General features: G+C 47.0%; 2 protein-coding genes across 2 annotated transcripts; one reads left to right on the top strand and one right to left on the bottom strand.

Annotated features, from left to right (window-relative positions):
* Window positions 1-33970: 33970 nt before the first annotated feature.
* On the bottom strand, window positions 33971-35619 carry LOC134980085 (Ig-like V-type domain-containing protein FAM187A). The gene has a single exon (XM_063946731.1). It carries the CDS (start codon window positions 35412-35414, stop codon window positions 34137-34139), a length of 1278 nt encoding a protein of 425 aa, XP_063802801.1. The 5' UTR covers window positions 35415-35619; the 3' UTR covers window positions 33971-34136.
* Window positions 35620-73068: 37449 nt separating this feature from the next.
* On the top strand, window positions 73069-141570 carry LGMN (legumain). Its single transcript, XM_063947564.1, has 14 exons — window positions 73069-73224; window positions 105020-105170; window positions 115676-115773; window positions 116848-116929; window positions 117876-117961; window positions 127185-127260; window positions 128504-128566; window positions 132211-132277; window positions 134951-135069; window positions 135252-135341; window positions 135729-135929; window positions 136938-137108; window positions 138739-138806; window positions 140338-141570. Exons 2-14 carry the CDS (start codon window positions 105033-105035, stop codon window positions 140378-140380), a joined length of 1302 nt encoding a protein of 433 aa, XP_063803634.1. The 5' UTR covers window positions 73069-73224; window positions 105020-105032; the 3' UTR covers window positions 140381-141570.
* Window positions 141571-144179: the final 2609 nt, after the last annotated feature.

Raw genomic sequence — 144179 nt, 5'->3', positions numbered from 1 at the left:
TAGTCTCCAAACCTTCAAGCGTTCCCTGAAAACTCACCTCTTTAGGCAAGCTTATCACATTCCAGAACCGCCCACATAACTTTCATAAACCTTCTTATCAAACTGCATCCACTCTGCACAGTCCACACATATCCTCACATGTCTTCTCATTCTTCACTCTCCCTTCCTCTCGAACCAGGTTCATCATTGCTGTGTGACCATATCACATACCTCCCAACTTTCTAAATATTGAAAGAGGGACGCACGTGCGGTGAAGCCGCGCGCGCCCCGAAAAGGTGCGTGGCTTATTGAAAAGGGGCGTGGCTTTGTGGAGGACCACAATTGCAAGCCACGCCCCCATTTTGGTCACTGAGGGGGCATGCCCAGCGCTCCGTGAGCTGCTGGCATGCCCCCGCTCCTCCTGTCTCAAGTGAAGAGACGCTGTGCGCGTGCGGTCTATTCACCGCTGCTCTGCTAAGCAGGGCAGCGATGACAGGAGCCTCCCGACTGCCCTCCCCCCCCGCCCCCACCGCGGGACACTGCGGCCCGCGGGTGGGACAGCGGGACAGTCCCCAAAAACCGGGACTGTCCCGCGAAAATCGGGACAGTTGGGAGGTATGCTATCATACAGCCCACCAAGAACCTTTGCAATCTGGTTAACAACTATGCAATAGATAGCTCCTATCCTTGTGTATCAATGCCTATTTCCCTATAGATTGTAAGCTTGCGAGCTGGGCCTTCCTACCTCTATGAATGTTTGTTATCACCCAGTTTGTTATATAATTGTTATTTCCAATTGTAAAGCGCAACGGAATTTGCTGCGCTATATAAGAAACTGTTAATAAATAAATAAAATAAATGACACATGCAGAAACGGTAGTTTCCACAAATTTTATGTAACGGCCCATTCATCTTAGAATGACAGCTTCTGTTCTGCCATATGCACTAGTTTTTGCTGTGCTTTTTCAGGGCCGAAACTATGATTGCTCTCACGCGGGGCAAGACAGTAAAAAAGAATAAAAATAAATATATATTTTTAAATAAATAAATAAAAAACCTGAAAGAAATAAAATTAAAATTAAAATAAAAAAAGATAAGTATAATTAAAATACAATTATATATATATATAATCCCACACGTGACACCACAGAGGAGCACTTATACATGTTAAACGTTACAACAGCTTATACACGTTACACCGCAGAGGAGACACTTATGCACATTACAGCATAGAGGAGCCGTGTATACACATTACATAGATTATATAGGGGGCACACTGACACACATATGGTGCAGGTCCCAGGGGAACACTGACACCCACACACGGACCAGGAGCACACTGACACAAAAACATATTGTATATGAACACATTGACACACACATACGGTATAGGGACCAGATGCACACTGACACACCCACACTGTATATACGGACCAGATGCACACTGACACACCCACACTGTATATACGGACCAGATGCACACTGACACACACTGTATATATAGGGACCAGATGTACACTGACACACACACACTGTATAGGGACCAGATGCACACTGACACACACACACACACACACACACACACACACACACTGTATAAGGACCAGATGCACACTGACACACACACTGTATAGGGACCAGATGCACACTGACACACACACACACACACACACACACACACAGAGACACACACACACACACACACACACACACACTGTATAAGGACCAGATGCATACTGACACACACACTGTATAGGGGCCAGATGCACGCTGACACACACACACAGAGACACACACACACACACACACACGTTGTAGAGGGCCAGAGGGGGCACTGTCTGCCAGAGAAACATACCTCATTAATCTCTGTCACAGGTCGGCTCCAGTTCCCCCTTGTTCAGAGTCCACGCTGCTGCACTGTGTCCCTCCCCCTGTTCCCAGGCATGGGGGAGGGCTGTGTGCATGCTCAGGGCTGCCGGAGACTGCTGTGAGCGTTCCCCTGTCAGAGGAGCCTGCAGTGCTGCAGCGTGAGTGACAGTGACTCATTCACTGTCACTGACTGCAGCCAGCATGCCCTCATCAGTCCCTGCCAGCCGCTGCCAGACTCTCCGTCCTCTCTCCCTCTCCTCCCTCGATGCGTGACAGCATCGCGCGCAGTGCCCTCCTGTTTGTCTGCGGAAACAGCCTCCCTAGCGCCACAGAAATCACCCCTCCCCATTTATCCGGGCTTGGGACCGGCTATGAGATTCACATAGGCTGGGTTGGTGACCTCCAGAGGTAGGTGTTGTGGCCTCTGGAGGATTTTTTTGTGGCCGAGGCAGCAGCCTCTGATGTCTTGTGGCCAGGCCGGTCTTATGGCCGGGCAGCTGCCTCTGGTGATGTCTTATGGCCAGGCAGCAGCCTCTGGTGATGTTTTGTGGTCGGGCAGTTGGACAGCAGGCTCTACAGTTATAATGGTGTACACCTGAAGAAGTAGTGGCAAAGCGACACACAGTAGAGGAGTAGGAATAACATGGTTAAGCCGAGAAAATACCTGCCGATGTTGAACATGGTGGCAATAGCCTCTGGATTATTAAAATTATGTCCTCCTGTGTTACCTAGGACAACCAACCTGAATCCAGCCTTCCTCTTCCCCTGTAGCCAGCAGTAGTATATTCCTCCATCATTCTTCTCTACAGCACGGAAGTTCAGATGGTCTCCATAGTCTATTGTCACTCTCCTATTATCGTATTCCCCGACTAAGTAAGCTGATAGCATTAGTTTATAATCCTCTTTTTCATCCTCTTTATCCCAAGCCACAGCTTGTCCTGGTTTGGCTCCTGGGCACTGAAGGGTCAGAGGGTCGCCTTCTGGAATAGTGTACATTTCAGTTGCAACCTTGGGTAACTTGGGAAACCAAGGAATACGTTTCTTGACAGCTTTTATCATACGTTTTATAAAGTTGACAATCTTTTCGAGGAAGCTTAGTGGTGTCTTTCTGCAGGGGGACGTACAGCGCCTGATTAGGAGCTCTGGTCTGCGATCAGCAACATATTTCTTAATTTTTGCTGGAACGGCGCCTGAGCCACAAGGTGCCTCTTTTTTAGCCATGAACAGGTATCTAGGTAACAGGTAGTCACTCTGCACAAAGCATAAGCCCAGTCTCCTTTGCTCTCCTTTCACATCACACCGATCACATGTAGACCAGTCCGAAAAAGAAGTGAAGACCGTAAAGTGTCTCTTTCTCAGGTCTTCTTGTTCATGTAGGGTATGGTTCTCAATCGTTGTATAAGAGTTTCTGGATTCCTGGATGTCAATATCATAGCCATAGAAAAACTGCTTGTCCCATGTGCCGCACAGATAGTGTCCAGAATCTTTTACCTGTGCCTTAAATATCACCAGGTCAAACATTTGCATGCTGAACCTCAGGAGAGCGTCAGTGTTGCTGTGCAGGTTCTTACTATCAAGTCGGGTTCCACCGTTGATGTCTGTAAACACCCGGGAAAGCTCTCCACCCAGGTTTTTTTGGTAGTACCACACTACAGACTCAATCTCGTCTGGTTTACAGTGGCATTCCAACTTGATGGTCATGTCCGACAGGTATGCCGCTGTGTCATACACCAGGAATGATGGGCAGTGCATGGTCCTGAAGACATCCTTCTTCTCCACAATCTCAAAGCCATAAGCTGGCGTGATGTTAATCAGGAAAGCCACAAGACATAAAAGGTGACGACTCCGCGGAGCCATCACCGTAATATAATAATAGCGCAAAATGTAAATCTCAGTAAGAGAGAAGTACGAGACCTCTCTCCTGTAGTCACAAGTGACAAATGAGCAAGCTAGGAGTAACCGCGGGTATTGTATCCTCTGTTACTGTGATGCAACGATGATGCAATAATGATGCAACATTCCACTGTCACCATGGAAACCGCTCAGGCAGACTTATCCATTACCATCTGATAACTACATGTTATACAATAACAAATCCTGATATTGGACTATTATTATTATTCATACATTCGCTACACTTTAATGCTTGAGGTAAATGGGATTATGGGAATACAGTAAATACACTGACTGACATGACGGCCCTCTGACCATTTCTTATAATTATTCTTTTGTCCCTTTCATAGCTATAGCTAAGCCCCTGTAGTGAGGGGACATCGGAGCTGTGTGTATTACATGTGTCCTGAGAGTGAGGGGACATCGGAACTGTGTGTATTACATGTGTCCTGAGAGTGAGGGGACATCGGAACTGTGTGTATTACATGTGTCCTGAGAGTGAGGGGACATCGGAACTGTGTGTATTACATGTGTCCTGAGAGTGAGGGGACATCGGAACTGTGTGTATTACAAGTCTGCCAGCTATTCCCGGGGTGCAGGGGTACTACCCGTAAAATAGGGAGTCTCCCTCATCTTCCAAGACAGTAGGCAATTATGCGGCAGCCCCTAACTAGCAGTGCCACGATTTCTGCATTATTCTGCAGGGCCACAGTTACATGTAAATCAGGTCGTCAGGCTTCTGGACCTCCCATTTCACTGGGGAAGAGAGCAGGATGTGACAGGCTGGTCTACTCCCCTGGAAGTCCTCGTGCTGTACATCCTCTGCCACTCAGGAGTCTCCCAGACATACTGGGATATCAACATATGCCCTGCCTACCTGAATATAGGTATAAGAACCAATCATGCCATAACCAGACATTTGTGGCCCTAGTAGCAATACTCTGGAGGAGCAAGATGCCCCCGAGGCTGAGAAAAGCTGCACCCCCTGCCGCTAGGGTAGATACACCCAGCTTTGACAGAAGTGGAGGCAGAACATAAAAAAGGGTAGAATTCAATGAAAAAAATTAACCAGTGCAGCAAATGTAATTACCTGCCACACTTTTTAAGGTGGGTCAACGCACTACAAGGAGATTGTAAGCTTGCGAGCAGGGCCCTCCTACCTCTACGTCTGTGTGTTTTTGCCCGGTATTGTTCTATAACTGTTGTTCTAATCGTAAAGCGCAGCGGGATATCCTGCGCTATATAAGAAACTGTTAATACATACATTAATAAATAAATAAATAAATTGTGGTCATAGGAGAATGGTAACATAGGGCACAGTCACTCAAGTAATTACAGTGTCTGTAGCTGGGCTGCTCCTTATGCAAGGGCGCAGCAAACCTTTTACCCCAAAATATATTTAGATACGCCGACGTTACCCCCTTGATTTGAAAGGAAGAAAATCATATATTATTGTGCATATATACTAGTGATGAGCGGGTTCGGTTCCTCGGAATCCGAACCCCCCCGAACTTCACCCATTTTACACGGGTCCGAGGCATACTCGGATTCTCCCGTATTGCTCGGTTAACCCGAGCGCGCCCGAACGTCATCATCCCGCTGTCGGATTCTCGCGAGATTCGGATTCTATATAAGGAGCCGCGCGTCACCGCCATTTTTCACTCGTTTATTGGAAATGATAGTGAGAGGATGTGGCTGGCATCCTCTCAGTTTTGTTCATGGGGCTGCAAATATCTGTGCTCACTGCTTTATTGTGGGGACTGATTATATAGGAGGAGTACAGTGCAGAGTTTTGCTGACCAGTGACCACCAGTATTATACGTTCTCTGCCTGAAAAACGCTCCATATCTGTGCTCAGTGTCAGGGCCGAAACTAGGGGGGGGCTAGGGGGGCAGGCGACCTGGGCGCCGGATTGGAGGGGGCGCCGAGACCCCCTAACACCCTCTCCCTATGCGCCAGTGCCGTTTCTGCCCGCCGCGGCACTTCTTTGTACTTTAAAACCCCCTTCTCCCGAGTGCCCAGCTCGGAGGGCGGGGTTTCGCGGAATGACGCGTTTGCGTCGTGACGTCACGACGCAATCGCGTCATTCCACGAAACCCCGCCCCCCGAGCCGAGCACTCGGGAGGAGGGAGAAGGGGGAGCCGCGCAGACGAGGAGGGAGAGGCGGCTGAAGAGCGGCGAGAACCGCTTCAAATGTAAGTCAGCCCCTCTCCCTCCCTCTCTCTCTCTCTCTCTCTCTCTCTCCCTCCCTCTCCCCACCACCTGCCGGAATGTGTAAAATGGGGACCTGTCTGCCGCAATGTATAAAATGGGGACACTTTTTCCTGCCGCAATGTGTAAAATTGGGACACTTTTTCCTGCCGCAATGTGTAAAATGGGGACACTTTTTCCTGCCGCAATGTGTAAAATGGGGACACTTGCCAGCGTACTGTGTAAAATGGGGACACGTGCCTGCCGCAATGTGTAAAATGGGGACACTTTTTCCTGGATATGAAATTTATGTTAGGAAAGGCAATTTTTCAGGTAAAAAAGTTCTGAAAGAGATATATATATATATATATATATATATATATATATATATAATATTTTTATTCATTTATTTAGTTATTTTAAATTGTTTAATTTTTTTATTTTTTTATTTATTTATTGTAAAAAAAAAAAAATCTTTTTTTTTTTTTTTGGGGGGGGGGGGGGGGGGGGGGGGGGGGTGTCAAATGACTACCTTGCCCCGGGTGACAAAAATCCTAGTTTCGGCCCTGTCAGTGTGCTGCATATATCTGTGCTCACACTGCTTTATTGTGGGGACTGGGGACCAGCAGTGTTATATAGGAGGAGTACAGTGCAGAGTTTTGCTGACCAGTGACCACCAGTATTATACGTTCTCTGCCTGAAAAACGCTCCATATCTGTGCTCAGTGTGCTGCATATATCTGTGTTCACACTGCATTATTGTGGGGACTGGGGACCAGCAGTGTTATATAGGAGGAGTACAGAGCAGAGTTTTGCTGACCAGTGACCACCAGTATTATACGTTCTCTGCCTGAAAAACGCTCCATATCTGTGCTCAGTGTGCTGCATATATCTGTGCTCACACTGCTTTATTGTGGGGACTGGGGACCAGCAGTGTTATATAGGAGGAGTACAGTGCAGAGTTTTGCTGACCAGTGACCACTAGTATTATACGTTCTCTGCCTAAAAAAACGCTCCATATCTGTGCTGCATTGTAGTATATAGTAGAAGTACAGTGCATCATTTTGCTGACCACCAGTATATAATATATAGCAGTACGGTACAGAAGGCCACTGCTCTACCTACCTCTGTGTCGTCAAGTATACTATCCATCCATACCTGTGGTGCATTTCAGTTTTGCACAGTTTGCTGACCACCAGCAGTGGTCGAAGTGGGGCGGTATACGGCGGTATGGTATACCGCCACTTCTTGCACTGACCCGGAAATGAGCCCAGAAAGTGCAGCAGGAGGCGAGGGAAGTGGCATCCTGCTGCACATGGTGCTCACCGTCCCTGTGTGGCGGCCGGCGGCTGTGTAGAGCGCTGTGTTAGCTCACAGCCGCTCACCGCTGCCAGCCACCCGCGCACGCCGCTCACCATCCGCCCGCTGCTCCCGCTCACCAGCCGGCCCCACTCACCAGCCGGCCGCCGGCACCGCTCACCAGCCGGCCGCCGACCCCGCTCACCAGCCGCCCGGCCCCAACTCACTGCTGCCAGAAACAAATAAGGTAATGTTCCCCTGCTGTTCCTGTCGTCACCCTCCCTGTCGTCACCCTCCCTGTCGTCACAGTCGTCACTCTCCCTGTCGTCACTCTCCCTGTTGTCACTCTCCCTGTCGTTACTGTCGTTACTCTCCCTGTCGTCACTCTCCCTCTGTCGTCACTCTCCCTCTGTCGTCACTCTCTCCCCTGTCTCTCTCTCTCTGTCGTCACTGTCTCTCCCTGTCGTCACTCTCCCTGTCGTCACTCTCTCCGTCACTCTCTCCCTGTCGTCACTCTCGTCACTCTCCCTGTCTTCACTCTCGTCACTCTCCCTGTCGTCACTCTCGTCACTCTCCCTCACCGCTGCCAGCCACCCGCGCACGCCGCTCACCATCCGCCCACTGCTCCCGCTCACCAGCCGGCCCCACTCACCAGCCGGCCGCCGGCCCCGCTCACCAGCCGGCCGCCGACCCCGCTCACCAGCCGCCCGGCCCCAACTCACTGCTGCCAGAAACAAATAAGGTAATGTTCCCCTGCTGTTCATGTCGTCACCCTCCCTGTCGTCACCCTCCCTGTCGTCACAGTCGTCACTCTCCCTGTCGTCACTCTCCCTGTCGTCACTCTCCCTGTCGTTACTGTCGTTACTCTCCCTGTCGTCACTCTCCCTCTGTCGTCACTCTCCCTCTGTCGTCACTCTCTCCCCTGTCTCTCTCTCTCTGTCGTCACTGTCTCTCCCTGTCGTCACTCTCCCTGTCGTCACTCTCTCCGTCACTCTCTCCCTGTCTTCACTCTCGTCACTCTCCCTGTCTTCACTCTCGTCACTCTCCCTGTCGTCACTCTCGTCACTCTCCCTGTCGTCACTCTCGTCACTCTCGTCACTCTCCCTGTCGTCACTCTCTCCGTCACTCTCTCCCTGTCGTCACTCTCGTCACTCTCCCTGTCGTCACTCTCGTCACTCTCCCTGTCGTCACTCTCGTCACTCTCCCTGTCGTCACTCTCGTCACTCTGCCTGTCGTCACTCTCCCTCTGTCATCACACTCTCTCCCCCTGTCTCTCCCCCTGTCTCTGCCCCTGCCTCTCTCTCTGTCGTCACTGTCTCTCCCTGTCGTCACTCTCCCTGTCGTCACTCTCTCCCTGTCGTCACTCTCCCTGTCGTCACTCTCGTCACTCTCCCTGTCGTCACTCTCGTCACTCTCCCTGTCGTCAATCTCGTCACTCTCCCTGTCGTCACTCTCGTCACTCTGCCTGTCGTCACTCTCGTCACTCTGCCTGTCGTCACTCTGCCTGTCGTCACTCTCGTCACTCTCCCTGTCGTCACTCTCCCTGTCGTCACTCTCTCTCCCCCTGTCTCTCCCCCTGCCTCTCTCCCTGTCGTCACTGTCTCTCGCTGTTGTCACTCTCGCTGTTGTCACTCTCGCTGTCGTCACTCTCGCTGTCGTCACTCTCTCCCTGTCGTCACTGTCGTCACTCTCTCCCTGTCGTGACTCTCTCCTTGTCGTCACTGTCATCACTCTCTCCCTGTTGTCACTGTCGTCACTCTCTCCCTGTCGTCACTGTCGTCACTCTCTCCCTGTCGTCACTGTCGTCACTCTCTCCCTGTCGTCACTGTCGTCACTCTCTCCCTGTCGTCACTGTCGTCACTCTCTCCCTGTCGTCACTGTCGTCACTCTCTCCCTGTTGTCACTCTGGCTGTCCCTGCTGTCACAATTTCTGCTCATTCAGTGAGCTACAATGTGAATTTCGGCTCATTCAGTGTGCTACAATGTGAATTTCGGCTCATTCAGGGTGGTACAATGTGAATTTCGGCTCATTCAGTGTGGTACAATGTGAATTTCGGCTCATTCAGTGTGCTACAAGGTGAATTTTGGCTCATTCAGTGTGCTATAATGTGAAAGGGGCACCAGTACTAGATAGTATAAGGGGTTCTACTCAGTGGCGTGCGGTGAGGTCAGTGGCTGATGAGGCACTGCAGCCATAATGTACGCTGAGGTCCACCGATGACCCCTACCGCCGCTGAGCTGATGTCTGCTACTGCCCCACAAGCCAATACCCACTGCTGCTGCTGCTAATGGCTGCTGCCTATGCCAATCTACTACAAAATTGCCGCCATCAACCGTCCTGGCCCCCCTGCCGCTAATTTGCATCTCAGTGCGATGCAGCCACTGCCAAACTTGTGATGAGCAGGCGGCTAATATATTGTAAATTTTGTAATATAAAAAATAAATATTAAGGGGGGAGGGTGATGCCAGGGAGAGGGTGACAGCAGTGGGTGACAGAGAGAAGGTGACACTGACAGCATTGGGAGACAGAGAGGGTGACACCAGGGAAAGGATGACAGCATTGGGTGACAGAGAGAAGGTGATGCTGACAGCATTGGGTGACAGAGTGGGTGACTCCAGGGAGAGGGTGACAGAAGTGGGTGCCAGAGAGAAGGTGACACTGACAGCATTGGGTGACAGAGTGGGTGACACCAGGGAGAGGGTGACAGCAGTGGGTGACAGAGAGAAGGTGACACTGACAGCATTGGGAGACAGAGAGGGTGACACCAGGGAAAGGATGACAGCATTGGGTGACAGAGAGAAGGTGATGCTGACAGCATTGGGTGACAAAGTCGGTGACACCAGGGAGAGGGTGACAGAAGTGGGTGCCAGAGAGAAGGTGACACTGACAGCATTGGGAGACAGGGAGAGGGTGACAGAAGTGGGTGCCAGAGAGAAGGTGACACTGACAGCATTGGGAGACAGGGAGAGGGTGACACCAGGGAGAGGGTGACAGAAGTGTGTGCCAGAGAGAAGGTGACACTGACAGCATTGGGAGACAGGGAGAGGGTGACACCAGGGAGAGGGTGACAGAAGTGGGTGCCAGAGAGAGGGTGATGCTGTGGAGAGGATGACAGCAGTGGGTTACACGGAGAGGGTGACACTAGGTATAGCACAATATAAAATACAACATAAACAGTACATCCCGGGGTCCGTGGAACAGCACGGGTGAGCTCACACAATGTCACACTGAAAATACACTTTTTGGGGGCACTCGGACCCCTAGATACACCCCTGATCAGGGGCACTACATGCAGTGTAATGTGAATAGGATTGTGCTACTGTTTGGTGTCATTTGAATTGGGGGTACTCTTGTGTGACCACGCTGCTTCTTTGTGAGATCAATGTCCCTTTATAAAGTATGGAAAGTAGGGCACTCATTTTATAATTTGCAGGGGGTGCCATAAACACTAGCACTGGCCCTGGCTCTGCTTAATTCTGCAGTAAAATGAGTTCCACCACCTCTCCAGGACCACTTTAAAGGCCCATGTAGACGGGCCGATGTGGGAGAGATGTGTGCTGAGCGAACCGCTCAGCACACATCTCTCCCGCCACTCAGCACAGCGCGATCTGTGCTGAGCGTGCGGAGGGAGACGGGGGGCCGCTCATTTCACCCAGCGGGTGAAGTGAGCGACCCGCTAGATTGGCCTGCATGCAGGCCAATCTAGCACCAGCGATAGCGATGAGCGGGGCTGCGCAATGCTATCGCTGTAGGGGGTACACACGGAGCGATAATGCTCGAATTCTAAGCAATCTAGTCAGATTGCTTAGAATATCGCTCCGTGAGTACCCCCTTAAGCCCTGCCTGTTTGTGTAGGAATATTAACAAGGTCATCATCATACAATAGCGGTTCAACCAGACACGTGCCACCCGTGTCACTTCCTGCCCCCTGTGTCTCTCAGCTAAACCATCATCTGCTTCCTGCATCTCTCAGCCACACCATCACCTCCCCACTGCATCATTTCTCAGCACACCATCACCACCCCCTGTGTCGTCTCTCTACACACCATCACCTCCCTGTCTGTAATCTCTCAGCACACCATCACCACCCCCTGTGTCCTCTCTACACACCATCACCTCCCTGTCTGTAATCTCTCAGCACACCATCACCACCCCCTGTGTCATCTCTACACCCCATCACATCCCTGTCTGTAATCTCTCAGCACACCATCACCTCCCCCTGCGTCGTCTCTCTGCACACCATCACATCTCTGTGTCATTTCTCAGCACACCATCACCCCCGTCTGTCGTCTCTCAGCACACCATCACCTCCCCCTGCATCGTCTCTCAGCACACCATCACCTATCTCCTGTGTCGTCTCTCAGCACACCATCACCTCCCTGTCTGTTGTCTCTCAGCACACCATCACCTCCCTGTCTGTAATCTCCCAGCACACCATCACCTCCCTGTCTGTCGTCTCTCAGCACACCATCACCTACCCCCTGTGCCGTCTCTCAGCACACCATCACCTCCTCCTGCATCGTCTCTCAGCACACCATCACGTCCCCGTGTCATCTCTCAGCACACCATCGCCTCCCTGTCTGTCTCTCAGCACACCATCACCTCCCCCTGCGTCGTCTCTCAGCACACCATCACCTTCCTGTCTGTCGTCTCTCAGTACACCATCACCTTCCTGTCTGTCGTCTCTCAGCACACGATCGCCTTCCTGTCTGTTGTCTCTCAGCACACCATTGCCTTCCTGTCTGTTGTCTCTCAGCACACCATCGCCTTCCTGTCTGTTGTCTCTTAGCACACCATCGCCTTCCTGTCTGTTGTCTCTCAGCACACCATCGCTTTCCTGTCTGTTGTCTCTCAGCACACCATCACCTTCCTGTCTGTTGTCTCTCAGCACACCATCGCCTTCCCGTGTCGTCTCTCAGCACACCATCACCTTCCTTCTGTCGTCTCTCAGCACACCATCACCTTCCCGTGTCGTCTCTCAGCACACCATCACCTTCCTTCTGTCGTCTCTCAGCACACCATCACCTTCCTGTCTGTCATCTCTCAGCACACCATCACCTTCCCGTGTCGTCTCTCAGCACACCATCACCTTCCTGTCTGTCGTCTCTCAGCACACCATCGCCTTCCTGTGTCGTCTTTCAGCACACCATCACCTTCCCGTGTCGTCTCTCAGCACACCATCACCTCCCCGTGTCGTCTTTCAGCACACCATCACCTTCCCGTGTCGTCTCTCAGCACACCATCACCTCCCCGTGTCGTCTTTCAGCACACCATCACCTTCCCGTGTCGTCTCTCAGCACACCATCACCTCCCCGTGTCGTCTTTCAGCAAACCATCACCTTCCTGTCTGTCGTCTCTCAGCACACCATCACCTTCCCGTGTGGTCTCTCAGCACACCATCACCTTCCTTCTGTCGTCTCTCTCAGCACACCATCACCTCCCTGTCTGTAATCTCCCAGCACACCATCACCTCCCTGTCTGTCGTCTCTCAGCACACCATCACCTACCCCCTGTGCCGTCTCTCAGCACACCATCACCACCTCCTGCATCGTCTCTCGGCACACCATCACGTCCCCGTGTCATCTCTCAGCACACCATCACCTCCCTGTCTGTCGTCTCTCAGCACACCATCACCTCCCTGTCTGTCGTCTCTCAGTACACCATCACCTTCCTGTCTGTCGTCTCTCAGCACACCATCGCCTTCCTGTCTGTTGTCTCTCAGCACACCATCGCCTTCCTGTCTGTTGTCTCTCAGCACACTATCACCTTCCTGTCTGTTGTCTCTTAGCACACCATCGCCTTCCTGTCTGTTGTCTCTCAGCACACCATCGCTTTTCTGTCTGTTGTCTCTCAGCACACCATCGGCTTCCTGTCTGTTGTCTCTCAGCACACCATCGCCTTCCTGTCTGTTGTCTCTCAGCACACCATCACCTTCCCGTGTCATCTTTCAGCACACCATCACCTTCCTGTCTGTCGTCTCTCAGCACACCATCGCCTTCCTGTCTGTTGTCTCTCAGCACACCATCACCTTCCCATGTCGTCTTTCAGCACACCATCACCTCCCCGTGTCGTCTGTCAGCAAACCATCACCTTCCTGTCTGTCGTCTCTCAGCACACCATCACCTTCCTGTCTGTCGTCTCTCAGCACACCATCACCTCCCTGTCTGTCACTCATCTCTCAGCACACCATCACCTTCCTGTCTGTCATCTCTCAGCACACCATCACCTCCCCGTGTCGTCTCTCAGCACACCATCACCTCCCCGTGTCGTCTCTCAGCACACCATCACCTTCCTGTCTGTCATCTCTCAGCACACCATCACCTCCCCATGTCGTCTCTCAGCACACCATCAGCACGCATCGTGCAAGCTGGATGAAAACAATATTGTGAGCTGTGAGGTGTTCAAAATAGACTGGAAATGAGTGGAAATTAGTGTTATTGAGGTTAATAATACTGTAGGAGCAATAACACCCCCGAATTCTGTCATTTTAGCTGTTTTTATGATTTAAAAAAAAAATCCAGATCCAAAACCAAAACCCACAAGGGCGGTTTTGGCAAAACCAATACAGATCCAAAACACGAAGGAGATACAGATCCAAAACCAAAACACAAACACCCAAAAAATGGCCCGGTGCTCACCTCTAATATGTGTATGTGGGGCCCATGCATTTCATGCTCATAGAGGCCATTAACTGTGAGCAGCCGCTGAAACGGCTTCTGGTGGTCTCATGGGATACGCGTCACTAGCTAATTCCTACTCTCAGTCGATGGAGGAGCGAGAACTCAGCTGCTGTGATGATGGGCCGCTAAACTGTAATGTGTATTCAGGTAAATATCCCAGCATTACATATATGTGAACATTCGCTAAGTGTTTCATCGTGACACTAGTGATTAATGATGAAAGGTGAAATGCGTTGGTGCATTATTATCGAGCATTTTAAGAATAATCAGATGTTTCCATTTATTGCACCAGATGGATATTCGGTCTCAGCCCTGTCACTCATCTAACCACATGTCCATGTCTGCAGAGATAAATAATGTGCAAATAAAGTTGCAACCATCACTTAGCGCAGCTGAGCGGCTCTGCATTTGGCAGGGCTGTCATCAGAAATTGTGGGGCCTGGGGTTGATGAGATTGGCACCTCCCACCCCCCGCCCATCCCTAAAAGCTACCAGTCTAGAAGACTTAGGAGCCTATTCATCATCATTACACATTGGACACTGCCAAACATATTTCCAATCTCTCATCTCTGCTCAAGGCTCTAACCCCAAAGGACTCTTTAATACATTTAAATCACTTCTGAATCCTCCCTCACCCAGCCCACCAGCCACTATCAAGGCACAGGATCTTGCTTCCTACTTCAAGGAGAAGATTGATAAGATCTGAGATGAAATGGTATGCTCTTTGGCAGCCAGTGACCTGCTCCGTTCTTTACCTGAACCCTCTGGCACTCTCTCTTCATTTGATCCCACAAATGAAGATGAAGTATCGTCACTCTTCTCATCCTGCTTCTCTACTACCTCTCCTCTTGATCCTTTACCCTCACAAATAAGTAAAGCTCTGTCTCCTGTGCTCATCCCTACCTTAACTAACATCTGTAATCTCTCTCTCTCTCTACTGGTATTTTTCCTTCACTCTTCAAGCATGCAGTGATTACTCCCATTTAAAAAACAAAAACAAAATTCTGACCCTAATGCTCTCTCAAACTACCGCCCTGTCTCCCAGCTCCCTTGTCTCTCTAAGCTACTTGAGAGACTTGCCTACACTCGACTCACACACTTTCTTAACTCGCACACTTTATTGGACCCACTTCAGTCATGCTTCCGTTCCCAACACTCCACAGAGACAGCACTGACTAAAGTGGTTCATGATTTGGTCACTTCTCACTACTTATTCTTCTATATCTACCTGCTGCATTTGACTCTGGTGACCACTCTCTTCTCATACAGACACTACAATCCCTAGGTCTTAAAGACACAGCCCTTTCTTGGTTCTCATCCTACCTATCTAATCGCTCCTTCAGTGTTCGCTTCTCTGAATCTACCTCCTCTTCGCTACCTCTTTCAGCTGGAGTACTGCAAGGCTCAGTTTTGGGTCCTCTGCTTTTCTCTATCTATACCTCATCTCTTGGTAAACTAATCAGCTCTTTTAAATTTCAGTATAATCTGTACGCAGATGATACTCAAATCTACCTATCCTCCCCTGACTTGTCCCTGTCTGTACTGGACTGTGTCACTGAATGCCTTTCTGCCATTTCATCCTGGATGACATCTCGCCACCTCAAACTTAATATTTCAAAGAGTTAATTATATTTCCACCGGCCAATAGTAGGTATCAACCTGATATCTGTTAGGGTCTCCTGCCCTGTGCTGTCACGTCGTCATGGCAACCGGGAGGCAAGTGCTAGCGGAGTAACCTGAGCGCAGCTGATACTCTGGTTCGGGTCTTTTGCTGTGCAGTGGTTACAGGCTCTGTGCACGGCAGGGGATCCGGTGCTGGTTTTTGTGCTCACAGTCTGTGAGGTCTGAGTGGGGCGTGGACAGCACCTGCTATATAAACCCTCTTCTCAGGTTAGGCAGATGCTGCTGAATCTTTGTTGGTTAGTCAGTTCCTGAAAGTTAGCTAGTACTGTGTAACTTTGTATTTGCTTGTTGCTTACTGCAAATAGGCCTTGGGATTTGGTACTACACTCTGCCAATCCAGAAATAGCAGTAAGACTGGAGTCAGTCGTTTAACCTGCTGGGGTTCTTTTGCTACTCTGTGAACCTAGCAAGTTTGCGGCTGTATTCTCAGACTTGCCTGCCAAAATCCTTTCTCACTGTGCAAGGTGTCCAGGTGTCAGTTTAGTGGCAGTAAGCTGAACCGGTGCACTGCAAGTGAGGACTAGGATTGTGGAGACTCTCCTTGTGTCTATTATTCCATCTCTGACCAAGGAGTTTACTGCCACACCCGTTGGTAACCCTTTAGGGTTTTGCTGTTGCCCTTAGCAACAGCATTTCGGGTTCTCTACGTATTAAATCACAACATCTCGCTTCTTTCCATCTGAGCATTCCTAATACTAGGGAGACACCCAGTTTCTTAGCCTTTGGGCTTCTCTGTTCACTTTGTGTTTATTTTGTTACTCTATCACCTTCTGTGTATGTAATGTCATATTCCCCAGTCTGTCTGTGAGTTCATTTGTTTTGCATCCCTCTCCGTTCAGACACCAGTACATTCCTGCTGGCACTGGTGTGCATAACATATTCAGCAGCCCAATACTCCTGTTGAAATTTTGTGGGAATATGGAGCATACCCCTCAAAATACTTTGCAACAGGTGGTCGATCAGGTGCAGGTCCTGACTCGACAATTTAATGATTTGTCCATTAAAATGCACACCTCGCAGGCCGCTGGCGGAGCTCCCGCAGCAGCAGCAACTTCAGGGGTTAAGGAGCCGAAAGTAAATCTCCCGGATCGTTTTTCTGGAGATCGCTCGCAGTTCTTTTGTTTCAAGGAGAGCTGCAAGCTATATTTCCGGCTTAGGCCTCAGTCTTCTGGGTCGGAGATTCAGCGGGTGGGCATAGTGGTTTCCTTGCTACAAAGAGACCCACAGGTCTGGGCATATGGGTTGCAGCCTGACTGTCCGTCGCTTAAAAGTGTTGATGCTTTTTTTACGGCACTAGGCATGTTGTATGATGACCCTGACAAGACGGCCTCAGCCGAGGCTCAGATTTCAACACTTAAGCAAGGGCGACGGCCAGTTGAGGTTTATTGTACAGAGTTTCGGAGGTTGGCCCATGATACCCAGTGGAATGACCCAGCCCTGAGACACCAGTACCGAAGAGGTCTTTCTAACCAGATAAAAGACCAACTGGTACAATATCCCTTGCCTGATAGCTTGGATCAGCTCATGCAGTTATCCATCCGGGTGGATAGACGGCTGAGAGAGCGTAGGCTTGAAAGGGAGACCGAGGTTTCCTTCTTTCCCAAGTGAACCTCAGACTCTGAGGAATTTTCCGAGGAGCCTATGCAGATTGGGGCTACCCGCCTCTCCTCGCGTGAGAAGACGCGGAGGAGACAGCAGGGTTTGTGTTTGTACTGTGGGAATAAAGGTCATGTGGTAGTATCATGCCCAGAAAAGCCAGAAAACTTCAGGGCCTGAGGGTGATGGGAAATATCCTGTCAGGCCAGAAGTCAGAATTTCCCAAGAAGACTTTTATCATTCCGATGACCTTAAAGACCCTCGGTCAAACTGTCAAGACTGAGGCCTTTGTGGACAGTGGGGCCGACGGGGTTTTTATGGACCGCCAATTCGCCCTGGAACACTCTGTTCCCTTAGTACCCTTGGCATCAGAAATTGAGATCTGTGGGTTAAATGGGGAACCATTATCCCAGGGTAAAATTACCTCTTGCACTAGCCAGATTTCTTTGTTTATTGGAGCCACACACTCTGAAAAATTGTCCTTTTATGTGACTGTCTGTTCTTTTGCCCCATTGGTGTAGGGGGTTACCCTGGTTAAGGGCCCACAATCCTCAATTTGACTGGGTCTCTGGGGAGATTCTTAGTTGGGTTACTGATTGTTTCAGGAGTTGCTTGAGCCTTCCAGTCAGGCTTTCGCAGCTAAGTTTGCCAGGATTGCCAGGATGTTATGCAGATTTTGCGGATGTGTTCTCCAAAAAAGTTGCAGAGGTACTACCTCCCCATCGCCCCTATGACTGTGCCATTGATTTGTTGCCGAATGCTAAGCTTCCCAAGAGCAGGTTGTACTCCCTGTCACGTCCTGAGACTCAGGCTATGGCAGAGTACATTCAGGAGAACTTGGCTAAGGGATTTATCAGACCTTCACAGTCCCCAGTTGGGTCGGGGTTCTTCTTCGTGGGTAAAAAGGACGGTTCGTTGCGACCCTGCATCGACTTCAGGGAATTGAACCGTATCACGATTAAAAACTCATACCCACTGCCTCTCATTTCGGTCTTGTTTGACCAGCTTCGTACTGCCACCATTTTTTCTAAGATTGACCTACGTGGTGCGTACAATCTAATCCGAATAAGAGAGGGGGATGATTGGAAGACAGCCATTAATACCCACTCAGGGCATTATGAATATTTGGTGATGCCTTTTGGGCTCTGTAATGCCCCGGCAGTCTTCCAGGACTTCATGAACGATGTGCTCAGGGAATATTTGGATAGATTCTTAGTTGTATACTTAGATGACATCCTAATCTTCTCCCATTCCCTGGAGGAACATCGGAAGCATGTACGCTTAGTCCTCCAGAAACTCAGAGACCACCGGCTTGGGGCGAAGCTGGAGAAGTGCGTATTTGAAGTTCAGCAAATCGCATTTCTAGGATATATTATCTCCCCAGAAGGTTTCCAAATGGAGGGTTCCAAGGTACAGGCAGTCCTGGATTGGGTGCAGCCCACTAGTTTGAAGGCGCTTCAGCGTTTTCTGGGCTTTGCGAATTTTTATAGACGATTTATCGCTGGATTTTCGTCTATAGTGGCGCCATTGGTGGCACTCACTAAGAAAGGGGCGGATGTTGCTCACTGGTCTTGTGAGGCCAAAGCGGCTTTTGCCCGTCTCAAAAGGGCATTTGTCTCGGCCAAGGTGCTGCGACACCCAGATCCAGAGCATCCTTTTGTGGTGGAGGTGGATGCCTCTGAGATGGGTATTGGGGCAGTGCTCTCTCAGATGGGGGTGTCTGATAATCGCCTTCATCCCTGTGCTTACTTTTCCCGTAAATTTTCACCTGCCGAGATGAATTATGACGTGGGTAACCGGGAATTGTTGGCTATTAAGGATGCACTCGAGGAGTGGAGACACTGGCTTGAGGGGGCTAAGTTTGTGGTCTCAATTCTCACCGACCATAAGAATTTGGCATATTTAGAGTCAGCGAAGCGCCTCAATGCCAGGCAGGCACGATGGGCTTTGTTTTTTGCTCGCTTTAATTTTTTGATAACATATCGCCCTGGGTCAAAAAACATCAAGGCTGATGCGCTCTCGCGGAGTTTTGCTCCAATCCAGGAGACCACCGAGGAGCCATTGCCCATTGTGTCCCCATCATGTATTAAAGTGGGCATTACCCAGGACCTCTTGTCATTAGTCCTTAGAGCACAGGAGCAGGCTCCTCCAGACCTTCCGGTAGGTTTTTTGTTTGTGCCTCCTAGGTTAAGACAGCGAGTGTTCCTGGAATTCCATGCCAAGAAGTCGGCAGGTCACCCGGGTATTGCCAGAACTCGGGAGTTGCTGTCTAGGGCGGTGTGGTGGCCCTCGGTGGCTAGGGATGTGGATCAGTGGGTTCGGGCATGTGACATCTGTGCCCGAAATAAAACTCCTAGAGGGGTTCCTGTTGGCCCATTACATCCACTCTCTATTCCATCTAAGCCATGGACCCACATTTCCATGGATTTTGTGGTGGACTTGCCCAAATCCTCGGGGATGACAGCCATCTGGGTTGTCGTTAACAGGTTTTCGAAGATGGCGCACTTCGTTCCACTGGTTGGGCTGCCATCGGCCAGACGCCTGTCTGAATTATTAATGCTGCATGTTGTGCGCCTCCACGGGTTGCCACTTGATGTGGTCTCTGACCGCAGATCCCAGTTTGTGGCCAAATTCTGGAGGGCATTTTGTTCCGATCTCCAGATTTCTGTCAGCTTGTCGTCAGGCTACCATCTGCAGTCTAATGGGCAGACTGAAAGGGTGAACCAGTCCTTGGAGCAGTTCCTCAGGTGTTATGTCTCCAAGTGTCAGACTGACTGGGTTGCTCATCTGTCCATGGCGGAGTTTGCCTATAACAACGCGGCTCACTCTGCTACAGGGATCTCTCCTTTCCTTTGTGTGTATGGGCATCATCCTAAGGCCAATTCTTTTGACACCCTGGACTCCACGCCTGGTGGTTCCTCTGTGGTTTTGGTCCTTAGGGGTATTTGGAGGAAAGTGAAGAAAGCCCTTGTGTCTGTGTCATTAGTGACCAAAAGGGTTTTTGATAAGTGGAAAAGACCCTGCAGCTTCAAATTAGGAGACTTCGTCTGGTTGTCCACCAAGAATTTGAAGTTGAGACAGCCATCTCATAAGTTAGGCCCCCGGTTCATCGGCCCTTATAAGATCACCAAGGTTATCAATCCGGTGGCATTTCAGTTAGATCTGCCCCGTTCATTGGGTATCAATAAAACATTTCATTGTTCCCTTTTAAAACGGGCGATTAGTAATCCTTCTTCCAGTGGAAGACCTTCCCCTCTTCTGATACGTGGCCAGAGGGAGTTTGTTGTTGAAAGGATTCTTGACTCCAAGATGGTTCGGGGTCGGCTGTCATTTTTGGTGCACTGGAAGGGGTATGGCCCGGAGGAGCGGTCGTGGGTGTGCAGTTGTGATCTTCATGCCCCCAGACTGATACGCTCTTTCTTCTCGCAGTTCCCCGATAAACCCGGTGGTAGGGGTTCTTTGACCCCTCGTCAGAGGGGGGGTACTGTTAGGGTCTCCTGCCCTGTGCTGCCACGTCATCATGGCAACCAGGAGGCAAGTGCTAGCGGAGTAACCTGAGCGCAGCTGATACTCCGGTTCGGGTCTTTTGCTGTGCAGTGGTTACAGGCTCTGTGCACGGCAGGGGATCCGGTGCTGGTTTTTGTGCTCACAGTCTGTGAGGTCTGAGTGGGGCGTGGACAGCACCTGCTATATAAACCCTCTTCTCAGGTTAGGCAGATGCTGCTGAATCTTTGTTGGTTAGTCAGTTCCTGAAAGTTAGCTAGTACTGTGTAACTTTGTATTTGCTTGTTGCTTACTGCAAATAGGCCTTGGGATTTGGTACTACACTCTGCCAATCCAGACCTAGCAGTAAGACTGGAGTCAGTCGTTTAACCTGCTGGGGTTCTTTTGCTACTCTGTGAACCTAGCAAGTTTGCGGCTGTATTCTCAGACTTGCCTGCCAAAATCCTTTCTCACTGTGCAAGGTGTCCAGGTGTCAGTTTAGTGGCAGTAAGCTGAACCGGTGCACTGCAAGTGAGGACTAGGATTGTGGAGACTCTCCTTGTGTCTATTATTCCATCTCTGACCAAGGAGTTTACTGCCACACCCGTTGGTAACCCTTTAGGGTTTTGCTGTTGACCTTAGCAAGAGCATTTCGGGTTCTCTACGTATTAAATCACAACATCTCGCTTCTTTCCATCTGAGCATTCCTAATACTAGGGAGACACCCAGTTTCTTAGCCTTTGGGCTTCTCTGTTCACTTTGTGTTTATTTTGTTACTCTATCACCTTCTGTGTATGTAATGTCATATTCCCCAGTCTGTCTGTGAGTTCATTTGTTTTGCATCCCTCTCCGTTCAGACACCAGTACATTCCTGCTGGCACTGGTGTGCATAACAATATCTCTATCACTGTTGAAAACTCGACTATCTACCCTACCCCACAATCTCACTGCCTAGGTGTCATCACTGACTCTGATCTGTCCTTTGTTCCCCACATTCAATCTGTTTCAAGATCATGTTACATGCATCTAAAAAACATAGCCAAAATACGACCATACCTTACACAAGACACAGCTAAAACTCTAATCCACGCTCTCATTATCTCCCGCATTGATTATTGCAATAGTCTCCTAACTGGTCTTCCCAAAACGAGACTCGCACCACTACAATCCATTCTGAATGCAGCGGCGAGGCTAATATTCCTCGCTAGACGTTCATCGTCCACTCTGTCAGTCCCTCCATTGGTTACCTGTATTCTACCGTATTAAATATAAAATACTTTTACTCACACACAAGGCCATTAACCAAACTACAGCAACGTACATCACTACGCTTTCTCAAAATATCTCCCAACCTGACCTCTCTGCTCTTCACAAGACCTACGTCTCTCATCCACACTCATTACTCGCTCCCACTCACGATTGCAGAACTTTCATCGGGCTGCACCCACTCTGTGGAATGCCCTACCACGCACAATAAGACTCTCCTCTAGTCTCCAAACCTTCAAGCGTTCCCTGAAAACTCACCTCTTTAGGCAAGCTTATCACATTCCAGAACCGCCCACATAACTTTCATAAACCTTCTTATCAAACTGCATCCACTCTGCACAGTCCACACATATCCTCACATGTCTTCTCATTCTTCACTCTCCCTTCCTCTCGAACCAGGTTCATCATTGCTGTGTGACCATATCACATACCTCCCAACTTTCTAAATATTGAAAGAGGGACGCACGTGCGGTGAAGCCGCGCGCGCCCCGAAAAGGTGCGTGGCTTATTGAAAAGGGGCGTGGCTTTGTGGAGGACCACAATTGCAAGCCACGCCCCCATTTTGGTCACTGAGGGGGCATGCCCAGCGCTCCGTGAGCTGCTGGCATGCCCCCGCTCCTCCTGTCTCAAGTGAAGAGACGCTGTGCGCGTGCGGTCTATTCACCGCTGCTCTGCTAAGCAGGGCAGCGATGACAGGAGCCTCCCGACTGCCCCTCCCCCCGCCCCCACCGCGGGACACTGCGGCCCGCGGGTGGGACAGCGGGACAGTCCCCAAAAACCGGGACTGTCCCGCGAAAATCGGGACAGTTGGGAGGTATGCTATCATACAGCCCACCAAGAACCTTTGCAATCTGGTTAACAACTATGCAATAGATAGCTCCTATCCTTGTGTATCAATGCCTATTTCCCTATAGATTGTAAGCTTGCGAGCTGGGCCTTCCTACCTCTATGAATGTTTGTTATCACCCAGTTTGTTATATAATTGTTATTTCCAATTGTAAAGCGCAACGGAATTTGCTGCGCTATATAAGAAACTGTTAATAAATAAATAAAATAAATGACACATGCAGAAACGGTAGTTTCCACAAATTTTATGTAACGGCCCATTCATCTTAGAATGACAGCTTCTGTTCTGCCATATGCACTAGTTTTTGCTGTGCTTTTTCAGGGCCGAAACTATGATTGCTCTCACGCGGGGCAAGACAGTAAAAAAGAATAAAAATAAATATATATTTTTAAATAAATAAATAAAAAACCTGAAAGAAATAAAATTAAAATTAAAATAAAAAAAGATAAGTATAATTAAAATACAATTATATATATATATAATCCCACACGTGACACCACAGAGGAGCACTTATACATGTTACACGTTACAACAGCTTATACACGTTACCCCGCAGAGGAGACACTTATGCACATTACAGCACAGAGGAGCCGTGTATACACATTACATAGATTATATAGGGGGCACACTGACACACATATGGTGCAGGTCCCAGGGAAACACTGACACCCACACACAGACCAGGAGCACACTGACACAAAAACATATTGTATATGAACACATTGACACACACATACGGTATAGGGACCAGATGCACACTGACACACACACACACTGTATATACGGACCAGATGCACACTGACACACCCACACTGTATATACGGACCAGATGCACACTGACACACACTGTATATATAGGGACCAGATGTACACTGACACACACACACTGTATAGGGACCAGATGCACACTGACACACACACACACACACACACACACACACACACACACACACACTGTATAAGGACCAGATGCACACTGACACACACACACTGTATATATGGACCAGATGCACACTGACACACACTGTATATATAGGGACCAGATGTACACTGACACACTGTATATATAGGGACCAGATGTACACTGACACACACACACTGTATAGGGACCAGATGCACACTGACACACACATACACACACACACACACACACACACACACACACACTGTATAGGGACCAGATGCACACTGACACACACACACACACACACACACACACACACACACACACACACACACACTGTATAGGGACCAGATGCACACTGACACACACACACACACACACACACACACACACACACACATTGTAGAGGGCCAGAGGGGGCACTGTCTGCCAGAGAAACATACCTCATAAATCTCTGTCACAGGTCGGCTCCAGTTCCCCCTTGTTCAGAGTGCACGCTGCTGCACTGTGTCCCTCCCCCTGTTCCCAGGCATGGTGGAGGGCTGTGTGCATGCTCAGGGCTGCCGGAGACTGCTTTGAGCGTTCCCCTGTTAGAGGAGCCTGCAGTGCTGCAGCGTGAGTGACAGTGACTCATTCACTGTCACTGACTGCAGCCAGCATGCCCTCATCAGTCCCTGCCAGCCGCTGCCAGACTCTCCGTCCTCTCTCTCCTCCCTCGATGCGTGACAGCATCGCGCGCAGTGTCCTCCTGTTTGTCTGCGGAAACAGCCTCCCTAGCGCCACAGAAATCACCCCTCCCCATTTATCCGGGCTTGGGACCGGCTATGAGATTCACATAGGCTGGGTTGGTGACCTCCAGAGGTAGGTGTTGTGGCCTCTGGAGGATTTTTTTGTGGCCGAGGCAGCAGCCTCTGATGTCTTGTGGCCAGGCCGGTCTTATGGCCGGGCAGCTGCCTCTGGTGATGTCTTATGGCCAGGCAGCAGCCTCTGGTGATGTTTTGTGGTCGGGCAGTTGGACAGCAGGCTCTACAGTTATAATGGTGTACACCTGAAGAAGTAGTGGCAAAGCGACACACAGTAGAGGAGTAGGAATAACATGGTTAAGCCGAGAAAATACCTGCCGATGTTGAACATGGTGGCAATAGCCTCTGGATTATTAAAATTATGTCCTCCTGTGTTACCTAGGACAACCAACCTGAATCCAGCCTTCCTCTTCCCCTGTAGCCAGCAGTAGTATATTCCTCCATCATTCTTCTCTACAGCACGGAAGTTCAGATGGTCTCCATAGTCTATTGTCACTCTCCTATTATCGTATTCCCCGACTAAGTAAGCTGATAGCATTAGTTTATAATCCTCTTTTTCATCCTCTTTATCCCAAGCCACAGCTTGTCCTGGTTTGGCTCCTGGGCACTGAAGGGTCAGAGGGTCGCCTTCTGGAATAGTGTACATTTCAGTTGCAACCTTGGGTAACTTGGGAAACCAAGGAATACGTTTCTTGACAGCTTTTATCATACGTTTTATAAAGTTGACAATCTTTTCGAGGAAGTTTAGTGGTGTCTTTCTGCAGGGGGACGTACAGCGCCTGATTAGGAGCTCTGGTCTGCGATCAGCAACATATTTCTTAATTTTTGCTGGAACGGCGCCTGAGCCACAAGGTGCCTCTTTTTTAGCCATGAACAGGTATCTAGGTAACAGGTAGTCACTCTGCACAAAGCATAAGCCCAGTCTCCTTTGCTCTCCTTTCACATCACACCGATCACATGTAGACCAGTCCGAAAAAGAAGTGAAGACCGTAAAGTGTCTCTTTCTCAGGTCATCTTGTTCATGTAGGGTATGGTTCTCAATCGTTGTATAAGAGTTTCTGGATTCCTGGATGTCAATATCATAGCCATAGAAAAACTGCTTGTCCCATGTGCCGCACAGATAGTGTCCAGAATCTTTTACCTGTGCCTTAAATATCACCAGGTCAAACATTTGCATGCTGAACCTCAGGAGAGCGTCAGTGTTGCTGTGCAGGTTCTTACTATCAAGTCGGGTTCCACCGTTGATGTCTGTAAACACCCGGGAAAGCTCTCCACCCAGGTTTTTTTGGTAGTACCACACTACAGACTCAATCTCGTCTGGTTTACAGTGGCATTCCAACTTGATGGTCATGTCCGACAGGTATGCCGCTGTGTCATACACCAGGAATGATGGGCAGTGCATGGTCCTGAAGACATCCTTCTTCTCCACAATCTCAAAGCCATAAGCTGGCGTGATGTTAATCAGGAAAGCCACAAGACATAAAAGGTGACGACTCCGCGGAGCCATCACTGTAATATAATAATAGCGCAAAATGTAAATCTCAGTAAGAGAGAAGTACGAGACCTCTCTCCTGTAGTCACAAGTGACAAATGAGCAAGCTAGGAGTAACCGCGGGTATTGTATCCTCTGTTACTGTGATGCAACGATGATGCAATAATGATGCGACATTCCACTGTCACCATGGAAACCGCTCAGGCAGACTTATCCATTACCATCTGATAACTACATGTTATACAATAACAAATCCTGATATTGGACTATTATTATTATTCATACATTCGCTACACTTTAATGCTTGAGGTAAATGGGATTATGGGAATACAGTAAATACACTGACTGACATGACGGCCCTCTGACCATTTCTTATAATTATTCTTTTGTCCCTTTCATAGCTATAGCTAAGCCCCTGTAGTGAGGGGACATCGGAGCTGTGTGTATCACATGTGTCCTGAGAGTGAGGGGACATCGGAACTGTGTGTATTACATGTGTCCTGAGAGTGAGGGGACATCGGAACTGTGTGTATTACATGTGTCCTGAGAGTGAGGGGACATCGGAACTGTGTGTATTACAAGTCTGCCAGCTATTCCCGGGGTGCAGGGGTACTACCCGTAAAATAGGGAGTCACCCTCATCTTCCAAGACAGTAGGCAATTATGCGGCAGCCCCTAACTAGCAGTGCCACGATTTCTGCATTATTCTGCAGGGCCACAGTTACATGTAAATCAGGTCGTCAGGCTTCTGGACCTCCCATTTCACTGGGGAAGAGAGCAGGATGTGACAGGCTGGTCTACTCCCCTGGAAGTCCTGGTGCTGTACATTCTCTGCCACTCAGGAGTCTCCCAGACATACTGGGATATCAACATATGCCCTGCCTACCTGAATATAGGTATAAGAACCAATCATGCCATAACCAGACATTTGTGGCCCTAGTAGCAATACTCTGGAGGAGCAAGATGCCCCCGAGGCTGAGAAAAGCTGCACCCCCTGCCGCTAGGGTAGATACACCCAGCTTTGACAGAAGTGGAGGCAGAACATAAAAAAGGGTAGAATTCAATGAAAAAATTAACCAGTGCAGCAAATGTAATTACCTGCCACACTTTTTAAGGTGGGTCAACGCACTACAAGGGGATTGTAAGCTTGCGAGCAGGGCCCTCCTACCTCTACGTATGTGTGTTTTTGCCCGGTATTGTTCTATAACTGTTGTTCTAATCGTAAAGCGCAGCGGGATATCCTGCGCTATATAAGAAACATTACATTAATTAATTAATACATTAATAAATAAATAAATAAATTGTGGTCATAGGAGAATGGTAACATAGGGCACAGTCACTCAAGTAATTACAGTGTCTGTAGCTGGGCTGCTCCTTATGCAAGGGCGCAGCAAACCTTTTACCCCAAAATATATTTAGATACGCCGACGTTACCCCCTTGATTTGAAAGGAAGAAAATCATATATTATTGTGCATATATACTAGTGATGAGCGGGTTCGGTTCCTCGGAATCCGAACCCCCCCCCGAACTTCACCCATTTTACACGGGTCCGAGGCATACTCGGATTCTCCCGTATTGCTCGGTTAACCCGAGCGCGCCCGAACGTCATCATCCCGCTGTCGGATTCTCGCAAGATTCGGATTCTATATAAGGAGCCGCGCGTCGCCGCCATTTTTCACTCGTGCATTGGAAATGATAGTGAGAGGACGTGGCTGGCGTCCTCTCAGTTTTGTTCAGGGGGCTGCAAATATCTGTGCTCACTGCTTTATTGTGGGGACTGATTATATAGGAGGAGTACAGTGCAGCGTTTTGCTGACCAGTGACCACCAGTATTATACGTTCTCTGCCTGAAAAACGCTCCATATCTGTGCTCAGTGTGCTGCATATATCTGTGCTCACACTGCTTTATTGTGGGGACTGGGGACCAGCAGTATTATATAGGAGGAGTACAGTGCAGAGTTTTGCTGACCAGTGACCACCAGTATTATACGTTCTCTGCCTGAAAAACGCTCCATATCTGTGCTCAGTGTGTTGCATATATCTGTGCTCACACTGCTTTATTGTGGGGACTGGGGACCAGCAGTGTTATATAGGCAGAGCCGGCCCTAACCAATAGATTTTGGCTGGTGCCCCCTAGCACCACTGCTGGTTCCGCCTCTGACCTTGCACCTCTTTCCCAGCACTATCACCCCTCACTCATAGCGGTCCTTATTTTGGTGTTTGTACCCCCTATATTTTAAATAGGAACAGTTTGCACATTTGGCACACAGCCCAAAAAGGGGTGTGTTTTTGCTGACAAGGGGCATCGCCACACAATAGTAACCCCAATTCCAATTACGCCACACAGTACTGCAACTATATTCACATTTGATCATGTGATAGTGTCCATAATTCATATTACATCCCACAGTAGTATCACTTTACCTTATAAACGTTGCTCCTCACAGTAGAACCCCTTATTCACATTACATCACACTGAATTGCTCCTTATTCACATTACACCACACGTTATTGCTCTTTATTCACATTAGACGACACATAGTGCCCTTTCTATACGCAAGGCCACATAGTAGAGCACCTTATACATATAATGCCACCCATTAGTAATGCATTTATTCACATAATTCCACACAGTAATGGCCCCTACACATTTCCTGCACATTATTAGTGCCCCTATACACATGACACACATACAGTAGTACCCTGTTACACATATGCCGCACATTATTAATGACCTTATATACATAATGACACACATATGTTGCACATTATTAATGCATTTTTACATGACACACATAATGCTCCTTACACATTATCCGAACACTACTGCACAACCAACCCACTCACATGCACACAGTCATGCCACTAACACTGTGACCTCTGCCTCTGCTTGGATATAGATGTGTCCTCATAAATCTTGCCTCAATGCTAACGTTGGGCACCTTTTTTTCTATTAAAATGAAAGTTATTTGCATTGCTATGTGGCTAGGATGCACAAGCAGCTTATGCTGATTAAAATGATATGCAGCATGCCTATATACTGTGTGAGACTGTGGCTGTATCTGCATATGAAATGCTACACACAGAATATAGGCATGCCGCATATCATTTTGATCAGCAGAAGCTGCTGATGCCCCTAAGCATATCAAATGCCCTAGGCAATTGCCTAGTTTGCCTATACCTATGGCCGGCTCTGTATATAGGAGGAGTACAGTGCAGAGTTTTGCTGACCAGTGACCACTAGTATTATACGTTCTCTGCCTAAAAAAACGCTCCATATCTGTGCTGCATTGTAGTATATAGTAGAAGTACAGTGCATCATTTTGCTGACCACCAGTATATAATATATAGCAGTACAGTACAGAAGGCCACTGCTCTACCTACCTCTGTGTCGTCAAGTATACTATCCATCCATACCTGTGGTGCATTTCAGTTTTGCACAGTTTGCTGACCACCAGCAGTGGTCGAAGTGGGACGGTATACGGCGGTATGGTATACCGCCACTTCTTCCACTGACCCGGAAATGAGCCCAGAAAGTGCAGCAGGAGGCGAGGGAAGTGGCATCCTGCTGCACATGGTGCTCACCGTCCCTGTGCGGTGGCCGGCGGCTGTGTAGAGCGCTGTGTTAGCTCATAGCCGCTCACCGCTGCCAGCCACCCGCGCACGCCGCTCACCATCCGCCCGCTGCTCCCGCTCACCAGCCGGCCGCCGGCCCCGCTCACCAGCCGGCCCACTCACCAGCCGGCCCCGCTCACCAGCCGGCCGCCGGCCCCGCTCACCAGCCGCCCGGCCCCAACTCACTGCTGCCAGAAACAAATACGATAATGTTCCCCTGCTGTTCCTGTCGTCACCCTCCCTGTCGTCACCCTCCCTGTCGTCACAGTCGTCACTCTCCCTGTCGTCACTCTCCCTGTCGTCACTCTCCCTGTCGTTACTGTCGTTACTCTCCCTGTCGTCACTCTCCCTCTGTCGTCACTCTCCCTCTGTCGTCACTCTCTCCCCTGTCTCTCTCTCTCTGTCGTCACTGTCTCTCCCTGTCGTCACTCTCCCTGTCGTCACTCTCCCTGTCGTCACTCTCTCCGTCACTCTCTCCCTGTCGTCACTCTCGTCACTCTCCCTGCCGTCACTCTCGTCACTCTCCCTGTCGTCACTCTCCCTGTCGTCACTCTCGTCACTCTCCGTCGTCACTCTCGTCACTCTCCCTGTCGTCACTCTCGTCACTCTCCCTGTCGTCACTCTCGTCACTCTCCCTGTCGTCACTCTCGTCACTCTACCTGTCGTCACTCTCTCTCTGTCGTCACTCTCTCTCTGTCGTCACTCTCTCCCCCGTCTCTCTCTCCCCCGTCTCTCTCTCCCCCGTCTCTCTCTCTCTGTCGTCACTGTCTCTCCCTGTCGTCACTCTCCCTGTCGTCACTCTCCCTGTCGTCACTCTCTCCGTCACTCTCTCCCTGTCGTCACTCTCTCCGTCACTCTCCCTGTCGTCACTCTCGTCACTCTCCCTGTCGTCACTCTCGTCACTCTCTCTGTCGTCAATCTCGTCACTCTCCCTGTCGTCACTCTCGTCACTCTGCCTGTCGTCACTCTCGTCACTCTGCCTGTCGTCACTCTCGTCACTCTCCCTGTCGTCACTCTCCCTGTCGTCACTCTCCCTGTTGTCACTCTTGTCACTCTGCCTGTCGTCACTCTCCCTCTGTCGTTAGTCTCTCTCCCCCTGCCTCTCTCCCTGTCGTCACTGTCTCTCGCTGTTGTCACTCTCGCTGTCATCACTCTCGCTGTCGTCACTCTCTCCCTGTCGTCACTGTCGTCACTCTCTCCCTGTCGTCACTCTCTCCCTGTCGTCACTGTCGTCACTCTCTCCCTGTCGTCACTGTCGTCACTCTCTCCCTGTCGTCACTGTCGTCACTCTCTCCCTGTCGTGACTGTCGTCACTCTCTCCCTGTCGTCACTGTCGTCACTCTCTCCCTGTCGTCACTCTCTCCCTGTCGTCACTGTCGTCACTCTCTCCCTGTCGTCACTGTCTCTCTCTCCCTGTCGTCACTCTGGCTGTACCTGCTGTCACAATTTCTGCTCATTCGGTGTGCTACAATGTGAATTTCGGCTCATTCTGTGTGCTACAATGTGAGTTTCGGCTCATTCAGTGTGCTACAATGTGAATTTCGGCTCATTCTGTGTGCTACAATGAGAATTTCGGCTCAGTCAGTGTGCTACAATGTGAATTTCGGCTCATTCAGTGTGCTACAATGTGAATTTCGGCTCATTCAGTGAGCTACAATGTGAATTTCGGCTCATTCAGTGTGCTCTGTGGAATGCCCTACCATGCACAGTAAAACTCTCCTCTAGTCTCCAAACCTTCAAGCGTTCCCTGAAAACTCACCTCTTTAGGCAAGCTTATCACATTCCAGAACCGCCCACATAACTTTCATAAACCTTCTTATCAAACTGCATCCACTCTGCACAGTCCACACATATCCTCACTTCTTCTCATTCTTCACTCTCCCTTCCTCTCGAGCCCGGTTCATCATTGCTGTGTGACCATATCACATACCTCCCAACTTTCTAAATATTGAAAGAGGGACGCACGTGCGGTGAAGCCGCGCGCGACCCAAAAGGGGTGTGGTTTATTGAAAAGGGGCGTGGCTTCGCGGGGGACCCACAATTGCAAGACACGCCCCCATTTTGGTCACTGAGGGGGCATGCCCAGCGCTCCGTGAGCTGCTGGCATGCCCCCGCTCCTCCTGTCTCAAGTGAAGAGACGCTGTGCGCACGCGCACAGCGTCTATTCACCGCTGCTCTGCTAAGCAGGGCAGCGATGACAGGAGCCTCCCGACTGCCCCCCCCCCCCCCCCACCGCGGGACACTGCGGCCCGCGGGTGGGACAGCGGGACAGTCCCCAAAAACCGGGACTGTCCCGCGAAAATCGGGACAGTTGGGAGGTATGCTATCATACAGCCCACCAAGAACCTTTGCAATCTGGTTAACAACTATGCAATAGATAGCTCCTATCCTTGTGTATCAATGCCTATTTCCCTATAGATTGTAAGCTTGCGAGCTGGGCCTTCCTACCTCTATGAATGTTTGTTATCACCCAGTTTGTTATATAATTGTTATTTCCAATTGTAAAGCGCAACGGAATTTGCTGCGCTATATAAGAAACTGTTAATAAATAAATAAAATAAATGACACATGCAGAAACGGTAGTTTCCACAAATTTTATGTAACGGCCCATTCATCTTAGAATGACAGCTTCTGGAGGTCATTCCGAGTTGTTCGCTCGCAAGGCGATTTTAGCAGAGTTGCTCACGCTAAGCCGCCGCCTACTGGGAGTGAATCTTAGCATCCTAAAATTGCAAACGACGTATTCGCAATTTTGCGATTACAAACTTCTTAGCAGTTTCAGAGTAGCTTCAGACTTACTCGGCATCTGCGATCAGTTCAGTGCTTGTCGTTCCTGGTTTGACGTCACAAACACACCCAGCGTTCGCCCAGACACTCCCCCATTTCTCCAGCCACTCCTGCGTTTTTTCCGGAAACGGTAGCGTTTTTTCCCACACGCCCATAAAACGGCCAGTTTCCGCCCAGAAACACCCATTTCCTGTCAATCACACTACGATCGCCTGAGCGAAGAAAAAGCCGTGAGTAAAAATCCTAACTTCATAGCAAATTTACTTGGCGCAGTCGCAGTGCGGACATTGCGCATGCGCACTAAGCGGAAAATCGCTGCGATGCGATGAAATTTACCGAGCGAACAACTCGGAATGAGGGCCTCTGTTCTGCCATATGCACTCGTTTTTGCTGTGCTTTTTCAGGGCCGAAACTATGATTGCTCTCACGCGGGGCAAGACAGTAAAAAAGAATAAAAATAAATATATATTTTTAAATAAATAAATAAAAAAACTGAAAGAAATAAAATTAAAAAAAAAAAAAAAAAGATAATTATAATTAAAATACAATTATATATATATATATAATCCCACACGTGACACCACAGAGGAGCACTTATACATGTTACACGTTACAACAGCTTATACACGTTACACCGCAGAGGAGACACTTATGCACATTACAGCACAGAGGAGCCGTGTATACATATTACATAAATTGTATAGGGGGCACACTGACACACATATGGTGCAGGTCCCAGGGAAACACTGACACCCACACACAGACCAGGAGCACACTGACACAAAAACATATTGTATATGAACACATTGACACACACATACGGTATAGGGACCAGATGCACACTGACACACCCACACTGTATATACGGACCAGATGCACACTGACACACACTGTATATATAGGGACCAGAGGTACACTGACACACACACACTGTATAGGGACCAGATGCACACTGACACACACACACACACACACACACACACACACACACACACACACACACACACACACACACACTGTATAAGGACCAGATGCACACTGACACACACACTGTATAGGGACCAGATGCACACTGACACACACACACACACACACACACACACACACACTGACACACGTTGTAGAGGGCCAGAGGGGGCACTGTCTGCCAGAGAAACATACCTCATAAATCTCTGTCACAGGTCGGCTCCAGTTCCCCCTTGTTCAGAGTGCACGCTGCTGCACTGTGTCCCTCCCCCTGTTCCCAGGCATGGTGGAGGGCTGTGTGCATGCTCAGGGCTGCCGGAGACTGCTTTGAGCGTTCCCCTGTTAGAGGAGCCTGCAGTGCTGCAGCGTGAGTGACAGTGACTCATTCACTGTCACTGACTGCAGCCAGCATGCCCTCATCAGTCCCTGCCAGCCGCTGCCAGACTCTCCGTCCTCTCTCTCCTCCCTCGATGCGTGACAGCATCGCGCGCAGTGCCCTCCTGTTTGTCTGCGGAAACAGCCTCCCTAGCGCCACAGAAATCACCCCTCCCCATTTATCCGGGCTTGGGACCGGCTATGAGATTCACATAGGCTGGGTTGGTGACCTCCAGAGGTAGGTGTTGTGGCCTCTGGAGGATTTTTTTGTGGCCGAGGCAGCAGCCTCTGATGTCTTGTGGCCAGGCCGGTCTTATGGCCAGGCAGCTGCCTCTGGTGATGTCTTATGGCCAGGCAGCAGCCTCTGGTGATGTTTTGTGGTCGGGCAGTTGGACAGCAGGCTCTACAGTTATAATGGTGTACACCTGAAGAAGTAGTGGCAAAGCGACACACAGTAGAGGAGTAGGAATAACATGGTTAAACCGAGAAAATACCTGCCGATGTTGAACATGGTGGCAATAGCCTCTGGATTATTAAAATTATGTCCTCCTGTGTTACCTAGGACAACCAACCTGAATCCAGCTTTCCTCTTCCCCTGTAGCCAGCAGTAGTATATTCCTCCATCATTCTTCTCTACAGCACGGAAGTTCAGATGGTCTCCATAGTCTATTGTCACTCTCCTATTATCGTATTCCCCGACTAAGTAAGCTGATAGCATTAGTTTATAATCCTCTTTTTCATCCTCTTTATCCCAAGCCACAGCTTGTCCTGGTTTGGCTCCTGGGCACTGAAGGGTCAGAGGGTCGCCTTCTGGAATAGTGTACATTTCAGTTGCAACCTTGGGTAACTTGGGAAACCAAGGAATACGTTTCTTGACAGCTTTTATCATACGTTTTATAAAGTTGACAATCTTTTCGAGGAAGCTTAGTGGTGTCTTTCTGCAGGGGGACGTACAGCGCCTGATTAGGAGCTCTGGTCTGCGATCAGCAACATATTTCTTAATTTTTGCTGGAACGGCACCTGAGCCACAAGGTGCCTCTTTTTTAGCCATGAACAGGTATCTAGGTAACAGGTAGTCACTCTGCACAAAGCATAAGCCCAGTCTCCTTTGCTCTCCTTTCACATCACACCGATCACATGTAGACCAGTCCGAAAAAGAAGTGAAGACCGTAAAGTGTCTCTTTCTCAGGTCTTCTTGTTCATGTAGGGTATGGTTCTCAATCGTTGTATAAGAGTTTCTGGATTCCTGGATGTCAATATCATAGCCATAGAAAAACTGCTTGTCCCATGTGCCGCACAGATAGTGTCCAGAATCTTTTACCTGTGCCTTAAATATCACCAGGTCAAACATTTGCATGCTGAACCTCAGGAGAGCGTCAGTGTTGCTGTGCAGGTTCTTACTATCAAGTCGGGTTCCACCGTTGATGTCTGTAAACACCCGGGAAAGCTCTCCACCCAGGTTTTTTTGGTAGTACCACACTACAGACTCAATCTCGTCTGGCTTACAGTGGCATTCCAACTTGATGGTCATGTCCGACAGGTATGCCGCTGTGTCATACACCAGGAATGATGGGCAGTGCATGGTCCTGAAGACATCCTTCTTCTCCACAATCTCAAAGCCATAAGCTGGCGTGATGTTAATCAGGAAAGCCACAAGACATAAAAGGTGACGACTCCGCGGAGCCATCACCGTAATGTAATAATAGCGCAAAATGTAAATCTCAGTAAGAGAGAAGTACGAGACCTCTCTCCTGTAGTCACAAGTGACAAATGAGCAAGCTAGGAGTAACCGCGGGTATTGTATCCTCTGTTACTGTGATGCAACGATGATGCAATAATGATGCAACATTCCACTGTCACCATGGAAACCGCTCAGGCAGACTTATCCATTACCATCTGATAACTACATGTTATACAATAACAAATCCTGATATTGGACTATTATTATTATTCATACATTCGCTACACTTTAATGCTTGAGGTAAATGGGATTATGGGAATACAGTAAATACACTGACTGACATGACGGCCCTCTGACTATTTCTTATAATTATTCTTTTGTCCCTTTCATAGCTATGGCTAAGCCCCTGTACTGAGGGGACATCGGAACTGTGTGTATTACATGTGTCCTGAGAGTGAGGGGACATCGGAACTGTGTGTATTACAAGTCTGCCAGCTATTCCCGGGGTGCAGGGGTACTACCCATAAAATAGGGAGTCTCCCTCATCTTCCAAGACAGTAGGCAATTATGCGGCAGCCCCTAACTAGCAGTGCCACGATTTCTGCATTATTCTGCAGGGCCACAGTTACATGTAAATCAGGTCGTCAGGCTTCTGGACCTCCCATTTCACTGGGGAAGAGAGCAGGATGTGACAGGCTGGTCTACTCCCCTGGAAGTCCTCGTGCTGTACATCCTCTGCCACTCAGGAGTCTCCCAGGGGTTCACTACGGCTGGCCGGCGGTCGGGCTCCCGGCGACTAGCATACCGGCGCCGGGAGCCCGACCGCCGGCTGACCGACAGTGTGGCGAGAGCAAATAAGCCCCTTGCGGGCTCGCCACGCTACGGGCACGGTGGCGCGCTACGCGCGCCACACTATTTTATTCTCCCTCTATGGGGGTCGTGGACCCCCACGAGGGAAAATAAGTGTCGGTATGCCGGCTGTCGGGCTCCCGGCGCCGGTATACTGAGCGCCGGGAGCCCGACCGCCGGCATACAGAAGACCACCCGTCTCCCAGACATACTGGGATATCAACATATGCCTTGCCTATCTGAATATAGGTATAAGAACCAATCATGCCATAACCAGACATTTGTGGCCCTAGTAGCAATACTCTGGAGGAGCAAGATGCCCCCGAGGCTGAGAAAAGCTGCACCCCCTGCCGCTAGGGTAGATACACACAGCTTTGACAGAAGTGGAGGCAGAACATAAAAAAGGGTAGAATTCAATGAAAAAATTAACCAGTGCAGCAAATGTAATTACCTGCCACACTTTTTAAGGTGGGTCAACGCACTACAAGGGGATTGTAAGCTTGCGAGCAGGGCCCTCCTACCTCTACGTCTGTGTGTTTTTGCCCGGTATTGTTTTATAACTGTTGTTCTAATCGTAAAGCGCAGCGGGATATCCTGCGCTATATAAGAAACTGTTAATACATACATTAATAAATAAATAAATAAATTGTGGTCATAGGAGAATGGTAACATAGGGCACAGTCACTCAAGTAATTACAGTGTCTGTAGCTGGGCTGCTCCTTATGCAAGGGCGCAGCAAACCTTTTACCCCAAAATATATTTATATACGCTGACGTTACCCCCTTGATTTGAAAGGAAGAAAATCATATATTATTGTGCATATATACTAGTGATGAGTGGGTTCGGTTCCTCGGAATCCGAACCCCCCCGAACTTCACCCATTTTACACGGGTCCGAGACATACTCGGATTCTCCCGTATTGCTCGGTTAACCCGAGCGCGCCCGAACGTCATCATCCCGCTGTCGGATTCTCGCGAGATTCGGATTCTATATAAGGAGCCGCGCGTCGCCGCCATTTTTCACTCGTGCATTGGAAATGATAGTGAGAGGACGTGGCTGGCGTCCTCTCAGTTTTGTTCAGGGGGCTGCAAATATCTGTGCTCACTGCTTTATTGTGGGGACTGATTATATAGGAGGAGTACAGTGCAGAGTTTTGCTGACCAGTGACCACCAGTATTATACGTTCTCTGCCTGAAAAACGCTCCATATCTGTGCTCAGTGTGCTGCATATATCTGTGCTCACACTGCTTTATTGTGGGGACTGGGGACCAGCAGTATTATATAGTAGTAGGACAGTGCAGAGTTTTGCTGACCAGTGACCACCAGTATTATACGTTCTCTGCCTGAAAAACGCTCCATATCTGTGCTCAGTGTGCTGCATATATCTGTGCTCACACTGCTTTATTGTGGGGACTGGGGACCAGCAGTGTTATATAGGAGGAGTACAGTGCAGAGTTTTGCTGACCAGTGACCACTAGTATTATACGTTCTCTGCCTAAAAAAACGCTCCATATCTGTGCTGCATTGTAGTATATAGTAGAAGTACAGTGCATAATTTTGCTGACCACCAGTATATAATATATAGCAGTACGGTACAGAAGGCCACTGCTCCACCTACCTCTGTGTCGTCAAGTATACTATCCATCCATACCTGTGGTGCATTTCAGTTTTGCACAGTTTGCAGACCACCAGCAGTGGTCGAAGTGGGGCGGTATACGGCGGTATGGTATACCGCCACTTCTTCCACTGACCTGGAAATGAGCCCAGAAAGTGCAGCAGGAGGCGAGGGAAGTGGCATCCTGCTGCACATGGTGCTCACCGTCCCTGTGCGGCGGCCGGCGGCTGTGTAAAGCGCTGTGTTAGCTCACAGCCGCTCACCGCTGCCAGCCACCCGCGCACGCCGCTCACCATCCGCCCGCTGCTCCCGCTCACCAGCCGGCCGCTGGCCCCGCTCACCAGCCGGCCACGCTCACCAGCCGGCCGCCGGCCCCGCTCACCAGCCGCCCGGCCCCAACTCACTGCTGCCAGAAACAAATAAGGTAATGTTCCCCTGCTGTTCCTGTCGTCACCCTCCCTGTCGTCACCCTCCCTGTCGTCACAGTCGTCACTCCCCCTGTCGTCACTCTCCCTGTCGTCACTCTCCCTGTCGTTACTGTCGTTACTCTCCCTCTGTCGTCACTCTCCCTCTGTCGTCACTCTCCCTCTGTCGTCACTCTCTCCCCTGTCTCTCTCTCTGTCGTCACTGTCTCTCCCTGTCGTCACTCTCCCTGTCGTCACTCTCCCTGTCGTCACTCTCTCCCTGTCGTCACTCTCCCTGTCGTCACTCTCCCTGTCGTCACTCTCGTCACTCTCCCTGTCGTCACTCTCGTCACTCTCCCTGTCGTCACTCTCGTCACTCTCCCTGTCGTCACTCTCGTCACTCTCCCTGTCGTCACTCTCGTCACTCTCCCTGTCGTCACTCTCCCTCTGTCGTCACTCTCTCCCCCGTCTCTCTCTCCCCCGTCTCTCTCTCTCTGTCGTCACTGTCTCTCCCTGTCGTCACTCTCCCTGTCATCACTCTCCCTGTCGTCACTCTCTCCCTGTCGTCACTCTCCCTGTCGTCACTCTCGTCACTCTCCCTGTCGTCACTCTCGTCACTCTGCCTGTCGTCACTCTCCCTCTGTCATCACTCTCTCTCCCCCTGTCTCTCCCCGTCTCTGCCCCTGCCTCTCTCTCTGTCGTCACTGTCTCTCCCTGTCGTCACTCTCTCCCTGTCGTCACTCTCCCTGTCGTCACTCTCGTCACTCTCCCTGTCGTCACTCTCGTCACTCTCCCTGTCGTCACTCTCGTCACTCTCCCTGTCGTCACTCTCGTCACTCTCCCTGTCGTCACTCTCGTCACTCTGCCTGTCATCACTCTGCCTGTCGTCACTTTCTCGTCACTCTGCCTGTCGTCACTCTCGTCACTCTCCCTGTCGTCACTCTCCCTGTCGTCACTCTTGTCACTCTGCCTGTCGTCACTCTCCCTCTGTCGTCACTCTCTCTCCCCCTGTCTCTCCCCCTGCCTCTCTCCCTGTCGTCACTGTCTCTCGCTGTTGTCACTCTCGCTGTCATCACTCTCGCTGTCGTCACTGTCGTCACTCTCTCCCTGTCGTCAGTCTCTCCCTGTCGTCACTGTCGTCACTCTCTCCCTGTCGTCACTCTCTCCCTGTCGTCACTGTCTCTCTCTCCCTGTCGTCACTCTGGCTGTCCCTGCTGTCACAATTTCTGCTCATTCGGTGTGCTACAATGTGAATTTCGGCTCATTCTGCATGCTACAATGTGAGTTTCGGCTCATTCAGTGTGCTACAATGTGAATTTCGGCTCATTCTGTATGCTACAATGAGAATTTCGGCTCAGTCAGTGTGCTACAATGTGAATTTCGGCTCATTCAGTGTGCTACAATGTGAATTTCGGCTCATTCAGTGTGCTACAGGGTGAATTTCGGCTCATTCAGTGGGCTACAAGGTGAATTTCGGCTCATTCAGTGTGCTACAGGGTGAATTTCGGCTCATTCAGTGAGCTACAATGTGAATTTCGGCTCATTCAGTGTGGTACAATGTGAATTTCGGCTCATTTAGTGTGGTACAGGGTGAATTTCGGCTCATTCAGTGAGCTACAAGGTGAGTTTCGGCTCATTCAGTGTGCTACAATGTGAATTTCAGCTCATTCAGTGTGCTACAATGTGAATTTCAGCTCATTCAGTGTGCTACAATGTGAATTTCACCTCATTCAGTGTGCTACAATGTGAATTTCGGCTCATTCAGTGTGCTACAAGGTGAGTTTCGGCTCATTCAGTGTGCTACAATGTGAATTTCGGCTCATTCAGTGTGCTATAATGTGAATTTCGGCTCATTCAGTGTGCTACAATGTGAATTTCGGCTCATTCAGTGTGGTACAATGTGAATGTCGGCTCATTCAGTGTGCTACAAGGTGAGTTTCGGCTCATTCTGTGTGCTACAATGTGAATTTTGGCTCATTCAGTGTGCTACAATGTGAATTTCGGCTCATTCAGTGTGGTACAATGTGAATTTCGGCTCATTCAGTGTGCTACAAGGTGAGTTTCGGCTCATTCTGTGTGCTACAAGGTGAATTTCGGCTCATTCAGTGTGCTACAATGTGAATTTCGGCTCATTCTGTGTGCTACAATGTGAATTTCGGCTCATTCAGTGTGCTACAATGTGAATTTCGGCTCATTCAGTGTGCTACAATGTGAATTTCGGCTCATTCAGTGTGGTACAATGTGAATTTCGGCTCATTCAGTGTGCTACAAGGTGAATTTTGGCTCATTCAGTGTGCTACAAGGTGAAAGGGGCACCAGTACTAGATAGTATAAGGGGTTCTACTCAGTGGCGTGCGGTGAGGTCAGTGGCTGATGAGGCACTGCAGCCATAATGTACGCTGAGGTCCACCGATGACCCCTACCACCGCTGAGCTGATGTCTGCTACTGCCCCACAAGCCAATACCCACTGCTGCTGCTGCTAATGGCTGCTGCCTATGCCAATCTACTACAAAATTGCCGCCATCAACCGTCCTGGCCCCCCTGCCGCTAATTTGCATCTCAGTGCGATGCAGCCACTGCCAAACTTGTGATGAGCAGGCGGCTAATATATTGTCAATTTTGTAATATAAAAAATAAATATTAAGGGGGGAGGGTGATGCCAGGGAGAGGGTGACAGCAGTGGGTGATAGAGAGAAGGTGACACTGACAGCATTGGGTGACAGAGTGGGTGACACCAGGGAGAGGGTGACAGAAGTGGGTGTCAGAGAGAAGGTGACACTGACAGCATTGGGAGACAGGGAGAGGGTGACAGAAGTGGGTGCCAGAGAGAAGGTGACACTGACACCATTGGGAGACAGGGAGAGGGTGACACCAGGGAGAGGGTGACAGAAGTGGGTGCCAGAGAGAAGGTGACACTGACAGCATTGGGAGACAGGGAGAGGGTGACACCAGGGAGAGGGTGACAGAAGTGGGTGCCAGAGAGAAGGTGACACTGACAGCATTGGGAGACAGGGAGAGGGTGACACCAGGGAGAGGGTGACAGAAGTGGGTGCCAGAGAGAGGGTGATGCTGTGGAGAGGATGACAGCAGTGGGTTACACGGAGAGGGTGACACTAGGTATAGCACAATATAAAATACAACATAAACAGTACATCCCGGGGTCCGTGGAACAGCACGGGTGAGCTCACACAATGTCACACTGAAAATACACTTTTTGGGGGGCACGCTTGAAAATGTCCACAGGGATGTAAATGCACAAATTTTTTTCTGGTCCTGCTCTTATCATCGTGAAGGGCACACGGAAAAGCTTTTTAGTATCAGGGTGACCCGTTCCCCCTAATGCAGACAGCAGAAGGGACCCTCTATCACTATATACTGTACTACACTCTCTGTAATTTACCTCACATATTAGCTCAATATTTTTTCCTATTTTTCAGCACTCTCTCATTGGCGAATTTGTTGTAGTCTCCCTGCACTGTCCTTTGGCATCAGGGTTACGATCAGCATCTAACACCAACAGCAGAAGTGTTCTGTCTGTCTTATTTATTTTATTTACAGTACATTATACAGTGCAGGTACACAATTATGTATTCCTGTTTTAACTGGAAATACCTATGCAAATAACTATGTTACTGCATAATCTGCTGAATCAAATTGTATCAATCGCTTTCTTCAACAAAAAATTCTAACAATGTGGCAATCATAAAATAACAGTGTTGCTACCACTTACATAAGCAACAAACGTTTTAGCAATTAGAACACATCAGCGTTTCTGTTATCTTTATCACAAGCTTACAGTATATTGGCCCTCATTCCGAGTTGTTCGCTCGCTAGCTGCTTTTAGCAGCATTGCACACGCTAAGCTGCCGTCCTCTGGGAGTGTATCTTAGTATAGCAAAATTGCGAATAGAAATTTCTTAGCAGTTTCTGAGTAGCTCCAGACTTACTCTGCCACTGCGATCAGTTCAGTCAGTTTCGTTCCTGGTTTGACGTCACAAACACACCCAGTGTTCGCCCAAACACTCCCCCGTTTCTCCAGCCACTCCCGCGTTTTTCCCAGAAACGGCAGCGTTTTTTCACACACACCCTTAAAACGGCCAGTTTCCGCCCAGAAACACCCACTTCCTGTCAATCACATTACGATCACCAGAACAAAGAAAAGACCTCGTAATGCCGTGAGTAAAATACCTAACTGCATAGCAAATTTACTTGGCGCAGTCGCACTGCGGACATTGCGCATGCGCAGTAAGCGGAAAATCGCAATATAGCGAAAATCGGCAACGAGCGAACAACTCGGAATGACCACCATTGTTGCTCCTGGGACGCTCATGCTTGATCAATTGAGGTGAATACTGTTCTCTCTAATACAAGCCTATACTGTTATTCTAAAGGACCTCGATACTTTACTAATTGAGGTGACAATTGTGTCTTTTCCATATTGGGTTACTCTAACTTTACATTATTTTATATTTATGTGATCTTTTTCAAATATCACAATAATTGGCGGTTAGGGAGCAATATGATTAAGGATCATTAATGCCAATTAACTTGTTTTTTTGTATTTATGCTTTTGACCGAGTGTTATGCGGATAATGAATGAGGTCCCAGTTGGAATTGCTCCTATATTACATGTGCAGTTTCAGTCATTTGTAAACATTTCAGATCTTTTTGGTGTAAAACATTAATTGGTATTGTCATTTATGACTAGAGTAGTGATTATCGGATTATGTGATCAACAAATTGTGTATACATTAAAGGTCACTTTTACGTTTGATTTAATTCAATGTTTGGTATGTCTAAGTATTTTGGGGAACTGTACTCTTTTTAAGATGGAATAATAAAAGTTATGTTTAATTTTTTCTAAGTGTGCATTTACAACCCTGCGGACATTTTCAAGCGTGCCCCCCAAAAAAGAGCATTCTTTCTTCGAAGTGTTTCTTCTGCACTTTCTTCTAAGTGCATTCTTTCTTCTAAGCATTCTTTCTTCTGTTTATTTGGCTCTGGGGAGCACCACCAACCCGTATTATACATCTGCTCTGTTGGGCTTATAAATTAGGTAGTTGGCTTTATATCAGTACTTCATGATATAACCATCCATTTGCATCTGTTTGAGATATTTTCAGAGGCTCAGGGTGGGGATCCTGTTGCAGACATTCAATTTATGCTTTTCTGTCCACAATGTCACACTGACAAGCACTCACACTGTACTGAGGCACACACACTCACACTGAGGCACACACACTCATACTGAGACATGCACACTGTCACTCACACTGAGGCACACACTCATACTGAGACATGCACACTGACACTCATACTGAGACACACACACTGTCACTCACACTGAGGCACACACACTCATACTGAGACACGCACACTGACACTCACACTGAGGCGCACACACTCATACTGAGACACGCACACTGACACTCACACTGAGGCACACACACTCATACTGAGACACACACTCATACTGAGGCGCACACACTCATACTGAGACACGCACACTGACACTCATACTGAGACACGCACACTGACACTCACACTGAGGCGCACACACTCATACTGAGACACGCACACTGTCACTCACACTGAGGCACACACACTCCTACTGAGACATGCACACTGTCACTCACACTGAGGCACACACACATACTGAGACACACACTCATACTGAGACACGCACACTGACACTCACACTGAGGCGCACACACTCATACTGAGACACGCACACTGACACTCACACTGAGGCACACACACTCATACTGAGACACGCACACTGACACTCACACTAAGGCACACACACTCATACTGAGACACACACTCATACTGAGACACGCACACTGACACTTACACTGAGGCACTCACACTTTTACTGAGACACACAGACACACTGAGGCACACACTAATAACGAGGCACACACACATTACCACAGTAGGTACCTCCAGGCTGGAGGTGCCAGCTCACACTGCAGGTGCCAGTGTCAGCAAAGTAGCAGTCAAATCGCAGGAGACTTGGCACAGTCGGGGGCGTGGCTTAATCATGGATATGTGACCACGCCCCCTTTTTTATAAAAATAACCCCTCACCATCAAGCAGCAGGCTCCAAAGCCAGCCCGACACTAGCTGGTGTACAGTGCCCCCCCCCCCTTCCACTACTACTCGCTGCAGCCCTGTCACGGGGGGAGGGGGGGGGGGGTCTCTGGTGATCTGTGGGTGTGAGCTGCCCCCCTTCCCACGTTACTTTCATTCACTCACCCCCCCCCTCACCTGGGTCCTGGCCTGGGCATATGTGCCTCTGAGTGTCAGTGCTGCTCCCTGGGAGAGAGCAGTGGAGGAAGGGAGTTAGCGCCACCCACTGCATAAAGCACTCCCAGCTCTCTGCACCTGGCTCTCGCGGTGCTGTCTTCTGCTCTCCCCCCTTCTCCATGTACCGCTGCAAGAACAGTGCTGTGAGTAAGGAGGCAGGGAGCCGCTCATAGTCAGCGCCGCATGCACTCTGTCTCCTCGGCATCCCGGCGCGCTGCAGCTGGAGCAGTGCCTGACGTGTCCCGCCGCCACTTCTCCCCGCCGCATCTATGTGATTGGACCAGCGGATCCAGCACTGGATCCGCTGTCCAATCACAGGTGCCTCGCTAGCAGGGGCGTGCTTTCCCTGCTAGCGAGGCACTTGTATAAGTGCCGCTTTCCACTCTTTTTGTAATGGGCTTTTACAGCCCAGCACATGGCCCCGCCCCCCGCTTTGTCCCGTTCCCACTGGTTACGGGAGGCACTAGCTGTCAGTGCCTCCCAAATGTAGTACATGCGGACTACAATGATTATAATAATACAAAGAGGGTACATCTGACACAGGATATGTGTCTTATGTATCTTCTTTGTATTATTTTAATCATTAGTGACAGGGGAGGCACTGCCTCCCCTGACTGCACGTCCCTGGTCAACTGACATTTTCCGGGAGTGTTTGCAAAAATGCAGGCAGGTCTGAAAAACGCAGGTGTGGCAGGGCGTTCGCTGGGCAGGTGTATGATGTCAAATCCGGACACGAATAGGCTGAAGTTATTGCATGCGCTGAGTAGGTTCAGAGCTACTCTGAAACTGCACAAACTGTTTTTGCAGAGCTCGGCTGCACAAGCGTTCACACTTCTACTAAGCTAAAATACACACCCCAGTGGGCGGCGGCATAGCGTTTGCACGACTACTAAAACTAGCTAGCGAGCGATCAACTCGGAATGACCCCCTACATACACCTTCAAAGCCCTCACAACATCCATAGATTTTGAAGTAGCAGAGGTGTCGGTGACAACTGGAACCACAATAGGTTGGTTGATGTGAAACGCAGACACCAACTTAGGAAGAAATTGCTGATGAGTTCTGAGATCAGCTCTGTCCTCATAAAAAATTAAGTAGGGACTCTTGTGTAACAACGACCCTAGCTCCGACACACGTCTTGCTGAAGCCAAGGCCAACAGTGTGACGGTCTTACACGTAAGATACTTTACGTCAACCTCCTGTAATGGTTCAAACCAGTCCGATTGGAAGAACTGCAGCACCAAATTGAGATCCCAAGGTGCCGTGGGAGGCACAAAGGGAGGTTGATTGTGCAGAACACCTTCCAAGAATGTCTGGACCTCAGGGAGAGAAGCCAATTATTTTTGAAAGAAAAAGGACAAGGCCGAAATCTGGACATTATGGAGCCCAGACGTAGGCCCACATCCACATCTGCCTGCAGAAAAAGCAGGAAACGTCCCAGATGAAATTCCAGCACTGAATATTTTCTGCTCTCACACCAAGAGACGTATTTCTTACAAATATAGTGGTAATGTTTAGACGTTCCCCTTCCTGGCTTGGATCATTGTTGGGATAACCTTGTCAGGGAACCCTCTCCGGGCTAGAATCAGCCATTCAACTTCCATTCCATCAAACATAGCCGCAGAAAGTCTTGATAGACAAACCGGCCCTGTTGCAGAAGATCCTCGCGAAGAGGTAGAGGCCACGGATCTTCGAGGAGCATCTCTAGAAGGTCCACGTACCAGGCCCTTCTTGGCCAGTCCAGAGCAATGAGTATTGCTTGAACCTTTTCCCTTTTTATTCTTTTTAGAATTCCTGGGATCAGAGGAAGTGGAGGAAACAAGTACACCATCTGATAGATCCATGGAGTCGTCAGAATGTCTACCGCCACTGCCTGTGGGTCTCTCGACCTGTACCAATACCGCTTGAGCTTCTTGTTGAGACAAGAGGCCATCATGTCGATTTGTGGATATCCCCACCGACGTGTCAAGCACCTGAACACTTCCGGGTGAAGGCCCCACTTCCCCGGGTGCAGGTCGTGTTTGCTGAGGAATGAAGACCGCTAACAATGCCACAGCATTTTTTGTCTGCCCAGAGGAGAATTCTTGACACCTCTGACATTGCTGCTCTGCTTTTCGTTCTGCCCTGTCAGTTTATGTACGTCACTGCTGTCACTTTGTCTGACTTGACAATGCTAAATTCCTTTGTCGTATAAACAACCCTTTATGAAGCTAAGAACACTGTACGCTGTTTACTTAAGAAGTACCGTACGGGTACGCTGGTTGCGTAACGATCGCTCAGCCGTAGGCGAGACGCCCAAGCGTCACGTTCGCTCACGGCCCAGTGATCACAGGACACTTTATTGGTTATGACTAGAGTAATGATTCGCTATGGCGTAGCATACGCTCGAGACCACGAGGAGGTCACCAGCGGCGCAGACGCTCACAACGCTATACTTTTATGTCTAAACCTTATACCAATGAAATACACTGAATACCTTAATGTGAGTACAGGGTGTAAGTGCAACCTTGTGTAACCTGACTATCTACAAAGCTGCTTGAGCGTCACCGACGCTCAAGTGAACACTTATCACTATAGAAAATACACAGATACTGGTTTAGGTTCCAAGGCCTATTAACTGTATTATGTCTAATATACTTGTAAAAGGGGATAACCGTACAAATGATACACTACAATATAACAAAGACTTCCTAACCACAGAACTAAACAATAAATACAAAAAGACAATACTATACTAACCTGAATGCTATACAATACAATGCTATAATACTATGAGAGATATAAGAGTAAAGAAGAGAGAGAGAGAGATGGAGAGAGAGAGAGAGGAATTGGCTCACAGAAAGACAATGATTACGGAGAGAAACTTACGCACAAAGGGTAACGATCGCAAGCGCCTCTGGACAGCCAGCTTCCCGATTATCAGCAATGATAACAGTTTGAAGAGAAGTAAAGGCTGGATGTCACAGGCCCGTCTTTTATGCTACTCACACAATGCAATCTATTGGTCCCTACAGTCTCACTGTCCATTGGACGCAGGAACTCGGCTTCGCATTATAACAAAGGTCACAAGTTGATTCATATCAGTGGCCCTGGTTATGCAAAACAATGGGTGATAACTAACACATTCCTGTCTTCTGGAGGGGGTATTGTTTGGCGAATACAAAACAGAATCCTGTCTGGGTTCTGTTCTATATTCATGATGTCCACTTTCAGTTGAGACAATGACATCTCAGCCCTCATTCTCCTGTATACAAATCCAGCCCCATTTGTAAACACAGGTGTTGACCCTCCTCATTGAGTCTCAAAAGCTCAGTGTAATTAAAGACTATTGTACTCCGTCTGCGGGAAAGATACTGATTTGGAGTACAATTGATCTTCAATTACTATTCCTGTGTTTACCTTATGCATGTGTAGATATGAGGCCCTCTTAACATGCAAACTATTGTTTGGGGGATCTCTGAGGTCAAAGAGACATTTGAGACCTACTGATGCCTGTCTCCAACTGTTCAGATGCATGACTAAGTAAGGACAAATAATAATAAATAAATGGACATAACTTCTTATGTCCATAACTATTCGCACGAGCAATTAATCTGCTCCAAACCAACACCGGAATATTGCTATTTAAATACTCTTCCGATAGGTACCAAACACCACTGTCTGACTCCTGTTAGACCCTTCGCACAATACAAAGAGGGATTCCTCCGTTCAGGGACATTCTATATTAACCAAACTTTCAGAATCTATCAAAGGGACCATAATCTATAAACTACATTAATTGTGAAAATATGTAACGAATGAGTCGCACGCTACGACTACGTAAACTCTACCGTAAATACGCATACCGCGCCTGTGAGTGCACGCTATTGCGGGTATGCGCCTCCACGGGAGAGCGCACGCACGCGCAGCGCGGACCAGTGTGCGGTGCAAATATGGCAACGTGCATAGAGACATTTTTCTGACTTCGACAGTCCACCCTTTGGCAGTCAATAATAACTGCCACAAAACATTTAAGGAGAAAAATGTAAGTCAGGGGTTAATTGATTTCCATGGTTGGGTAGGGGAGGAGAGAGGAGAAGGTGTGAAGAGGGTATGACCTAGTGAGATAGCAGAAGCATGTGTGTATGAATCCATGTTTGGGGGGTCATGTATCATCGTGCCGTACGTGTTGTAAATCAAGCTTCGAGGTATTGCGAAGTATACATTTGAATTCCTTCTTATCCTGTGGTACAGGTCTGTGGATGGGCTGTCAAACTCTACCGAGCTCATTTCGGCTGTGGTTGTAACAAAATGGGGATGCACATTTTAGTTGATGATACATGAATGGGGGAGGTATGTGGTTGCTGATATCTGTGCCTGTATTCCCTATCGTCTATGTGTGTCGTTACCTGAGGGTTGTAGAGATGAAGATAAAGAACACTTACGAAAAATGCAATGATATTCTATGTCAGGGAAATGTACATCTGTCGTCGAAGTTGTTTTCGGTATCTGTTGAGAGTCGTCTTCTTTGCGCTGTATTGCTCCTTAGGCATGAGCAAATAGCTTTGTCTGAGCCATCAGATTTACAAAAATGTTGGGCTAGCGTGAGTTTAAAAATACTAGGGAAACTGGGGATCCATGGCAAAGTTCATCAAGTGTCCATATCATAGGTTGTCAAAACTTCATCTTTGGTTCTTGTCTGTTGTCTGTATAGCGTCTCGTTAACTTCCTCGTCCAAGGGGGTCTTTGTATCTTGGAGAAAAGCAGAAAAAACAGGTGAAAGAAACGGACCGTATAATCGCATTTTCATCACATCATGGTTTCTATCATTGGGTCATATACCAAATCCAGGTTAATTACAGTTTCCTCACTCCTTAGACTCATTACCTCAGGTAGTACTTTTCCAATACAACACAATCCTTCAGAGTTTGGGGCAAGCCGCTCATACGCCTTTCTCCCGCATATGAAATATGCGTCATCGGGGAGAACATAAGGGACGGAGAAGGACATGACCATGTTACAAACCTTCCAGGTGAAATCTCCTGACCCTAATTCTTCCATCTGCTTAATACACGTATCAGTTTGTACGATATGTGCACAGTATCCTGGTGATACCTCTCCAACTCTAGTAATCCTATTTCCTAAGGTATATCGATACCGGAAAGATTTTCCTCTACTGGCTATGTGGCGTACAAGCTCTGTATCTGTAGGCATTCTATCTGCTCTGTGTGAAAAGGTCATGGTAAGGTTGCTCCATGACACTTCCCAATTTCCCGGCTTACGGGGATTGGAGATATTAAAACATAAGAGGGACCTATCCACATGGTATTGGTGGAGCTTCAAACTAGGAGGGCTGGAGATGTTAAACCTCCGGTCCACCGGTCTCCCACCCCTTAGCTCAAGTACCTCCCCTAACGTTAAAGGAAATGGTACTAGCCCTGATTTGCTATGACCCTGAGGTACTTGAGAGCATACCCAACAATCTGTTTTATTTAACACGTTACCCACTAAGGAGTGATGGTCACTCAATGGATGCTGGTCCATATGGATATTAAGACTGGATTGGCATTTCTTTATGCATCCATCTTCAACCATTGTCACAGAGCCTACAGATACAGTTTTTCTTTTTTTGAACTAACAATCCTTCAAAGAAAATGTTTACAGATAACATGGTTGTTAGATCGTGCCCGGTACTCGCCTTTGCTTGGTGATTGGGTTGCTATTGGAATTTTACACCTCCGTCTCAGTCATCAGGACCTTTCTGGATCCTTTCTCGACCTCACTGGTACTCTCACCGAAACAGACTGCTCTGGTCAACATCATGGTTAACGGGAAAATCCATATCACAGTCTCTTGGGGCAAGTCCATCTTACAGGAGGAGAAAAGAAGAAATTTGTAATGGGGGTATAAGAAAACAGTTTGAGGGGGAGAGAACTTGTTACGATAATAAGTTCTCTCGTCTTGTTGTTCTTCTTGTTCTGCTGTCCTCTCAAAGGTGCTGTCTCTCAGTCTTCCAAACGAACATTCTGGTGATGCAATATTCCTTCCTAACCGGCGATCTTTCTGTAAGGAGAAAAAAAATCTGGCATTACCATTGGTCCAACTGAGGGGTGACATACCATCTTTAAACCATGGAAACATGAGTGGGAAGAGAGAGACAACAAAAAAAAAACAAAAGAGATAGAGAACAATTCATGTGCATATATACATTACATAACTCGACAATAACCATCAATAAGAAAAGAGAAACAAAGCATTTTTAAACATTGTCAACATTAAGAAAACATTGTTAGCATTAGAAAAACATTGTCAGACTTATTAGGCTGTCATATCTATGTGTCTACTGGTCTCCTTGAGCAGTCCCTCCCCACCAGCACCTGCATTACTCCACTGTCTGTATCTGGCCAGAAATACATTGTGGCGGAGGTCATGCTGGGGTTTGGTAGACTTCTGCAAGGACCAAGTGGGTATGCAATGTGTGAATTCTTACCAATACTCGTCAGAGATGGGGATAGAGAGAGAGAGAGAAAAAAAAAACATTTCACTGATACATTTACAACGTTTCACCTGGTCATTCCTGTGTCTTTCAGTGAATGACCTCCCAATTTATTAACCGTTACCTCAGGCTTACCATCAGTCGTATGATCACCTTTCTTGACTACCTATCATGGGTGTGGCTCAAAATTCTTCCTATGTGATCCCTGCTTGTAATTTGGTGTGTCATAACTTTTGCTCATTTTCATGTCTAGGGGGTCTGATTTTATGTGGGCTGTTGCAGTTACTGGCATAATGCCCTTCTCTTTTACAAAGATAACAAATCCTTAAGTTCCTCCATGTGCCAATGGCCTGGGGTTTTGGTTGATTTGATGCCTCCTCAAACGCTTGGATGCTCATCACCATCAACCGCTTTCCCTGTACCTACCTGATTCCTTGGATACCATGATTATGTCGTTGTCTAGGGGGTTGGTATACCTTCTGTGAATCTTTGATCATACAGTTAGATCTTTCCTAGGATCTGGGTAATCAGACATGATTGATCTCAATTCTGTCCGGGACCAGGGATGGCGCATTGCACTGTCCTTGACGGGAATGGTTCCCTGATCGTCAGTCTTCCCATTGGGGACTGTGATCACCCTGACAGGACTAAACTCAATTACATCACCTTGTTTTGGTCTTATAATATGGGGTACATTTGTTTGTGCGTGATATAAAACATTGTACGTACCTGTGGACACGACCTCACCTGACCCTCCGTTAGGGGGTTTGATTATTGCCTTTACCAATTTGGTCGCGTCCACCTGGATGTCTTGTAGGATGGCTTCCGGAAGAGGTGCCGACATTGTTCTGGCCTCACTTTCATGAGTGTATTCCTGGGGGAAGTTCGACATGGGGTGCAACTTGCATAGGTTAATAGTTGTACATTCAACAGTATTACAATAATCATTGTTACATTTATTACACTTATTCTTATAATCTATACTACAGTTGCTAAGAGCGTTTTTATTGTTCCACTTTTGTGCTTTTCTCTCCGCAATCAACTCCTCTCCTGCTGCCATGTCTCTCCCCTCAAGATAAGAGTCAGAAAAGTCAATAGACTCTTTTTGTAATTCACTTTCCTGTTGCCATAACTGTAAATATTCATAATGTTTATTTTGTCTCTTCGTTGGTTCAACGAGACTTATCCTCCTCCTTAAATTTTGTAACACTACTGGACTGAAGCTACCTATTCTTGGGAATTTGTCCCTGTCTTGTACAGTCATTCTCTCCCATTCATCACATAAAACTTCAGCGTGATTTCCATATTTCTTACACATCACATATCGTGCCGACCCGATGGATCGGTTCTCTGAATCAACCCGAACCGAGGTTGATCGCCCCCTACCTGAACAAATGGCCCCCATAATCTGCAGGCGTTGCCTATTCCTCCTTGAATATCAAGGCTTTCAGCGAACCCTTACAAACAAACCAAGATGTCCTTGGGCAGGCCGGCGGTGGTGGTTTATCAAGTACCCCACTTACTTCTCGCCCACGTTGGCCTGTGCTGCAATCACTGTAGCCAGAGCTGCTGTACCCAACCTAGGGCCCCTGTGAACCTTTATTTACTGGGGCGCTTTCCCCAGCAAGTATCGGTTGTTGGATAGTTCCTGAGTGACCAGCGAACTTCCCTTCCCAAAAAATAAAAAATTACACAAATCACGTCAGAATGTACAAATAGCGTTTGTGACCACTTTACTCTGATGGTATTAGGTCAGATTACTAACTACTGCACACAATTACGTGCGGTCCAATCGTTCAGTACACGAGCACTACTTGTCATGTACTGAAAGATCAATGGAATCGATGTTTCCGGCCGCGATTCCTTCAGCGAGAGCTTGTATGGCCTATATGGGTTCTGCACCAACACCCCAGGCGTTGTGCCACTGTACTTTTATAGCGGACCTCTTTGTCTATTTTACCTGTTACCTTATGACCTCCTGGTCTGTTACCTTATGACCTCCTGGTCTTGTTACCTTATGACCTCCTGGTCTTGTTACCTTATGACCTCCTGGTCTTGTTACCTTATGACCTCCTGGTCTTGTTACCTTATGGTCCGCTATACTCTAATGCTCAAATATTATTTAACCAGAGATGCCTCCCTAGCCACCGTATATGTCACTTACACGTATGTCCCTCGACGAGTACTCGGCTTTTCCTTTTGGTTCCACCTTTTAAATTGTATAAACACACTCACTCAACACATGTACACTTTGTTTCTATGTCTATTTCTGCGCAGAAATTGTCTTCAGGCCAAGAGTGTTACCAATTAGGAGCAGGATCTGTTAAACTAAATTTCAGATTTTCTAAAAATAGATTTGCGTTATTTACCGCGTCGCGTTATCTACCGCTGTGCGTTAATTATCGCCTTTGCGTTACTTCACTTTATCACAACTTGAGCTACGTGGGCGTAACCGGACGCTACGTTGCGTAATGAACGCTGCGTGCGTCTGCCTTTTGGATTGCGTACGCTAGTCTTTGTTAGCGACACGTGTACGCAATGCAAAGGATCCACCGTAACACAATATATTTATTTATCAATGTAGGTGATCCCTGATCATCTACCGCAATCCACACTGACTGCCTTGTATCTTCAGACAAACCGTGTGTTGTTCTATACTTTAACTATTACCTCTACTATTAAATAACAGCAAATCTCCTTTTAGCACTTTCTATCAACTATAAAATTTGGCAAACAGGAATAGTGATATACGAAAAATGAAATACACAAGTGAAAAGAAATGCAGGTATGTATGCGTACGCAAGACAAAAGAAAAATAAACAGTTTTAAAAAGACACAAGCGTTTTGTTCTTACTTCCGGTTACCGGGTTCCTTCAGCACTCTTTATCTAAGCGAAGCAGACGCTTATCCCGCCAGCACTATGAGACAATCTCCCACCCTTTGCTGGGGGATAATGTCTGCTGATCTACCTAGTGCAGATGTGAGAAGTATAGGACGAGTCCCCAATTGACAATGCTAAATTCCTTTGTCGTATAAACAACCCTTTATGAAGCTAAGAACACTGTACGCTGTTTACTTAAGAAGTACCGTACGGGTACGCTGGTTGCGTAACGATCGCTCAGCCGTAGGCGAGACGCCCAAGCGTCACGTTCGCTCACGGCCCAGTGATCACAGGACACTTTATTGGTTATGACTAGAGTAATGATTCGCTATGGCGTAGCATACGCTCGAGACCACGAGGAGGTCACCAGCGGCGCAGACGCTCACAACGCTATACTTTTATGTCTAAACCTTATACCAATGAAATACACTGAATACCTTAATGTGAGTACAGGGTGTAAGTGCAACCTTGTGTAACCTGACTATCTACAAAGCTGCTTGAGCGTCACCGACGCTCAAGTGAACACTTATCACTATAGAAAATACACAGATACTGGTTTAGGTTCCAAGGCCTATTAACTGTATTATGTCTAATATACTTGTAAAAGGGGATAACCGTACAAATGATACACTACAATATAACAAAGACTTCCTAACCACAGAACTAAACAATAAATACAAAAAGACAATACTATACTAACCTGAATGCTATACAATACAATGCTATAATACTATGAGAGATATAAGAGTAAAGAAGAGAGAGAGAGAGATGGAGAGAGAGAGAGAGGAATTGGCTCACAGAAAGACAATGATTACGGAGAGAAACTTACGCACAAAGGGTAACGATCGCAAGCGCCTCTGGACAGCCAGCTTCCCGATTATCAGCAATGATAACAGTTTGAAGAGAAGTAAAGGCTGGATGTCACAGGCCCGTCTTTTATGCTACTCACACAATGCAATCTATTGGTCCCTACAGTCTCACTGTCCATTGGACGCAGGAACTCGGCTTCGCATTATAACAAAGGTCACAAGTTGATTCATATCAGTGGCCCTGGTTATGCAAAACAATGGGTGATAACTAACACATTCCTGTCTTCTGGAGGGGGTATTGTTTGGCGAATACAAAACAGAATCCTGTCTGGGTTCTGTTCTATATTCATGATGTCCACTTTCAGTTGAGACAATGACATCTCAGCCCTCATTCTCCTGTATACAAATCCAGCCCCATTTGTAAACACAGGTGTTGACCCTCCTCATTGAGTCTCAAAAGCTCAGTGTAATTAAAGACTATTGTACTCCGTCTGCGGGAAAGATACTGATTTGGAGTACAATTGATCTTCAATTACTATTCCTGTGTTTACCTTATGCATGTGTAGATATGAGGCCCTCTTAACATGCAAACTATTGTTTGGGGGATCTCTGAGGTCAAAGAGACATTTGAGACCTACTGATGCCTGTCTCCAACTGTTCAGATGCATGACTAAGTAAGGACAAATAATAATAAATAAATGGACATAACTTCTTATGTCCATAACTATTCGCACAAGCAATTAATCTGCTCCAAACCAACACCGGAATATTGCTATTTAAATACTCTTCCGATAGGTACCAAACACCACTGTCTGACTCCTGTTAGACCCTTCGCACAATACAAAGAGGGATTCCTCCGTTCAGGGACATTCTATATTAACCAAACTTTCAGAATCTATCAAAGGGACCATAATCTATAAACTACATTAATTGTGAAAATATGTAACGAATGAGTCGCACGCTACGACTACGTAAACTCTACCGTAAATACGCATACCGCGCCTGTGAGTGCACGCTATTGCGGGTATGCGCCTCCACGGGAGAGCGCACGCACGCGCAGCGCGGACCAGTGTGCGGTGCAAATATGGCAACGTGCATAGAGACATTTTTCTGACTTCGACAGACTGGACCAGAATGGCCTGATCTTGAAAAAGATATGAGGCCTGCAGAAGGGCGTTGTATATGGCCCTGAGTTCCAGAATGTTGAATGGAAGGATGACTTCCTGACTCGACCATCTTCCTTGAAACTGCACCCCCTGGGTGACTGCTCCCCTACCTTTGGCTTTTGGTGACAGACGGATACTCTGGTGCATGTGAAGATGCGATCCGGACCCTTTGTCCAACAGATCGAGCTGGAAGGGTCTTGCGTGAAACCTTCTGTATTGATGCGCATCGTAAGAGGCCACCATTTGCCCCAGATGGCGAATGCATAGATGCACCAATATCCGGGTTGGCTTCAGTACATTCCGAACCATCGACTGCATTACCAATGCCTTTTCCAATGAAAGGAATACCTTCTGCGACTCCGTGTCCAGTATCATTCCCAGGAATGGAAGCCTCCATGTTGGTTCTAGGTTAGATTTCGGAAGGTTCAGAATCTACCCGTGATCCTGGAGAAGTTTGGTTGAGAGACCAATGCTGTCCAGCAACCTCTCCCTGGACGGCGCCTTTATCAAAGGATCGTCCAGGTACGGAATTATATTCACTCCCTGTTTGCGGAGTAGAAACATCATCTCTGCCATAACTTTTGTGAACACCCTTGGTGCCGTGGAGAGACCAAATGGCAGGGCCTGGAACTGGTAGTGACAGTCCTGCAGTGCAAACCTTAGATAAGCCCGATGAGGCGGCCAGATCGGAATGTGAAGGTACGCATCCTTAATATCCAGAGACACTGGGAATTCCCCTTCCTCCAGACCTGAAATCACCGCTCTCAGAGACTCCATCTTGAACTTGAACACTCTCAAGAACGGGTTCAAGGACTTGAGGTTCAGAATCGGCCGTACCGAACCGTCCGGTTTCGGTACTACAAACAAGTTGGAATAGTACCCCTTGTTGTGCAGATAAGGTGGAACTGGAACAATGACTTGAGTCTGTACCAGTTTTTAGATGGCATGCTGTAAAGTAATACGTGCCTCTTGTGAAACTTGTAAGCCTGATTTGAAGAATCTGTGAGGTGGGAGCTCTTGGAACTCCAGTCTGTAGCCCTGGGAAATAAGATCTATGACCCAGGGATCCCGGCACGAACTTGACCAGATGTGACTGAAGAATTTTAGTTGGGCTCCCACCTGACAGCCTTCCAGGCATCGCGGTCCACCGTCATGCTGACGGCTTTGAGGAAGCAGAGCCTGAGCTCTGTTCCTGAGCACCTGCATTTGCTGGTCTGCGTGGTTTACCTCTTGCAACTCTGGAGGCCGTAGAAGCACCTCTGGATTTGCCCTTAAATTTGGCCATCTGAAAGGACTGTACATTTGAAGCTGAATAAGCTTTCTTGGCTCGGGGAGCTGTGGAAGGAAGATACGTAGACTTACCCGCAGTAGCTTTGGGTATCCATTTGTCTAGTTCATCTCCAAACAAGGCCTCTCCTGTGAATGGTAGGCCTTCCACGCCTTTCCTGGAGTCCGCATCAGCAGTCCACTGGCATAGCCACAAGCCTCTGTGTGCTGACACTGCCATAGTGGTGCTGCATGCATTAAGAAAGCCTATCTCTTTTATGGCTTCCACCATAAAGTTCGCAGAGTCCTGTATATGCTGCAGGAGTAAAACAACATGTCCCTAGACAAGGAATCTAATCAATTAGGTTACCTGACCGTTTAGCAACGGCTTTTGTGATCCACGCACATGCAATAGTGGGTCTTTGGGCCACCCCAGCAGCTGTGTACAATTATTTGAGTGTAGTCTAAATTTTACGATCTGCATTTTTGGTGCAGCCTTTTAGGGAGGCTGCACCAGGGACAGACAATACAATTTTACGTGACAGCCTAGAGACTGATGCGTCCACTATCGGTGGATTTTTCCATTTTCTTCTATCCTCCAGAGGGAAAGGAAAATATGAGAGCAACCTTTTAGGGATTTGAAATTTCTTATCAGGATTAACCCAAGGTTCTTCAAACAGGGTATTCAATTTCTTTGACACAGGAAAAGCGACTGAGGACTTCTTTTTTTTTACATTAAAATAAGATTCCTCACACTCCTCTGACACCTGATCAGGAATTTGCAGAACATCTCTGATAGCCTCTATAAGAGCCTCTATTCCCTGTGACAGAGTAGCATCCCCCCCCTCCAAATTCACCCCACCCTCCTCCATGTCTGACCCGTCAGGGTCAGAGTCAGACTGCAGGATATGGGCCAGAGACCGTTTTTGCTGACAAGTGGGAGGGGATTGAGACGCTGGTTGGGGACTGAGTCTCTATTCATAAGCTCATTAACTAGGGCACTACGGATGGTGTAATGGTTAGCATTACTGCCTCACAGTACTGAGGTCATGGGTTCGATTCCCACCATGGCCCTAACTGTGTGGAGTTTGTATATTCTCCCGTACTTGCCTGGGTTTCCTCCGGGTACTCCGGTTTCCTCCCACAATCTAAAAATATACTGGTAGGTCAATTGGATCCCAACAAAATTAACCCTAGCCTGTGTGCGTGTATATGTGGTAGGGAAAAATAGATTGCAAGCTCCACTGGGGCAGGGACTGATGTAAATGGGCAAATATTATCTGTAAAGCGCTGCGGAATATGTATTCGCTATATAAATAACTGGTAATAAATAATAATAAACTCATCCACACTCTTTCTAAAGTATTGCGTCTCTTTCTCATTGCGGGATAATTTCGTAGAAATATTGGAGATCATTCCTTTAATGGAATTAACGCACTCCGGTTCAGCCCCGCTACAGTATTCTGTGAAGGTGCACTGCCCTGAGTGCCCAGTAGTGAGCCCCCTGGTGAAGAGGAACACTCCGCTGTACATGAAACACACTCTTTGCCTGACATAATGTAAATGTGACAGCACACACTCACACACACACAGGAAAAAGTTAAGCACAATTAACCCACAAAGAGCCCTTCAGGGAGACACAGAGTTATTTGGAGCCAGCCCCACCGGTCCCTTATCGCAAATGCCAAGGTTAGCTGAGTCGTAGACTTAGTACCCTGATTAGGGACTCAGTACACTAATTATCGCACCCTCCCTGCTATGACCCCCTGGTACCGCTGAGGTAATCCGGAGTCTCTCCGGAGATGCTGCCTGCGCATCCCTGTCAGTCAGTGTCTGTATCCACTGCAAAGGGAAAATGGCGCTGGTGAATGGCTGGATCCGCTCATAGTGAAGGCCCCGCCCCCCTCAATGGCGCGTGGTCTTCCCGCTTTTTTATACTGGCTGAGGTAATCTGGTGCTTAAAATGGGGAGAAAACCGTTTTAGGGGTGTTTTTGCCAGTGTGGGTGCTGTGTACAGTGTACTGAGACGCAGCTGTGTACTGTGTCTGGAGACGCATTCCGCCCTGGTTAGAAGCCATGCATCTTCGTACCCTCATGCCGCCATAATGGTCGACGCCCCGCTAACCGGGACACCGGATTAGTACTCACCACTCTTCATTCTTCTGGCTCTGTTAGGGGTGGCGGCGTGCTGCGGGAATGTACGCTCGCCGTGGTGGGGCTTGCGAATGGTTCCCTCAGGAGCTCAGTGTCCTGTCAGTGAGGAATGGGACCATTAACGCTTCCGTCCCACGAAGCAGGCAGGCTGGTGCCAACCAGCCCTGCCTTAAAATAACAAACATATAAAATAAATACAGAAAACTCTTCAGGAGCTTCCATAAAGCTCCTCCGGGCACATTTTCTAAACTGATGGTACTAAATGGAACCACAGTATCCTCTAGGACGAAAGAGAAATTAGGGTAGCCTCCTGCGGGTGCAGCTTAGCTGTGCCTGCAGGAGGCCCGCTGCCAACTTTCTGATCGCGGCGGATGCATGTGATGTCACCCAGCTGCTGCAATCATGCCACGCCCCTGTTTTGATGACGCCGCCCAGCAACAATTAAATTATTATGTTGGGTGACCATTAATTAATGCAGAACCGTAACTAGGGTGGTGCCACCACACAGAGCGTAGATGTCCTCTGGGTAGAAGTAGCTGCTGCTGCAATCTCCCAAGTGCCTAATGAGATGTATATTACTAATATGCATTTCAGCAGCAAGTGCCTATCTCTTTCTCTTTGAAGTGCACCGTCGCGGCAGAACTGAGTGAGCTCCGCCTCCCCCGTTCTGCAGTATGAAGGATGAGATGTCAGACCATGGTTGGGTGCAACAACAAAGTGAATTTGCACAGCAGCTCCTGGGGGATGGAGGGTGGAGGAATCTGGAGTAGGAATAAGTAGGAATGATAATGAGGAAAAACGAAGAGTAGGAATGATGGTGATGATGTTGAGGAGGAATGATGATGAGGAGAAATAACAAGGAGGAGGAGAAATGATGATGATGATCAGGAGGAATGAGTAGGAAGGGCTCCACTGTGGCATAATGTGTATAAGAGGCTCTACTGTGTATAATGGGTTATACTGTGTGGTGTAATGTGTATAAGGGGCTCTATTGTGTGACATAACATGTATAAGAGGCTCCACTGTGTGGCATAATGTGTATAAGGGGTGCTGCTGTTTGGCAAAATGTGTATAAGGGGCACTAATGTGAGACAATGTGTATAAAGGGCTCTACTGTGTGATATAACGTGTATCATTGGTACTTCTGTGTAAATTAATGTGTAATAGGGGCTGCATAATGTATATAAGGGGTACTACTATGTGGAGTAACATGTATAAGGGGTACTACTGTGTGGCGTAATGTGAATAATGAACACAACTATGCAGTGTAATGTGAAGTGATACTATTATGTGGCCACACCCCTTCACCAATCTTACATTACACTGCACATATTAGTGCTGCGAATTCACTTAATACCCACAGTTGTAGTGCCCCCATAATGCTAACAGTATGCCTTTTATACACATAATGCCCCCAGTAGTAGTGCTTATACACATAATGCCCCCAGTAGTAGTGCCACTTATACACATAATGCCCACAGTAGTAGTGCCACTTATACACATAATGGCCCCAGTAGTAGTGCCACTTATACACATAATGGCCCCAGTAGTAGTGCCACTTATACACATAATGGCCCCAGTAGTAGTGCCGCTTATACACATAATGCCCACAGTAGTAGTGCCACTTATACACATAATGGCCCCAGTAGTAGTGCCACTTATACACATAATGGCCCCAGTAGTAGTGCCGTTTATACACATAATGCCCACAGTAGTACCGCTTAAACATAATGCACCCAGTATGTAGCTTATACACATAATGCCTGTAGTAGTAGCACCCCTTGTACGTACTGTTCACAATAGTACACATAATGCACACAGTAGTAGTGCCCCTTATATGTAATGCCCACAGAAGTACCACTTATACACATAATGCATGCACACATGGAGACACACACACTTACATTCTCTCTCACTCCCTTTCCCTCCAGTTACTTAAGTCTGGCTGGCTGGAACTGTTTTCTCTCCCTCTGTACAGCAGCATGGTCCTGTGTAGCTCTGCCCCACCATTCCATGTACCTCCACCCCCTAATTCTTTTGTAGCTCTGCCCCCTCTTCAGGTCCTGCACAATGCTGCTGTAAAAGGGAAGGGGAGGGGGTTGCTTTTAGCTGCCGGCAGCTGTGTGGGGGGTGAGGGGGGGGGAAGACAGGCGCAGCAGCAGGGATGCAGAGCAGGGGAAGTGACTCTCCAGCCTGGCACCTTCCTGCTTTGCATCCCTTAGCTGAGCAGGTAGCGCCGGGCCTGTACTCAGGGTCGAACTGGCCCACAGGGGTAAAGGGAAAACCCATGTGGGCCCCACTTGCTGGGGGCCCATCTCCTCTTCTGGGGATCAGGATCCAGACTGCACTTGAATTATACATATGCCACACAAGACTATGGTGTATTTTCTACAAAGCATTGCTGTTATTAATCTGGTACATTATTATGCATGCGCAAGCAGTATTTACTATACTTTACCCATACTTGCCGACTTTTAGGCTGCTCTCTCCGTGAGAGAGCAGCCAGATCAGCTCAGCAGGGGGGCGGGCAGTGATGTGAGGTGCAGAGGGGGGTGGGCCAGAGGCGGGACCAGGGCGTGGCTGCAAAATTGTATCATGTAAGCCCCGCCCCGCTGTGTAATGCCGTTATTACCGGCATTATACAGCAGGGGGTGTGGCTATGATGACGCGATTCAACAAGAATCACGTCATCACCTGCCCGGACCGCCCACTTTACTCGCTAAGTGGGTGGCCGGGCAGAGGGGACCCCTGAAATCGGGAGACTTGCCTGCTCGTCCGGGGGTCTGGGAGGGTCACCCGATTTTCGGGAGCCTCCCGGCTATTCCGGGAGAGTAGGCAAGTATGACTTTACCAGACCCTCCAACATAACCCTTCCCACCAGGTACAAAATGCTCTGCTCCTGAATTTCCCACCTAATTTATGATTGCAGTCACCTGTATTAAACTAGTTAATTGATGGGGGCGTGGCCAAGCGGGACATGGAGTAGATGCTCAGGCTGGGCGCTCTCCACCTCAAACATCCTGGCGTGATATCCTGGGGTACCCCTCCGAGCCCAAAACCTGCATAACTGGTGGGGGAAGGTACCTGGAGTGCTGGTCGTCTGCGTGGTGGATCGGGCCGCGGGTGCCTGTTTATTCCCCCCTGGATATGCGGGCCCGGGGCTGACGCCGTGACTTCCGGCCCAGCCCGCCCATTACTGCTGCCGGCTGTGGCCTCTACGGGGTGTCTCCTGCCTGGAACCCGATCGCCGGCGCTCCCTGGGCCGTGCTCCTGAGCCGTGAGGTGCCGCCGGACAACCCCGCGGTGGACCGCCGGACATCGCCGCATCGAGCCGCCGGAAGTCGCCGCTGCCCTGGGGCGCGTCTCCGCCAGCGGCCGCGGCCTCCCTGTGTTGGCTCCTTCCTGCTGCCTTCCCGCCGGGACGCTGATCACTGCGGCTCACTGGGGGGTGAGTGAACTCGGCCGGGGATCGCTGGACATTACCCCTGTGTGGGCTGGTGAGTCTGCCTCTTCTCTGCTGGCTGATACATCGGAGTGCTCCTATACAGTATACTGCATTGTGGTGGTCCTGCCCCTGGTGCTGCGCATTTCTACCCTTTATTCTCTGTGAGCCCTCACCTGCTGCTGGCTCAGCATCTCCACACAACTCCTGTTTCTTTATTATATATTGTGTATTAATTGGCCCCACGCCATATTTACTGCTCCAGTCTCCGGGAGGTGCTGTGATTTGTGGATCCCCCCCCTGCCTCACGTGTGTGCACGCATTGAAATTACTTTACTGGCAGCCGTGGACTCTACTAATTCTGTGCGGTTGCTGTGTCTCTTTTGAGTGGCCGATCCTGATTTGCTTTAATATATCTAACAATGGTGAGGAACCACCATAAATCTGCCGCGGCCCGGCTTGCGCAGTACTCGCATACCCCTGGACGGCATGCGGCGACGCCGGATGGAGGTGGAGATACTCCTCCAACGGTGTCCCCCAGTCAATCATCCTCCTCTGGGGAGGCACCTGATGATGTGCTGCAAAAAGTGTTGGAGGCCCTGGCGGCTAGCGAATCCCGGCTCTCTGACAAGATAGGTCAGGTACAGGCCGACCTGACTCTAATCCATCACGATATCCAGAAGGTTAGAGAACGGGTCGGAGAAGTCGAGACCCGGACCTCTACGTTAGAAGACAAGATCTCACCGCTTAGCTCCCGTGTTACCGCCATGGATGGCCAGCTGTCCGACATAAAAGGCAAGATGCTAGATATGGAGGGCAGACTGCGGAGGAACAACATCCGTTTTGTGGGACTTCCTGAGAAAGAGGAGGGCACTACCCCGGAGCAGTTTGTTGAATCCTGGCTGAAAAATTCCTTTGGGGCTGACTCCTTTACGCCTTTTTTCACAGTTGAACGGGCTCACAGAATCCCCTTCAGGCCGTTGCCGCCGGGGGCGCCACTGCGCACACTGATAGCGAAATTTCTCCACTACCGTGACCGGGACACTGTTTTATCTCTGGTGCGTACTAAGGGTCCCCTGATGTTAAACGGCTCCAAAGTTTCTGTATTCCCTGACTTTGCGCTGGAGGTGCAAAAGGACCGTGCACAATTTGTTCCGATTAAAAGACGCCTTCGGGAACTTAATCTACAGTATGCAATGCTCTTTCCCTCTAGGCTAAGGGTGGTGGCAGACGGAGAAACGAAATTCTTTGCTACACCCCGGGACGCTGCCATGTGGTTGGATCGATGGGCCCCGGCCAGACGGGCGCTTGCGGCTGATCATTAATGTCGGCTGTATCCTTCTATATATGCTAATGTTTCTTGCTGATATCCATGTTACAGTTTGCTACCTGGTCAATGCTAAGTTGCTTCGGCTAATGGTTATCTTCTCACTTTACTGATGTTTGTATTTAGGGCTCGGGGTGGGGACTCCACACCTGTTTATGTGAGGGTGGGAGACCTACGCCCTTGTCTTTTGGTCATTTCATTCATTGCCCTTTTTATGTTGGTATAGTTTGCTTTTTTTGTGTTAAGGGGGACCAGTTATTGGGATAAGGTATGCCTAAGTTTGGGTGGGTATACAGGGAGGGGGGGCAGGATGGGAGGAATTGTATTTTGTTATTTGTTTTATTTTTTATTTTATTTTTCTCAGTGTTGCAGACGCTATGGGCTTCTTGATTTTATTGACTGTATTTGGTGCTGGGGTGGTTGGCTTGCCGGGGATACACGGGACCGGCCATATATGCTATCTTGCCTTGACCTATGGCCTCTAATCAACTCAAACTTCTAGCCTGGAATGTCCGGGGGCTGAATGACAAAGTCAAGCGTTCATTAGTGCTCCGTCACTTTAAACAATATGGTGCGGATATTATTTGCCTCATGGAGAACCATCTGGTGGGGGCGAGAGTTCTGGCCCTTAAGAAACCGTGGGTGGGCTGGGCATACCACTCCACCCATACGTCACATTCGCGGGGTGTGTCAATCCTAGTTCGAAGGTCGGTCCCGTTTGTCCTTGAGCAGATCCAATTGGACCAGTGGGGCAGATATGTTTTTCTAAAGTGTCAAGTTTACTCTTTGTCTTTGCTTATCCTGGCTGTTTATATACCGCCCCCTTATTCCCCGGAGGTTCTTAAAAAGGCAGCCGAGTTTATTACATTATACCCGAATGTTGCTATTGTTTGCCTTGGTGACTTTAATAACGTCATTGACCATGCCTTAGATAGAACTAGACTGTCCCCTGATGCTTCGGTGGGGCGCGGGAGGGACTTTGCACTGCTGCTGGACAGTCTGGGCCTGGTCGATGTGTGGAGGGTCCGAAATCCTGGTACACGACAGTATTCTTGTTTTTCTCCTACTTACTTATCCTTTTCCAGGATAGATTTGGCCCTCACCTCCAAGGGCTTACTGCCCAGGCTGGTGGATATTCAGTACGCTACCAGGGGAATCTCCGATCATTCCCCGGTAATTCTATGTTTGGACATGAGAGACGTTAGGGGGGCACGATTTTGGAGGTTCAATTCCTTTTGGCTGACTCAGCTGGGCACCGTTGCGGAGCTGGTGGAGATGTGGGAGGCCTTTTTGTTGGAGAATCAGGGTTTGGTGTCTGACACAGTATTATGGGATGCCTTTAAGGCATATGTCCGTGGCACCCTGATCAAGGCTGTGGCTGTCTTGAAAACTGGTTATGCCCAGAGTGAGCGTGATCTTGAGGCAGGCTGTAGGAGGCTGGAGCTGCAGTATATGGCTGACGGTCTTGACACTACGAGGGAGAGGTGGTTGCTTGCGCAAGCTGAATGGCGTGATTGCTTGGCTGATAAGGCTAAGTACCGTCTTCTCTATGCTCAACACACATACTATGCGACGGGGGATAGGCCTGGCAGCTTTATGGCAACATTGGCGGGTGCGGACAGGGCATCTCATACGGTGCCTGCAATCTGTACCATTGATAATGTGACCCATTTTAACACTCCCAATATTGTGGGGGAATTTGTAGACTACTATAGACGGCTGTATAGTTCCAGGCTTACTCACACTGCGACGGAAATAGAGACGTACTTGGCTGATATTCCATTACCCACGTTGTCCCGGGACGCAGTAACTTTCTTAGACTCCCCTTTAACGCTAACCGAGGTGGAGTCCGCTGTTAACTCTTTTCCTGGAGGGAAGACCCCGGGTCTTGATGGTATACCCATGGAGCTTTATAAAAAGCACCTCACTTTTTATGGCCCTAAACTCCTTGCTGTATATAATAAATGACTGTTGCAGGGTAGGTTGCCTGACTCTATGGCTGAGGCCCTAATTATAGTTCTCCTTAAGCCGGATAAAGACCCAACACGGGTCGAATCTTATTGTCCGATTTCCTTGTTGACAACGGATGTTAAGATTTTAGCTAAAATACTAGCGACAAGGCTTAGTGCTGTGATTTTACAATTGATACATGAGGACCAATCAGGGTTCATGCCGGGCCGGTCTACTCTACCTAATCTACGTAGACTCTATACGCACCTCCAGGCTCCTCACGAGGGGTCCCGCTCCTCAGCTATAGTTTCCCTGGATGCTGCTAAGGCGTTTGATTCTGTGGAATGGGGCTTCTTGTGGGGGACATTGGACCGATTTGGTATTGGACCTATTTTTAAAAGGTGGGTCCAACTGCTTTACTCTGCGCCCCGGGCTAGGGTTTCTGTTAACGGCCACATATCCTCCACTTTCTCTCTACAGAGGGGGACGAGACAGGGTTGTCCGTTGTCCCCGATCCTATTTGCTCTGGCCAAACAGCCTTTGGCCTGTATTGTTAGATCCTCCGGTTGGGTGGCAGGGCAAACAAAATTGCTCTTTATGCAGATGATATTCTGCTGTTCGTACCTGATTATTTTACCACTATGCCTCATATTTTGGAAGTAATTGACACTTTTGGGGGATTCTCTGGTTTGTCCATCAATTGGGATAAGTCATGCGTCCTTCCGCTTAGGGGCCCCTGTCCTGTCGGCCCGCCCGGGGGCCTGCCTCTTCGATGGGTGTACTCCTTTAAATACCTGGGGGTATGGGTTACCAACCGGTCCTCGCAATTTATTGATCTTAATATACGTCCACAAATGGACTATCTACGGCAGAGGTTCTCAAACTCGGTCCTCGGGGGCCCACACAGTGCATGTTTTGCAGGTCTCCTCACAGAATCGCAAGTGAAATAATTAGCTCCACCTGTGGACCTTTTAAAATGTGTCAGTGAGTAATTAATACACCTGTGCACCTGCTAGGTTACCTGCAAAACATGCACTGTGTGGGCTCCCGAGGAACGAGTTTGAGAACCTCTGATCTACGGTCTCGGGTCAGGGTGTGGAGTAAATTGCCACTTACTGTTACGGGAAGGATAAACCTAATTAAAATGGTAGTATTACCCAAAATGCTGTATGTCCTCCAACACTCCCCTGTCTATCTCCCCCAGAGATTGTTTAGTATTATAGATGGTCTCTTGTCCTCACTGGTTTGGTCCAACCGTAGAGCTCGCATTAAATTGGATACCCTAACTAGGCCTCGGGACTTGGGGGGTCTGGCCCTCCCTAAAGTTAGGTTCTATTACCTAGCAGCTCAATTATTCCATCTAATTCCTTGGGTCTCTGATTTGTCTGGGGATTTATTAATCTCCGTCTGGGGATTTATTAATCTCTTACGTATTGCTAGCATCTAAGATCAATTTATCACCCCTCCAGCTCCTCCTTAGCGATAATGTTGCACTCCTTAAGATGCCGTTGGTTAAACAAGCAATAATGGTTTGAAGACAGGTACACTCGGTTCTGGGGGGGAGGGTTGGGATCCTGACACCCCATTGATGCACACTCATGCTCTCACATATTTCATGTCCCTACAAATGGGATCGGTGTGGGGACGCTGGGAAATTTCTTCCCTTAATCAACTGTACTCCTCGGGCACGCTTATTTCTTTTGGGCAAATGCAGGCTGAGTTTAATGTACCCACATCCTATTATTATAAATATATTCAGCTCCGACACGCATGCGCGTCTCAGTTTAGCTCTGGAACGGTTTCTGCTCTCTATTCCGCTCTGCTCGGTGCCCACCACTCTGGCAGTCTCTCCCACCTGAAATCTAAATGGGAGGCTGATTTGGGACCGGTTTCTCTAGAGTTATGGGAGGAGGCCTTGGGGAGTTCACGTACCGCTACTACCTCGGTTCGAGTTCAACAGATATAATTGTTTATATTACACCGAGTCTACATCACTCCCACTCGTCTGGTTAGCATAGGGGGACGGGGTGAAAATGGGTGCCCGAAGTGTGCCTCTATGGATGGTACCTTCTGGCATTTACTGTGGGCCTGTCCGGTGGTGCGGGACTGTTGGCAAGCGGTGGTGCGGATGATGGCCTCCACGGGAATCCCCTTTGACGTTTTTACCCCTCTTGTGTGTATCCTGGGGGTCATAGATGAGGAGATTTTGGATGCTAATTCTAGAAGATATATTCTTAATTTATGTGCTTTGGCCAAGGTACTGATAGCTCGTTCTTGGATGGCGACTACGGGCCCTGATATCAACAAATGGATCCCGTTAGGAAACTCGGTTGTGTGATAGGTGGGTTTCGTCCCCACTATACCAGTGTACCCGGGCTTCTGCCTCGCACTGATACCTGGTCATTTCATATGTCACCATTGCATGTACCACTGTAAAGAAAGCACAACACTCGTTTTGTTAACCTGTAATTGTTTGCAACTTTATTAATGTAGATGTGTTTGTATATACGATTGTGCTAAATTATATGTATGTACACATAGCGCATGTCCTTTTATGTTGGTTTGTTATTGTTGTATTGTTATGATTGTCTGTCTGTTTGTTTGTTTGTTTGTTTGTTTGAAAAATTAATAAAAACAGATGGAATTTAAAAAAAAAAATAGTTAATTGATAGGAAATCTGTTTAAACAGAGGTGACTGCAATAATAAATTAAAGGGGTAATTCCAAGTTGATCGCAGCAGGAAATTTTTTAGCAGTTGGGCAAAACCATGTGCACTGCAGGCGGGGGGCAGATATAACATTTGCAGAGAGAGTTAGATTTGGGTGGGGTGAGTTCAATCTGCAATCTAAATTGCAGTGTAAAAATAAAGCAGCTAGTATTTACCCTGCACAGAAACAAAATAACCCACCCACATCTAACTCTCTCTGCAAATGTTATATCAGCCCCCCCTGCAGTGCACATGGTTTTGCCCAACTGCTAAAAAAATTCCTGCTGCGATCAACTTGAAATTACCCCCTAAGTCAGAAGTTCAGGACCAGAGCATTTTGTACCTGGTGGAAGTTGGAGGGTATGCTTTACTATACTATTTACTCTCTAATGGTTATCAAAATGTTTATGGCAGAGGCCCACATCCCCTCTGGAGACTGACTACTCCCTAAACATGGGCCCCATAATTGCATTCCCCGGTGGGCCCTTTATGCTCCAGTCCGACACTGCCTGTACTCACCAACCTCTTGGATTGGATCCTCTTGGGTCTATGTAGTAAACCATTGGTCTTGGTAAAATGAAAAACAAACTCCCAGGCCCCACAGACATGCACTGTACACTGTACAGTGATCAAACCAAAATTACAGGGTCACTTGCAGTCATTCCCATTGAAGTCAATAGGGAAGTGATGATTAGTTGAGAGAATTGTTCCCACTAACTTCAATGGGAATTGGGGCATGTCCATGGGGCTCAAGATTTATTTAAAAAAAAAATGTATTCACCAAGACCAGTGGATTACTACATTGACCTAAGAGTATCCAATCCAAGGAGTTGGTGGGTATGGAGTTTTTTTTATTTAAGGACCAAAACTTCCAGTGTCAGTCTACTTACATTATTTTAAAATGTTTGACTTTACAGGCAGACTACAGGTGCCAGCATGCGCTTAATATCCATACATGCTGGCACTTACTGTTCCAGAAGTTTATCCTGGGGAATAGCCCTTCCTCAGGAGGAAGAGGATTTTTGAGAGGGTTCTTACTCTCGAAGGAATTCTAGGCCTGGGCTTACCAGTTTGGGTCTGGTTTAGGGTATGGCAGGAGGACCCCATGCTCTGTGTCTCCCTGCTATAGTGTAAGCCCCAGGAAGGTTCAGCCTGGTGCTGGTTACTGGAATATCAGGAAAACCCGTGCTAGTTTTTCCTTTGACTTTTCAGTACCACACCAGGCTAAGAGGTCGGGGCAGGTTACGGATTTGATTTACAAAACAGGGAATGATTAGTAAATTTACCCGCCAGGCAGGGGTGTAACTAGAAATTTGTGGGCCCCGCAGCAAAATCTTGAAAGGGCCCCCCATTGGTATTGAGAGGTACAATATATGCACAAATTGGCCCCCAAATGAAAAAAAGGATAGATGTGACAGGACAAGGATAATAGAGGAGATAGGGACATGATGGACAGTACAGAGGGGGTAGGAACAGGAACATGACAGTGGGGACAGGACCAGGACAGAGGGGTCAGGAGACAAGAGTGACAGGGACAGGACAGAGGGGTGACAGGGACAGGAGCAGGACAGAGTGGTCAGAAGACAGGAGTGATAGGGACATGACCAGGGGATAGGAGAAAGGGGTGACAGGGGCAGGACCAAGATGACAGGACAGAACAGAGGGGACAGGAGAAGGCCGTCTTTTCGTATGGGCTCAATGGGCTCTTGCCCAAGGGCCCCAGGAGTTTAAGGGCCCTAGGCTGATAGCTGAGGGTCCCCTCTTTCCAGGGGTACCAGATTTTTGAAAATTGGCCCTGGCAAACCGGAGATATCTGACTTGAAAGCAGTGGTCCCCATCCAAGCCTGTTAATTGCTCTTCCCAGCCAGCTATCTCGAGTTCTGTCTGATCTATAGTTTTTATGAGAGTAAACTCCAAAAGCTGGGACTCTCCGCTTTTGGTGGACTTTGGCAGCTTGTCTCTACTATGCTCAGAACCATAGATATCAGCCTTCCAGCAGCTGGTCCCTGCTCCAGCTCCACATGCCTAATATGCAGTTTTAGATTTTCATTGGTGAATTGCCCTGGCTCCTGAACTCTGATCCCCAAGTCCCCAGTACCTCCTGAAAGGTGTCCCCAGTACCTCCTGAAAGGTGTCCCCAGTACCTCCTGAAAGGTGTCCCCAGAACCTTCTGAAAGGTGTCCCCAGAACCTTCTGAAAGGTGGGACTCTCTAGTTTTTTATCCCATTCAAAGCTAAGAAATATATTTTCAGGAACTTGAGATATCTGCAGTCAAGCAAGCTGCCCTCCCACTGGAAAATGCTAAATATTAAGCCCACTCCACTATCCACCACTCCCCTACATATTAAACACCCCCCTACCACCCCAGAAGTCATGTACCAGGGCTTCTTAATCCAGCCCAATGCCCCCTTCTACAGTTTAGCCCCATCTGTGCAGTAAAGGAGTAATTAGCAGAAAATACTGCTCAAAGTCCTACATGCTGAGCGGAAGATAGAACACCCCCCACCGCCCGCGGGACATCAAAGCTGCCGCTGATAGCACCCCACATCCCTACTGCTGGAGGGTGGGTAGGGGGCCCAGTGCATTGCTGTGCCCAGGGGCCTACACTGCTGTTAAGATGGCCCTGGACAGGAGAGAGGGGAGGCAGGGACAGCAGAGAGACAGAGCAGTGGAATTGTATGATCTGCCTTGCCCCCCCTAAGCGGTCGGACCCCATAGCAGCTGCATCCCCTGCAGCCTCTATTGTTACGTCACTGCCCCAAGTGTCAAATTTGTTGACTACGCTGTTTGGGATCCAGTCAGAATCCAGTGAGAATCCTGGGAGTCAAAGTACTAACGCTGGAATCCCGACACGGGGGGTGATTCACTAAGGATAGCAATTACAAAGAAATTGTTCTTTACTGTGGGACTACAGGTCCCAACAAGCCTGCCCCAGCATGCTGGTACTTCTGGAACAGCAAGTGCCAGCATGCCCAAATATAAGCTTTGCAATTGCAATCCTTGCAATGCAAATTCAGAAGGAGGTGCTTAACACCTCCTGCCTCCATAACACCTCCTTCCTGCATTTGCGGTGCAATTGCATCTGAGATGAACATCGCGACCACAGGTCACGATGTTCATCTGCAACGGCAGGCTGAGTAAACCTGAGCTAAAACAGGCTTGCCGTCGCAGGTGGCATTCACAATGCAGTCCTTGGCCTCGCCACTCACAAAAAATGGGGGCGACAAACACCCCCCCTATTTTCCCAAACGCTCCTCCCTCCGGATGCTTCACCCTGTCAATCTGACAGAGACGTTCGCACACCAGACCATTGGGGAAATGGAATAAGGATACTTACTAAATCACCCACACCAGCATCCGGACAAGGATCACAATCAAGGCGCTGGAATCCCGACCGCTGGGATCCTGAATGAGTGAGGACTGGGCCATCAGGGAGGTAACTAGAGGGTTGTGGTGTTATGGTTAAACTGTGGAATGAGGGTTAGAATCAGGCTCCGGGAAAAGTGACAGTCAGCCTTAGGCTGCGGGACGGCAGGGATAGGTTTTGGCACAACCATGGAGAGTTAGGGTTAGGCTAGGGGGGGGGGGGGGGGGGGGGTTAGGTTTAGTTTGCGGAGACAGAGGGTTATGGGAAAATTAATGGATAAGGTAATAATGCATACCATGCCCATGTTGAGATTGACTGCCCGCATCTAGACCACCAGCATTTTCTACCCAACGCTGCTACTTCTTCAAAATAATGCCTGTGCCCGCTTTACCAGCCATTTTCATCATCAAATGCTTATAGGTCAATGCAAATTGCAAGTGGGTGATATGTAAGTGACCACCCTGTGTGGGTTTCAAGTGTCAGATCTGTTGACCAACGCTATTTAACCCTTACAGAACTACAGCTTCTTATTCAAAATAATGAAATCTGGTGCCTGTGCCCGCTTTACCACCATTTTCATGCCCAAATCATTTTTGTTTAATGCAAAATGTAATGTAAATTGGTGTAAGGGACACTAAGTTTATGCAATGTTAACTTAGTGATCTATCCTTATTTAATTTATTTTAATATAATATTTTCTGAATAAGAAGCTGGAGCCGAATAAGAAGTGAATAAGAAGCTGGAGCCGAATAAGAGCTAACTTCAGCCTTGTCAGCACATCACCATGTACACAAAGTACAATAATAACAAAGTGATGAGTCACACAGTCACGGGACTCTAGAGGCACATGACTAATAAGGGTGATCTGACCTGTGATTGGATTCTCCCTGTGCCAGTCACACACAGTCCCGCCTCCCCCTGGACCTGTCACTGGACAGCCCCTCCCCAATCCTCTGTCTGTGTATACTAGAACAGATCCCATCACTTATATCTGCAGTTACAGAGCACTTGCTAGCAATCTGAGGCCGGACTTCCTTCGCTGCTTATCAGTGTGGTCACATAGCAGAGACCGCAGACCGCAGAGTGCTGCTCAGGTATGAGACCGATGCAGGGATCCTAGTGACCGCTCACAGATACATATCTGTCATTGCAGCTATCTGCTGATACATCACCTGTCACTCTGTCGTGTTGCTGCTCTTATATATGATAATACAGTAATAGTAGATGGGTAGTGTCTGTATATGGCTCTGCCATATTAGTGGGTAGTGTCTGTGTATAGCTCTGCCAGGCTAGAGGGTAGTGTCTGTGTATAGCTCTGCCAGGCTAGAGGGTAGTGTCTGTGTATAGCTGTGCCAGGATAGGGGGTAGTGTCTGTGTATAGCTCTGCCAGGCTAGAGGGTAGTGTCTGTGTATAGCTGTGCCAGGATAGGGGGTAGTGTCTGTGTATAGCTGTGCCAGGCTAGAGGGTAGTGTCTGTGTATAGCTCTGCCAGGCTAGAGGGTAGTGTCTGTGTATAGCTGTGCCAGGATAGGGGGTAGTGTCTGTGTATAGCTCTGCCAGGCTAGAGGGTAGTGTCTGTGTATAGCTGTGCCAGGATAGGGGGTAGTGTCTGTGTATAGCTGTCCCAGGTTAGAGGGTAGTGTCTGTGTATAGCTCTGCCAGGCTAGAGGGTAGTGTCTGTGTATAGCTCTGCCAGGCTAGAGGGTAGTGTCTGTGTATAGCTCTGCCAGGCTAGTGGGTAGTGTCTGTATATAGCTCTGCCATATTAGTCTGTATATAGCTCTGCCAGGTAAGGGGTAGTGTCTATATATGGCTCTGCCAGGTTGGGATAGTGTCTGTATATGGCTCTGCCAGGTTAGGTGGTAGTGTCTGTGTAGAGCTCTGCCAGGTTAGAGGTAGTGTCTGTAAATAGCTCTGCCAGGTTAGGGAGTAGTGTCTGTATATAGCTCTGCCATGTTAGTCTGTATATAGCTCTGCCAGGTTAGGGAGTAATGTCTGTATATAGCTCTGGTAGGTTAGGGCATAGTGTGTCTGTATATACAGTACTGTGCAAAAGGTTTCGGCAGGTGTGGAAAAAATGCTGCAAAGTAAGAATGTTTTCAAAAATAGTGTCACTAGTTTATTTTTATCAATTAACAAAATGCAAAGTTAATGAACAGAAGATACATCTAAATCAAATCAAGATTTGGTGTGTCCACCATTTGCCTTCAAAACAGCATCAATTCTTCTAGGTACACTTGCACACAGTTTTTGAAGGAACTCAGCAGGGAGGTTGTTCCAAACATCTTGGAGCACTAACCACAGATCTTCTGTGGATGTAGGCATGCTCAGATCTTTCTGTCTCTTCATGTAATCCCAAACAGACTCGATGTTGAGATCAGGGCTCTGTGGGGCCATAGCATTACTTCCAGGAGTCCTTGTCCTTTACGCTGAAGATAGTTCTTAATGGCATTGGCTGCATGTTTGGCGTTGTTGTCCTGCTGCAGAATAAATTTGGAGCCATTCAGACACCTCCCTGATGGTATTGCATGATGGATAAGTACCTGCCTGTATTTCTCAGCATCGAGGACATTATTAATCCGGACCAAATCTTCAACTTCATTTGCTGACATGGAGCCTCAAACTTGCAAGGAAACTCCACCATGCTTTACTGTTGCCTGCAGACACTCATTGTACTGCTCTACAGCCCTTCGGCGAACAGACTGCCTTCTGTTACAGCCAAATATTTCAAATTTTGACTTATCAGTCCAGAGCACCTACTGCCATTTTTAACACCCTAGTTCTTATGTTTCCGTGCATAGTAGAGTCACTTGGCATTGTTTCTACGTCAATGGTATGGCTGCTTGGTCCCAATTCTTCCATGAAGACCAATTCTGGCCAGACTTCTCCGAACAGTAGATGGGTGTACCAGAGTCCTACTGGTTTCTGCCACTTCTGAGCTGATGGCACTGCTGTATATCTTCTGATTTCAAAGGGAAGTAAGCATGATGTGTCTTTCATCTGATGCAAGTTTCCTTGACAAACTACTACGTCTATGGTCCTCCATGTTGCCCATCTCTTTGTGCTTCAGTGCTGAGAAATACAGACAGGTCCTTATCCATTATGCAGGTTCCATAAGCGATGAAGAAGGCGTTTTTGTCAGCGAGTCATGAATATGATTATAGTGAGCAAGGCCATAAGGCATTTGTTACCGTATATGGGAGAGTTCATCCAAGGTCTGAGTAATGAGTGAGAAAGAGCCCCAATCTAGACTTTATGGGAAACAAATAGGACCAAAAAGGAGTCAAACCCACAGAAGCAAAGTACCCAAACTTGACAGGAGTTGAAAAAACTAGATTCTTGCAGTTAGTAACATGGTTTTGGGAAAGAGTGCTCCTTGCATATTCCTCCAGAGCCAGGAATTCTGACCTCCAACTGATTCAGTCATTTCTATGGAAAGTGCTTGGACTAGAAAGATAACTCTTGTCCGTTTTAATGTCTGGGCCCCGTGTCAGAATTATGACAGGGCATTGCTTCATCCTAAATGCATACACATTATGATGTCTGCTCCAATAGGGCAAACTGCTAATTACACTCCTGTAACTGCCTGGATAAATTCATTACCATGCTATATTAGGTTTGCAGTAAGGCACTTATGTTATTCTGGTATAGAGCCTCTTATTCTGCTGACCCCCAAAGCGAATACATAGACTGCTATGGCTATAGGTAAACCTGTACGTTAGCCTCTAAAAGATGTTGTAGTACTGGGGGTGACTTTGTGAGGAAAGGTGACTTTACTACAGCTGCCATTTGTGGGGGGGAAGCACCTTTCTTGGTGAGAGAATCAATCACTGAAGAATAGATTCTGAGGAATTGGCTTAGCAATTGGCCAACCCAAGAAGTCTCTGAGTAGCTTTAAGAACTGCAGGCAGATAAAATATTGCCTGGATCCATCTGAAGACCAGAGGTGGAGACAGTGTGCTCCGAAACTATAATCCGGGATTGCTCAAAGATATATCTCTCTAATAAAATTCTAAAGAATGTCCAGTAGGTTTTCATTAAACAAAAATTGAACCCTGGTGGGACAGTGTAGTCCCTTACACATAGGGGGAGATTTATCAAAGCATGGAGAGATATATAGTGGAGAACATTTACGTGCCAGACAATCAGCTTCTAACTGCCATGTTACAGGCTGTGTTTGAAAAATGACAGTTAGGGATGGTATGGTAAGCCTACCCATAGTGATATACGTTGTATGCCTCTCCTGTGTATTGAAGGCTGTTTTCAACTCATCACCCTGTTAATCCAGATTACGTTATTGGATCCACATAGATTGTGTTTAGAAAGCTTTGAACACCTCTGATAGAAACACAATAAAACTATTTCAGAGCATAGAAGTGTATAATGCATTGGTTCCCTAACTCAGCCCTCAAGACACCCTAACCATCCAGGTTTTAAGGATATCCATGGCTGAGCACAAATCAATAATTTAAATTAATTGAGGTACTAATTCAGTCACCTTTGCCCAAGCTTGGTTATCCTCAAAACCTGGACTGTTAGGGTGCCTTGAGGGCTGAGTGCAGGAACCTCCGGGTTATGTTTTTAAGGGCTCTGGAATCAATACAATATCTGAGTGAGTGGTCCTTCTCTGCAGCATGTTGTCCAATGTGATAATGACATGGCGTGTGTCTGCACGTGTATTATTTTATTATTAATAATAATAATAATAATAGGATTTTAATTACCTACCGGTAAATCCTTTTCTCGTAGTCCGTAGAGGATACTGGGGTTCCATTTAGTACCTTGGATCAGTCGGGGTATAGACGGGTCCACTAGGAGCCATGGGCACTTTAAGAATTTGATAGTGTGGGGTGGCTCCTCCCTCTATGCCCCTCCTACCAGACTCCGTCTAGGAGACTGTGCCCGAGGAGACGGACATACTTTGAGAGAAGGATAGATAAAGATAGTGGTGAGATTCCGAACCAGCACACACAAACCAGAGGAAAGCTATGCTAACCCAACTTTAAACAGCAACAGCTGAACCAACAATGCTTAACACAGTAACAGTGCAGGAAGAACAAAGCAACGGGCGGGCGCTCGGTATCCTCTACGGACTATGAGAAAAGGATTTACCGGTAGGTAATTAAAATCCTATTTTCTCTTACATCCTAGAGGATACTGGGGTTCCATTTAGTACCATGGAGATGTACCAAAGCTCCCAAACCGGGCGGGAGAGTGCTGAGGTTCCTGCAGAACTGACCAAACTGAAGGTCCTCTGATGCCAAAGTATCAAACTTTTAGAACATAGCAAACGTGTTCGAACCTGACCAAGTAGCTGCTCGGTAGAGCTGTAAAGCCGAATCACCCCAGGCAGCCACCCAGGGAGAAACCACCGACCTAGTAGAGTGGGTCTGTACAGATTTCGGAACCGGCAAACCTGCCATGGAATAAGCATGCTGCATAGTGACCCTGATCCAGTGTACAATTGTCTGCTTTGAAGCAGGACACCCAATTTTATTGAGATCATATAAAACGAACAGAGAGTCGGATTTCCTGTGACAAGCTGTTCTCTTTACATACACCTTCAAAGCCCTCACAACATCGAAAAGACTTTGAAGTAGCAGAGGTGTCCGTAACAGCTGGAACCACTGACACCACCTTAGGAAGAAATTGCTGACGAGTTCTGAGTTAAGCTCTGTCCTCATGAAAAATTAAGTAACTAAGGACTCTTGTGAGACAACGACTCTAGCTCCGACACACGTCTTGCTGAAGCCAAGGCCAACAGTGTGACGGTTTTCCACGTAAGGTACTTTACGTCAACCTCCTGTAACGGTTCAAACCAGTCCGATTGGAGGAACTGCAGTACCAAATTGAGATTCCAAGGTGCCGTGGGAGGCACAAAGGGAGGTTGGATGCGCAGAACACCTTTCAGAAACATATTGACCTCAGGGATAGTAGCCAATTGTTTTTGAAAGAAAATGGACATGGCCGAAATCTGGACTTTTATGGAGCCCAGACGTAGGCCCACATCCACACCTGCCTGAAGAAAAAGCAGGAAATGTCCCAGGTGAAATTCCACAGCAGAATATTATCTGCTCTCACACCAAGAGACGTATTTCTTCCAAATACGGTGGTAATGTTTAGACATTACCCCCTTCCTGGCTTGGATCATAGTCGGGGTAACTTTGTTAGGGATCCCTCTTCTGGCTAGAATCAGCCGTTCAACTTCCACGCCGTCAAACGTAGCTGCGGTAAGTCTTGATAGACTAACGGGCCCTGTTGCAGAAGATCCTCGCAAAGAGGTAGAGGCCACGGATATTCGAGGAGCATCTTGGCCAGTCCAGAGCAATGAGTATTGCTTGAACCTTTTTCCCTTTTTATTCTTTTTAGAATTCTTGGGATCAGAGGAAGTGGAGGAAACACGTACACCATCTGATAGATCCATGGAGTCGTCAGAGCGTCTACCGCCACTGCCTGTGGGTCTCTCGACCTGGAACAATACCGCTTGAGCTACTTGTTGAGATGAGAGGCCATCATGTCGATGTGTGGATATCCCCACCGATGTGTCAAGCAGCTGAACACTTACGGGTGAAGGCCACACTGCCCCGGGTGCAGGTCGTGTCTGCTGAGGAAGTCTGCTTGCCAGTTGTCTACTCCCGTAATGAAGACCGCTGACAATGCCACAGCATTTTTTTCTGCCCAGAGGAGAATTATTGACACCTCTGACATCGCTGCTCTGCTTTTCGTTCTGCCATGTCGGTATATACACATTGCCGTCACATTGTCCGACTGGACCTGAATGGCCCGATTGTGAAGAATACTGTATAAGAGGCCTGCTGAAGGGTGTTGTATATGGCCCTGAGTTCCAGAATGTTGATTGGAAGGGTGACTTCCTGACTTGACCATCTTCTTTGAAACTGCACCCCCTGGGTGACTGCTCCCCAATCTCTGAGACTTGCATCCGTGGTTAACAGGATCCAGTCCTGAATTCCGAACCTCTGACCCTCGACGAGGTGAGAAATCTGTAATCACCACAGAAGGGAGATCCTGGCTTTTGGCGACAGACGGATGTATATGAAGATCCAATCCGGACCATTTGTCCAACAGATCGAGCTGGAAGGGTCTTGCGTGAAACCTTCCTTATTGAAGCGCCTTACCAATGCCTTTTCCAATGGAAGGAACACTTTCTGCTACTTCGTGTCCAGTATCATTCCCAGGAATGGGAGCCTCCGTGTTGGCTCTAGGTGAGATTTTGGAAGGTTCAGATTCCACCCATGATACTGGAGAAATTTGGTTGAGAGGCCAATGCTGTCCAGCAACCTCTCCCTGGACGGTGCCTTTATCAGAAGATCGTCCAGGTATGGAATTATGTTCACTCCCTGCTTGCGAAGGGGAAACCATCTCTGCCATCACTTCGGTGAATACCCTCGGTGCTGTGGAGAGACCTAATGGCAGGGCCTGGAACTGGTAGTGACAGTCCTGCTGTGCAAACCGTAGATAAGTCTGATGAGGCGACCAGATCGGAATGTGAAGGTACGCATCCTTGATATTCAGAGACACAAGGAATTCCCCTTCTTTCAGACCTGAGATCACCACTCTCAGAGACTCCATCTTGAACTTGAACACTCTCAAGAACGGATTCAAGGACTTGAGGTTCAGAATTGGTCGTACTGAACCGTTCGGTTTCAGAACTACATACAAGTTGGAATAGTACCCCTTGTTGTGCAGATGAGGTGAAACTGGAACAATTACTTGAGTCTGTACCAGGTTTTGGATGGCCTGCTGTAAAGTTATACTTGCCTCTTGTGAAGCTGGTAAGCCTGATTTGAAGAATCTGTGAGGTGGGAGGCCTTGGAACTCCAGTCTGTAGCCCTGGGAAATGAGATCTATGACCCAAGGATCCTGGCACGAACCAGATGTGACTGAAGAATTTTAGTCGGGCTCCCACCTCACAGCCCTCCAGGCATCGCGGCCCACCGTCATGCTGAAGGCTTTGAAGAAGCAGAGGCTGAGCTCTGTTCCTGAGCACCTGCATTTGCTGGTTTCCGTGTTTTACCTCTTGCACCTCTGGAAGACGTAGAAGCTCCTCTGGATTTTCCCTTAAACTTGACTGTCCGAAAGGACTGTAAATTTGAAGCTGAATAAGCTTTCCTGGCTGGGGGAGCTGCGGAAGGAAGATACGTAGACTTACCCGCAGTAGCTTTGGAGATCCATTTGTCTAGTTCATCTCCAAACAAGGCCTCTCCTGTGAATGGTAGGCCTTCCACGCCTTTCCTGGAGTCCGCATCAGCAGTCCACTGGCATAGCCACAAGCCCCTGCGTGCTGACACTGCCATAGCGGTGGTGCGTGCATTAAGCAAACCAATATCTTTTATGGTTTCCACCATAAAGTTCGCAGAGTCCTGTATATGCTGCAGGAGTAAAACATCTCCTTAGACAAGGAATCTAACCCCTCAATTAGGTTACCTGACCATTTAGCAATGGCTTTTGTGATTCACGCACATGCAATAGTGGGTCTTTGGGCCACCCCAACAGCTGTGTACAATGATTTGAGTGTAGTCTCAATTTTACGATCAGCCGTATCTTTTAGGGAGGCTGCACCGGGGACACGCAATACAATTTTACGTGACAGGCTAGAGACTGATTCAGGAAAAGTGACTGAGGACTTTTTTTTTTTTTACATTAAAATAAGATTCCTCACACTCCTCTGACATCTTATCAGGAATTTGCGAACATCTCTGATAGCCTCTAATCCCTGTGACAGAGTAGCATCCCCCCCCCCCCCCCCCTACAAATCCACCTCACCCTCCTCCATGTCTGACCCGTCAGCATCAGACTGCAGGATATGGACCAGAGATCGTTTTTGCGGACAAATGGAAGAGGATTGGGACGCTGGTTTGGGGACTGCGTCTCTATTCAAAAACTCATTCACAGTCTGGCTTAATATTGCGTCTCTATCTCATTGCGGGAGAGCTTTGTTGGAAATATTAGAGATCATTCCCTTAATGGAATTAACCAACTCCAGTTCAGCCCCGCTATTCTGGGAAGGTTCACTGCCCTGGGTACTCTAATAGAGACACGGAGGAGAATTTGGCACAAACGGAAATGAGGTGGATTTATGACATGGCCACATTAGCCCCCAAAGGACTAAATCTGGACTTTGAACTCAAATGGTTTTTATGATGTTTTACACACATATTCTCTGTTTCCCAATTTCCTGCAAACCAGATCTTTGAGTATTGCCCAAATAGTACCCCCTTTTTAATATGTCAACTTGTATTATGTTCACCAACTTTTATATATACCTTATATCCCCTTTTAATATGTCACCTTGCAACATGTTCTCCAACTTCTATATATTTATATATTTTTATACATTTATGTATCTATGCTTTTTATACTTATGTTTGTGATCATTTTGATATAAAAAAATTAATAAGGGGTCCGTCCAAAAGAGAGGGTAACCATTTCCCCACTTCAATATATTTGGGGGTTAGGTATATACATTTTGATCATCCCATATATAATGAGTATTAAGCCCTCCCCCCAATGCGGCACCCGTGGAACGCATAGAAGAACATATGCGTTCCACGTCATTTATCATGAGGATTTGGAAGCAGGAAAAACTTCCTCAATAGGTTGTGCAGTAAGAAGGGCATTATACATAGCCATAAACTACCCCAAATACGATCAGATAAGAATAAAACTCAGCCAGTGACATAATCGTGGAACGCAAAAGGAGTTCATGCGTTCCACGACAAGCTCCACCTGCGACCGGAAACACAGGGTGCTTCCGCATTTAAGTACCACGGCCAACAGGAGCGACGTCTGGGCGGAAACGGAAGTGCGCTCCGGGCAATGGAACGCACAAACTCACGGAGGGGGAGTGCACCTGAATTAGCTTCCGTCACCAATAGAGGTCGATGGCGGGCGGAAGTCAGGCGTGCGTTCCACACAGCTGGAACGCACGTCAGATTTCCGATTTTTATACATTTTTGAGCCCTAAAAACACCACCATGTCAACCTATAAATAAAGGGGACATGTATTAATCCTGTGAAATAGTATAGAATCAGTATTTAGGGGAATAAAACATATAGAAAAGTAGATTCCTGGACTAGGCAGTCTGAGCCAATCACGCCACAGCACTGGGTTTAAATAGCCCAGCATTTTCATTCCACCAGACACCTTGAAAAAGGCTCTTGAGGAGCAGAAACGCATTGGTGTTTTGGGGGACAGACTGCAGCAGACCAAGGAATCGGTGGAAGTGTCCAGGATTGCCAAAGCCAGAGGTGAAACGGTGCTACATTCCCGGGAGGTACCTGTGTATACATCTCATAAGCGCTTTAGGGTAGCCTTCACTGGTCACCCCACTTATTCTGGTACGCACATTTGCCCCATCAGTGTTGGTGGATTTGTTTTTAGTGGAATTTTGAATTGTTTTTTATGCACAAATAAAACTGTACTTCATTATATATTCCCTCATTCCTGTCTCTTTGAGGGAAATAAGAGGAATTTGGATTTCTAAGGAAGGGTCCAAAAGAAATTGATTATTATTCAAGCGTTAATTTCATATATTCTGAAGAGGAATTTCGATTTCTGAGAAAGGGTTCAAAACAAATTGACTACTTTATTATTCAAGTACTGATCCCGTAGGATCCCAGGGGGTGCGCACATCTGCAAATTGTGAATAGATTGACCTACAGAAATCATGTCCCCCAGCAGTGCCAGATACACATATAATGCCTCCCAGCAGTGCCAGATACACATATAATGCCTCCCAGCAGTGCCAGATACACAAATAATGCCCCCCAGCAGTGCCAGATACACAAATAATGCCCCCAGCAGTGCCACTTATACAATTAATGCCCCCCAGCAGTGCCAGATACAGAAATAATGCCCCCCAGCAGTGCCAGATACACATATAATGCCTCCCAGCAGTGCCAGATACACATATAATGCCTCCCAGCAGTGCCAGATACACATATAATGCCTCCCAGCAGTGCCAGATACACAAATAATGCCCATCAGCAGTGCCAGATACAGAAATCATGCCACCCAGCAGTGCCAGATACACAAATAATGCCCATCATCAGTGCCAGATACAGAAATCATGCCCCCCCAGCAGTGCCAGATACACATATAATGCCACCAAGCAGTGCCAGATACATATATAATGCCCCCCAGCACTGCCAGATACACAAATAATGCCCCCCAGCAGTGCCAGATACACATATAATGCCCCCAGCAGTGCCACATATACAATTAGTGCCCCCCAGCAGTGCCAGATACACAATTAGTGCTCCCCAGCAGTGCCAGATACACAATTAGTGCCCCCCAGCAGTGCCACATATACAATTAGTGCCTCCCAGCAGTGCCAGATATAAAATGAATGCCCCCCAGCAGTGCCACTTATACAAATAATGCCCCCCAGCAGTGCCACATATACAAATAATGCCCCCCCAGCAGTGCCACATATACAAATAATGCCTCCCCCCCCCAGCAGTGCCACATATACAAATAATGCCTCCCCCTTACCCAGCAGTGCTCACAATTGTTGCCTCCCGCATCCGCCGCTGTGTTTGAGGGGAGGAGATGAGGAGAGTCCACTGGCAGGCAGCCACAGAGCGTCTCCCCGCTCTGAAGTAAGTACCCGCGGCAGCGCTGCTGAAATCTCCGACCGCGCGCCGCACGGCCATTTGAAATATGGTGCAGACCACCAGCCAATCAGGAGCCGTGAGCTCTGATTGGTTGGCGGTCCGCACCATATTTCAATTGCCGCACGGCGCGCGGTTGGAGATGTCAGCAGCGCCACCGCGGGTACTTACTTCAGAGCGGGGAGACGCGATGTGGCCGCCGAGAGCTACCAAGGAAGCGGTGCCGAGCTACCCGTCGCTCGCGAGCGACGTGTTGGCGACGGCTGTTCTAGGACGTAAGTTAAAGTATATTTTACTTCTAAGGCTTCATAAGGGTTCTGTAGCAGGGAAGCACTCGATATACCAGCTGTCGGGATCCCAACGCTCAGCTTACTGGTGCTGGGATCCCGACACACGCTATAGCGACAAGTATTCTCCCTCTAGGGGTGTCCATAACACCCCTAGAGGGAAAATAAATATCATGGCACGCGTAGCACGCCACCGTGCCCGCAGTGTGGTGAGTGCAGCGAGCCCACAAGGGGCTTTTTTGCGCTCGCCCCGTGGTCGGGATCCCGGCGCCGGTATGTACATAAACACATACTTACATTGCACAGATTGCATACTTAGGTAGGAGAGAGGGCCCTGCTCACAAGAGCTAACATACCTATGTGCAGATTCAGTTACGCACACGGTTCTGCCTGCAGCTTTATGTGGCAATTACAGTAGGTTGCTTCTGCTGCCACCTCCATAGTTGTTGTGAGCATAATCGGCCTTCTTTGTGTTAATGGGCATAGACGGTGGAACCCATTCTGGAGATTTCTGTAGGGATGGCCATTGGTGGGTTATCCATTTATGGTACCGTGTCACCATCAATTACCATTGATCTATGGTTTCACCCACCGATGGGCACCCCTACTTTAGTGTTAAATGAGCTGCAGGAAAATAAGAGTCCTGGGGTGGGGCTTCACGGGTGTCTGGGGTGGATCTAAGCTTCGTGTCCCAACACCTTGGAGAAAAAATAAATAAAAATTTGATATCTCTGTATCATCAGTGGTGGGAAACCATCTGTTTCTGCCCCATCGATGGTAAAAGTAGTCTTCATTGGTCATAGACCATGGATGATTTCAAATCATCAATGGTTGATCCCTAGGCTTCTGTGCATATTCGTAAAGGGACTTGACTTATGCTGGGTCACCTCAGTATCTGCCCCCCCTCATCCTACCCCCTATATCCACTGCTTCTCCCCCACTCTACTTGCAGCTTTGTCCTGTTGCCACTAGCTCTGTCCTGTCATCTCTCTGCCTGCTGCTGCCACCCCCTCTGCCTTCTCCAGTGTCCGTCCCGCTCTGTACTGCCCCCGTTCCATCCCGCCTCCATACGTACTGTGTTTCTGGAGGCCCTGTTCCTCTTCCTAGGGATGGTCATAGACGTATTCTCCATTGCTGGTAAAATGGTAAGTAACCATCGATGGTTTTAAACAATGTGATGGATGGCCATCAATGATTACACTAACTGATGGTCATCCCTATTCCTTCACTGACTGGCCTGTGGTCCATTCAGATCTTGGGGGCAGGGATTAACGGGTGACGGGTGGACGGAGCTGTGTTCCGTATCCCGGCACCTTGTTAAAAAAAAAAAAAAAGGAAAAAAGAACCATAGGGTGGTTCTGTAGCAACGATGGCAGGAAACCATCTGGTTCTCCCCCATCGATAGTAAAAGTATTCAACATCGGCCATAAACCATCAATGATTTTGAATTCATCAACGGATGATGGCCATCCCTTTCTCTTCCTTCTCCGCTCCTGCTAGGGCCTGTCTGGAAACCACTGGGGTGTGTGCTGCGGCTCCCACTATGAATGCATGCTTGAGACGAGAATTATTATATAGAGAACATAGAGAATTTAGCGATCCCGCCAGGAAGCAGGGAGCGCAGGTATACAGGGGCAGCATGCGCTTGAATAGGTGGCGTGGGCCCCACCCGGCGTCACTATTGAGGGCGGTGCAGCCCCATCAGCTCCACAAATGGGAGCGTTCCTGGCCACCAACATCACTAATGGGAGTGTGCCCAGCACGGCTTCCCCCAACCTCTCCCCTTAATGTGAATAGATCATTCAAGTCACGGCAGCACGGCAGTGGCAGGTAAAGGGTCTGGCGTATTTTGCCCTTTAAAAATCGGGCAGCCTAGTATGAAGATGTTTCATATTTATTCATTCTTTTTGTTCGTGAAAAAAGATTGAATAAATCTGAAACGTCAAACCAACAGCTATTTGTGGACATGCTGTAATTTTATTAGATGATCACAAGACCCGTGAGTCCCGTCTGATCACCTGGTTATATAGATCTACACTATTTTTACACTATACCTTTTGTTTTTCAAAATGTATCCTGATCTGGTACATTCGTTCTGCCGTGTTAGTATTTCTGTCATGTGATACTTCCTAATCGCTTGAGGCAGCAATGGTTACAGCTAGTTAGTTCAGTATTATCATTATGCTAATAATCTGCGTGGGTTATTTATCAGGAAGAATGTCCCTAGTATGGGATGATTACAGTCATTTCCTTGCAGTGATGCACTTCTTGGGTGTGGTGAATATTTTTGCAGGTCATCAGCATAGCCTCTTGCTTTCTGTGAGCCCAACCACAAAGCCCAGTTATAAAATAATGCCATGTTTTGGTGAAGCAGCTAGTCTAATCCTACAGGGGCCTGCTGCTGGAGAAAGAGTGTGTCTTAGCCCGACAGTATGGCTGTCCCATCCAGTCCTGGGAAGCTGTCTTCAGCCAGATAGCTTCCACTTCTCCAATGTCTCTCAGCTCAATAATTCTGCATTGCCGTCAGTGGCTTCTGCCCACTATAAGTATAGCGACATGGCTTCACGGGCAAGGGGCGTGGCCACAGAATAGTACCAATTCAAATGACACCGCACAGTAGTGTCCGTTAGTCACATTACACCACACAGTAGAGCATATTATACACGTTACACCACAGTTGTATACATGTTACACCACACAGTAGTACCATATTTGCCTACCCTCCCTCATTCTGCAGGAGACTCCCTGAAATAGTAGCAATCTCCCTCACTCCCTGAATGGTCCCTCAATCTCCCTGAAAAAAAATAAATCATAGATACATACATTTAAATGGGATCATCAGTGCCATTTCCCTGTATTGGTTATAATGATCCCTATGGCTACATGCATTTTAAAGGTTTCTTGTGACCACTTACAGTATATGGAACCTCTTGTAAAATACAATACACAAACAAATCCTGCAAAATATAAGAGTATTTTCTTCAACAAGTAGATCTTACTAACTTTGGGGCTTATTTACATTTGGATGTAAGTCATGTTTATGACACGCCTCTCAGATGTAGCAGTACACGTCTGCGCTGATAGGTGTTACTTTCACAGTCTCCCTGAAATGCTTTTTCAAAAGTAGGCAAGTATGAGTAGTACCCATTATAAACGTTCCACCACAGTAGAACCCTTATACATGTTACACAACAGAAGAGCTCCTTATACATATTATGCCAGGTAGAGCCCCTACACCTCATTCCTCCTCCTCATTCTTACTTCAAATAATTCCTTTCCCCCTTCATCGTGTGTCTGTGTGTGTGTGTGTATGTACACACACATGTATACATATATATGTATGTGTGTGTGTGTATGCAACAGGGGACTTGCATTACTCCTATGCTCAGCGTCACCAGCCGGCACCGGTAGCTGGAAGTCCCTTTCCACACACTTCGGAAGAGGTGGAGGTGGTTAGAGCACACGGGAGAATGACACTGCCTGCACAGCGCTGCCTACTGTAATGTCTACAGCGGGCCAGAGCTGCAGATGTTTGCACATACAAAGGCAGCCACTGAGGGTGGATGCGGACGGTGCGCCCGAAGGACAAATGCACAGTGTGCAAAGCACTGTCTGCATCTCCCTAGTTATGGCCCCGATCCTAATTCTCTAACACACAGGTTCTCAAACTCGGTCCTCAGAACCCCACACAGTACATGTTTTGCAGGTCTCCTCACAGAATCACAAGTGAAATAATTAGCTCCACCTGTGGACCTTTTAAAATGGGTCAGTGAGTAATTAATACACCTGTGCACTTGCTGGGTTACCTGCAAAACATGCACTGTGTGGGGTCCTGAGGACTGAGTTTGAGAACCCCTGCTCTAACACATGGGTCTTCAACCTGTGGCCCCCCAGCTACTGTGGAACTACACATCCCAGCATGCCCTGCCTCAGTTTTAGCATACTTTAATAGCAAAACTGTGGCAGGGCATGCTGGGATGTGTAGTTTCACAGCAGCTGGAGGGCTACAGGTTGAAGACCCATGTGTTAGCTGGAGGGCTACAGGTTGAAGACTCGTGCTCTAACACTAAAATTCTAACCAAACCCCTAATCCTGCTCTAAACCCTAATAATCACCCCTTAAAAGGGCAAACTAGTTAGGCCAAATGGTTCTTATGTGCCGTTTCTATATTATGTTTCTATATAGGGACAAATACTTACATTTTGATTTTTGGCTAGAAACATGTTGGATGATGTTGGGGATTTTTTGCCAGGTAAATTATCTCCAACTAAACTTGAAGGAAATACAACAATCAACATAAAATTCTATCTTTAGGAAAACTAGTATAACGCTTATTTATGACAACATGACCTGACGATGTCCGAATGACTTGTGTTGCATTTAATTTCCGGAACACGTATGCTTTGTGTCTAAGGTAATCTTATCTGACCTGAGGAAAAATAGTGACTACCACTGACAGTCCTCTGAGCGTGTCCATCCACATGCCCCGTGTGTCACAATACGCTGCGCTACATTACTACACTATGGGGGTAATTCAGACCCGATCGCTAGACTGTGTTTTCTCACAGTCTGCGATCAGGTCCAAACTGCGCATGCACCGCAATTTGCAGACGCATTGCACGGGTATGAAGCGGATCGCCGCTCAGCGATGGGTTTGTGCGACGGATCCGTTCGCATGGGCGATCGCAAGGAGATTGACAGGAAGAAGGTGTTTCTGGGTGGCAACTGACCGTTTTCAGGGAGGGGTTGGAAAAACGCAGGCGTGTCCAAGCGTTTGCAGGGAGGGATCCTGACGCCAGTTCCGGTCCCGGACAGGCTGAAGTGATCGCAGCGGCTGAGTAAGTCCTGGGCTGCGTAGAGACTGCACAAGATCTGTTTGTACAGCTCTGCTACACATGCACAGCTAAAATACACTCCCCTGTAGGCGGCGACTATCTGATCGCAGCAGTGCAAAAATCGCTTGTTAGTGATCAGGCCTGAATTAGCCCCAATATCATTACACTACGTCACTGCATTACATCACCAGGGCTGAATCTAGGACATTTGGCACCCGCGGCAAGACAGTATTTTGACACACACACACCACACACACACACACACACACACACACACACACACACACTTGGCAAAGGGACAACCAGCACCATCAGGGTGCATTCAGCACACCTTCCATAGGAAAATGGATAGCAACACAAGAAAACCAACGTGCACCTCAGATACAGTATTGTGGGATAATCTGACTGGCCAACTGCTGTAGGACTACATAGCCCAGCATTCCCGTCTGGACCTAGGACCACTCTTTGGGAGGCAGCAGCTTTCCTGGCATATAGAGACCTCACTTCAGTGCTCAGACTAATTATCGTCTGCTGCTGCTTCCTCTTGCCCTGTCCTCCTCTGGTGGAGCTGCCGTGCAGGAAGTGGGAGATATGCTAAGGAACAGGGCGGGGGGCAGACATAGTTTACACAGGCACGGGAGTATGGGAAACGGCCACTCCCGCCCCAGTCATAAGTGTTGTAGTTGTCAGGGGGGGGTTAGTTTTTCAGGAGTCCACATTGGTGGTACTGAGGAGTGGGGACCTGCAGCGAGGGTTCTTTCTGGGACCCCAGCAGTAGGTAGCCCCTTTAGGGCCCTATCCTCCTTTGGTGGCGCTGCTGGAAGGGGGAGGCGCTGGGGAACAGGCCTGGGGGCAGACAACGCTTACACAAGCACAGTGTGTGAACAGCCTTGGACCAGCACTCAGTAAATGAAAGATGGCAGCTGGAGAGTCCATTGTCACCGCCCCTGCCCCATTCTTTAGCGTTCTAGTTGCTGGGGAGGGGGGAGTTTTCCAGGAGTCAACATTGGTGGTGCTGGGGAGGGGTGTGGGTTGATAGACAGACAGTGTCTAGTTAGACAGTCAATAGATAGACACCATATGTTAGACAGACATTAGGTCGACAGGGTCAAAAGGTTGACATGAAAAAGGTAGACAGTACAAAAGGTCGGCAAGGTCAAAAGGTCGACACGAAAATGGTCGACACATAAAAAAAGGTAGACACCATGTTTTGGTTTATGTGGATAGTTTTGTCGGGTGTGGTTCATCAAATCGACAGTGTCTAGGTCGACAATGTTTAGGTCGACCACTATAGGTCGACATGGATGGAAGGTCGACAGGGTTTCTAGGTCGACATGTGCTAGGTCGACTGGTCTAAAGGTCGACATGAGGATTTTTTTTTTTTTGGTGTCGTTTTCTTCGTAGAGTGACCGGGATCCCAAATTAGTGCACCGCGTCCCCTCTCATGGCTCGCTTCACTCGCCATGCTTCGGGCATGGTGCCTTCGCTCCGCTACCGCTTCGCTCGGCACACTTTACCGTTCCAATCGTAGTCCACGTGGATCATTAAGTATGAAAAAATTCAAAAAAAGAAAATAAATGTGAAAAACTCATGTCGACCTTTAGACCTGTCGACCTAGAAACCCTGTCGACCTTCCATCCATGTCGACCTAGTGACTGTCGACCTATAGTGGTCGACCTAAACATTGTCGACCTAGACACTGTCGATCTTCAGACCGGATCCCAGTTTTGTCATTTGGGACCCCAGTTGTAGAAAGGCATACCCTCGCGGCTCGGTGACTCACTGCGCTCACCACAAGGTTTATAACCAACTCTATGCCGACATGGATAGAGAAGGTATGAAATATTCCAAAAACATGTTAAATTTAAAAAAAGTGTAAATCTTTTTAATGTCGACCTTTTGACACTGTCGACCTTTTGTACTGTCTACCCTTTGCATGTCGACCTTTTGACCCTGTCGACTTAATGTCTGTCTAACATATAGGGCCAAATGTAATAGAGTGAGAGTTTCAGAAAGTGAGAGATTTGGTAAGTTTGCAGGTTTTTTTTAAAGTGGCAATCATTTACACTGCAAAACCAGGTTGATCTTGCTGTGTAAATGATTGCCACTTTAAAAACAAACTGCAAAACCTTACCAAATCTCTCACTTTTTGAAACTCTCACTCTATAACATTTGTCCCATGGTGTCTATCTATTGACTGTCTAACTAGACACTGTCTATCTATCTATCAACCAGATACCGCTGGGGAGCGGGTACCTGCAGCGAGGGTTCTTGGACCTGACAGAAGGTAGCCCCTTAGGGCTGATAGGAAGGAGGGGAGGCAGAGTACCCATCTCTGCGCCCACCACCTCCTTAGTTGGGGCCATGACATCACTACACTACATGTATATACATATATTGCACAACCTGAACGCAAAGTTATATTCAGTATGTATGTATGCATATTTAAATACATCTAAATACATTAAATACATCTAAAATCTGACTACATATCAATCACTGATCAGGCAGGTTATCCTGACCCATTAAGTTTCAGTTTACACGTCAATCCAGTAGATAGTGCACCATTGAAATTTGGTATTCTGATCGTGCGTCTGCATAAGTTGACTCCGCCCAAGTTATGCAATGGAATCTGATTTAAAGATGCGGTGCAAGTGAAATTATGTTTATACCAATTATATATCTTTTCCCCAACAAAGACATTTTGTGATCAATGTGTACAATATAAAATCTACATCACAATGTTAGATGGCACTACGGTCTCTGTAAAATGAGTTCCGCTGAGCAATAATAGGCATCCACGTGAGCGAAGACATGGGCAAAAACTATGTGTGTGTGTGTGTGTGTGTGTGTATATGTGTATATATATATATATATATATATAAATAGCAAAAGCCCGGCACTCCTGTGTACCTTCAAAGGAAAAACGCTGTGGTGCCCTCCTGGTGACACTAGGTCACTAAATATATCGTGGAAAGAAGGCGGCACTCATTCAGACTCCTGTGCAAGTGATTAGATCATTTATTTAGACCAGGATGGCCGACATGTTTTGGGGTAAGCCCCCGTCCTCAGGGCCAAAACAGCAAGTGAACACAGTGTACAATACGTCAGACATAAATACTGGTACATCCATTAAACACAAACATACTCACCTGTTCAACGGCGCCACCGCCAGCCACTCCGCTCCGCTGTCATCCGCGTCGCAAGGTAATGACGTGTCGGGTGCGCCGGATGAACAGGAGAGTATCCATGTATGTGTGTGTGTGTGTATATATATATACACACACACACACACACACACACACACACACACACACACACACACACACTATAGAGAGAGATACTGTATTCACTAAAAAAAAACCTTCTGACACACACACACACACACACACACATATTATAGAGATATGCACTCAACATAACCTACTAACATACACACACACACACACACACATTATAGAGCGATATTCACCCAGAAGAACCTACTGACACACACGCACGTGCATACATACATACATACATACATACATACATACATACACACATATATTATAGAGATATTAACCCAGATGAACCTACTGACACACACACACACACACACACACACACACACACACACACACACACTATAGAGAGATGTTCACCCAAATGAACCTACTGACTGACGCGCACACACACACACATACATACATATTGTAACAGGAGTCTTGCTAGAACGTGCTCTGCTACAAAAATTCCACCAGCGACTGACTCCAGGCATGTGCAGAAAAAACAAAAACCTTTTATTCATGTTGCTCAAAAACAAAGCTACACATAAAACAAAGATCATTGGGGGTCATTCCGAGTTGTTCGCTCTGTAAATTTTTTCGCATCGCAGCGATTTTCCGCTTAGTGCGCATACGCAATGTCCGCAGTGCGACTGCGCCAAGTAAATTTGCTATGCAGTTAGGTTTTTTACTCACGGTTTTTTCTTTGTTCTGGTGATCGTAATGTGATTGACAGGAAGTGGGTGTTTCTGGACGGAAACTGGCCGTTTTATGGGTGTGTGCGAAAAAACGCTACCGTTTCTGGGAAAAACGCGGGAGTGGCTGGAGAAACGGAGGAGTGTCTGGGCGAACGCTGGGTGTGTTTATGACGTCAAACCAGGATTGACCAGCACTGAACTGATCGCAGATGCCGAGTAAGTCTCGAGCTACTCAGAAACTGCACAGAGATGTTTTTTCGCTATATTGCGAATCTTTCGTTCGCAATTTTAAGAAGCTAAGATTCACTCCCAGTAGGCGGCGGCTTAGCGTGTGTAAAGCTGCTAAAAGCAGCTTGCGAGCGAACAACTCGGAATGACCCCCATTGTCTTTAGTATAAACAACCAGGGAGGTTAGGCCCTGCCTCACTTCCTCTTACTTAATAAGGAACCCTTCAGGTTCCGGCGTCCTGACACTAGTGCCCCAGTCTTCCGGATCCCACTGTCCCTAGCAGACCTATCACCTGGGCACTAACTGCCTCCAGGAGCCCTGACTCATGTGAGAGACTCTGCTTTAAACCCAGCACCCAGGTGCTGGCTGATGAAGCAGCTTCTTGGGTTAAGAAGCCTATAAGACCTGGTCTGGGCCAAATGGATGGGAACCTGGTCCATCCACACTTCCCATCCACCCCCAGGACCCTATGTGTAGCTTACAGGTGGCAAAGTACCTCTCCTGCCACAATATATTATACAGAGATAGGGTGTGGTATGGAGGGTCGACCACACTTAGGTCGACAGTGTCTAGGTCGACCACTATCGGTCGACAGTAACTAGGTCGACAGGGTTTCTAGGTCGACATGTTCACGGTCGACAGGTCAAAATGTTGACATGAGGTTTTTTTATTTACTTTTTGTGTTGTTTTCTCCATACAGTGACAGGGAACCCCAATTAGTGCATTGTGTCCCCTCGCATGGCGAGCAGCTTCGGCCAGGTTACTATTCCCAATCGTAGTCCGCATAGATCGTTAAGTATGAAAAAGTTCAAAAAAAAGAAAAAAATTGTGAAAAACTCATGTCGACCTTTTAACATGTCAACCTAGTTACTGTTGACCAATAGTGGTCGACCTAGACACTATCAACCTAAGTGTGGTCAACCTAGAGACCGGATACCGGTATTCACCCAGATGAACACAGTGACACACACACACACACACACACACACACACTCACACTCACACTCACACTCACACTCACACTCACACTCTCTCTCTCTCTCTCTCTCTCTCTCTCTCTCTCTCTCTCTCTCTCTCTCTCAAGAGATATTTACCAAAAATAACCTACACACACACTACAGAGAGAGATATTCACCCAAAAGAACACACACACACACACACACACACACACACACACACACACACACACACACACACACACACACACAAATATTGTTTCCTTATGTGTGCAATACACACCACCTGACCTGTATCTTATTATTCCTGACATCACTGGCTCCTTTGTAGCAAAATTAGACTGATTGTAAGTTAAATGTTCCTGACAAGTCTGTATGCAGTACTTATCTGCAAGTCAGAAACAAACAAAGTGTACCAGTGATGTCAGGAATAATAAGGGGTGTGGACTATTAGATCTACACTAAAAAGGTCTACAGTCAATAGGTCTACCACTAATGCTAGACATGCATTAGGTCAACAGGGTCAAAAGGTCGACATAGAATAGGTAGACAGTAGGAAAAGTCGACGGTCAAAAGGTTGACACGTAAATGGTCGACACAAAGGTAGCCAATTTTTCTCATACGTCCTAGAGGATGCTGGGGTCTACTTCAGTACCATGGGGTATAGACGGTTCCGCAGGAGCCATGGGCACTTTAAGACTTTTCAATGGTGTGAACTGGCTCCTCCCTCTATGCCCCTCCTCCAGACCTCAGTTTTAGAATTGTGCCCAGGCAGACTAGATGCACTACAGAGGAGCTCTACTGAGTTTCTCTGAAAAGACTTATGTTAGGTTTTTTATTTTCAGGGAGAACTGCTGGCAACAGTCTCCCTGCTTCGTGGGACTGAGGGGGCAGAAGTAGGAACCAACTTCCTAAAGAGTTTCATGGCTCTGCTTTTGGCTGACAGGACACCATTAGCTCCTGAAGGGAACTGAACGCTAGCCGTGCCTAGATGCTCACTCCCACAGCACACCGTCACCCCCTCACAGAGCCAGAAGTCAGAAGACAGGTGAGTGTTAGAAGACAGATCTTCAATCAAGAAAGTGACGGCTAAAGGTACCGCGCGGCTGGCGGGAGCGCAGCGCGCCATGTTGCCCACACATACACAGGCACTGCAGGGTGCAGAGCGCGGGGGGGGGGTGCCCTGGGCAGCATGAAACTTATGGAAACTGGCATAAATAAGGGGCATAAGTTGCTGAGGCACAGTACTACCCCCGCCAGTATAAAAAAAATACCTCATAAAAGCTGAGGAGAAACACACCATTGAAGAGTGGAGCTTCCTCCTCAGTCAGCCAGCACACTGCTCAGCGCCATTTTCTCTCTCTCCTCAGGCTGCAGAGACAACGCTGGTCCTCCTCCACTACTGAACAAGTATCAGGGTGCAAAACAGGGGGGGGGGGGGGCACAGTGAATTTGGTGTTATATAATTGTGTGATTAACATTATAAAAGCGCTACATGTCAGTGGGCATTTTGTGTTCACAGACATTGTGTTACTGGCGCTGGGTTGTGAACTGGCAAATCCTATCTGTGTCCCCCTGACAGATTTGACTGTGGGTCTGTCCCCATATAAGTCTCGGAGTGTCCGTGGTGTGGTTGTGCACATGTGTGACATGTCTGTGGCAGGGAACTCTGTGGAGACATGTTAGGGACACAGAGGTGTAATATGATACCAAGAGCCTGACTGGGTGAAAGGTTACATGATAGTGTGAATCATATCAGTAAGAGGTTGGACTGAATCTCATACAGAAAATGAAAATATTCTGTTGAAGATGTGATTTTTAATAGTTCTGCCTTTCATCCACAAGGACCTTTCTGGGTCACATACAAATTTGTATGTGTAGTACAAACTGATACCGACACGGACTCTGATTCCTGTGTCGACACTAGTAATTCCAGGGGAATAGGTCCTAACTTAGCAAAAAAGCATTCAAAACATGTTTTAGCTATAAAGGAGGTGTTAGAAGTTACGAAGCCCCCTCTTTTACCACAAGGAGAGGGTTTACTTTAGTAAAGAAGTAATGTAATTTTCCCTCCACCTCAGGCAGCTTACCTTTTTCCAAAAAAGGTGGAAGTCACCCCGCATTTTAGACAGGGCCCTGTCATAAAAGAGAACAGGTGTTTCTCCCTGCGCCTGGAATGGCTTCACTTAAGGAGCCGACAGACCGCAAGTGAGTGAGGTGATCTATTGATGTGGCCAATGGGACACTACTCAGGCCCACCATTGTCTGTGAGTGGGTGAGTAGTGCTGTTGAAAAGTGGTCCGAAAACTTGTCATTAGACATTGACACAATAGATACTCCTAACGTTAGGTCATATCAAAGACGCTGCTGCGTACGTACTAGAAACCACGAAATATATTGGTTTCTTGGGATCAAGAACCGCTATCATGGCAGTATCGGCTCGGAAGGCGTTGTGGATTCGCCAGTGGAATGCTGATGCAGATTCCAAAAGAAATATGGAGGCGCTCCTGTAAAAAAGGTGAAGCCTTGTTTGGTGATGGGCTGGATGCAGTAGTCTCGGCGTCTACCGCAGGTAAGTCGACAATTTTGCCTTATGCTCCTACACCAGCGAAAAAGACACATCACTCTCACATACAGTCCTTTCGGCCCAACAAATACAAAAAGGCCAAAGGTTCCCCCTTTTTTGCAGATAAGGGAAGGGGAAAAGGAAAGAAATCCGCAGCGTCTCCCGGATCGCAGGAGCAGAAGTCCACCCCTGCTTCTGACAAATCTGCAGCATAACGCTGGGGCTCCCTTGCGGGAGTCCGCTCGGGTGGGAGCACGTCTGAAACTTTTTAGCCAAATCTGGATTCAATCTGGCCTGGACCAATGGGTCTTACAAATAGTGTCCCATGGGTACAAACTAGAGTTTCAAGACGTCCCCCATGCCGATTTTTCAAATCGACCTTGCCAGCTTCTCTTCCGGGAAGAGAGGCAGTAACAACGGCAATTCAAAAATTATGTCGGGCTCAGGTCGTTGGCCTGGTACCCTTGGCACAGTAAGGAGAAGGTTTTTTTATTCAAGCCTCTTCGTAGTTCCGAAGCCGGACGGCTCGGTCAGACCGATTTTAAACCTGAAAAATCTGAATCTCTACCTGAAAAAGTGCAAATTCAAAATGGAATCACTGAGGGTAGTGATTTCCAGTCTGGAAGAGGGGGACTTCATGGTGTCTGTAGACATAAAAGATGCTTACTTGCATGTTCCCATTTATCCTCCTCACCAAGCTTATCTGAGATTTGCAGTACAGGATTGCCATTACCAGTTTCAGACGTTGCCGTTCGGGCTCTCCACGGCACCGAGGGTATTCACCAAGGTGATGGCGGAGAAGATGGTCCTCCTTCATTAAAAAGGAGTCAATATAATTCCTTATCTGGACGATCTCATGATAAAAGCGAGATCCAGGGAACAGTTGGTGCAGAACATTGCACATTCCTTGTCAATACTCCAACAACACGGTTGGATCATGAAGTCACAGTTGGAACCAACGACAAGATTGTCCTTTTTAGGGATGATACTGGACACAGAAGTACGGAGAGTATTTCTTCCAGTGGAAAAGGCTCTGGAAATCCAGAAAATGGTCAAACAAATATTGAAACCAACAAGCGTGTCGATCTATCAATGCATTCGGTTGTTGGGGGAAATGGTAGCGGCCTACGAGGCCATACAGTTTGGCCGATTTCATGCCAGAGTATTCCAGTGGGACCTGTTGGACAAGTGGTCCGGATCCCACCTACACATGCACCGGAAAATAATCCTGTCCCCCAAAGCCAGGATGTTGCTGCTGTGGTGGCTACACAGTTCTCACCTACTAGAGGGTTTGGGATTCACAACTGGGTCCTAATAACCATGGATGCAAGTCTCCGAGGCTGGGGAGCTGTCACACAGGGGGAAAGCTTCCAAGGAAAATGGTCAAGTCAGGAAGCCTGCCTTCACATAAACGTTCTGGAATTGAGAGCCATTTACAACGGCCTTCTACAAGCGGTACATCTTCTTCAAGATCCCGTGCAGATCCAGTCGGACAATGTAACAGCAGTCGCGTACATAAACGGGCAAGGCGGAACGAAAAGCAGAGCGGCAATGGCAGAGGTGACAAGGATTCTCCTCTGGGCAGAAAGACATGTTAGAGCTCTGTCAGCGATCTTCGTTCCAGGAGTGGACAACTGGGAAGCAGACTTCCTCAGCAGACACGATCTCCATCCAGGTGAGTGGGTCCTCCACCAAGAAGTCTTCCCAGAGGTAACAAGTCTTTGGGGAGTTCCTCAAGTAGACATGATGGCATCTCGTCTAAATAAGAAGCTTTAGAGATATTGTTCTAGGTCGAGAGACCCTCAAGCTATAGCAGTGGATGCACTGGTGACCCAGTGGGTGTTTCTGTCGGTATATGTTTTCCCTCCACTTTCACTGATTCCAAAAGTTCTCAAAATAATAATAAGAACAAGAGTTTGAGCAATCTTCATTGCCCCAGACTGGCCAAGGAGGGCTTGGTATCCAGATCTTCAGGAGTTGCTCATAGAAGATCCTCGGCCTCTTCCTCCTCGAGAGGACCTACTACAGTAGGGGCCGTGTGTGTATCAAGACTTACAGCGGCTACGTTTGACGGCATGGCTGTTGAGCGTCGGATCCTAGCCCGAAAGGGTATTCCCAAGGAAGTCATCCCCACTCTTATTCAGGCCAGGAAAGGAATAACGTCTAAACATTACCACCGTATTTGGAGAAAATATGTGTCTTGGTGTGAATCCAAGAAGGCTCCTACTGAAGAGTTTGAGTTGGGACGTTTTCACCATTTTCTGCAGGCTGGTGTGGATGCGGGCCTTAGATTGAAGTCAATCAAGGTCCAGATTTCGGCCTTATCAGTTTTCTTTCAAAAACAATTGGCCTCCTTTCCAGAAGTTCAGACGTTCGTGAAAGGGGTTCTGCACATCCAGCCTCCATTTGTGCCTCCAGTGGCACCATGGGACTTTAATGTGGTGTTGCAGTTCCTTCAATCAGATTGGTTTGAACCTCTGCAGGAGATAGAGTTGAAGTTTCTCACTTGGAAAGTGGTGATGCTTTTGGCCTTGGCATCCGCAAGGCGGGTGTCTGAGTTGGGGGCCTTGTCTCACAAGTGCCCTTACCTGATCTTCCATGAAGATAGGGCAGAGTTAAGAACTCGTCAACAATTTCTTCCAAAGGTGGTTTCGTCCTTCCACATAAACCAACCTATTGTGGTGCCAGTAGCTACTGACACTTTCACTGAGTCACAGTCTCTAGATGTGGTTAGAGCTTTGAAGATTTATGTCGCAAGAACAGCTCGATTACGGAAAACAGAGGCTCTGTTTGTCCTGTATGGTCCCAGCAAGATTGGGTGTCCTGCTTCTAAGCAGACTATTGCGCGCTGGATCAGAGGGACAATTCAGCACGCTCATTCTACGGCAGGCTTGCCGGTACCAAATTCGGTGAAGGCCCATTCTACTAGGAAAGTGGGCTCATCCTAGGCGGCTGCCCGGGCCGTCTCGGCTTTACAACTTTGCCGAGCAGCTACTTGGTCAGGGTCAAACACATTTGCTACATTTTATAAGTTTGACACCTTGGCCGATGAGGACCTCAAGTTCGGTCAATCGGTACTGCAGGGTCATCCGCACTCTCCCGCCCGTACTGGAGCTTTGGTATAACCCCATGGTACTGAAGTGGACCGCAGCATCCTCTAGGACGTATGAGAAAATAGGATTTTAATACCTACCGGTAAATCCTTTTCTCCTAGTCCGTAGAGGATGCTGGGCACCCGACCCAGTGCGTACTTTACCTGCAGTTTGTTCTTTATAGTTACACAAGTTGTGTTTCATTTGTTTTCAGCATGTTGCTGTAAATGGTTCATGCCTGTTGGCGTGTGTCATGTTGAATGCCATGTTGTGTGACATGGTTGAGGTGTGAGCTGGTATGAATCTTACCATTAGTATAAAAGTAAATCCTTTCCTCGAAATATCCGTCTCCCTGGGCACAGTTCCTATAACTGAGGTCTGGAGGAGGGGCATAGAGGGAGGAGCCAATTCACACCCTTGAAAAGTCTTAAAGTGCCCATGGCTCCTGTGGAACCGTCTATACCCCATGGTACTGAAGTGGACCCCAGCATCTTCTACGGACTAGGAGAAAAGGATTTACCGGTAGGTATTAAAATCCTATTTTCCGTTTGGAGGGGTGTTTTGTCACTTTTCTTCCACAAACAAGACCCATTAGTGTACCACGTCCCCTCGCGGCTTCGGACAGGTTACTATTTCCAATCATAGTCCACGTGGATGGTAAAGTATGAAAAAGTTGCAAACATTTAAAAAAAAAAAACGTGTCTACCTTATGTGTGTCGACCAATGTCATATTGACCTTTTGACCATGTCGACATAATGCATGTCTACCATTATTTGTTGACCTATTGTAGGTCTACAGTCCGGATACCAGTTTTTAAGCAGTGCTGTTCAAGGGTGTGGTTCATTAGGTCGACATGAGTTAGGTCAACATATATTGGGTCGACCACATTTGGTCGACATGGTCGCTAGGTCAACATGTGCTATGTCGACATGGGAAAAGGTCAACATGAGTTTTTAACTTTTTTTGGTGCCATTTTCTTTGAAAAGTGACGGGGAACCCCAATTAGTGCACCATGACCCCTCGCATGGCTCGCCGTGCGCTCGGCACAGATAACCGTTCTCAATTGTAGTCCACATGGATCGTTAAGTATGAAAAAGGTCAAAAAATTAAACAAATTGTGAAAAACTCATGTTGACCTTTTTCCATGTCGACCTAGTACATGTCGACCTAACGACCATGTCAACCTAGTGATCATGTCTACCCAATGTATGTCGACCTAACTCATGTCGACCTAATGACCGCCATCCCTGTTCAAAGCCACTGTGTCTTCGACAGATTCAGTCTCTGTACTTAAAGGGACAATAATATAATATATAAAACACGCCCGGTTGTGTATTTAATATTATTGCCTCTTTAAATCCAGCGGTGGCTCTGTAAAGTGCTACTTAGTAAATTTACTCCTTAGTCCATGCCCTTTGCTGCTAAATGACTAAGTAACAGGTCAGCTTTTGTGTGGTTGTCTGCTCTCTTCCAGGTTTACAAGTCGCATTCTGTGCCCATTGACCAGCAAAGCCACACACAGCTGATAAAGCAGGCAGTATAAGGAAAACAAAGTTAGTGCTCCAGTATTACTGCAGTAGACACAACCTCAAATACCTGAAATTCTGTCATTCTTTGGAAACTTGTCCATCAAGTTTTGTATATTGGGCCTAAGTCAAGGTTGATTGCAAAATCTTTCTCTAATGGGCAAAACCATGTGCACTGCAGATGGGGCAGATGTAACATGTGCAGAGAGAGTTAGATTTGGGTGGGGTATGTTCAAACTGAAGTCTAAATTGCAGTGTAAAAATAAAGCAGCCAGTATATACCCTGCACAGAAACAATATAACCCACCCAAATCTAACTCTGTCTGCACATGTTATATCTGCCCCCCACCCCCCTGCAGTGCACATGGTTTTGCCCATTAGAGGAAGATTTAGCTTTTGCAATCAACCTTGAATTAGGCTCATAATACAACTATCTTAGATATGGGTGTAGTATGTTATGCCGACGCTGGGGATCCCGGCGCCAGCATGCAGGCATCGAGATGAGCGCAAAAGAGTCCCTTGCGGGCTCGCCGTGGGCACGGTAGCACACCATGCTATTTAATCTCCCTCCAGGGGTATGGTGAGCGCCGTGATCCCGACAGCTGGCATATCAAATGCCTCCCCTTAGACATAGACAACATTACATTCATTTCTCCATGGAGATAGAATAACCATATTCCTCTTCCGTCTCCTCCCATGAATGAAGTGGGTGGCCTGGCCCAATTATGTGATTTATGGGATAGGTGCTCAGTTTATTTGTAAACCATCTATGTCATATCAATTACCATTTAGTTTAAATGAGGCCGATAGCTCTTGTTGACTTCTTTGTAAACTGTAATCATGGCTTGTATATTTCTTGTTACCTTATTCTTCATGTCAGTGCCGTAACTAGGCATTTTAGCGCTGTGTGCAAGAAACGGCATTGGCGCCCCCCCTGCAAGATAGGGGCAGTGCACGCCGCAGGCGTGCACAAAATATATAGGGGCGTGGCTTCATGGGGAAGGGGCGTGGTCACAAAATAATACCAATTCATACTACGGTGCACAGTAGTCTCCATTATTCAAATTACACTGCACAGTAGCGCCACTACACCAGGTAGAGCCCCTTTTTACACATTATGGCAGACATTGTCTCCTTTTTTACACATTACGGCAGACGGCGTCCCCCTTTTTACACATTACGGCAGACAGTCTCCCTCTTTTTACACATTACGGCAGACAGCGTCCCTCTTTTTACACATTACGGCAGACAGCGTCCCCCTTATTACACATTACGGCAGACAGCGTCCCTTTTACACATTGCGGCAGACTGTGTCCCCCTTTTTACACATTACGGCAGACAGCATCCCCCTTATTACACATTACGGCAGACAGCGTCCCCCTTATTACACATTACGGCAGACAGCGTCACCCTCTTTACACATTACGGCAGACAGCGTCCCCCTCTTTACACATTACGGCAGACAGCGTCCCTCTTTTTACACATTACGGCAGACAGCGTCCCTTTTTACACATTACGGCAGACAGCGCCCCCCTTATTACACATTACGGCAGACAGCGTCCCCCTCTGTACACATTACAGCAGACAGCGTCCCCCTTTTTCACATTACGGCAGCCAGTCCCCCTTTTTACACATTGTGGCAGATGAGAGAGAGAGAGACTTACCATCTCTCCGCGCTGGCAGTCAGGCTCCTCGTGCTGGCAGATCCCTCGGTGCAGGCAGGGGAGAAGGAGGAGGAGGGAGGGGGGACTGGAGCCGCAGCAGCGCTATATCATTGGTAGTAGCACCGCTGCAGTAGTCCCCTCTCCTACCGCATTGGCTGCCCGCCGCTGTGAATGCTGTGATGAGGGAAGCACATCCCAGCATTCACAGCAGCGCCGGGCAGCCAATACGGAAGGAGAGTGGAGTGCTGCAGCGGCGCTACTACCAGTTACATAGCGCTGCTGCGGCTCCAGTCCCCCTCCCTCCTCCCCTGCCTCCGGCGCTGCTGCTCTCCTCCAGCGCAGCGCACGGCACAGAACAGGCGGCTTGTAATGAGTCAATTTGACTCATTACAAGCCGCTGGCCGTGCGCCCTCAGGGTAACTGTGCTGTGTGCCAGGCACTCCTGGCACACAGGTAGTTACGGCGCTGTTGTTTTTCTGTTTTTATGTTCTGTATTGCGTTTTATGTTAATTGAAATTTAGATGTGCATCCCCTCCCTCTGCCTACCCCTCCCCTTTTTTCATTTTCTGTACCCCTCCCCTTAAAAACCCCAATACAAATGATTGATGTTCGATGTAGACAACATATTGGGAACAGTTTATAATAGACAGTGTATTTTTATAGTTTTACGTGCACTGCAGTTTGGGGAGGAAGCATTTTTGTTTGTTTTTAATTTGGGGCATATTTTTCTGGTCTCATTACTTTCTTTACGTGACGTGTGCTTATTGATTGTCCAGTGTCCCAGCTCCTGGCATCAGCACAGATAACCATTATTACTTCTCTGGGGGTGATTCAGACCTGATGGCTGGGCTGCTACATTTGTTGTGCTGCGTTCAGATAGTCGCCGCCCAAGGGGAGTGTATATTCACCGTGCAAGTGTGCGATCGCATGTGTACGCCGAGCTGCAGAAACCCCTCAGTCAGTGGTCAGCTGCAAATCCGCTCGCACCTCACTCACCATTGAATGATTTTTCCAGTGTGTGCAGTGTGTGCGCAGCCCAGGACTTACTCCAGTGCGATGAGAACAGGCTGATCGGGGCCGGAGCTGGCGTCACACACCCTCCCTGAAAACGCTTGGGAATGCCTGAGTTCTCCCAGACACTGCCAGAAAAATGTCCGTTACCACCCACAAACGGCCTCTTCCTGTCAATCGCCTTGCGAATGGCTGTGCGATTGAAATGTTCGCACAATCCTGTCGCTGACCGGCGATGCCTATTGTTGCTTGCTGACACGTGTACGCATTGCGGTGCATACGCAATCTATTGCTGATTGCCCACTGTGCGAAAACGCCCAGCAACGATCAGGTCTGAATCACCCCCACTTCTGTGTCACTCTGTCCATTTCTATCTTAAAAGCACCGGCGTTCAAAGTGCCCTTTACCAGACAAGTCCTGATACTGCAGATGCACGGCAAATGGATTTGATTCAATCATTAGACCTCAGACTGGCGCTGTAATTAAGGCCTTCATTCCGAGTTGATCGCTCGCTGACGATTTTCGCTGCGCATCGATCAGGTAAAAAAAACGGCAAAACTGCGCATGCGTATGCACCCCAATGTGCACGCGCGCATCCATTCGCACAGCCGATCGCAAGGAGATTGACAGGAAGAGGGCGTCTATGGGTGTCAACTGACCGTTTTCTGGGAGTGGTAGGGAAAACACAGGCGTTTGCAGGGCGGGTATCGGACGTCAATTCCGTTACCTCCGTCGCTGGAATCATCGCATAGGATAAGTAACTACAGGGCCGGTCTTGTTTTGCACAAAATGTTTTTGTACCGCTCGGCTGCACATGCGATCGCACACTTGCAAAGCGAAAATACACTCCGCCGTGGGCGGCGACAATGCGTTTACATGGCTGCTAAAAGTAGCTAGCGAGCGATCAACTCGTAATGAGGGCCTAAAACCGAAGGCTGCAAATGTAATATTCTTAAGTATGGTGTTTTTATGGGTTTTTAACAGCCAATTTCAGGCATAAATATTTTTTCATATATCAAGAGTTATTGACATGTGTCATAGCAATACTCAGCATAAGGATTTTAAATCAACAAATCAGGTTATGAGTGGATATGTATTTAATGATCCTACATTATTCCCTTCAGGTTCCTGTAAAAAATGCTGCTTCCCGTTGCTGCACTGCTTGGGCTCGCTGCGCTTTCCGCGTCATTCCCTGTTGATGATTCAGACGATGTAGGCAAACACTGGGTGGTCCTTGTGGCGGGGTCTAATGGCTGGTACAACTACAGACATCAGGTAACCGTGTGTGACTTTGGTAATCAATCTGGTTTATAGTTACTGTTTACAGTCAGCAGTGTTTATTTTTGTTGAATTATTTGCTTTTGTTTTGTTTTCATCAGCGTTGATAATGATATTATAAAAACTAAAGCTGGTGTTTATCTTTTGATTTGAAACAAGAGTGGATGGCGTCAGAGTATAGAGGGGTTGCCAGGGTGGGGCTTATTTTAACTAAATAAAAATGGTCCGTATCCATACTATGCAAAAATGTTTTTGTGTTAGTATTTATATGTGATGATATATATTTTTGTGCCATGTTTTGTTTCAGTGTTTCAGTGTATGCTGTTTTCTATATGTGCTGCATAGTTATGTGTTTTCTGTGTAGTCTAATTAGCATATGATAAGAAATGCTTTACCCCCTGCCGTAAAGTTTTACAGATATCACACTAAAGCTACATGAGCTGTTTAATAGCGGCCTTCGCTTTTAGTCTACCATACATGCGCAAGTTCCCGGGAACATGTCACCAGTGCTGCCCAAATCATGCGCTAACATAGGAAATTGGCTGAATAACAGGGTACAATGAGTAGTGGTCAATGGGATGTTCTCCAGCTGGACACCAATAGTCAGCGGAATACCATAAGAGTACGTACTTGGCCCGCTACTGTTCAATATATTGATTAATGATCTAGGAGTAGGCCTGGAAAGCACAGTGTCAATCTTTGCAGATGATACTAAACTGTGTAAGGTAATTCATTCAGAAATCGATGTGAAGTCTCTACAGAATGACTTACTTAAACTTGAAACTGGGAGTCTAAATGGGAAATGAGGTTCAATATTGAAAAATGCAAACTTATGCACTTTAAGATTAAAAACAAACTTGCATCCTATACACTTAATGGGGAAAATATAGGGGTAGCAGTAGTGGAAAAAGATGTGGCGGTGCTCATAGATAATAGGCTTAATAACAGTACACAATGTCAAAGAAGGCAAGTAAAGTCCTTGCGTGCATAAAACGGGGTATTGAGACAAGGGAGGAGGATGTAATCCTGCCTCTGTACAAGTCATTGGTACGTCCGCACCTGGAATATTGTGTTCAGTTTTGGGCACCATATTATAAAAAAGATATCGGGGAACTCGAAAGAGTTCAAAGGCGAGCTACTAAACTGATTAAAGGGTTAGAGACACTGGATATGAGGAAAGACTTACTAGGTTAAATATGTATTCCCTTGAAAAGAGGAGACTAAGGAGGAGACATTATTAATATCTTCAAATATGTAAAGAATCAATACAAAGAGATAGCAGGGGATCTGTTTATTAACAGAACTCTGTATAGGACACGTGGGCACTCGCTGAGGCTGGAGGAGAGAAAATTCTGTACAAATCGTAGGAAGGGCTCTTCACCATAAGGGCAATAAGGATTTGGAACTCCCTGCCGGATAAGGTGATAATGGCGGACTCTGTAAATGCATTTCAAAACGGATTGGACAGTTTTCTAGCTGAGAAAAGTATCCAAGGCTATAGCATTTAATATATTGACATTAAGTATATGAGTGTGATACGACATATAGTTGTCAATTGGTACTAAACCATTATTTCGGCTGGTGCATTATAATGTGCACTGCTTAATACAGAATACAGGTTGAACCCAATGGGCTTTTTGCCTCTTTTCAACCTCATTAACTATGTTACTATGTTACCTTGATAACTTCTACTTTCAAGGATGTGTCCTTTGGGGTAAGATATATGAGGTCATGATACTGACACTACCTGCAGGCTGCACAGGTATTGCCATGACAGGAGCATGATGGGAAGGGCTCCAGTCAGTTACTGCCCCTACAGAAGGTAATAGGAGGTAGGGATAGTGTCTGCTTTATGTATCTCTGTTTTATACAGATGTGTCCTCCTCTTACATTTTGCTCCGTCTGCTGTAGAGCGAGTGCTATGTGACTCGGTAGCGCTGAGCATCTTTTTTTGTGTTTTTTTTCTGTGAAAATGCATCTTAGATGCAATTATATTCTGTGTGTGACTGCAACTGTATTTGCATACAAAATGCTATGCTACAGTGTTTTCCTGTACGTGGCATTTCAGATGCAAATACAGCCGCAATTATTATTTCTTATGACCAGTTATTTATGTAGCGCACACATATTCCGCAGCGCTTTTACAGAGAGAATATTTGGCCATTCACATCAGTCCCTGCCCCAATGAAGCTTACTATCTATGGCCCTCATTCCGAGTTGATCGCTTGCTAGCAGTTTTTAGCAGCCGTGCAAACGCTATGCCGCCGCCCTCTGGGAGTGTATTTTAGCTTAGCAGAAGCGGCTACAAAATAATTTTGCGCAGTTTCAGACCTGCTCAGCGCTTGCGATCACTTCAGACTATTCAGTTCCTGATTTGACGCCACGAACACGCCCTGCGTTCGCCCAGCCACGCCTGCGTTTTTCCTGGCACGCCTGCATTTTTTCCGAACACTCCCTGAAAACGGTCAGTTGACACCCAGAAACTCCCTCTTCCTGTCAATCACTCTGCGGCCAGCAGTGCGACTGAAATGATTCGCAAGACCTTGTGTGAAACTACATCGTTCGTTGTATCAGTACGACGTGCGTGCGCACTGCGACGCATGCGCAGAAGTGCCGATTTTTGGCCTGATCGCTGCGCAGCGAACGAAAGCAGCTAGCGAACAACTCGGAATGACCACCTATATTCCCTATCACATGTACACACACGCACACACATTCACGCTAGGGTTAATTTTTGTTGGATCCAATTAACCTACCAGTATATTTTTGGATTGTGGGAGGAGAATATACATACTCCACACAGTTAGGGCCATGGTGGGAATTGAACCCATGACCTCAGTGCTGTGAGGGAGTAATGCTAACCATTACACCATCCAATTACACACAGAATATTGGCATGCTGCACATCATTTTAATCAGCAGAAGTTGCTTGTGCGTCCTATTACATGACATTTTGCTGACAAGAATCGCAGAAAAGGTGCTCTACGCTACCAAGTCCCTGCACGGCATGACACCACTTAAAGGACTGTTTAGCGTGACTGCAGCAAGGATGTAAGAGGACACATCTGTATACTGACTTTTGTGCTGTAAGGATTAATGTACCCCGTACTTTGTACAGGTCAAAAAGCCTTTTCGTCTTATGATTACAGAATTTCTTGGTAGATTTTCCAAAAATAGTCCAAAATTACTTACAGACTGTGGTGTCTTTATTTAGTCTTATTGTTCTTTTAAGTGCTCTCATGCTGCACTGGAATTAAGAAGTAAAGTAAACTCTTTTCCCTTGGAAACTGAAAACTGAGAATTTCGGGGGGAGGTTTTATGGTTTTTTTTGAAGGGGTTTTCCACTAGTGGATTCCCCTCCCGCAGTGTTACTCAAACCTTCCCTGCTGGTATCCTCCCCTGTTATCTGGACTCGGGTGTAAAGCTAGGTACACATTGGTAGATTTTTTAGTCTGCCCGACAATCGGACAGTTTTTTAGGAAATTGTAGTCATCAATATCTGAACTACACACTTAAAGATTTTTTTTTTCAGTTACCAATTTTCTGCTACATTACACTGCATTTGCATATGTCTGTCCACAAGGAGGATGATGTAGTGAGAGGAACACTTAGGAAATATGGACAGATTATTGAGAACGCACACACACACTGCTCAGTACCTGGAGATTATGGCAGATATTTTTGGTCTGGGCTGATTGGGAGGAAAATTGATTGTTTGGGCGTGTGTACACGATTTGACAGAAATATTGCCAAAATGATCGTTCGTACACACTATACGATAAATCAGACCAATGTCCCAATTATTGGCAAATTGGCCCAATAATTGTATAGTGTGTACCTCGCATAACTCTAAGGAAAATAATTGTACTGCACTATGTCAATACATCTGTATGGAAGGTCTAATGAGAGCTACAGATAGCCACAGCCCATGTGTTGCAGTTCCAGTAGGCTGGTAACATCAGGGAATGGGGGCAGTTCTCTGATGGGGCAAGGTTTAATTAAAGGGCCCTACAGACTCGGCGACCCGCCGCCGAGCTGCTGACTGCCAATACGGCAGACTGGGACCCAGCGGCGGGGGGAGGTGACGGGGGGAGTGAAGTTTCTTCACTCCCCCCGTCACCCGGCTCCATAGCAATGCGTGCTAATATGGATGATATTGTCCATATTGGCTTGCATGTTTAAACGAGCCGGCACCAGCGATGAACGAGCGCGGGGCCGCGCATCGTTCATCGCTGGTGCCTACACACTGAAAGATATGAACGGTATCTCATTCATTAATGAACCAGATCGTTCATATCTCTCACTGGTATCGACCATTGTGTAGGGCTCTTAAGTTGGTAGTATTCCAAAAAAAGGACACCCTGTTTTAACAAAATAGAGGCTTCAAAGACCGTGCTCTCAATTCCCAAGGGAAGAGAGTTTCCCGAAGAGACTGACCTTTAGGAATTTTGCATAACTCCTTTAAATTTACTGTCTCTATCACAATTTCAGTGATGAATTGGGTCACAATCTTTTATTTCTTGTTATTTGCAATTTGTACCTTGACAAGTGAACATTAATGTTCCATATACATAATTACATTTTTGTTCTTTATTGAAGCCCTGTCCATTAGCAATGAAGGCTTTTGTTGTAGGTTTATTGATGATTATGTAGTGTTTCAAAGTGCTACCACAGTACACAATGAGCATGAGTAATCTTGTGTCTCGTCGGCTCCAGTATCCATATTTAGACCTGAATTATTTCACCTCTGCTAAGGCAGAAAAAGCCTTTGCATTTTCTCCTTCATCTGAGTGGTGTATCAGCTGCTTGCTGCTGAACTACAAGACTCAGGATGTCCCACTACTCAGAGATTTTTACGGTTCAGAAGAAGTTTAGAAAAATTTGCTAGAAAGTGTAACATACATTTCTCGTGGCTGTTTTCCTGCTGAAAAGAAACTTGTGTCTCGTTGGTCAGCTCTGGAGGAGGCGATAAGGAAACCTCTCCTTATCAAGGATGTGCAATACTCATTCAGCGGCCGGTTCAAGTACAAGACGATAATATTATACCAGTCAAAAATACTAGTGATGAGCGAGGTTCGGTTTTACTCGGTTTTACTCGGTTTTACTCGGTTTTCAAAACGGCATCTTATTGGCTATCCAAAACACGTGACATCCGTGAGCCAATAAGATGCCGTTTTGAGAACCGAGTAAAACCGAGTAAAACCGAGTAAAACCGAATCCGCTCATCACTAAAAAATACATTAAGGAGTAATTTCCGAAATATGGTGTACAGTAAATGTCATTAAACATTGCTCTGCATTAAACAGAGATTGTTCTGTGTTTTACAATACGTGTTTGGTCTACTTTGTCAAATTCACAAAGTCGACATGAGAATGTTGCCACGTGTATATACAGCATGTTGACATGATTAGAATATTGACAAGCGTTCCTGGATGGTCTAGTGGTGACTTACCTGGTCCGGCAGCTTCTGCGGCGGCTCAAGGGTTTGGTGTCAGTTAATGAGGAATTCCAGGGGATTTAACAGCTCTTCCGTTGCGGAGTATTCCTAGCCCTCCCCTCCTGTAACCATACCCTGACCCTCCAATACTTGCAGAATGATGATATTTAACATGTCGATATTGTGCCTGTGTTGTATGTCGGCATTATGAGTGCAGCCCTTACAATACACGTTAAGCTGGGCAATTCATGTCAACGTGTTTGTCGCCTGGCCAGCCTACACTCAACAAAGTTTTATCAGAAACAATTATTGCTAAAGTATGCTTTTTGTAGAAGGATTACAGAATGCTTTTAATTGTTCTGCACAATAACACACCCTGATTAATTGTTCCAGGAATACACACTTAAATGCTGAGGGCCACTCTGCCTGTTAACGTGCTTATCACGCTGTTCAAATAACCTTCTCCTTGACTTTTAAATGGCAATAACTTGGCAGATCAGATAAAACACTTCACACAATCTCAAAGCACCCTAAGTAATTACTTGTCTGAAATATTATAGAACCATTGACCATTTTTAATGCAGAACTGTTATATGTGGAGGAACGTTCTTGAGCTGAGAATAGGGAGGTGGTTTGATTATTCATTTCACATTCTATTAATGCACATAGAAACAGAGAATTTAATGGAAGATAAAAACCACTTGGCCCATCTAGTCACATCATGGTAAATTTTCACGGAGTACAGTGATGTCTTGTCTAGTTGACTGAATAACACTTCCCCCTTTACCCCCCATGTTAGTTCATGATTCAAGAATAATTAGACATTTGTAAGTAATAAGTATATATTGCACATTATTTATTCAATTATTACTATTCCAGTTTATTATAACAAATCTTTTGCACTCAGATTGCAGTCTAACTATTAACTAGGAACCAGTGACATCACTGAGAATGCAGCCTATCAGTTTACTAGGAACCAGTGACATCACTGAGAATATCCCTACCTAGTCAGTGGTCACTAGGAGTCAGTGACATCACTGAGAATGCAGCCTACCAGTCACTAGAAACCAGTGACATCACTGAGAAAGCAGCCTATCCAGTCACTAGGAACCATTGACATCACTGAGAATACCCCTACCCAGTCATTAGGAGGCAGTGACATCACTGAGAAAGCAGCCTATCCAATCACTGGAAACCAGTGACATTACTGAGAATGCAGCCTAATCATTCACTAGAGCCCAGTGCCATCACTGATAATGTAACCTATCCATTCACTAGGAACCAGTGACATCACTGAGAATTCCCCTACCCAGTCACTAGGAGTCAGTGACATCACTGAGAATGCAGCCTACCAGTCACTAGAAACCAGTGACATCACTGGGAAAGCAGCCTATCCAGTCACTAGGAACCACTGACATCACTGAGAATACCCCTACCCAGTCATTAGGAGGCAGTGACATCACTGAGAAAGCAGCTTATCCAATCACTGGAAACCAGTGACATTACTGAGAATGCAGCCTAATCATTCACTAGAGCCCAGTGCCATCACTGATAATGCAACCTATCCATTTACTAGGAACCAGGGACATCACTGAGAATTCCCCTACCCAATCACTAGGAGTCAGTGACATCACTGAGAATGCAGCCTATCCGTTCACTAGGAACCAGTGGCATCACTGAGAATGCAGCCTATCCCGTAACTAGGAACCAGTGATATCACTGAGAATGCAGCCTAATCATTCACTATGAGCCAGTGACATCACTGAGAATGCAGCCTATCCAGTCACTAGAAACCAGTGACATTACTGAGAATGCAGCCTAACCATTCACTATAAGCCAGTGACATCACTGAGAATGCAGCCTATCCAGTCACTAGGGACCAGTGACATCACTAAGAAAGCACCCTATCCAGTCACTAGGAGCTAGTGACATCCACTGAGAATGCAGCCTATACAGTCACTAGGGACCAGTGACATCACTGAGAATGCAGCCTATCGAGTCACTAGGAACCAGTGACATCACTGAGAATACCCCTACCCAGTCATTAGGAGTCGGTGACATCACTGAGAATGCAGCCTATCCATTCACTAGGAACCAGTGACATCACTGAGAATGCAGCCTATCCATTCACTAGGAACCAGTGACATCACTGAGAATGCAGCCTAATCATTCACTAGAGCCCAGTGCCATCACTGATAATGCAACCTATCCATTCACTAGGAACCAGTGACATCACTGAGAATGCAGCCTATCCATTCACTAGGAACCAGTGACATCACTGAGAATGTAGCCTACCAGTCACTAGAAACCAGTGACATCACTGAGAATGCAGCCTTATCATTCACTATGAGCCAGTGACATCACTGAGAATGCAGCCTATCCAGTCACTAGGGACCAGTGACATCACTAAGAAAGCACCCTATCCAGTCACTAGGAGCTAGTGACATCCACTGAGAATGCAGCCTATACAGTCACTAGGGACCAGTGACATCCCTGAGAATGCAGCCTATCGAGTCACTAGGAACCAGTGACATCACTGAGAATACCCCTACCCAGTCATTAGGAGTCGGTGACATCACTGAGAATGCAGCCTATCCATTCACTAGAAACCAGTGACATCACTGAGAATGCAGCCTATCCATTCACTAGGAACCAGTGACATCACTGAGAATGCAGCCTAATCATTCACTAGAGCCCAGTGCCATCACTGATAATGCAACCTATCCATTCACTAGGAACCAGTGACATCACTGAGAATTCCCCTACCCAATCACTAGGAGTCAGTGACATCACTGAGAATGCAGCCTATCCGTTCACTAGGAACCAGTGATATCACTGAGAATGCAGCCTAATCATTCACTATGAGCCAGTGACATCACTGAGAATGCAGCCTATCCAGTCACTAGAAACCAGTGACATTACTGAGAATGCAGCCTAACCATTCACTATAAGCCAGTGACATCACTGAGAATGCAGCCTATCCATTCACTAGGAGCTAGTGACATCCACTGAGAATGCAGCCTATACAGTCACTAGGGACCAGTGACATCACTGAGAATGCAGCCTATCGAGTCACTAGGAACCAGTGACATCACTGAGAATACCCCTACCCAGTCATTAGGAGTCGGTGACATCACTGAGAATGCAGCCTATCCATTCACTAGGAACCAGTGACATCACTGAGATTGTAGCCTACAAGTCACTAGAAACCAGTGACATCACTGAGAATGCAGCCTTATCATTCACTATGAGCCAGTGACATCACTGAGAATGCAACCCATCCATTCACTAGGAACCAGTGACATCACTGAGAATTCCCCTACCCAATCACTAGGAGTCAGTGACATCACTGAGAATGCAGCCTATCCGTTCACTAGGAACCAGTGGCATCACTGAGAATGCAGCCTATCCCGAAACTAGGAACCAGTGATATCACTGAGAATGCAGCCTAATCATTCACTATGAGCCAGTGACATCACTGAGAATGCAGCCTATACAGTCACTAGGGACCAGTGAGATCACTAAGAAAGCACCCTATCCAGTCACTAGGAGCTAGTGACATCCACTGAGAATGCAGCCTATACAGTCACTAGGGACCAGTGACATCCCTGAGAATGCAGCCTATCGAGTCACTAGGAACCAGTGACATCACTGAGAATACCCCTACCCAGTCATTAGGAGTCGGTGACATCACTGAGAATGCAGCCTATCCATTCACTAGGAACCAGTGACATCACTGAGAATGCAGCCTATCCATTCACTAGGAACCAGTGACATCACTGAGGATGCAGCCTAATCATTCACTAGAGCCCAGTGACATCACTGATAATGCAACCTATCCATTCACTAGGAACCAGTGACATCACTGAGAATTCCCCTACCCAATCACTAGGAGTCAGTGACATCACTGAGAATGCAGCCTATCCATTCACTAGGAACCAGTGGCATCACTGAGAATGCAGCCTATCCCGTAACTAGGAACCAGTGATATCACTGAGAATGCAGCCTAATCATTCACTATGAGCCAGTGACATCACTGAGAATGCAGCCTATCCAGTCACTAGAAACCAGTGACATCACTAAGAAAGCACCCTATCCAGTCACTAGGAGCTAGTGACATCCACTGAGAATGCAGCCTATACAGTCACTAGGGACCAGTGACATCACTGAGAATGCAGCCTATCGAGTCACTAGGAACCAGTGACATCACTGAGAATACCCCTACCCAGTCATTAGGAGTCGGTGACATCACTGAGAATGCAGCCTATCCATTCACTAGGAACCAGTGACATCACTGAGAATGCAGCCTATCCATTCACTGGGAACCAGTGACATCACTGAGAATGTAGCCTACCAGTCACTAGAAACCAGTGACATCACTGAGAATGCAGCCTTATCATTCACTATGAGCCAGTGACATCACTGAGAATGCAACCTATCCATTCACTAGGAACCAGTGACATCACTGAGAATGCAGCCTATCCGTCCACTAGGAACCAGTGACATCACTGAGAATGCAGCCTATCCATTCACTAGGAACCAGTGACATCGCTGAGAATATAGCCTACCAGTCACTAGAAACCAGTGATATCACTGAGAATGCAGCCTAATAATTCACTATGAGCCAGTGACATCACTGAGAATGCAGCCTATCCAGTCACTAGAAACCAGTGACATTACTGAGAATGCATCCTAACCATTCACTATAAGCCAGTGACATCACTGAGAATGCAGCCTATCCAGTCACTAGGAGCTAGTGACATCCACTGAGAATGCAGCCTATACAGTCACTAGGAACCAGTGACATCACTGAGAATGTAGCCTACCAGTCACTAGAAACCAGTGACATCACTGAGAATGCAGCCTTATCATTCACTATGAGCCAGTGGCATCACTGAGAATGCAGCCTATACATTCACTATCAACCAGTGACATCACTGAGGTGATGAGCATCCTTTAATTGTAAAACATGGTTAGGACTTGGAATTAAAGGATCAGACTTTTTCTCTGACATACGTAGATGCTGTGTTTTGTTTGTAATGAAAATAATGAATTTGTTTTCCAGGCTGACTTGTGCCATGCTTACCAAATAGTCAAGAAAAATGGCATCCCTGATGAGCAGATTGTTGTGATGATGTATGATGACATTGCAGACAATTCAGAGTGAGTGATATATCATCCAAGATGTGACACAACTTCTGTTAATCATAACCCCGCACAAAGACAAAGAGCCACGGGAAACTGACTCATTATTGGAACTTTAGGATTAGGGTTAATGGGAAAGAGCAACACACACACGTTTTTGGCTGGGGCTATGAGAAACGGAGGGCACCCGGAACTAAAGCAGAATGGAGCAGACTCCAGGGGTCCAGCTATGTCTTTTCTGGATTGCCCCTTTATATTGGTCAAACTCTCCAGGAAGTCATGTCCTCTTCCTTTACGTTAACATATGAGTGGAAGGTAGAATAAGGAATAGCTGAAATAGGGGGTAAGGGAGTGGATTGATAGCATTTCCATGACAATGGATTCTTCTTGTTTGGGGAATAATCTGTAAACGAACGGGCTGTGATAAAAGAAGCTGCTGTGCTAGGAGATGATCAAAATAGAGAATAAAAAACAGAATACACGTTTATTATATCCACTTGCCTGACGTGGTCAAAATCATCGATGGTCTATGACCGATGGCAACTACTTTTACCATCGATGGGGGAGAACCAGATGGTTTCCCGCCATCGATGATAAAGAGCTATCAAATATTTTATTTTCTTCTCCAGGATGTCAGGGACATGGAGCATAGCTCCGCCCCCTAACACCTGAAAAGACACGCCCCCGGGACCTGATTGATCCGCGACTCAATCAATATCAAAGTAAGGGTGACCATCGATGGTCAATGGTTACCTTACATATGGTTTCCCACCATTGAGGTTATCCATCAATGGTACCATTGATGGTAACCATCGATGGATAACCCACCGATGGCCATCCCTACTAGAAACATTACACAATTTACTTGCTAAGGATTACAGCAGTTTATCCATTTTCAACAGTATTCAGAAATATTCCTTAAATCGTTTTGGCTGTAGTGCTTCTGTTTTTTTTTCTTTCTATTGTTCTGTTTATATTTCTGCTGTTTTACGTGCTGCACGCAGTCCGTATGATGTCTCAGTGTATACAGACTTGTCTACATGGCTCAGTTTCTATATCATCTACAAAATGTGTGCATTTTTATATTTTCAGAAATCCAACCAAAGGAATAATTGTTAACAGACCGAACGGGACGGATGTTTATGAGGGAGTACTGAAGGATTATACAAGGGAGGTAGGATTCCAAAAAACGCAACTCCTGTATGGTTGGTGGGCATAGAGAATAGCCTTTAGTGCACCCTTTAGTGGCTAGGGGTCTGGATAAACTATTGACATTTCTTCTTACTAATAACAGCATGTCCCCTGCTCCTGATTATTTATTGTTTTCATAAGAGGGGGCATATCCTGTCATCCTGTCCTGCTCACAGGAGGGCTGAAATATGGACACAGTTATTCCCACAGTCACCAGGATATCTGAAAACCTTTAGAGATGCCAGGGTTTGCCCCAGGGAAGAGAGATGTGAGTATTGTGAGTGAATGCACTGCAGTGAGCCCTGTTTCCTGTTTCCATAGAGCAGTGGCCACCATGTGAGATTTCCAAGATGGCAGCTGTCAGGGGACAAGTGGTGTCAACAGTGACATCCGAACAGTGACATCCGTGGATGTCCTGCACATAGAGTAACAGGCAGCAAATCAGAGCTCACTGTGGACAGGTCTAAATTCCAGCTGCAGACTATCACATCAGCGGTGTTGCATATAGTTTATGGACGTCATCTTCCACCCCCCCAATCCTTGAGTAGTGAAGGCTAAACTCTTAGCTTTTCGGATAAGTCAGTGTTGGGCTCCTCCCGACGACAAGGAAGGGAGTGAATGACCAGGGTAGAGCCGAAGATAACATTGACTTCAACATCAGGATCCGGCAAGTCTCTTCCAGTGACTATGTGGAAGAGACCTGTTGTGTCATTTTTGGGGACAGCATCTCCCAATAATAGGGTTACCAGTGAGAGAGCATAGTTTAAGGTTTCATCTTCATATATAGCACTTGTATTTTGTATAAAATACAGTGTAATGCCATGCCCGTTCTATAATACATTATATAAATATGCCTATGTTCATTTTTAATTGGTGCAATTACCGTGGCTTATTTTGGGTAATGGGGGTCTCCTTTCTTTGGTTTCTAGAATGTTACACCTGATATCTTTCTGGCCGTTCTGAAAGGTGACGCCGAAACCGTGAAGGGTAAAGGATCCGGGAAAGTTGTTCAGAGGTTTGTCATTTTTTTGTCTTGTCTTTTTTGCAGATACATCCCCGTAGATTTGGCAGGGAATGTAATAGGCTCCATGTTTGCAGACACATCTCGGTAGATTTGGCGGGGAATGTAGTAGGCAGTGCCGTAACTAGGCATTTTAGCGCTGTGTGCAAGAAACGACAGTGGCGCCCCCCCCCCATGTAAGATAGGGGCAGTGCGCGCGTGAAAAATTTATAGGGGCGTTGCTTCACGGGGAAGGGGCGTGGCCACAAAATAATAGCAATTCATACTACGGTGCACAGTAGTCTACATTATTCAAATTACGCTGCACAGTAGCGCCACTACACCAGGTAGAGCCCCTTTTATACATTACAGCAGACAGCGTCCCCCTTTTTACACATTACAGCAGACAGTCCCCCTTTTTACACATTGCGGCAGCCAGTCCCCCTCTTTACACATTGCGGCAGCCAGTACCCCATTTTACACATTGCGGCAGCCAGTCGCCCTTTTTACACATTGCGGCAGCCAGGCCCCCTTTTTACACATTGCGGCAGCCAGTCCCCCTTTTTACACATTGCGGCAGCCAGGCCCCCTTTTTACACATTGCGGCAGCCAGTCCCCCTTTTTACACATTGCGGCAGCCAGTCCCCCTTTTTACAGATTGCGGCAGCCAGGCCCCCTTTTTACACATTGCGGCAGCCAGGCCCCCTTTTTACAGCCAGTCCCCCTTTTTACACATTGCGGCAGCCATCCCCCTTTTTACACATTGCAGCAGCCATCCCCCTTTTTACACATTGCGGCAGACGGTGACCCCCTGAGAGAGAGAGAGAGAGAGAGAAAGAGAGATATACTTACCATCTCCCTGCTGGCAGTCAGGCTCCTCGTGCAGCTCCCTCGGTGCAGGCAGTGAGGTGAGAAGGAGGAGGAGGGAGGGGGAGCAGGGAGCCGCAGCAGCGCTATGTCATTGGTAGTAAGCGCCGCTGCAGCATCCCCCTCTCCTTCCGTATTGGCTGCCCGGCGCTGCTGTGGATGCTGGGATGGAGGAACCGCATCCCAGCATCCACAGCAGCGCCGGGCAGCCAATACAGAAGGAGAGGGGGATGCTGCAGCGGCGCTTACTACCAATGAAATAGCGCTGCTGCGGCTCCCTGCTCCCCCTCCCTCCTCCTCCTTCTCCGCTGCCCGGCGCTGGTCCTCTTCTCCCTCCACAGCGCGGCGCGCGGCTCACACAGCAGAGGCGGCATGTAATGAGTCAATTTGACTCATTACATGCCGCTGGCCGTGCGCCCTCAGGGCAACTGCGCTGTGTGCCAAGCCCACTTGGCACACACGTAGTTACGGCCCTGGTAGTAGGCTCCTAGTTTGCAGACACATCCTCAGAGATTTGGCGGGGGATGGAATAGGCTCCGTGTTTGCAGACATATCCCAGTATATTTAGCAGGGAATGTAATAGGGTCCATGCTTGCAGACATATTCCAGTAGATTTGTTAGAGCATGTAATATGGTCCATACTTGCAGACATATGCCGGTAGATTTGGTAGGGCAAGTAATATGGCCCATGCTTGCAGACATATGCCGGTAGATTTGGTGAGGAATGTAATAGGGTCCATCCTTGTAGACATATGTCGGTAGATTTGGTGGGGAATGTAATATGGTCCATGCTTGCAGACATATGCCGGTAGATTTGGTGGGGAATGTAATAGGGTCCATGCTTGCAGACATATGTCGGTAGATTTGGTGGGGAATGTAATAGGGTCCATGCTTGCAGACATATGCCGGTAGATTTGGTAGGGCAAGTAATATGGCCCATGCTTGCAGACATATGCCGGTAGATTTGGTGGGGAATGTAATAGGGTCCATCCTTGTAGACATATGTCGGTAGATTTGGTGGGGAATGTAATATGGTCCATGCTTGCAGACATATGTCGGTAGATTTGGTGGGGAATGTAATATGGTCCATGCTTGCAGACATATGTCGGTAGATTTGGTGGGGAATGTAATATGGTCCATGCTTGCAGACATATGTCGGTAGATTTGGTGGGGAATGTAATAGGGTCCATGCTTGCAGACATATGTCGGTAGATTTGGTGGGGAATGTAATAGGGTCCATGCTTGCAGACATATGTCGGTAGATTTGGTGGGGCATGTAATAGGGTCCATGCTTGCAGACATATGTCGGTAGATTTGGTGGGGAATGTAATATGGTCCATGCTTGCAGACATATGTCGGTAGATTTGGTGGGGAATGTAATATGGTCCATGCTTGCAGACATATGTCGGTAGATTTGGTGGGGAATGTAATAGGGTCCATGCTTGCAGACATATGTCGGTAGATTTGGTGGGGAATGTAATAGGGTCCATGCTTGCAGACATATGTCGGTAGATTTGGTGGGGCATGTAATAGGGTCCATGCTTGCAGACATATGTCGGTAGATTTGGTGGGGAATGTAATATGGTCCATGCTTGCAGACATATGCCGGTAGATTTGGTGGGGAATGTAATATGGTCCATGCTTGCAGACATATGTCAGTAGATTTGGTGGGGCATGTAATAGGGTCCATGCTTGCAGACATATGTTGGTAGATTTGGTGGGGAATGTAATATGGTCCATGCTTGCAGACATACTGTATGCCGGTAGATTGGGTGGGGAATGTAATAGGGTCCATGCTTGCAGACATATGTCGGTAGATTTGGTGGGGAATGTAATATGGCCCATGCTTGCAGACATACTGTATGCCGGTAGATTGGGTGGGGAATGTAATATGGTCCATGCTTGCAGACATATGTCGGTAGATTTGGTGGGGAATGTAATATGGTCCATGCTTGCAGACATATGTCGGTAGATTTGGTGGGGAATGTAATATGGTACATGCTTGCAGACATATGTCGGTAGATTTGGTGGGGCATGTAATAGGGTCCATGCTTGCAGACATATGTTGCTAGATTTGGTGGGGAATGTAATATGGTCCATGCTTGCAGACATACTCTATGCCGGTAGATTTGGTGGGGAATGTAATAGGGTCCATGCTTGCAGACATATGCCGGTAGATTTGGTGGGGAATGTAATATGGTCCATGCTTGCAGACATATGCCGGTAGATTTGGTGGGGCATGTAATAGGGTCCATGCTTGCAGACATATGCTGGTAGATTTGGTGGGGAATGTAATAGGGTCCATGTATGCAGACATATGTCGGTAGATTTGGTGGGGAATGTAATAGGGTCCATGCTTGCAGACATATGCCGGTAGATTTGGTAGGGCAAGTAATATGGCCCATGCTTGCAGACATATGCCGGTAGATTTGGTGGGGAATGTAATAGGGTCCATCCTTGTAGACATATGTCGGTAGATTTGGTGGGGAATGTAATATGGTCCATGCTTGCAGACATATGTCGGTAGATTTGGTGGGGAATGTAATATGGTCCATGCTTGCAGACATATGTCGGTAGATTTGGTGGGGAATGTAATATGGTCCATGCTTGCAGACATATGTCGGTAGATTTGGTGGGGAATGTAATAGGGTCCATGCTTGCAGACATATGTCGGTAGATTTGGTGGGGAATGTAATAGGGTCCATGCTTGCAGACATATGTCGGTAGATTTGGTGGGGCATGTAATAGGGTCCATGCTTGCAGACATATGTCGGTAGATTTGGTGGGGAATGTAATATGGTCCATGCTTGCAGACATATGTCGGTAGATTTGGTGGGGAATGTAATATGGTCCATGCTTGCAGACATATGTCGGTAGATTTGGTGGGGAATGTAATAGGGTCCATGCTTGCAGACATATGTCGGTAGATTTGGTGGGGAATGTAATAGGGTCCATGCTTGCAGACATATGTCGGTAGATTTGGTGGGGCATGTAATAGGGTCCATGCTTGCAGACATATGTCGGTAGATTTGGTGGGGAATGTAATATGGTCCATGCTTGCAGACATATGCCGGTAGATTTGGTGGGGAATGTAATATGGTCCATGCTTGCAGACATATGTCAGTAGATTTGGTGGGGCATGTAATAGGGTCCATGCTTGCAGACATATGTTGGTAGATTTGGTGGGGAATGTAATATGGTCCATGCTTGCAGACATACTGTATGCCGGTAGATTGGGTGGGGAATGTAATAGGGTCCATGCTTGCAGACATATGTCGGTAGATTTGGTGGGGAATGTAATATGGCCCATGCTTGCAGACATACTGTATGCCGGTAGATTGGGTGGGGAATGTAATATGGTCCATGCTTGCAGACATATGTCGGTAGATTTGGTGGGGAATGTAATATGGTCCATGCTTGCAGACATATGTCGGTAGATTTGGTGGGGAATGTAATATGGTACATGCTTGCAGACATATGTCGGTAGATTTGGTGGGGCATGTAATAGGGTCCATGCTTGCAGACATATGTTGCTAGATTTGGTGGGGAATGTAATATGGTCCATGCTTGCAGACATACTCTATGCCGGTAGATTTGGTGGGGAATGTAATAGGGTCCATGCTTGCAGACATATGCCGGTAGATTTGGTGGGGAATGTAATATGGTCCATGCTTGCAGACATATGCCGGTAGATTTGGTGGGGCATGTAATAGGGTCCATGCTTGCAGACATATGCTGGTAGATTTGGTGGGGAATGTAATAGGGTCCATGTATGCAGACATATGTCGGTAGATTTGGTGGGGAATGTAATATGGTCCATGCTTGCAGACATATGTCGGTAGATTTGGTGGGGAATGTAATATGGTCCATGCTTGCAGACATATGTCGGTAGATTTGGTGGGGAATGTAATAGGGTCCATGCTTGCAGACATATGTCGGTAGATTTGGTGGGGCATGTAATAGGGTCCATGCTTGCAGACATATGTCGGTAGATTTGGTGGGGCATGTAATAGGGTCCATGCTTGCAGACATATGCTGGTAGATTTGGTGGGGAATGTAATAGGGTCCATGTATGCAGACATATGTCGGTAGATTTGGTGGGGAATGTAATATGGTCCATGCTTGCAGACATATGTCGGTAGATTTGGTGGGGAATGTAATATGGTCCATGCTTGCAGACATATGTCGGTAGATTTGGTGGGGAATGTAATAGGGTCCATGCTTGCAGACATATGTCGGTAGATTTGGTGGGGCATGTAATAGGGTCCATGCTTGCAGACATATTTCGGTAGATTTGGTGGGGAATGTAATAGGGTCCATGCTTGCAGACATATGTCGGTAGATTTGGTGGGGAATGTAATATGGTCCATGCTTGCAGACATATGTCGGTAGATTTGGTGGGGCATGTAATAGGGTCCATGCTTGCAGACATATGCTGGTAGATTTGGTGGGGAATGTAATAGGGTCCATGCTTGCAAACATATGCCGGTAGATTGGGCGGGGAGTGTAATAGGCTCGATGCTTGCAGATACATCCCGGTAGATTTGGCGGGGAGTGTAATAGGCTCCATGTTTACAGATACATCCTGGAACATTTTTCGGGGGATGGAATAGGCTCCTTGTTTGCAGACATATGCTGGTAGATTTGGCAAGGAGTGTAATAGGCTCCATGTTTGCAGACACATCCCGGTAGATTTGGCAGGGAATCTAAAAGGGACCATGGGCCTGATTCTGTTCTGTAAGCAGAGCAAATAAAGCACACAACTGGGCAAAACCATGTTGCACTGCAGGTGGTACAGATGTAACGTGTGCAGAGAGAGTTAGATTTGGGTGGCTTATATTGTTTCTATGCAGGGTAAATACTGGCTGCTTTTCCATGTAGCCCTCAAATGTCAGCTTTATTTTTACACTGCAATTTAGATTTCAGTTTGAACTCGCCCCACCCAAATCGAACTCTCTGCACATGTTACATGTGCCCCACCTGCAGTGCAGCATGGTGTTGCCCAGTTGTATGCTTTTTTGCTTTGCTTACAAACCTGAATCAGGCCCAATGTTTGCTAAAGTGTTGATTATTATTGAAAGATCACAAGTACAATAAACAAACATAGAAAACACAAAGGCGGCAAAGCCACTTGACAGTGTTTGAAAAATGTAACATTGCGTATATTAGTAATGCAGCCGTGTGGGGTTTTTTTTTCTGCTTTTACAGTACATATGCAAACCCACATTTGTCCATAAAAAACCCTCTGCTAATCCCTTGAAAAATTCACAGATAAATCTTCAGTGTTACAAATGCTGACTGTAACCTACTGTTTAATGATATGAACATGTGGATTACGGCATGTAATTAAGCGAGAAAAAGAAAGCCGGTTTGTTTGTAAATATACAGGGATGTCTTTCTCTCACAGCTTCACTGTATCCTTTAAAGCTTTCTCTTCTTTACTTCCTTCTATGCTTTTCATCCATGTCTTTCTAGCAAGTTGAGTTGGTTTATGGATACAATTGCATACTGGGCAAGAAAAAGCAACTTAATGGGCGGGATGTAATGGCGTCCGAGATCGCCAGAGGTGCAGAATGCCAGACGAACCCGGACGTTTTATTTAAAGGGGCAGTCACTTATAGGGAATGGTTTTGCCCCCTTAAAAAAATGTCAGAGATCGTCCGGCATCCCGCACCTCCGGCAATCTCGGATGCCATTGCATCCCGCCGACTAAAAGAGAATACAATAGAAACCTTCCCTTAAGCTCTATAAAATATTGTCACATAGGACTACTACAGTGCTCCTCTCCCATCATCTACATACTGTAGGTTCATGTTTACTATCCTCACTCCACCGGAGCATTTTCCAGCTCTAGCTAGACAATAATGGAGCGGGAAATACAGAAGGTGAAATACGCTATAAAATATTAGCATTTAATAGCCCTGTGTAGTGTTCATTCTAGCACCCTGCACCTTTCAAAACCTATGCAGTTCCTCTTTCCTCTGCCTGTGGGCCCTCATTCTGAGTTGTTCGCTCGCTAGCTGCTTTTAGCAGCATTGCACACGCTAAGCCGCCGCCCTCTGGGAGTGTATCTTAGCTTAGCAGAATTGCGAAGGAAAGATTCGCAGAATTGCGAATAGAAATTTCTTAGCAGTTTCTGAGTAGCTCGAGACTTACTCCTACACTGCGATCAGTTCAGTAAGTTTCGTTCCTGGTTTGACTTCACAAACACACCCAGCGTTCGCCCAGACACTCCCCCGTTTCTCCAGCCACTCCCGCGTTTTTCACAGAAACGTCAGCGTTTATCTGCACACTCCCATAAAACGGCCAGTTTCCGCCCAGAAACACCCACTTCCTGTCAATCACACTCCGATCACCAGAATGATGAAAAATCTTAGTTAAGCTGTGAGTAAAATACCAAACTTTTGTGCTAATTTACTTGGCGCAGGCGCACTGCGAACATTGCGCATGCGCAGTTTGCGACTAATCGCTCCGTAGCGGAAAAAAATAACGAGCGAACAACTCGGAATGACCCCCCAGGTGTCGCTCTCTGTCTTGGTGCTTCTCAGCACACTGTGGTCTGTATCTCAGCGCTAAGATACAGACTAGAGAGTGCTGAGAAGCACCAGGGCAGAAAGTGACGCCACAGGCAGAGGAAAGAGGAACTCCGTAGGTTTTTTAACCCTTAATATACCAAGCCTACCTCGTCAACGTACTTTACCAAGCTGGGGTCTTCAGAGGACCCCACGGTTTTTTTGTCTCAATTCTCAACTGTTTGATGCGGTAAATTACTAAAATTATGTTATTTGGGTTTCTGAAGGGATACGTTCTAGTAAGGGTACGACAGTTAGCATAAAATATTTTGTTTATTTATTTCAAGAGTAGTTAGCCAATAAAAGCCATATATTCTTCTTCATTACAGTGTGTACATTTTTACATCCGTTGGATACTGTATATTCTTGTAAAAAGGTTATATCGTCTTACTACGGTAACAATACACCACTATTCATGTGTTGCCATCGCTACAGTTCTTAGCACACGTCACAGCGGTGGTTGTTTTCCTGTGTTTCTCACATATAAAACGTTCTGCATTTGTAACGTAGTATACAAAGCGGGGTCCCGGGGGGACCCCAATTGTGTTTTTTATTATTTACGTTTTTTTTTAGCCTAATTACACTTTATTTATCTTAATCCGATGCAGACACATAGAAAAATCAGGAGTCAAATAGTTGTTATAGATATGGCAGGATCACAAAAAAATAACATTCTGTGGTCTTCAGAAGACCCCCCTTGGTATACTAAGGGTTAAGGTGTAGGGTGCTAGAATGAACATTACTGTGTGGCATTAGTCTGAAGCTGGGGACACTTGTTATTAATCCAGTCTCCGTCTGATCGTTTTTATAAATAATCATCATTTGTGACCATAGCAAAAAATTTAGATGGCAAAGTTGTATGTTTAAATAGGTAGAACATTTTAATCTGACAGGATCAGGCTGAGGAGCGCGTGTTGTAATCATGTGATTAAAGTATAATGATGCTACATTGTACATGTGCTGACAGTATATGTCTGATCAAAACGGGAATGTTTGATAGGCAATCCCTCCCTGTGTCGATTCAAGATCTGATTGAAAAGGATCAAATTGGAAACAACTGGATTGTATCACATGTGTCTCGGTTGTATGTTGGCGTGACTTTGTGACTTTACAGAAATTCAGTTATTTGTTCAAAAACATTAGAAACAAATTGCTGCGTGCATGGCCAGATTAGGACAAGATGGAGCGAGCTGCATTGGGAGCTGCGACTGCGGCACATAGGGGGTCATTCAGATGAGGAAGCAGAGCAAAAAAGCAAGCAACTAGGCAAACCATGTTGCACTGCAGGCGGGGAAGATGTAACATGTGCAGAGAGAGTTAGATTTGCAGTGTAGAAATAAAGCTAACATTCGTGGGCTACATGGAAAAGCAGCCAGTATTTACCTTGCACAGAAAAAATATAAATGTATTTCCTCCCCTTGCATTGCAAAATGGTGTGTTTCAGATACTAACTTACTTGCTTTTGCTGCCCGGCTTCCATATCTGTATCAGGGCCGTAATGCAGCTCCTGGCTGCAGGAACACACAGACCTCCCCCCCACTGCTGCTACATGGGACAGGAACATAAATATGGACAAACACATGTAAGGCCCTGCACCAGTGCCGCCTGGCATTTAATCAACATGAGAAAACGTGTTCTTTATTAAGTATTATGGTTAAATTCTCGATGAATCCTATGACAGAAAATATAAATGAAGCTTAGTGGGACCCTTGTATCTCCAACTTGACTGACTGGTGCACTGTTGTATTTACATTTATATTATGAGCTATTTAACGACTTCTGTGTTTTTCTGCTTTCAGTGGGCCTAATGACAATGTGTTTGTATACTTCACTGATCACGGAGCTCCGGGTATCCTGGCCTTCCCCAGTGATGACGTAAGTGCCTCTCTGACGCTTCGTCCCTTTATGGTTACACCATTCCAATAGATTGCTTACCTGGGGACCGGCAATTCGTCTGGCCTTCAGAAGCCTCTTGTATGCCCGCTGCAGCTCTTCTCACCACTGTCGGCAGCGTTGTCAGTGGTCATCTCACCGCCTGAGCCAGGAGAGCGCAGCAGCTATCGGGGGACTGTACACGCATTTCCAGACATGGCCTGTATGTGCACTGACATGACTCTAAGAAGTGTCTTGGCGCAAAAGTGTCATACAGTGCCTATGCGCACCTTCTTCTAGATGTGGAAACACAAGTGTGTAGGCACAAGTGTATAGGCCCCTAATTGCTATGACGCAAACATTGCAGCTTTAATGTACAGTCCTTTTTCAGCCAGTCTACACATTGACCACTGACAATACGCTGCATTTCCAAACATTAACCATCTGGGGTTTAAGGATATCCATGATTGAGTAAGATGGTTAAATCAAACTGACTGAGGAACTAATCAAGTCAGCTGTGCTCAAGCATGAATATACTTGAAACTTGGACTGTAATGACGGAGAATGGGAAACTCTGCTGTAAATAATCCTCTGCAATGGGGTTTCACTTGCCCTTCCTGACTCTCTAGTTATGAATGAGGGGACTGTATGTATCATGTTTCTTGAAGCAATGTCACAGTGTATTTTGCACAGTAATTGCATTATTCAGATTCGGTTTGCCTAATTGTAATTATTTCTCCAAATCTAAAAAACTAAAATTTCATAGGATCCCAAACCGATGCTTGGATGCACATAAATGTATTACCATTCTATGCACATGTCAGACCTTCTACATCATGGGTCTTCAACCTGCGGCCCTCCAGCTGTTGTAAAACTACACATCCCAGCATGCCTTGCCTCAGTTTTAGCATGCCTTAATAGAAAAACTGTGGCTGGGCATGCTGGGACGTGTAGTTCCACAGCAGCTGGAGGGCCACGAGTTGAAGACCCATGTCCTACGCGATGACAGAACTAAACTTCCAGCAGTACTCCATATTCTGCAGTACAGGGAGATTAGTGTGGAAATATCCACCTACCACGTACAGTCATTTCCCCAAAGAATTAAAAAAATGTAAATGAATGTCAGTGTATGAGAAGACACAATAATGTGCAGTCAGTGCGTCAGAACTCTTTCCTACAATTCATCTGAATTAATCCTTCAAGTTTAAGACCATCAATATAATTTCGGACATGTGTTCTGTTACAGCTGAGTGTGAAAGATCTAAATGAGACCATTCAATACATGTATGACAACAAGAAGTACAAACAGGTAAGATTGTCTCCTTGTCACAGTCTTGATCTGTATTGCTGCAGAAACCATTAAATACAGGCGTGTCCTCGTACACCAGGGATGGGGAACCTTCGGCCCTCCAGCTGTTGTTGAACTACACATCCCAGCATGCCCTGCAATAGTTTTAGCGTGGCCAGATAGCAAAACTGTAGAAAGGGATTTAGTGATCATTTAAGGGTATACTGGTGCACGAGCATGCCAGAAAAGGAGACTTGGGCAGTCAAAAGGAGGGGGGTGTCCTTAAGACACACACCCTTTTCATCTGTGTGGGGGATGTAATTCGGTAGGTTTTAAGGATAGATCTTAGTGCGCATGTGGTGAGCTGCTAGACACACCCCCTTCAAAGAAGGTTCCCAATCCCTTCACCAAAAGTGCAAAAGAAATAGTAAAAAAAGGGGGACTTATCCTGCGCTCCACAGTAAAATTGCAGTTCAACCGATTCTGGAGTTATATGCAAACTCGCATGGATGCCATAAAAGAAGAAGATAGTGTATATAGTGAAATACAGTTTTAATGGGCATAAAAAATAACGATTCTCATTTAAAATACAACTGATCGCATGGGTAGCAGCATACAAATTAGCAGCATGAATGAAGCAGCATGTGGAAGACAATGAATCCCGTTATTCACATAGATAACAATGAACACATGAGCAGCGTAAATTTGAGCAGCACAAAAATGTGGACTGATAAATAGAGGAGCAGTGGGGAATTACCAGAGATTTAGAACTGTTGTTACAGTTCAAAGCCAGCTTGCGGGTTTTTTTGGTACAGGGAAACCCGGGAATCCCCTGTGCCACGCTGTGTGGGGATGTGTCCAGCACTCATAGAGATGCTGTTCTGCCCCAAAGCTCTCCCCGCAGCGTGAACAGATGCCATGTGCATGTAAGTTACGGTCTGAACCACACACATAGACACCTACAGGAGAAAATACACACACATAGGTACCGATAGGAGAAAACACACACACACACACACATACACACACATAGGCACCGATAGAAGAAAATACACACACATAGGTACCGATAGGAGAAAACACACACACACACACACATAGGCACCGATAGAAGAAAATACACACACGTAGGTACCGATAGGAGAAAACACACACACACACACACACACACACACACACACACACACACACATAGGCACCGATAGAAGAAAATACACACACGTAGGTACCGATAGGAGAAAACACACACACACACACACACATAGGCACCGATAGAAGAAAATACACACACATAGGTACCGATAGGAGAAAACACACACACACACACACACACACATAGGTACCGATAGGAGAAAACACACACATAGGCAGTGATAGGAGAAACACACACACATAGGTACCGGTAGGAGAAAATGACACACACCTAGGCAGTGATAGGAGAAAACACACACACACACACACATAGGTATCGATAGGAGAAAATACACACACACACACACATAGGTACCGATAGGAGAAAACACACACACACACACACACACATAGGTACAGATAGGAGAAAACACACACATAGGCAGTGATAGGAGAAACACACACACATAGGTACCGATAGGAGAAAATGACACACACCTAGGCAGTGATAGGAGAAAACACACACACACACACATAGGTACCGATAGGAGAAAACACACACACACACACACACACACACACACACACACATAGGTACCGATAGGAGAAAATTACACATATATACGCAGTGATAGGAGAAAACACACACACATACAAAGGCACCAATAGGAGAGAACACACACATAGGCAGTGATAGGAGAAAACACGCACACCAGGGCTGCAACTAGGAATGTGCTGGAGGTGCTTTGCGCTGTGGGGCACAAAAACCTCTGTCAGCAACCACAGGGCCATTCCACATTGCTCGCTCGCCAACTCTGCTAGCCCGCTCACCCTCAAACGTCGACCACCCGCCAATGCTGGCAATTAGCTGCAGTGCTGCCCGCGAAGGGTAGCGCCCGCCACCTGGCTCCTTATCTCAATAATAATACTTGTAGAGAGTCGGCCAGCACTGCAGCTGCAGACCCGCATACTCCGCCCCCTCCATCCGGGGAGAGCCCGGAGAGCAGAGAAGTTGACCTGACACAGGACAGGTCCAGCAGGCAGCAGCAACGCTGATTGGACATCCCAGTCCCCAGCAGCAGCATGTGCACCTGAGGCAGTGACTGTACCCCAACCCTGTCTAGGTCAGTGCCCCCAACAGTCTAGGGAAGGAGGGGGGAGCTCCACCTGGTGTAATGTGTATAAAGGGGGACTCTACCGCTGTAATGTGTAAAAAGGTTCTCTGCCTGCCATAATGTGTAAAAAGGGGGCTCTGCTGCCGCAATGTGGGGGTAATTCAGATCTGATCGCAGCAGCAAATTTGTTAGCTAATCTGCAAAACCATGTGCACTGCATTTGGGAAGATATAACCATTGGGCAGATATAACATGTGCAGAGAGAGTTAGATTTGGGTGTGTTATTTTGTTTCTGTGCAGGGTAAATACTGGCTGCTTTATTTTTACACTGCAATTTAGATTTCAGTTTGAACACACCCCACCCAAATCTAACTCTCTCTGCACATGTTATATATGATCCCCCCTGCAGTGCACATGGTTTTGCCCATAAGCTAACAAATTTGCTGCTGCGATCAGATCTGAATTAGGCCCTGTGTAAAAAGGGGATTCTGCTGCCGTAATGTGTAAAAAGGGGACTCTGCCTGCCTTATGTGTAAAAGGGGGACTCTGCTGCCGTATTGTGTAAAAAGGGGAACTCTACCTGCCGTACTGTGTAAAAGGGGGTTCTACCTGGCACGATTCCTGTGCTGTGCACTCTGGGGGTAATTCCAAGTTGATCGCAGCAGGATTTTTGTTAGCAATTGGGCAAAACTATGTGCACTGCAGGGGAGGCAGATATAACATGTGCAGAGAAAGTTAGATTTGGGTGGGGTGTGTTCAATCTGCAATCTAATTTGCAGTGTAAAAATAAAGCAGCCAGTATTTACCCTGCACAGAAATAAAATAACCCACCCAAATCTAACTCTTTCTGCACATGTTATATCTGCCTCCCCTGCAGTGCACATGGTTTTGCCCAATTGCTATCAAAAATCCTGCTGCGATCAACTTGGAATAAGCCCCTTTATTTCCTCAGTTTTGCTACTTTTTCCTCAATTTAGCATCTTACTTTGCTTACAGTTTACCAGGGACTTTGGATTAGTAAAGTCACAGATTATGCATTATTTCAGCAGGGCATTCTTATTGAAACTGTCTGTTGCCTTTTTACCCTAGATTGTGTCCTTTATTCTCAATTTTAGTACTTTTTCCTCCACTGTGCGTTTTTTTATTTTTTTCAATTTTGCACTATAGTTTTTTAACACTGTACTAGGTAGTTAGGATTAGTGTTGTTGCACAGCTAAATTGTAGTCTGAGGTGCTATTTGGAGAGATAACTGGGCTATTTGGAGAGATTTGATGATAGGACTTTGTGAACACATCTGTACCTGCATGTGTACTCTGGATTACCTCATGATTTCCGGTTGTACACAGCAAGTGGTTTATTCACGTATTGGACTTTGTGGCAGAGATGATGCTGAGATATGTTTTTGTTACTCCCCTACAGATGGTTCTGTATATTGAGGCCTGTGAGTCTGGTTCCATGATGAACCATCTGCCCAATAACATTAACGGTAAGTACTGAGGTGAATTATGTCGCCCAATTATCCATTCAGTAAGCAGGGACGTGGCATTGGGAATAGTCTCTATTCAGTCTTTGTGAGGAGATCCTTACTGCTTTTGTACTTCCACTTCCCCCATGTAAATACGCACACAAAACCACACATCTGTACTTTCTATAATGTGTTTATCACCTGCTTTTACAATAAAAGAACACAGAACTGAAACCAGCATAGTTTCCTCGTGACCGTTTAATAATAAGAGACAGGCCTTGTGACTAGCCGTGGTTCATAGTCACGCAACTTACTGTATCATGTTTCAGCTGTGTCCCAATACTCTTTTATACCACATCATGTTACAAACTTTGAGGGTTATTCAGAGTTGTTAGCAAACCAAAAAAGCAGACTAATGGGCAAAACCATGTTGCACTGCAGGTGGGGCAGATGTAACGTGTGCAAAGAGAGTTGGGGTGTGTTCAAACTGAAATCTAAAATGCAGTGTAATAATAAAGCAGCCTGTATACCATGCACAGAAACAATATAACCCACCCAAATCTAAATCTCTCTGCACTTGTTACATCTGCCCCACCTGCAGTGCAACATAGTTTTGATCAATTGTTAACTATTTTGGTTTGATAACAACTCTGAATAACCACCTCTGTGTTTTGCAATGCCTCAGTAAAACCGTTCTGCAGTAATAAACAAAAACTGTTGCGTTGAATGCAGACGAACAGTGATAATCCAGGAACTGGGGCATCGCAGAGGCATTCAACAAAGCGGAGGCAACCATTTTGTGTTCTGAATCTGTTTTCAGAGCAATTTAGCCTATCAATTTATTAGGAACTAGTGACCTCACAGAAGCAAAGGGGAGGCAGCTATTGTGCGGGTTAAATCGCTATATACAGGGGTGGTAGTCATGTGACCGCCGGTCGGCTGACCGACAGTCACATGACCTCCTCCGTGAGCCCGACGGCTCACTATCCCGATGGTCGGCATGCCGACCAACAGGGACTATTTCCACTCGTGGGTGTCCACGACACCCATAGAGTGGGAATAGAACCCGTGGCAACCGCAGGTCGCCACCGAGCCCGCAGTGTGGCGAGCGCAGCGAGCCCGCAAGGGGCTTGCTGCACTCGCCCTTCCCCGCCGGGATCCCGGCGTCGGTATGCTGCCGGGATCCCGGCGTCGGTAAGGTGACCGGCGGTCAGGAGACCGCCGGTCACCCTTACTACACCCATATACAGTATAAGTACCATCTTAATTCTTCCACGCCCTCTCACAAGTGCATTGACGGGTGTTTTTAAAAAAAAATTGCATCGTAAGTGATTCAAACGTGCAGCTTATAAAGGGTTAACCTTTTAACACACAGGGCAGTGCAGTGTAGAATGTGAGGTTTTCCAAGTGTCCAGGTAAAAATAGGGCTTTCAGAACTTGCTAATGCACAATAAACTTTGTACATAGGGGGTCATTCCGACCCGATCGCTCGCTGCAGTTTATCACAGTGCAGCGATCGGGTTGGAACTGCACATGCGCCGGCGCCGATGGCCGTCGTTCCCTTGCGTTCGCCTCTGCCCGATTGACGGGCAGAGGCGGTTGCTGGGCGGGAGGGGGCGGCACGGCGGCGTTAGTCCGCCGTTATGGGACCGTGCGGGGGGCAAGCCGCAGTGGCTGCGTGACATCACACGCAGCCGCTGCGACCAGGAGCAGCGACGAGCAACTCCCGGACAGCTGCAGGAGCTGCGCTGGCCGAGAGTTACTCAACAAGTACAAAAGCATCGCCGCTGTGCGATGCTTTTGTACTTGTGTGTGTGGGGGGGGGGGGGGGGGGGGGGGGGGGGCGGACTGACATGCGTGGTGGGCTAGCCCTGTGCTGGGCGTCCCCCCGCATGTCTGGGAACATGATCGTAGCTGTGCTAAATTTAACACAGCTACGATCAACTCGGAATGACCCCCATAATTCAGGTGATCTGCACATTAATTATGTCTTTCACTCATATTTAGAAACACAGAATTTAGAGCTAAACCCTGTGAAAGGGCTCAGTTTTATAATAGTTTCCCGAGACATTGTGCTGATGAGCTGTCATGTAAGCAGGTCTCAAGCTATACTGTGTCGGTGGAACTTTGAGCATAACAAATCCCATCAAGCTTAGTGAATTTGATTATGAGATACATGTGTGGGTTTTTTTTTGTCATTTTTTATTTATTTTAAATAAAGCTCTTCAATAATATAAAACCGAGAGAATAAAGAAGATGGTAACAATTAAATACATTGTGCAGAAAATCAAAGTCAGCAATTTTGTTGACAGGAATGTCTCTGAGGTAGAAAATTTCCAAACGTAAATGTTTAAGACTTTCAATAGTTGCTTGAAATTAGGGATAATTGGCCAATGTTGTACAGTGGTCATTGGGTACTTCAGTGAAACGCACTAGTTAACACTTAAGTTTTGCAGAATTTGTGTCCTAGATGTGAAGTACATGGTGTCAGCCATTTTGTGTTTTTAATCTATTGCACACTGGAGGCAGACATTTTGAGTTCTGAAATGGCGTTACAGTGAAGGTAGATATTTTGTGCACTGAATGATTATTATTCCACCTGGAGCAATCTTAGCCATTCTGTGATATTTTATTGTTTCTCAATCCAAAAGCTTGTCTGGTTAACAAACAAAATGTACATGTATGTATTTACAGTCTATGCAACCACAGCTGCCAACCCTCACGAGTCCTCCTACGCCTGTTACTATGATTCAGAGAGAGACACTTATCTAGGAGACCTATACAGTGTCAGCTGGATGGAGGACTCTGATATGGTGAGTTTTGGTACAGAACTTTTCGTGTCCCAAATACATCACAAAGTCCAGCTTGCCACGCACAAAGTATTGTATTCGAAATGAGTCCACGCGTTTCACACTTCGAGGCACTGGACCTTTCCTTACTCCCTGCATGAAGAGGGATCGTTACACAATACAAAAGTTCTCATTTATTTTTCTAGGAGGATTTGGCGAAGGAGACGTTACACAGACAATTCGTGCTGGTCAAGAAACACACAAATTCGAGTCATGTGATGCAGTATGGAAACAGGGTGAGTTTTCAAAACCATTTTAATTAATTACAGGGCAGTTTGATTCCCTTACACTTCCCTAGGTATGTTATGCTGTATTTTATCAGAGAACTGCATGTTGTAGTTACTCAACAGGTGGAAACATTGGTTTCCGTATCCTTATTTTAATAAGATGTTTGTTTCAGCACGTGGACTTTGACATAAAAAAAGAGCTAATAAAGGAAACCTTTGTACCACAAAATACTGTGATATGTTGGTTGTATGTATATGATATTGATTAATGTAATGGTAGTTAATAATTAAGATTTAATGTAGAAATCTACCTGGCTCATCTTGCCTACAGAGTTTTCAATCTACAGGGAATGTCCGTGCTGCAATGTTAACCCTCATTGGTTTTTGCCTCCACAGACCATTTCACAGATGAAAGTGAGACAGTTCCAAGGCAGTGGCAAAACAGTGGCCCCACGCATGTACTTAGAGCCCGTGAAACAGATGGACCTGGTACCAAGCCCAGATGTTCCTCTGACCATCCTGGAGAGAAAATTCATGGCTACTAATGACGCAGTAGAGGCAAAACATATTTTGAGAAGGATAGAATCACTCAAAGATGTAAGGTCAACTGGTTACTACAGACAGAGCCGGCCCTAACCAATATGATGCCCTAGGCAAGATTTTGGCTGGTGCTCCCTAGCACCGCCGCTAGTTCTGCAGGAGGTGCCTTTTGTTTATGAAAATGCATCTTATTTGCATTACTATGTGGCTAGGATGCACAAGCAACTTCTGCTGATTAAAATGATATGCAGCATGCCTATATTCTGTGTGCGACTGCGGCTATATCTGCATATGAAATGCTACATTGCAGTGATTTCCAAGACTACACTGCAATGTAGCATTTCATATGCAGATACAGCCGCAGTCACACACAGAATATAGGCATGCCGCATATCATTTTAATCAGCAGAAGCTGCTGGTGCCCCTAAGCATACCAAATGCCCTAGGCATTTGCCTAGTTTGCCTATGCTTAAGGCCGGCTCTGACTACAGAAGTTGTTTATTAAACTGGTACATGATAAAAAGGTGTTGGAAATGCTAGATTCCAAATCTTTTTTTTCTTTTCTTTGAAATCTTTCTCCAGTAGATTTAGAAATTAAATGCAAAGATCTAATTCATGGCCACAAATTATTTGCAGTAAAAATTACAGCGGATCTCGCAACCAATTTTTCATTACCGTGGGTATGCGCACTTCTGGTATTTAATTGAAATAAAATGGTCACGCTTTTCTTTTTCTGGCTGAGACCCGCAGGAAATAAACTAAGAAAAGTGTTTTAAAAATATTGGGTAACCGTAATAATGTTTATTACTGTCATCAAAGAAAAAAAAAAGTTCTTTAAAAGTGCATTAAATTGCTTATTGGTGCATTAAAAAAAAACTATACAAATTTTGTTTAATTATAGACCAATTAAATTCAAAATGTAAATGAAAAGTAGAAAAAATGTATTTGGGGGTAATTTGAGGCCAATAAAAAAAATCATTAACAAAATGATAATACGCTAAAGTCTGGCAGCTGTTGCTGACATACAGTAGATGGGCGTCATGTTAATTTCTTTACCCCTCACAGGCCAAAGCAGAGATTAAAGATTCAGTGAAGAAGATTGTTTCCATGGTGACTGATTCAGACGAGATGACTGAAGAGATCTTCAGTGACCGAGTGATCATCAATGACCTGTCGTGTTACCTCAAAGCTGTCGAGTACTTCAAGACCAAATGCTTTAACTGGCACAACCCCCGGGTAAATCCTTGTAGCCTGCAATGCATACGAATAATGCAGTACAATGCGTCCCGCCTACTGCAGCTCTACATTGGGCAATACATTTCTTGATTGTTTCTTATCTTTTTGTTGTGTCCATTGAAATTTCTGTTGAGCAACTACAAGGTTGCACAAATTCACATCATTGCACCATCTAGGTACACATTCAGGACCTGCCCCCATAGTGTATGTTGCATTGCCCCCATAGTGTATGTTGCATTGCACTGAATGAATTGCTGGTTTGACATTCATAAAGGTATTAAAAGTCTCATGAATGTGGAGACACTTGGACTGCCTTTGAAGGGATTACCCACTTGGGCCATCCCTGCTTAACGAGTCTTGTCTCAAGACATGCCAGATACATACTGTATTTTATTGTTGTGTTTTTTTTCCATTTTTTTTTGCTTACGTTGGAAGTGAATATTTTAGTGACTGTATGAGTACCGCCATTGATGGTGTGTTGGGACTGTACTGTAAACTGCCATTGATTGTGTGTTGGGACTGTACTGTGTACCGCCATTGATGGTGTGTTGTGACTGTACTGTGTTCCGCCATTGATGGTGTGTTGTGACTGTACTGTGTTCCGCCATTGATGGTGTGTTGGGACTGTATGTGTACCGCCATTGATTGTGTATTTGGACTGTACTGTGTACCGCCTTTGATGGTGTGTTGGGACTGTACTGTAAACTGCCATTGATTGTGTGTTGGGACTGTGCTGTGTACCGCCATTGATGGTGTGTTGGGGTTGGGACTGTACTGTGTACCGCCATTGATGGTGTGTTGGGACTGTACTGTGTACCGCCATTGATGGTGTGTTGGGACTGTACTGTGTACCGCCATTGATGGTGTGTTGGGACTGTACTGTGTACCGCCATTGATGGTATGTTGGGACTGTACTGTGTACCGCCATTGATGGTGTGTTGGGACTGTACTGTGTACTGCCATTGATTGTGTGTTGGGACTGTACTGTGTACCGCCATTGATGGTGTGTTGGGACTGTACTGTGTACCGCCATTGATGGTGTGTTGGGACTGTACTGTGTACTGCCATTGATGGTGTGTTGGGACTGTACTGTATACCGCCATTGATTGTGTGTTGGGACTGTACTGTGTACCGCCATTGATTGTGTGTTGGGACTGTACTGTGTACCGCCATTGATGGTGTGTTGGGAAAATCCAACCTCTTTTCTTGATGCATAACATCTGTCTTTGAACACAAATTTTAATGTCCTCCCACTACTTGTAGTCCACTTATATTACTAGCAGGCAGCATGAAATCATGTTTCAGTCCAGTTTACAAAATGTTGGTCACAAAATTCAAATTAAGGACTCTTAAGTGCTCTGCAATCTACCAGTTGTTGTGAATGAGAACATTTAAGACCTCTCAAGAGACCTGATGTGGCATCAGTACTAGTGTGGACTAGCAGTGAACCAGACAGTATTCTGTCATAGCGCAGTCCAAATAAATAGTCCAACTAGTACTTCAAATCTTGAAGCCACTGTGTTGCCGATTAATATTAAATAATTACACGCAACCAGATTGATTAAATTGAAAGTAGCAATCTGTGTATGCATCGCCTGAAAGCTAACTAATGCTATTGTTGTTATTACAGTATGAATATGCCATGCGGGAGCTGTATACACTGGTGAATCTATGCGAATCGGGTTACCCATTTGAAAGGTAAACTTCTGAGACTTTACATAATACAGTATCTTGTGTACAGTCATCACATTTATGGTCAGATAGGACAGATAAGAAAGCATCTCTCTCACTTATGAGAACTCGCCAAAACTAAAATCTTTTTGCAAATTTTTGGATTTGAAACGTGAACCTTTGTCCTCTCTCCTAAATCAATATAACACCAACTTCAGACTTTCAACCGGATCAAAATTTAGCAAGCTGCGGCCAAGTTTCATCCAGCTTGTGAAGGTTCTGTGTTGGTACAATCCTAGTTGTGACCCATTGATCCCTAATTGGAGATTTTTCACTGGTCATCTCACCATAGGACAAAGAATGAACCATACCATGTCTGAGTATTTACCGCAGGCTGCCCGTCACTTGATGTCTCTGTTAAATCCAATAAATAATTTCATCAACTGTGTGGGGCTAATTCAGATCTCAGTATGGCATCCGACTGTGAAAATGGAGGCATGTTGCCACCATTTAGGGGGAGGGAAGAGGCCAGGATCTCTGTAGTTGGACGGAGATTTCCTGGCCTCTTACGAGGATCTGCGACAGGCGGCTTGCACGACCCTATGGGTGCTGCAAGCCACCAAGTGGTGGCCTAGTGATCCGATGCTATGTCCTAGGACACAGCTCAGATCAAGGGCGTAGCTACAATAGGTGCAGCTGCTACGGGGCCCATGCAGCCTCAGGGGCCCGGCCCTCCTCCTGCACCTAGTTGTTGAGCCCCATTGCTTTTATTTCTCAGCAGTGTGCTGCTGCTGCTCTGGTGGCCGTCTCCGTCTCCTCAGTCCTAACTGATGCTGGTAGGAAGCGTGGCTGAGCCTGCAGGGACATCCCCGGACCGCGGCCACGCCTCCTCACAGCGTCAGTAAGGAGAGACGAGACGGAGCCGGCCGGGACGGAGAGCGGAGCAGTACACTGCTGAGAAATGAAAAGTAGGCAGCGGGGCACCGATGGTGAGTGCCCGCCTGCTGGAACTTGGGGTGGGGTTTTTGGTTAGTTCACGGGGGGGAGGGGGGGAGTGTCTCCATGAGCAATCCACGGGGTGGGTTGCGGAGGAAGGGGGAGACTTCTGTGTTTGTGCGTAGTCCACGGGGGGCAGTCTCAGCAGTCAGTCAGGGGGGCCCCATGGTGATTGTGCTGTGGGGCCCCCATTGGTATAGCTACGCCTCTGGCTCGGATCACTACTGCAGCAGGAGGTGTCTGCTTGTAATAAATGCCTCCTGCTGCATTTACAACCACAGCTATAGTTGCTCCAACCACATCTGAATGAGGCATCTGAATAAGTTTTGGGGCTATAGAAACCATGAAAAAAGAAAAGAAAAAACAACTAAACTGTACATTTTACATTGCTGGGAATTTCTATTGACAATGGACATGTTTTACCACTGTCAGGATTTCATTTCAATGTTTTGCAGTTCTAGGTATATATTTATATATAATGTTCTGCATAAATGTGCATTGCGATTCTGTGAGGTTTAACAGAAGTACGGACCCTCGTTCACTCTCCCTTTCTCTTTTACAGAATCTGCTGGGCTATGGATAAAGTCTGCCAAAGTTTGAACTGACAACTTCTAGCAAAACGGACTGTTCCTGCAGAGAGCGGTAGAGAGGGAGTTGATGATTATGATTAATGCTCCCTGCATTTCGCCCACCCGCAGCTGCTGCCCCCACTTTCATTTCGTCTAAAACCTGGTCGCTCTTCAGTTTGAGGTGACCATCCGTTTCCAAAGACTGTAGGATTTCGCTCTACGAAGGCTGGTCACCTTAAATCCTGGAATATCAAGATGAGCTGTGTAAATGAGCTGTGACAAACCACCAAACTGCAAACCAAAGCAAGAAGTGCACTAGCATTTGTTGAGGACTAAATCCCCTTTAACAGCAGAGGGTCAAAAACTAACCCCCCCCCCCCCAAAACAAAATAAAAAAACAATACAACTACTGTGACTGACACCGCCCCCCAGGCACAGTTTTACAACAAACTCCACATTTCTTCTACAATGATAATGTCCTATACTAAGTTTTGCATTACTACTGTAGTTTTCTGTTATGGTGAGTTGTAAAATTGTGATCCACTTAACAGAAAGACGCACACCACTTTATCTTTTAAACATGGATACCTATTTTGAAAGGTGTCACCTGCATACACTGTAGGCAGCCATTTTGAGGCAGAACCAATGTTCATTCATAGAGCATCTGTAATTAAGTAGGAACTGGAGATACCACTAGGGCACAAAACCCCATCATCTTACATGACTATAGGCTATCGTTTGGTTGGTTGGTTCATTTATTGGTTGGCCCACAAAATGTGTGTCTCCATTTATCAGTGAAGGCTGCACTGTAATATTTCTGCTGCTTTATGGCTGAAGTAGTCTACTTATGATTACTGTTTTAATTTATTTCCTTGATGGAAGCAAAATCCAGGTAACTTTTAACAAGTTCATTTTAAAATAAACTAGTCATGATTTTAGAGAGCCCTCACTGCTGCTTGATCCGAGTCATTTATTATAGAATACATTAATGCTGGAGAGAAGTGTGAATGCTATATTTCAGCCATAAGGCACAGAATAAACAATGATTAGCATACCATGTTAGTATCAGCTGGAACATGCGAGTACTTATAAAAAGGGAGTTTTTACTTCAATTTAAAAAATAAATAAATACTTTCTGTGATTATTGATGATTCAAAATAGCTTTGACATGTACAACTCTTGCTGGATTATCGGGGTTATAAATAAACATTTTATGTTGTATAAAAGATTCTCCTAATTTTTATTGTGTACATCCGGAATGCTTTGAGATTGCTTTCATGAAAACTAAAGTTTAGCATTGTACAGGCTATGCAGAAAATACTATATATATATATATATATATATACACTGCTCAAAAAAATAAAGGGAACACTTAAACAACACAATGTAACTCCAAGTCAATCACACTTCTGTGAAATCCAACTGTCCACTTAGGAAGCAACACTGATTGACAATCAATTTCACATGCTGTTGTGCAAATGGAATAGATAACAGGTGGAAATTATAGGCAATTAGCAAGACACCCCCAATAAAGGAGTTGTTCTGCAGGTGGTGACCACAGAGCAGTTCTCAGCTCCTATGCTTTCTGGCTGATGTTTTGGTCACCTTTGAAAGCTGGCGGTGCTTTCACTCTAGTGGTAGCATGAGACGGAGTCTACAACCCACACAAGTGACTCAGGTAGTGCAGCTCATCCAGGATGGCACATCAATGCGAGCTGTGGCAAGAAGGTTTGCTGTGTCTGTCAGCGTAGTGTCCAGAGCATGGAGGCGCTACCAGGAGACAGGACAGTACATCAGGAGACGTGGAGGAGGCCGTAGGAGGGCAACAACCCAGCAGCAGGACCTCTACCTCCGCCTTTGTGCAAGGAGGAACAGGAGGAGCACTGCCAGAGCCCTGCAAAATGACCTCCAGCAAGCCACAAATGTGCATGGGTCTACTCAAACGATCAGAAACAGACTCCATGAGGGTGTTATGAGGGCCCGACGTCCACAGATGGGAGTTGTGCTTACAGCCCAACACCGTGCAGGATGTTTGGCATTTACCAGAGAACACCAAGATTGGCAAATTCGCCACTGGTGCCCTGTGCTCTTCACAGATGAAAGCAGGTTCTCACTTAGCACATGTGACAGACGTGACAGAGTCTGAAGACGCCAAGGAGAACGTTCTGCTGCCTGCAACATCCTCCAGCATGACCGGTTTGGCAGTGGGTCAGTAATGGTGTGGGGTGGCATTTCTTTGGGGGGCCGCACAGCCCTCCATGTGCTCGCCAGAGGTAGCCTGACTGCCATTAAGTACCGAGATGAGATCCTCAGACCCCTTGTGAGACCATATGCTGGTGCGGTTGGCCCTGGGTTCCTCCTAATGCAAGACAATGCTAGACCTCATGTGCTGGAGTGTGTCAGCAGTTCCTGCAAGATGAAGGCATTGATGCTATGGACTGGCCCGCCCATTCCCCAGACCTGAATCCAATTGAGCACATCTGGGACATCATGTCTCGCTCCATCCACCAACGCCACGTTGCACCACAGACTGTCCAGGAGTTGGTGGATGCTTTAGTCCAGGTCTGGGAGGAGATCCCCCAGGAGACCATCCGCCACCTCATCAGGAGCATGCCCAGGCATTGTAGGGAGGTCATACAGCAACGTGGAGGCCACACACACTACTGAGCCTCATTTTTACTTGTTTTAAGGACATTACATCAGAGTTGGATCAGCCTGTAGTGTGTTTTTCCACTTTAATTTCGAGTGTGACTCCAAATCAAGACCTCCATGGGTTAATAAATTTGATTTCCATTGATAATTTTTGTGTGATTTTGGATGTGTTATTTTAGTGTTCCCTTTATTTTTTTGAGCAGTGTGTATATATATATATATATATATATATATATATATATATACACACACACACTAGGTGATTCATTGCGCTCTTCACACCGTCGTAAGGGCTACGCCCCCGTAATCCCTCCAGAAACGTTAAGGTGTACAATAGTAGTTGTATAGTTTATTTTGGTGGAATGGGAGTATTGCTCGTGGGGAAATTTAGCATGACAAAAGGGAATGTGATGTTGAATGGGGTGTAGGGTCTTGTGAGGGAAAGAGAGCGCAGCACCTCTCTTGGACCTCATTTATTTTTGATGGCCAGTCTCACTCTCCATTGGCGGGGGCGAGATCAATCTGAATAAGGCATCGGTTTGCTAGGCAATGAGAGCTTGCGGGCCGGCAGCCGCTGCTCCTGATTGGCTGTGGGTTCGCAAGGTCAGATTGGCTAAGGAGCCGGTGCCTCAATTCAGAAAGACCCTGACACCGCTGCTGGAGAGTGAGAGCTGGCATTAAAGAGAACTGAGGTGCAGGAGAGGCGCTGAGGTGCAGGAGAGGCGCTGAGCTGCGCTCTCCTCCCCTCACATAGAAGAAACTGAGCCAGCGGTAAGGGGTGGGGGGTGGGTGGGGGCAATAAGCGCACAGTGTGGCAATGTATATGTGGCACTGTGGAGGCATTGTATATCTAGCACATAGTAACATAGTATCTGAGGTTGAAAAAAGACAATTGTCCATCGAGTTCAACCTATTTGTGGTCTCCTATGCATGATGATTTGACTAAAATTTCTGACTGATGCTGCTGTCAGCCGTTGCATTTTATCCCTATTTATAGTAACTATAATGCATGACTATGCACCATACCCCTGGATATCCTTATCCATTAGGAATTTATATAACCCATTCTTAAAGGTGTTGACAGATTCCGCCATTACAACTCCCTCGGGCAGGGAATTCCAAACACGTATTGTCCTTACCGTGAAAAAGCCTTTACGCCGTATTGTGCGTAATCTCCTCTCCT

The sequence above is a fragment of the Pseudophryne corroboree genome, chromosome 12 (assembly GCF_028390025.1).
Source record: "Pseudophryne corroboree isolate aPseCor3 chromosome 12, aPseCor3.hap2, whole genome shotgun sequence".
NCBI lineage: Eukaryota > Metazoa > Chordata > Amphibia > Anura > Myobatrachidae > Pseudophryne > Pseudophryne corroboree.
The sequence above is the reverse complement of the archived record's forward strand: the minus strand, read 5'-3'. Positions and strand labels throughout refer to the sequence as shown.

Coding starts and splice junctions, on each gene's coding strand:
- LOC134980085 (XM_063946731.1), bottom strand. CDS start 35,414: ATGGCTCCGCGGAGTCGTCACCTTTTATGTCTTGTGGCTTTCCTGATT.
- LGMN (XM_063947564.1), top strand. CDS start 105,033: ATGCTGCTTCCCGTTGCTGCACTGCTTGGGCTCGCTGCGCTTTCCGCG. Junction 132,278..134,950: donor TCTGCCCAATAACATTAACG/GTAAGTACTGAG, acceptor ATGTATTTACAG/TCTATGCAACCACAGCTGCC. Junction 135,342..135,728: donor TGATGCAGTATGGAAACAGG/GTGAGTTTTCAA, acceptor TTGCCTCCACAG/ACCATTTCACAGATGAAAGT.